This window comes from Eschrichtius robustus, chromosome 10 (genome assembly GCF_028021215.1).
Source record: "Eschrichtius robustus isolate mEscRob2 chromosome 10, mEscRob2.pri, whole genome shotgun sequence".
Lineage (NCBI taxonomy): Eukaryota > Metazoa > Chordata > Mammalia > Artiodactyla > Eschrichtiidae > Eschrichtius > Eschrichtius robustus.
This window is the reverse complement of record NC_090833.1, coordinates 98,587,965-98,732,143: the sequence shown is the minus strand read 5'-3', so window position 1 is coordinate 98,732,143 and position 144,179 is coordinate 98,587,965. Positions and strand designations below refer to the sequence as shown.

At 42.3% G+C, this 144,179-nt stretch overlaps 1 protein-coding gene across 1 annotated transcript; it reads left to right on the top strand.

The window, feature by feature from the left end:
- Positions 1–40,816: 40,816 nt before the first annotated feature.
- SYK (spleen associated tyrosine kinase) lies at positions 40,817–135,351 on the top strand. The gene is made up of 14 exons (XM_068553441.1): positions 40,817–41,013; positions 81,231–81,659; positions 83,777–83,937; positions 96,685–96,820; positions 100,005–100,086; positions 100,470–100,513; positions 102,216–102,284; positions 111,307–111,388; positions 112,806–112,983; positions 116,241–116,450; positions 117,294–117,483; positions 128,274–128,414; positions 129,835–129,947; positions 132,726–135,351. The coding sequence occupies exons 2-14, from the start codon at positions 81,258–81,260 to the stop codon at positions 132,796–132,798; spliced, it is 1,881 nt and encodes a 626-aa protein (XP_068409542.1). The 5' UTR covers positions 40,817–41,013; positions 81,231–81,257; the 3' UTR covers positions 132,799–135,351.
- Positions 135,352–144,179: the final 8,828 nt, after the last annotated feature.

Below are 144,179 nucleotides of genomic sequence, written 5' to 3'. Positions count from 1 at the left end.
CTAAAGTGGGTATAGAGGGAAATATCTCAACATAATAAAAGCCATTTATGACAAATGCAGAGCCAACATAATACTCAATGGTGAAAAGCTGAAAGCTTTCCAACTAAACTCAGAAACATATATTTATATTATATTTATTATTTTATCCTCCTTATTAATTATATTATTTGTATTGCTGTTGCCTTTACTTACTTGAGTAAATCAGTAGTCAACTGACAATGAAGACTTGATTCCACCTTTTAATATTATGTTTAAATATATTTCTCTTGTATTTCCTGCTATTTTTTGCTTTATTGATTCTGATGCCATATTGTTTGGTACATAATGATTTATAGCACAAGGAGTATAAAAGTTTATCTTTTCTAAATACTTTAACAGTTTTTGATTTGAATACAAATTGTCAAATAGAATTAACAAGATCTCAAGCCATTGTTGTCTTCTTCTTCTTCTTCTTTTTCTCTTCTTGTTCTTCTCTCTCCCTTTCTCCTCCTCTTCCTCTTCATCATCACCATTCTTTTATTTTCTATGATTTTCTTTTTTTAGCATTTGTCTAGAATTCCATTTTTTTACCTTCTTAATGATCAACCTTTTGGTATAATCCTGTTTCATATATATATATACATATATATCTTATTTTTCAGTCCAAAATGAGATATTTTCTTTAATTGTGGTTTACCCCAACTATATTATTTTTATATTATTTGATTATTTTGATATGACCTAATTCAGTCAATTTTTACATTATACTGAACCTGCATCTTTGTTTTTGGTCAATATTTGTATTCCTTTATTGTAATCATGCATGTGAGTGTGTGTGTGTATACCATATATAAATATGGTGTTTGCGTCTTCTGTGAAGTTGAAGGCTTGTATCCTCATTTCTTTTATTCCCTACTAATTATCCTTACAACTGCAATTAGTATACAAAAACTTGTGTGTATTTAGTAAAATTAGAGGCTACTGACCCTCTAGGAAAGACGAGAAAATTAGCACAATTATACCTTTTCTTTTCTTCTTTCCTGTATTTTGCTATTTTATTCTAACTATCATTATTTTTAGCTATGGTAGTTAGTTTTAGAATACAAATAACACACCTAATTTTCTTTCACTTTCACTTTCTATTAACATGGATGAGCAAAAGAATGTATTGATAATAGATGATATCATCCTTCCCCACTTCCTGGCTTGTGTTTATACTGCCAATTATTTAACACATTTTCTCTTTAAGTATATCCTTCACACCTTTTTAGTTTTCAGTTCTTTATATAAGTGAGTATTGGAAGACAATTCTCTATGATTCTCTCACATTTGTGCTTATCTCGTGAGCAAGGCACTGACTGTACCTTATCTTGAACTATGTTTCTAAGAACATTTGTATAGCAAACAGCCTTGGAAGATAGAGGCTGACTAGGGACATCAGGACCCAAGAAACAATACAATGGTGAGTTGCATGGGTTTTTATTTTGGCATTATACATCTCAGACTAGACGCTGAAGAAAGCAGCAACCAGAAAAACCAACCAACCAACAAACAAAAAAAGCTTGCTGTCTCTAGCCAAATGACTGAAAAAGTGGCAACCAAGCAAGACAGAAAATTTTCAGATAATAACCACTCTACTCCAACCAAACACCACAGAAAAACCTGTACTCCCACATACAAACTCATCAGCAAAGTCTAGTGGGAAGCCTAGATGTCCACTCTCACGTGCTGAAATGAGAAGTCTCTCTTCCCCCTACCTTTCCTCCTGGATGCTGTCAGAGGATGCCAAGTACAGAGCCTAGACTTCCATCCCTACCCAGTAATAATGAGGCACCTACCTCTCTCTGCAGTGTAAATAAAGGATACATTTGGAGCAGTAACAGGGCAACCTAGTTCTCTCAGGAAGAGTGGCATCACCAGAGGCCTGGTGCAGAGCCTGAACTCCCACCCCCATCCAGCAGTAACGAGGTACCCCACTGCTCCTGAGGCACTAATGGAGGCCAGTAGGGAACAAATAAATGTAAATTAAATAAACAAAAGATAAGTGAGATAATTGAAAAGAATGGAAAGCCCCCCTAAAGAAACAAAAGATATAAAGATAAGCCAAGTGGAAATTTTTAGAATTGAAAAACACAGTAATCTAAATAAAAAACTCAATGGATGGGCTGAATAGCAGATTGGAAAGGACAAAGGAAAGAATCAATGAACTGGAAGACAGAACAATAAAATTACACACTCTGGATAACATAGAGAAAATAAACTGGAAAAAATAAAAAGGAACAGAGCCTCAGAGACTAGTGGGATTCTACCATAAGATCTAACATTAATGTCATTGGAGTTCAAGAAGGAGAGGAGAAAGAGAGTGGGGCTGAAAAAATATTCAAAGAAATAATGGCATGAAAGGAATAATGGAATGATAAATTCAAAAAAATCCACAGCAAGGCACATCACAATTAAATTATGAAAACTAAAGAAATAGAAAAAACTTTGAAAACACCTTTCCAATAGGATAAAACAATTCCAGCAAAGGTAGATTTTTTTCATCAAAGAACAAGAAGGTCTGAATAAAGTGTCACAACATTTTTCCAGTGTTGAAAGAAAAGAAATGTCAATCCACAATTCTATATCTAGCAAAAATACGTTCCAAAGTGAAGAGGAAATTAAACATTTTTGGATGATAAAAAAAAAATGAATTCGTCTCCAGCAGACCTACACTTTAAAAATGGATAAAGAAAGTTCTTTAAGAGGAAAGGAAATTGTAGAAAAGCTGGAACATCAGGAAGGAAGGAAAAACAACAGAAAAAGTAAAAATATGGTTAAATTAAATAGACTTTCCTCGCCCACTTGAATTTTCTAAATTTTGTTTAACAGTTGAAGCAAAAATTAAAACACCATCTGATGAAATTCTTGAAATATGTAGAGGAAATATTTGACATCATTATATAATAAATGGAAGAAGGTAAAGGAACCTCATGCCAAATGAGAAGATCAATGCAGAAATTAGGGGAAATTCACTTAGATTTATAAGGTAGACTCTGATGGTGTCTAAGTTTTATTCAGTTGGTCTGGTTTGAGACCATGGGCATGGTTAATGTCAGTATTGCAGTTTGACATTATCCTTTGTCTTAGAGTCTTATTAACAGTAGCCTTAACTAAATGCTATATGAGAATAAATAAGTAAATAAATGGATTGGGTTCTAGCCTCTATCAGTCAGATAAATCACAGTGGCTAAAGGAGTAGAATACTAATGAGAAAATTCTCCAAAAGCTAATATGATGTAGAAATAATAGATGGATATTCTTGAAGGACAATCCTTCACGTGTCTCTCACCTTTCTGTACATGATGCAAGTGAGGTAATAGCTGTCCTCTGTTCCAGACTATCTTTTCAAGGATGTTTGCATTGCACACCAGTGAATACCAGTTATTCTACACAGCCGTTTGAGAGCCATCAATCTACTGTAGTTTCTTCTTTCTCGAGTGATGAATTCCTTTCTCAGAGTCCCCAGTGAGCTACACTTGAGAGTTCTGACCATGTCTACAGTCAGATTTTGATGAGTATTTGGCTTCTCTTTTTGGAGTTAGGTCTTTCAGGCTTCTTGTGTTTAAAAGTCATGGGATATCTAGATGGAAATTTCAAGCATGGATTGGGAATATAAAAAAGATGCTCAGGAGACAGGTCAGGGTTAAAGGCCACATTTGGAAGTCAACATTGTAAATGTGCCAGTTGAAGTCATAGGGATGAATGAATTCTTCCATGGAGGGTGTGCTAAAGTTGAGGTCTGAATTTCAAATCACCCTCACTTTTAGTGCTGCAATAGGGTATTAGGAGAAAGGTCATGGCAAACAAGGGTCATGGAAACAAAGGATAAATTTTTTCATAGAAAATTGTCAATAATATCTAAAAGATATTATCAATAAGTAAATGAACTCTAATTCCAGGAAACTGAGCTAAGCCACATTTGGTGGGATAACGGATTCCTTAAAGATAGATATCATAAATATATATAATTGGTATGGCCCACTTCACCAGCTTGGGGTAAAAATATAAGCATTTCTCATTTATTTATGCAATCATTTTCTTAACACCATATGTTGCCATTAGCAAGATATTCAGTAGCTCCCTTCCGGGCCTTCCTCCTGTGCCCACTCCACTAGCCTAACAACCCGAAGGTTAGTTTGGGTTTGGACTTATTCAATTAAAAGAGGAGAGAGACCTACCTCAAATTCCAAGTTTAGAGGGAGAACTAAGAAGCCCAATAAGCACACCAGTCCTACAGCTTCTGAAAATAACTTGACCTGCAGAGACCCACAATACTTGTTTACTGTTGTGGGGCCCCTACCGTTCCATATCCTTGTGTGGTCCCACGCTTAGACTTCAAAGTTGTAACTCTTCTAAGTAGACTTCAAAGTTGTAACTCTTCTAAGTCACATCCATGTGGTCTGTATTCTATCAAAGCTTGATAGAGCACCAGAATGTCTGGTATTAAAAGTTCACGTACAGTTGGCCATAGCCTGCCTCTCAGAGTCTCGTGTCTGCCATCATTCCTGAGACTTCTTTCCCTCCTAGAGTTCCACTTGGGGTGTAGGAGGTGTTTCAAACTTTATATCTCCTGGTAGCATAAGTTAAAATCTTGGACTTATTGTATGTGGCAGGCAGAATAATGGCCACCCAAAGATGGTTACATCTTAATCCTTGGAAACTGTTATATATTATATTACATAGCAAAGGAGAATTAAGTTGCCTAATCAGGTGACCTTAAAATAGAGAGATTATACTGGAATATCTAGGTGGGTCCAATGTAATCACAAGCACCCTTAAAAGTGGAAGAGAGAGACAGGAGGGTCAGTGTGATTTGATGTGAAAAATAATTATCCAGCTATTTCTGGAGGAAAGGGTCATGATCCAAGGAATGCAGGTAGCCCATAGAAGCTGGAGAAAGCAAGGAAATGGATTATTCTCCCTAGAGACTCCAGGAAGGAATGTAGTTCTGCTGACTCCTTGGTTTTAGCCTCATGAGTCTCATGTCAGACTCTGACCTACAGAGCTGTAGGATAATAAATTTGTGCTTTTTAAGCCACTAAGTTTGTGGTAATTTGTTGCACCAGCAATAGAAAACTAATGCAACTTATCTTTGCATAATGAGGAGGCCACAGTGGGTGTCTTTGCAGAATAGAGTTCTCCCAAAGTGCCTCTCTACCTCTGCTTATAGAGAAGCAGCTGGCAGATAATTTAGACTAACAAGGGGCCCCCTTGTCTAAATTTGGAAGTAAAGTGGCCATTTTTACCCATGAGCATAGCTTCTGGTCTTCATACATGTGTGTATGTGCTTATGTTGAAGTGGTTGTAGACTCTTTTCTTTCTTTTTTTCGTTTTACTAAGCATTGAAAAAAAAAAAAAAAAGAAAGAAAACTTCAGAATTGAAGCCCCAAGTTCACAAATTTTATCTTCCTGACAAATTCCAAAATTGAATTTTGCTTAAAGGATCCCATGCTACCTATTCCATATGTGATGGCTGCTAAACCACTTAGGAGGAGTTATCCTTTTGCTTTAAAAACTTCTTTGTAAGAAGTCTTCAGCCCAATCCACCAAAGCAGCCTGCTCTTACCCATTGTTCATCTTTGTTATTCAAATCATTGCAGTAGGCAGATAGGAAGTATTTACTCAGCTAAAATGGAAAAATTTGCATAGTAAAGGGATAGAAGCCGTGTTATTACCATAATAATAGAGAATTGTTCTGTAAATATAAGTGGAGTTGTGAATATAGCAGTATTCTCAGTCTGAAAGGGTCATTTTATACACCCAATTAATATAGGAACTCATCAGACTTCTGTGGGAAAAAATAAGTTGCTGCTTACAAGAAATGTAGTTTACCAGAAAAAATAAAGAACTTTTTTTGGAAAGTTTTGAATACAAAAACATAATTGAATGATGAGCTCTTACCTCAGTTAGAAGGCAAAATGTAAGAAGTATTAGGATAAAACTTGTGGCTATGAAACTGCTAGGTGGTGTCTCGGGGGGCTCCGAGGAGCTCCAGTTCTTTATGTCTCAGCACAGAAAGAATTCAGCAAGAGGCAAAGTGATAGATAAGAAGTGATATATTAGAATAGGACTCCTGTGAGGCTTACAGTGGGCAGGTGAGAGGGTGCCATGCCCCAAGAACTTAGCGGGCTACAGTTTTATAATCAAAGGAAAAGTGGGGAGAGGGGAAGACCACCTTCTTCCTCATTCTTGAATAGATGTCATGCTTCCATCATCAGTTCCTCCTCCATGTTGGGCAGGGGAGTTTTCTTGTCCCTACATGGTCAAGGTAGGACTGTCATGGCACAATGAAAATTGAGCAAAAAGGTGGTAACATATGCTAAAAATGGTAAATCATCTCAGGTTTTAGTATAATGTCACCTTTTCCTTATATTTTTGTTTTTCATGCACACAGAGGAGGGTGTCCTAGGAATAATTAACTTATTGAGCTCACTGGGCAGGATGTGGGTCTCATGCCACCACTGTTTTATTGTTTTGGGGCATGTCTTATGCTTCTGTTGCATGGTTTTGTTGCTAAGCAAGCCTGCTTGGTTTTGTGGTTAAGCAAACCTGTTTTCTTGAGTGAACATTAACTTACAGGAGTCTCCCATACTTTCTTCTCTACTTACAATCCCCTAGTGGGATTAACTATTTAATTACCTACTTTGTGCCTTTACTCTGTCCCTATCAGCTATGGGTATCACTAGAAGTTCTCTGTTTTTTGTGTGTTTTTTTTTTTTTTTTAATTTATTGGAATAGCTATGAGCTACTTTTAAATGAGCATGAGTTGAGTAAAGAGTGACCAGGTAGAAGATCTGGAGATTTCTCAGGGCTTCTATTTAAGTGCATGTTCTACTCAGTCATTTCAGTGGATGACCTCGAGGGAGGAAGTATCAGAGGAGGAGGGAGATATTAGAGGGGTATTTCAGGCAGCAATATTCAGAGGGATTTAATTTCAGAGAGAAAGAGTAAGGAGATGTAAAGGCAATGTTGAGTCAGAGCAAAGGAGGAAGAAATGGAAAGGGAAAAAATAAGATGAGATGCAGAAGGTGAGGAAGAAACTGGCAGCCCTCTCATCTCCAACTTGCAGACCCCCACTCAGGGTGATGACTCCCTCCCCCAGCCTAGTCTCCTGTCCAGCAAGGTTGCGAAGGACTGTCCATCAAAGCTTGCGGTCCTACTGCCTTATCACCCAGATTGAGGGGGGTGTCTGAAAAATGCTTGGAGAAGCCCCAATATGATGGGGATGGGGGCATAGGCCCCTTCCTTAGGGAGAGATCCAGATCTCATCTCCCAAAACCAGTGAAATTTCTAGAGAGAAGAGACATCACAGCCAGCACTCCTCTGGCCTGTGAGAGAGAGAGAGAGTCCTTCATACCCCATTTTCAGTTTACCTCTGTGAGGCTGGGGTGTCCCAGGCTACTGATTATTTCACCAGCACTTGTATGCTTTTGTTGATGCAAATAATCAGTAAACAATCTATAGTAACATACAAGAGAGTTTTATTCCAGCCAAACTGAGATTTATAGCCCAGGAAGCATCCTCTCTGAGGGGACCACTTTGAAGAGTTGGGGAAGAGCCAGTATTTATTAATTTTTGGCTAGGGCAATACATGTAGTCAAGCATACATCTTGGTAAAACATTACTGCTAATCACAAAGAACAGATATCGCAAGTTGATGATTTTAGTGCCTTTCTATATACAGGAAGACGCAAGAATCTGAGGTTGCTGAAATTCTTCCTGAGGTTTGCAACTTAACTATCTAGGGGCCATTTATTCAAGCACAGAGTGCCTCATCCTGTTTTGTTTTCTTTTTTCCTGAATTCTTCTCAAGGCACACTGTCAGTGGGCAACTGCAGCGGGTTGCAAATTAGCCCTTTGTATAACTGGGTGGTGGGCAACATTCTTCTCTTTATGGTTAAAGCAGATGTACAATGTATGTTTGACTGGCCATAAGACAGACAGGCTGTTTTAGTTAGCATAAAGTTCAAGCCAAATCATGTATAAGTCAGAATGACTTCCCCATACCTTAATATGTGAAAACTTCTTCCATCACTTTAAAATGAAAGTACAAAGAGGTCCCAGAACTGGGGTCATCAAAAAGGGACAATGTCCTCACAGAGGACTAACAGCACCCTTTCCTTGGAAATTTTTTTTTCCTTCTTTTCTCCAACCCCCAAATCTCTCTTCTGATGTATTGTAAGCACTTGTGGTGGTTTTTACACCTCCCATCAAGGAGCCAGTGGGATGTAAAGCGTCAGGACTCTGCCTACAGGAGGCCATGTGTAAGCCCCAGGCCCACTCTTTGCTTGTGTGATATTTACCAAGGTTCCAAAACCTTGAATTTCAATTATTCCTCTATAAAATGGGAGTCATGGTGGTTTAGAGGATTAAGTGAGAGAACATATGTAAACCACCCCAGCCATAATAGCATATAACCTATAGACAGAACACCAGAAGACTTAGTGATGGTGCTTGTATGGGTTTCCTGTTGTTGCTGTAACAAACTATCAAAAACTTAAAGCCTTAAAACAATACAAAATTTATTATCTTGCTGTGCTGGAGATCAGAAGTTTGACACACGTCTCACTGAGCTAAAATCAAGGTGTTGGCAGGGCTGTGCTCCTTCTGGAGCCTCTAGGGGAGAATTTGTTTCCTTGACTTTCTGGCTTCTTAAGACCGTCTGCCTTCCTTGGCTCATGGCCCTGCCTCACTCTGATCTCTGACCTCTGACCTCTGCTTCCATCACCACATCTTCTCTGCTCTGACCTTCCTGCCTCCTTCCTTCCCTTGTAAGGATGCTTGTGTTGACATCGAGCCCACCAGGATAATCCAGGATAATCCTCTCAATTCAAGACTTCCTTAACTTAGTTCCATCTGCAAAATTCCTTTGTAGTACAAAGTAATATATTCCCAAGTTCTGAGAATCGATGTGTGTGTTGTTGGGGGCCATCACTCTGTCTACCTCAGGTACTAAAACAAAATGCAAGTGCTATGAGGCTCAATCAAGTGAAAAGCAAAGATGTGGTTGGAGAGAATTGAGAGGGAATGGTAAGAGTACAATCACCTCATCCTACATGGTGGGGGTGTGTGAAGAGTGTCCGGAGATAGATCTAATGGACCAAACAGGAATAGAGTCTGAATACTATTTAAAGATACTAGACAACCAATAGAGAAAGTGGAATAACTCATGTCAAAAATTAGAAGGCGGGGCTTCCCTGGTGGCGCAGTGGTTGACAATCTGCCTGCTAATGCAGGGGACACGGGTTCGGGCCCTGGTCTGGGAAGATCCCACATGCCGCGGAGCAACTAGGCCCGTGAGCCACAATTACTGAGCCTGCGCGTCTGGAGCCTGTGCTCCGCAACAAGAGAGGCCACGATAGTGAAGAGGCCCGCGCACCGCGATGAAGAGTGGCCCCCGCTCACCGCAACTAGAGAAAGCCCTCACACAGAAACGAAGACCCAACACAGCCAAGAATAAATATAAAAATAAATAAATAAAGATTACTAAAAGCACAATCCATTTAATTTAAAAAAAAAAAAATTAGAAGGCGGCAAGGACAAGTAAGTAGCTGGTAAAAAAGTGAACTAAAATTTCATCATTAAGAATGTGTAGTCAGTGTGTGAAGTGTAAAGGTACAAAACAATCTCAAGAAATAGGGCACTTAGAGCTATGGAAATAACCACTGCCAGAATTTAAAATATTCTTTCTTGTGTTACAACATCCATATTCTCTCTCTCTCTCTCACTCACTCTCTCTCTCCCTTCCTCCCTCTCTCTCTCATTCTTACTTTGCTTCTTTTAACTTTCCTTTTGCTGGAGAAAAACATCGAGAGAGAAAAAGCATTTCTGAGGTCCCAGCTTACTGAAAATTCCTTTGGTTTGGCTCTCACAGAGCAAGGTTACATCTTCTGGAAATCGAAGAAGCTCTAGTCTGCTGGCATTGCTCATCCAGTGTTCTCTCCCATATGTTGCCCCCTTTCTTCAAATCCTGGTTGATGGAGTCTTGGTGGGTGGGGACTTAAGCACATGTTCTCAGCCAACTGCATTCAACCAGACATTCTGGAGCTGCATCTGTGCAGGCCTGTAACACTTTCCCAAAACCAAGGGCATGAACCTTGCGAACAGCAGCTGTGTGAATCATTGCTCTTGACACCTTCATGCCATGTACTCTGGGGGTACACCATAGCACCAGCTAAAGGAGGCAGTCCCTGAGGTTGTGCTTTAAAAAACTGCTATTTGCCTGCATTGATCTCATTTTTAAAAATTATGAGGCACAGATGTTCTACTGGAGAAAGCACTATGTAAGGACATCAGCAAAGGTGTTACTGGAAAGGTGTCAAGTGTGAATAAGAAAAAGAGGAACTCGGGACCCACTTCTGCCTTTAGTTTTGGTCCTGTCATTGGAAAGCGTAAAACAAAAGGTAGCAGAAAAGTCTTTACAGGCCTGGGGATCTGACACAAGGCAGCCTCTGTTTGAAGTCCAGTGGGCACCACTCACACATGGTAATTCATGTAAGCAAAGCACTTATAATCATGCCTGGCATGTAGTAAACAATCAATCAATGTTTTAGAGGGACCCCCAGTTCACAGAATTGATTAATTATTGCACAAATAATGTGCCCTCCTCCAGGCAGAAAAGCAGTCATCAAAGGGAGTCTGCTTTTCAGTTCTGAGTCCAAGCAGAAGAGATTCTTCCCCAGAGACTGTAAACTGGGTCCGGGCCCAGGAAGGTGGCACAGACGTGAGAACAGGGACCATGTGTGGGGAGCAGGGTCATGGCCGTTTTTGTTAGATGTGGACGTTCAGACCCCTTACTGACCTTCTTCCCCCAGAAGCAGACCTGGAGACAAGACCCCGGTGGGAGGAGTTTATCTGGCAGGTGCAGCGGGTACTTCAGCAGGAAGTGGGGCAGGAGACAGAAGAGAAAGGACAAGAAGGCAGCCATTGAGGGGCCATGATCAGGCCAGCATCATTGTAGGCCATGCAACTCCACCCCACCAGGAAACTGTGGAACCACAGCTCAGAGGGATGAAGGAGGTGGGCATTTATACACCAACTTGTATAATTCCCAGCACTGAGACCATGTGGATGTGGCCAGAGAGGCTCCTGAAGTTCAGGAGATGCTCTCAGGTAAAGAGGAGATGCAGATAGGATCGAGGCAGAGCCCACAGACCAGAGCATGTGGTAGTAGTACACATATATGTTCTGCAACATATACATTTAGGGAGAAGATTCTGGAACCCAGCACAGATAGATCCAGGTAAAGCCCATTCTTTCCAGAAGGTGGCTTGGATATGGCAATCCTCACAAGACTTGCCCGTTGCTGACACTGAGGGCAGGAGGAGTACGTGTGAAGAACACAGACTCTGCAGGCAGACTGTCTGGGACTGAATCCCTGCTCTGCCACCTACTAACTCTGGGACCTTAAGCAAATCACTTAGTGTCTCCATGCCTCACTCTTCCCCTCTGTAGAATGGGGATGATAATCATACTTCCTTGATAAAGTTGCTGTTAGGGTTTAATGTGTTCATATAGATAAAGCACTTAAAAAGTGCCCAGCCACAACAAGTGCTCAAACATTTTTTTTATTCTATTATCTTTGGTGAATTGCTTTTGTTTATAAGTGCTCTGAAATAGCAGGTGCTCAAAGGTTTTAACAATAATTTATTCGCTATAACACACCAAGATTTGATGGAGGCATTGCTGTGAACACGAGGCCTTCATTCTACCATGAGCTGGTCTCCAGAGAACCAGGGAAGGTGTGTGGTCAGTGAGCTGGCCATAGAGGTCACTTACAGAGTAGCTTTGCTACCTAAAGAGCTCCTGCTAGTTTATGACAATAATCTGACCTTCATTTCTGAATCCCAGTAGCTTATAGATATAAAGGAAATAACCTAGAAAAAAAATAAGGTTTTAAAGACACCCTGTGACATGTGCAAATTCTTTAAATAGGTAATTTTCGAGACATTTGACCATATTTAATGTGGGCAACGGGGCACCATGTGCTCTGTCATTTAGTGTCACCATCAGTTCCAGCAAAGGTGACATGGCTTCTATTACAGGCATGTTAATAAGGTTTATAAATAGAGATGAAGGAAAGCACAAAACCTTTATCACTTTTTTTTTCATGCATGGAATAAAACGAGAATTCCATTTTTTAAAATGCTTTTCTAATGCCTTCCAAGGAACAAGGTTCAAATTGTACCTCCTAATGAGATAGGATCTCATCTGGATCTGTTGCTATGCACTCTTCAAAGTCCTCTCCAGGTGGATTCAGTGCTTTCCAGCTGAGACTGGTTTTTGCTAGAAGCAGTTAGATTTTCACAGTTCCATCCAAGGCAAGGAAGGGGAGGTGGCCTTAGACTGCACTGCACTCTGCTGGATGACAGAGGCCAAGTCAGGCAGGGAAATTCTCAGAAGTATTGTTCTTCATTTTTAACGAAGTTTATGAAAATTGTACAGGAGCGTCACATGGAAAGCAAAGTGAGGCTGTCACAGTTGCAAAGCCTCTTACTCTTCAGAGGCAAACTTAGGCGGTCAGTGGTGCATTTGGAGATCAAGAGACTGTAAGTGTTTCAAGGACAGCTGGATTCCAGCTCTGGTGGTCCCAGCTGTGCCATCTTGAGCAAATTGGTCAACCCCTCTAAGTCTCAGTTTTCTCATCGGTGGAATGAGATAATTCATAAGGAGATCCAAAAATTAAAGGAGAAAGTATATGTAAAGTCATTCATTAGCAGAATGACACTTAGTACTTCAATAAAAGTTGGTTATCATCAACCTCCTCCTTTAAGACACAAAAATTCGAAGGTCTTGACTGAGGGTCCCAAGGTTATATGTCTGCTTAGGGATGGAGGAGGGGGTAATCCCAGGCCAGAACCACCCACCTTCCCGCAAGTGTCCTGGGCTCCAATGAGCTCCTTTCACTCCCCGCACCTAGGTGCTGCCTCAGTGGACACCTGGCCTTGACCCTTGCCTGACTAACCATGTCACCCCACAAGGAAATGTTGAAATGTTGCCTTCCTCCCCAACAGAAGAGTTCACTCATAGGTACCACAGGCTCTGTTAAGCAGAGGGCAATGTGAAGCTAGCATAATTCTCAAAATGGAGAGAAAATTCCCTATGCGGAGAGCAACTGGGTTGGGGCAGCAGGGTCCAAGAGCAGGGACCATCAACTGACTGACCTTACTGAACCACTGGAAAGTTCATTCACTCATTTTATATCTATTCATTTGCAAGTATTTACTAACATCGCTTGCTAAGCAAGTCTTCTCACCACTCACAGAGAAAAAAAGAACAGAGTATGAAAATGGGGCTCCAGATGGGCTCTGAAACACCCTTGAGCATCTGGTAGGTGGACTGGTTCCCCTTTTGTGTGGTTTGTCACACTCCCAGGACTGTGACTGAAACCCCTACCGGGGCATTTCCATAATATCCTGCGGAGTGAACAGTCCCTCCAGTAAACAAGTTTGAGCAAGTGAGGGTTCATATTGACTTAAAACATTATGCCATCAAAATAACATATAAGCTAACCGGGGCCATCCACATACTGTCTCAACATCATGGTTGTCTTTTTAGTAGATTCCATAGGCGTAATTGAGCATCGGGCCCTCATAGCCCCCCAGGGTCATTACACAAGGACAGGCCTAAATCACCACTGCTAATGGGTTTGGATTGGAATTCCAGAAATAACCCCAGCTGGGTCACATTCAGTAGACTATTCAATCTTTCCTGTCTTCAACTTCTCATTGGATCGTGGGAATAATAATATTAATCTTGCAAAAGTTTGGAAGAATTAAAGAAAGTAAATGTCAAGCTCCTGGTTTCCTAAATAGAATGGGCACTAAGTAAATCGTTATTATTATAGCCATTTACTATATAGATTATATAGCCATTGTTATTATTTCACACCTAAACAAAATACACATGTGAACTGTGTATATGTAAGTTTATATATACACACTGGTGCATATAAAAACATGGATGCTGATTTCTGTTTCTGTATGTAAAATATTTAGTCTAGTACTGGAAAAGAGGAAAGAATGTATACTCTTGATATTACAAGGGGTAAATATGCTTACTTAGCCAAATGAAAAATAAAAAGGATACTGCTTTGGGTCATGAAGACAGCTGTTTTTTATCTTTTGAGGCAAGGAAAAGACATGTTTTAAGGAAAGCTCTGGAGATAGATAGCCACTAAATTAAAATGAGATTTAAAATTGTTTGAGGAATGAAATCAGTGTTTCTCCTCATTTGTTTTCTTAAGTATTTTGAAGAAATAAAAGCAAATTATATCTATATAAGTATGTATTTTAGGTTGACTTACTTACATTTTTGCAATGCAAGAAGTTAATAGCCATGTTGTAGAAATGCACTGCTATTAACACACTAAGCAGTCATCACCTTCCCACCCCCAAAAGAAAGTATTGTTCTCTAGCATCTGCTACTTTCAGATGAGCAAGTGAAGGCAGAAGGGAGTTACAATGACAGCAACCCCATGCGTGAGGTTATAGGAGCAGCCAGCCTATGATCTCAGACGCCAGACTGTAGTATTCTACCACTTCTTAGCTGTCTGACCTTGGGCAAATTCTATGCCAGCCTATACATCATTTTCCTCTATTATAAAATGGAGATAATAGCTCCCCAACCTTATTTCAGGATTAAATCAGTTAATACTTATAGAACAGCACATAGTTAACACTGTTTGTGAAAGAATGCTTTTGACTTTAGTAGTATTTTAAAACCCTTTCAATTCAAAACAAACCCTAAGGCCTTTTGGAGAAGTTACACTTGAAAATGAAACTTCCTCAATCAAGGGCATCTATGGAAAACCTATAGTTAATATTACACTTTATGGTGCTACAGTGAATGTTTTCCCTAAATTGGGAAGGAGACAGGACTGTTCACTCTCACCTATTCTGGTCACCCTGTATTAGAGGTCTTAAGCATTGCAATAAGGCAAGAAAGTAGAAATTAAAAAAAAACTTAAAAGCATAAAGATGAGAAAGGAAAAGTAAAACTGCCTCTATTTGCACATGACACAACTGCTTACATCAAAAATCCTGAGGAATCTATAAAGAAACTGCTATAACACACAAGTGAATTTACTAAGGTCTCAGGACACAAAGTAAATCTACAAATTTCAATTGTATACATATGTACTATCAGTAAAATTTTGGAAATAAAATTCACAAAACTTATACCATTTTACAATAGTAAAATGCTTAGAAATACATAAATAAAGTTGTGTAAGACTTATACTCTGAAAACTAGAAAACACTGCTGAGAGAAAATAAAGGAGACCTAAATTAATGGAGAGATTTACTATATTCATGAATTGGAAAATTCATATAGTTAAGGTGTCATTTCACCCCAAATTGATCTATAGGGTCAATTCAATACTAATCAAAACCCAAATTGGATTTTTTATAAGAAATAATAAGGTATATTCTTATATTTATATAGAAATAAAAAGGACCTAAAATAGCCCAGTCTCAAAAAAGAAAAAAAAGAAAGAAAAAGGAAGGAATTACATTACATAATTTGTATTACTATAGTACAGTAAGCATATTTGTGTAAGGATAAATAGATCATTAAAATGAAATAGAGGGTCCATATGTATACAATAATTTTTGACACAGTCATTAAAACAATTCAAAAGGGAAAAAGAAAGTCCTTTTAAGAAATGATGCTGAATCAATTGTATATTTGTATACAAAAAAAAAGAACACCTCAACTTCTATCTTACAGCATACACAAAAATCAATTCAAGATGGATCAAAGTTTTATTAAACCTAAAAGTTATAAAATTGCGAAAGAGAGAGAGAGAGAATATCAGATGGGGTAGGCAAAGAGTTCTAGACTGGTCAAAAATAGCACTAAGGGGCTTCCCTGGTGGCGCAGTGGTTGAGAGTCTGCCTGCCAATGCAGGGGACACGGGTTCGAGCCCTGGTCTGGGAGGATCCCACATGTCACGGAGCAACTGGGCCCGTGAGCCACAACTACTGAGCCTGCGCGTCTGGAGCTGTGCTCCGTAACGAGAGGCCACGACAGTGAGAGGCCCGCGCACCGCGATGAAGAGTGGCCCCCGCTCGCTGCAACTGGAGAAAGCCCTCGCACAGAAACGAAGACCCAACACAGCCAAAAATAAATAAATAAATAAATAAATCTATTAAAAAAAAAAAAGTATGTACCATTTAAAAAAAAAAAAGCACTAAACTTAAAATAAGAAAGTTGATCAATTTTACTTAATTAAAATTAACAACTGCTCATTAAAAGACAATGATAAGAAAATTAAAAAGGAGGAAATGTTTGCCACATGTATATCTGACAAAGGACTTGAATTTGGAACATATTTTTTAAATCCCAGAAATCAATAATTAAAACATGAATAGTCTAATATCTTTAATGGGAAAATATTGGACAAGCCCTTTATTGAAAAAATTATAGAAAAGTCTCCTGAAAAAAAATCTGATGAAACAGACATGTAATTTACTAGATAAGGAGTACAAAGAATTAGCAATAAAAATTCTAACTGAACTTGGGAAAAGAAGAGATGAACACAGTGAGAATTTTAACAAGGAGCTAGAAAAAAAATCAGAGCTGAAGAATACAAGAACTGAAATGAAAAATAAACTAGATGAAATTCACAGCACAGTAGATGGCACAGAAGAACACATAAGTGATCTGGAAGATATATGAATGGAAATTAATCAGAACAGCAAAAATAAAAAAGTTAAATGAGGAAAGTTTAAGGGACCTCCATAACAACATCAAGTATACTAACATTTGCATTATAGGGGTACCAGAAGGAGAAGAGAGAGAGAAAGTGATAGAAAATGTATTTGATAAAATTATGGCTGAAAACTTCCTGAAGCTGAAGAAGGAAACAGATTTCCAAGTACAGGAATCATAGAGAATCCCAAACAAGATGAACCCAAAGAGACACACACCAAGACATACTTAAAATGGTAAAAGTTAAAGGTAAAGAGAGAATTTTAAAGGTAGCAAGAGAAAAACAAAGATCCACATACAAGGGAATCCTTATAAAGCTATAAGCTGATTTTTCTGCAGAAATTTTACAGGCCAGAAGGGAGTGGCATGATATATTCAAAGTGCTGAAGGGCAAAAACCTACAACCTAGGATACTCTATTCAGCAAGATTATCATTCAGAATTGAAGGCTAGATAAAGAATTTCTAGGACAAGCAAAAACTAAAAGAGTTCATCAATACTAAACTGACCCTACAAGACGTGTTAAAGGGTCTTTTCTAAGTGGAAAAGAAAAGGCTACAGTACAAAGTAAAGAATTTATAGGAAAGGAAAAATCCCATTAGTAAAAGGCAAATATATAATAAAGGCTGTGGATCAACCACTTAACCAACTATAAAGACTATAAGACAAAAAATTATAAAATTAACTATAACTACAATAAACAGTTAAGGGAAAGACATGAAGATGTAAAATATAATATCAAAAACACAAAACGTGGAGGAGAGGAGTAAAAAATGTAGAACTTTTAAAATGTGTTTGAACTTAAATGATTAGCAGTATGAAAAACAAATAGATATAGTTATAGATCAACAAATATGAACCCCATGGTAACCACAAATCAAAACCCTACAATAGATACACAAAAACCCAAGAGAAAGGAACACAAGCACACCACTAAAGAAAATCATCAAACCACAAGGGAAGAAACTAAAAGAAGAAGAAAAGAACAGAGAAGAACTACAAAAACAACAAGAAAACAAGTAACAAAATGGTAATAAGTACATAACTATCAAAAATCACTTTAAATGTTAAAGACTAAATGTTCCAATCAAAAGACATAGGGTGCTGGACTCACAGAATGAGTATGGAAGCATTCCTTCCTCTGCAATTTTTTGGAATAGTTTGAGAAGGATAGATGTTAACTCTTCTCTAAATGTTTAGTAGAATTCACCTGTGAAGCCATCTGATTCTGGACTTTTGTGTGTTGGAGTATTTTTATTACTGGTTAAATTTCACTGCTGGTAATTGGTCTGTTCATATTTTCTATTTCTTCCTCGTTCAGACTTGGGGAACTGTACATTTCTAAGAATTTGTCCATTTCTTCTAGGTTGTCCACTTTATTGCCATGTAGTTGTTCATAGCAGTCTCTTATGATCTTTTGTACTTCTGCAGTGTTGGTTGTAACTTCTCCTTTTTCATTTCTGATATTATTGATTTAGGCCCTCTCTCTTTTTTTTCTTAATGAATCTGGCTAAAAATTTGTCAATTTTGTTTATCTTTTCAAAGAAGCAGCTCTTAGTTTCATTGAACTTTCTATTTTTTGTGTGTCTATTTCATTTATTTCTGCTGTGATGAACATAAGGGCAAAAATCCTCAACAAAATATTAGCAAGTCAAATGCACCAATAAATTAAAAGGATCATATACCATGATCAAGGGAGATTTATCTCAGGGATACAAGGATTTTTCAATATCTGCAAATCAATCAATGTGATACATCACATTAACAAATTGAATTTTTAAAATCATATGAACATCTCAATAGATCCAGAAGAAGTTTTTGACAAAATTCAACATCCATTTATGATAAAAACTACAGAAAGTGAGTATAGAGGGAAAATACCTCAACATAATAAAGGCCATATATGACAGACCCACAGCTAACATCATACTCAACAGTGAAAAGCTGAAAGCATTTACTTTAAGATCAGGAAAAAGATAAGAATATCCATTCTCACCACTTTTATTTAACATAGTATTGGAAGTTCTAGACACAGCAATCAGAAAAGAAAAATAAATAAAAGGAATCCAAATTGGAAAGGAAGAAATAAAACTGTCACTGTTTGCAGATGACAGGAAACTATACATAGAATATCCTAAAGATGCCACCAGAAAACTACTAGAGCTCATCAATGAATTTGTTAAAGTTGCAGGATACGAAATTATTATACAGAAATCTCTTGCATTCCTATACACTAACAATGAACTATCAGAAAGAGAAATTAAGGAAAAAATCCCATTTACAACAGCATCAAAAAGAATAAAATACCTAGGAATAAACCTACCTAAGGAGCTAAAAGACCTATACTTGGAAAACTATAAGACACTGATGAAAGAAATTGAAGATGACACAAACAGATGGAAAGATATACTATATTCATGGATTGGAAGAATTAATATTGTTAACATGACCATACTACCCAAGGCAATCTACAGATTCAATGTAATCCTTATCAAAATACAAAGGGAATTTTTCACAGAACTAGAACAAAGAATTTTAAAATTTGTATGGAAACAAAAATACAGTCTGGAGAAAGAAGAACAGAGCTGGAGGAATCTCACGCCCTGACTTCAGACTATACAACAAAGCTACAGTAATCAAAACAGTATGGTACTAGCATAAAAACACACACATAGATCAATGGAACAGGATAGAAAGCCCAGAAATAAACCCACACACTTATGGTCAACTAATCCACAACAAAGAAGGCAAGAATTTACAGTGGAGAAAAGACAGTCTCTTCAATAATTGATACTGGGGAAATTGGACAGCTACAGATAAAAGAATGAAATTAGAACATTCTCCAACACCATATACAAAAATAAACACAAAATGTATTAAAGACCTAAATGTTAGACCAGGAACCATAAAACTGCTGGAGGAAAACTTAGGCAGAACACTACTTGACATAATTTGTAGCAGTATATTTTTTGGATCTGTCTCCTCGGGCAAAGGAAACAAAAGCAAAAATAACCAAATGGGACATAAAAGCTTTTGGACAGCAAAGGAAACCATCAACAAAATGAAAAGACAACCTACTGAATGGAAGAAAATATTTGCAAATGATGTGACCAATAAGGGGTTAATATTCAAAATATCAAAAAAGCAAACAACCCAATTAAAAACTGGACAGAAAATCTGAATAGACATTTTTCCAAAGAGGATATTCAGGTGGCCAACAGGGACATGAAGAGATGCTCAACATTGCTAATCATTAGAGAAATGCAAATTAAAAACACAATGAGATATTACCTCACACCTGTCAGAATGGCTGTTATCAAAAAGAACTCAAATAACAAATGCTGGAGAGGGTGTGGAGAAAAAGGAACCTTCATTCACTGTTGGTAAGAATGTAAATTGGTGCAGTCACTGTGGAAAACAGTATGGAGGTCTTTCAAAAAACTAAAAATAGAACTACCATATGACTCAGCAATTCCACTCCAGGGTATATATCTGAAAAAAAAAAGAAAACACTAATTCAAAAAGATACATGCACCCTAACGTTCCTAGCAGAATTATTTACAATTGCCAAGATATGGAAGCAACCTAAGCGTCCATCATAGATGAATGGATAAAGAAGATTTGGCATATATATATAAAATGGAATATTACTCAGCCATAAGAAGAACGAAATTTTGCCATTTGCAACAACATGGATGGACCTGGTACAAACCACTGTGCATAAAAGAAATGATACAAGGATGTAATGTACATCACAGGAATGTAGCCAATATTTTATAATAACTTTAAATGGAATTTAATCTATAAAATATTGAATCACTATGTTGTACACCTGAAACTAATGTAAAATTATAGAGTATTATAAATTATATATTAATTTCAAAAATAATAATGGAAGTGTAATTAAGCACATAATATATGTTCAACAACCATTGGTTGTTAGAGTAACTAAAATCACAGTGAGATATCACCACACCCCCACAAGAATAGTTAAAGGATAGTCAAGTAACATCAAGTGTTGGCAAAGATGCAAAGCAACTGGAATTCTTTGCACAAATCTTTTACATAAAATGTTACAATCACTCTGGAAGTATATGGCAGTTTCCCTTAAAGTTAAACAAAATCCATGATTCAGCAATTCCATTCTAGATCCTCTGAATTTTCCCAAGAAGAATAAAAACATAAATCTACAAAAAAAGACTCACACAAAAATGTTCATAGCAGGGGCTTCCCTGGTGGCGCAGTGGTTGAGAATCTGCCTGCCAATGCAGGGGACACGGGTTCCAGCCCTGGTCTGGGAAGATCCCACATGCCGCGGAGCAACTGGGCCCGTGAGCCACAACTACTGAGCCTGAGCGTCTGGAGCCTGTGCTCCGCAACAAGAGAGGCCGCGATAGTGAGAGGCCCGCGCACCACGATGAAGAGTGGCCCCCACTCGCCGCAACTGGAGAAAGCCCTCACACAGAAACGAAGACCTGACACAGCCAAAAATAAACATAATAAAAAAATAATAAATAAAAAATTAAAAAAAAAAAAATGTTCGTAGCACCTTTATTTAGAACAGCCAAAAACTGGACGCAGCTCAAATATCCACTAACAGGAAAATGGACAAATGAATATACATCCAATAAAAATAAATAAACAAAAAACATGGATGAATCTTAAGAAAATGATGATGAGGAAATGAAGCCAGACACACAAGAGTATATTAAGTGTATGATTTCTTTTAAATAAAGTTCAAGAACAGGGTAAACTAATCTAAGGTGATACAAATGAGAATTATTAACTCTGGGAGAGCAGAGATTTGCTGCAATGGGGCAGTTTCTTGAGGACGGAAATTGTCTGTCTTCATTGTGGTGGTGGTTACCTAAGTATCTACATTCGTATAAATTTGTCAAAACTAATCAAAACATGCACATGAGGTTTGTGTATTTACTGTATGTGAATGATGCCTTAATTTTACAAGTAGATCAGGGTCAACCCAGTGAAATTAAAATTTTACAATGCAATAGTTTCCTATGTCAAATAATTAAAAAAATAATAATCCGATGAAGTCCCTCCTGTCATCAAAATCTTCCTATTGCTTCTTTGGCTTTTTAAAAAAATCAAAGTACTTACTGTGATTTATAAGGGGGACCTGATCTAGCCTCTTTCCTCTCCACACTCAGCTATCACTCACTCTAATGGTCACTTCATCTCAAACACCCTGGCTTGAACAGTCCAGGTCCTTTGCACTTCCCTTGCCCTCTCTTTAGAACACTCTTATTCCACATCTTCTCACGGAGCATTAATTCATGAACCTCTTCATTTACTCACACCCCAGATATCTTTGTTTCAGAGATATCTTCCCTGACACTCTATCTCTTTCTTCCCATTGGCTGTAATTCTTCATAGCACTAATTTTACCCAAAATTAAACTGCATATGTATCAGTTTGCTTATTGATCACATATCTGCCCACTGGATTGTCAGCTTCTGGAGACGGAGACCTTGCCCATCTTATATCTCAGGGGTTAGAACTGCCTGGTGCATAGTAGATGTTACATACATACATGTTGACTAAGAAGAGTGGGCAGAGCCATGTAGGACAAATTCTCATTGGTTTGTACTTATAAGGTGCTTGTTTCCACTAGAAAGCTGAGATCTTGTAAAACTCCACATATAAATCTCTGCAGGAAGCCCTCTATTTCTCCATGTGGGACTTCTACTTTTTATGTCTGCAGAAATGTGCTGTAGAATACATTACACATTGTTTTGGATAAAGAAGTGTGCCAAGTTCACATGAAATTTTAGCTGCTCTTGACCTCAACTGGAAATAAAAATATTTATCAGCAAAGAGGTATCTGGCTTGGGTCATTTTTCTTGAAAAATAAAAATAATTGTTTCATTTATACCTCAATTTTAAATAAATAGATAAAGAAGGGCAAAATCAATGAAACCTCAATTTTAAAAGAAATAAAGGAGGAAAAAAGAGAGGAAGGGAGGGAGGAAGGAATGAATAAGTAAATAAATTTGTAAGAATTCATCTAGGAAAGTCAGTAAATTGTAAAGATACTGAAAATCATGTAATTTGGCTTGCTGGCTAGATGTATGAATTCAATCAGTAGCAGTCTGCTCAACTATACATTAATAATAACATTCCTTTTTCAGCAATACCCAGGACCTTTCCAAGGCCAAAGTTACTGGATTTTACAAAGAAATAGCATGCTTTCAATAATCCTCCCAAGTCCTGACAAATATATAAAATTTAGTTCCCAGGCACATCTCTGAATAGCTATATGAAAATGGCTGTGGAATGTGATATGTAAATGTGACTATCATTCTAATTTGGATGTTTCTTTGATCCCACAACAAGAATGATAATAACCTCTCTTCCCCCAACTTCTCTTATATGACCCCAATATGCACCCTGGACCTCAAGGGCCATTTCTAGTTCCTACATCCTGGTGAAGGAAGGTCACAATCTTTGATGCCTGGTGTGCTCTGGACCAGTGTGTCTCTCCCAAGGAGGGTGGCAGCCTGCATAAATGATCACATGGAGGACCCAAGGTGTCACCATTGGTGACATTTGTCTTTTCTCATTTTGCTGGGATTCCAATAACATCCTTATTATTTGGTGGACTAATGCAAAGTGGTTAGTCTGTGCTTTGAACTGTGAAAATGCATTACAGAGGTTCTGAAATAATTGCACCCTTACTCCAGAAATCTGTTCTCTGGTCCCTAGAACATTAAAGACAAAATTGGGTTCCAGGAGCAGAGAGATCTGGGTTCAAATCCTGGTTCTAAAACTTCCTGCCTATGTGACCTTGGGCACATTACTTCACCTCCTTTTCCTCAGTGTCTCCATCTGTAAAATGGAAATAATAATGGTCCCTACTTCACAGGCTATGTTGAAGAAAAAAAAATAGATACAGGGAAAGATTTTAGCAAAGTGCCTGGAGCTCTTATAAATATGTATTTAGTATAATTTATAAGCAAAGGGCTAGGGAAGGTCTTCTGAGTGCAATGAAAAAAAGGAATGGTCCTATCTTGAGTAAAAAAGCTGTAGATGTTGCTATCTGTACTAGAAAAAAAGGAACTGGAATCTAAGGAGTTATAAATAATAAATAAATGTTAATAATAATAAATAATATTCATTGATGTCAGGGATCTTACACAAGTTATTGCTTTTAGACTTCACAACAACAAAATATAGTAATACTTTCAATTGCTAGAGATGTAAACCTAATTCAAAATGGCTTAAGACAAAAAGGAGAAAGAGCAAGGGAGGAAGAAACTGAGAAAGTGAGAAAGTGAGAGAGAGAGAGAGGGGGAAGATGTGTTGACTTCCACAACTGAAACATCAAGGAGGAGATTTGATATAGCTAGAAGACCTGCAGGTTAAATGATGCGTGAATGGTTTTCTCTCTCTTTCTTGCTCCATTCTCCCAGCTACATTGTTCTCTCTTTCTTATTTGCTGGCCGCATTCCCTCCTACTTCAGAGAGGCTGTCTCAGTGAGCCAAGAAATTATGACTCTGGAAGCTCCAGGGACATATCCTTGCAGTACGCAATCTAACAGAAGGACAAACCCACCCTTATCCATGATTCCTATGTCAAATCTCAAGGAAGCAGTCTAGGTGGGCCCTAATTGAGTTACATGCCCACCATTTGTCCAGTCACTAGGCTTACCGGCATGGGGTACCCCTACTGGCTCTAGAAAAAGAAGAACAAACTAAGCCCAGAGTTAGGAGGAGGGAGGAAATAATAAAATTAAGAGCAGAAACAAACGAAATGGAGAATAGAAAAAAATGAACAATACTAAGGGCTAGTTGTTTGTTTTTTTTTTTTTAATCAGCTACTTTGACAAACCTTTAGCTACAAGAAGAAAAGAGAAAAAAGACTCATATAAATAAAATCAGAAATTACAACTGATGCCACAGAAATAAAAAAAGAATTATAAGAGACTACTATAAACAATTATATGCCAACAAATTGGATAACCTAGAAGAAGTGGATAAACTCCTAGAAACATACAACTTACTCAAATTGAATCATGAAGAAATAAAAAATCTGAACAGACCAATGAGTAAAAAGATTGAACCAGTAATAAAAAACCTCCCAGCAAAGAAAAGCCCAGGAAGAGATACCTTCACTGGTGAATTTTACCAAACTTTCAAAGAAGAATTAACGCCATTCCTTCTCAAACTCTTCCAAAAAATTGAAGAGGAAAAACACTTCCTAACTCATTTTACAAGGCCTTCATTACCCTGATACCAAAACTAGAAAAATGCACTACAAGCAAAGAAAACGACAGACCAGTATCCCTGATGACTCTAGATGCAAAAATCCTCAATAAAATACTGGCAGAATGAATTCAACAGCACGTAAGAAGGATCATACACCATGGTCAAGTGAGATTTATCTCTGGGATACAAGGATGGTTCAACATAGGCAAATCAATAGATGTGATACACCACATTACCAAACTGAAGAATAAAAAAAAAATCACATAATAATCTTAACAAATGCAGAAAAAGCATCTGACAAGATTTAACATCCTTTCATGATCAAAATAAACTACAAACAGAAGGAAGTGATCTCAACAAAGGCCATGTATGAAAAGCCCACAGCCAACATAATAATCAACAGTAAAAACAACAATGTTTTTCCCCTGCAGGTTAAATACCAGGAAGACACTCTCATTACTTCTATTCAACACAGTACTGGAAGTTCTAGTTAGAGAAACCCAGTCTATGCTCTTGAATATACTGCTATATTTGTGACAGCTGTCTCTAAACTAGACTGCTGTGACAATACAGGATTAAGTCTTAGCTCCAGAAGGTAGCCTTAACACCAAAGGAGAGATGTCTTAGGATGTAAAAGTGTTGATCAATATGAGAAAGAACTTTATAAAAATTGGGTTCTCCAAAAATGGAACAGAGATTCTAGGACTGTTCTGATCCTCCACGCAGACCCTGGGAACAAAATGGCTGGAGGCACCTATGCCTTTATGGATGCATCAAACAGGCTCCAGAACAGAGCCGAGTTTCCAAGGGGGTCCCACATGCACCAGTGTGGGCACACATGCTCATATGCAGAGTTCCTGCCACTGGAAGGAGCTCAGAGGGGAGCCTTTCCTAAGTAGAAGCACAAATCCCCCAACACAAGCCTGCTCTTGGTGGGCTGGGCTGTCTGAATCCCCCAGGGAAGGGATGTCTCCAGCTAAGCCAAGGCTGGCTCTGGGAAGACCGTGTGGAGGCAGAGACGGGGCTGCCTTTCCCTCTCCTGACCTGGCACGCTGGCCATTTTCCCGGAAGCAGAACCAACATCCTGACAGAGTGTGAGTGAATTCAACTGTCTCTCCCCAAGGTCATTGATAGAATGTTCTCTGGAAACATGAGAACATGTGGTTTCTTTAAAGCAAGATAAAGGGAAACAATTTTAAATACAGAAGCACATGCTCCATGTGAAGGCTCAGCTGGCAGGAGGAAGCTGATACACTCCCTGTGGTATAACTGCCACTTTTTCTCAGAGGTGTTTTGGGGGGTTTTTGGCAAGTTTTTAGGTGTTTTGCTCCAGACTTTGTTTTCCAGTCATCTGCAACTAAACAAACCCTGATAAAACTATGCACCCACCGGAGACTGTTCTGAAGTAGAAATGCTGACAGCTATGACAAGAGGCTCATCGAACCTGGGGGGCCACCAGCCTCCAGGGTCTCACCCCACACTCACCTGGTGAAAAGAAGGGGTGTCTTGACAAAGCCAGCAGCCCTGCCCGAGGGTGCTCTCCTGTCTCTCCTGCCACAGCCCAGAAAATGTTCGCCTATGGTTCTCGACTTTGCCTTTTCTCTGATGGCCACCAAACTTCCCACCAGAACCTTGATTCTCAGGATGAGTTAAACCAAACAACCATTGATTCTATTTTTAATTATTACATTCATAAACTCTTTGTTGTTTCTGCTGAATTAGATTGCCACAGAAAGAATTTAATTTGTAATTTAGGAAGAACTTTCTAATTATGAGAGTTTTGAGTTTCTGAGAAAAATTACTAAGGGTTTCTTTCTGTCATTATGGACTGGGCATCTATCCAAAGATCTTTGGTTATTTAAAAGCACTTAAACGAAGTCAGGGGAATTTTTAATTTCTTTCTCTCATTGGTTTTTACATTATAGAATCAAAGAAAATCAGATCTCAAAGGAACCTTCAAAAGTAGAAGGTCCAGTCTTCTTGTTAAAAATGTAAGTGTGAATGTGATTTTGTCTTATTGTCGGTAGTGAAGTTTAAACAAGAAAGGGCACTGAATGCAGCTTGGAATCCTGAACTGGATCCTAAAACAGGAAAAGGACATTAGTAGAAAAGCTGATGAAGTCAGAATAAAGTCTGCAGTTTAGCTAACAGTATTGTGCCAATGGTAATTATTCAGTTTTGATGAATGTTCCGTGGTTATATAAGATGTTGACGTCAGGGAATTTGGGAGAAGGGTACCTGACTGCTCTCTATAGCATTTTTCCAATAGCATTTTTCTGTAAATCTAAAACTATTCCAAAATTTAAAGTTTTTTTTAAAAAAATGGAAGACAGATTTCCATTTATTAATATATTTCTGAGTCAAATTTGTTTTCTGTATTGAGTAATAATACATTTTTTAATTCTTTAACGTGTGTTTAAATCAGGATCTCTATTCAAGATCCCCAAAGGTTAAACAAATCAACACTGCCTTCTCATTGTCATTCATGAGATAAAATGAAAATTTTCCGAACAGTTAAAACCGTTATAAATGTTAAAAAGAACTTAGAGTGAGCACCACACATGGATACAAAAAAAGTTTGACCCTGATACTCCTAGGAAAATCAGCATGCACCATAATTTTTTGAACAGAATCGTTCTTTTAAAAAGTTTGCATAGTAGTAATACCTTCAATGAAAGAAAACAGAACTTTTTTTCCTTTTATATTTTTGTATTTTCTTCCTTTCATTATTATATATAAAAGAGCAAGAGTGGGAAAGCTTATGACAAATATTTCATACTTAATGTAAGATTTAGTATAAGCCAAGACATAACCTCTGGCTTCTGGAGGGTGGCGGGTAGGTGGGGTGGTGTTGGGGGTGATCAGGTCCCTGCAAAGGTCACATAGAATGAGGCAGGAGTCGGAAAGCTTGCCTCAGTGGGCTCTGAGGGTAATGAGACCCTTTTTTTCTTTTTCCTGACTATGACCAGGGTAACCCAGCTCAGAATAGTTATTCAGTCCCAAGTGACTTGAATGTGCTCTTCAAAGTAGAACCTAACTTCCGGTTAAATAGTTTCTGTCTCTTAAACTTACTTAATGTGTTATCTCCAACGCTGCACTATGCCACCTGTCTCTGACTTTGGGCAAGGAATCCATGCACTGTACAGAAGGACCATAATACTCTCTAGATAAGCCTTGAATAATCTAGATTATTTATGTCAGAGGTCCGCACACCTGTTCCGGGAGCCAGATAGTAAAAATGTTAGGTTTTGTGGGCCACGTGGAATCGCTGGAGCACAGTCAATAGCGTTTAGTTTTTGTGTGCGTTTTTAAATAGCCCTTTAAAAATATAAAAACCATCCTTGGCTTGGGGGGCGTAGAAAAGAGGCCACTGGCCAAATTTGGCCAGCCATTGTAGTTTGCCAATGCCTGATCGCTGCTGACAACTTCTTTAATTTTTACTTTTAATGAAATGTCTCAAAGGAAAAAAAGAATGAAAAGGCCTGTTAAAAACCTTTCCCTAAGATGACAAAATCTTCCTAGATTAACAGGGCCATTTCCCAGGTCATGGTTTGCTCAGACTTCAGCTTCTGCAGGTTCCAGGCAGGAGGGCTGTGGATTTGTGGGGGGAGTGTGCCAGTAGCCAGAGGCTCACACTACCTCTGGTCAAGGACTTCTTCCTGGGCGCAGGGCGCAGAGGATCCTGAGGGCTCTCCAGGATCTGAGGGTCTTGTCCCAGGAGCCCAGAGGACCAGCCAGCAGCCTCCAATCTCGGGTGTGGCTATGAGTCTGCCTGATACCTGCTCACCTGATGCCCATTCACCTGAGCTCAGTGGCCAGCTGCATTCCCCGCTTCCCCTCCCCTGCATTTCATGCCCACTCCCCTCCCCAGCCTGCTCAGACAGCACATCCAGGAAGCTCTAGTCCTGCTTCTCCACTGAGATGCCCCTGGACTACAAGGACACTGAGACCAGGTGGACAGCAGAGGATGGTCCAGTCCTGATGGAGCCATCATTTGCTTCTCATCTATCATGAGTTATTCTAATGCTCTGGTTGCTCAAGGTGTTTTCGGCCCTCAGTGCAGCCTCTGACAAGGAGGAAGGATGCAGAATGGGGGACCTATTTTGGATCACTGCAAGCCACACCTTGCATGTTACCGAGGTTGATGCCCTCCATGGCTGAGAGCTCCACGCAGGAGCTCCCTTCCCATCATGTGGCAGGAATGCAGGACACTGACAGGTCCCCTGCTTCCTGCCGCTTCAAGCTGTCCATCCTCTGAGTGTGACCACAGACACTGTTCCTTCTAAATCCTCAAGGGTCCCAGCCATGTTCTAACATTTACGTTCTCTAATACAGAAGGTTAGAGTAGGGAACGTGTCTATATATTGCCTTGCAAACTGTAGTCCTCTTAACTGTAGGAGAAATAAATAGCAGAAGTCTTTAAGTACTTAGGTTCTATGTAGTTTGTGTGTCTGTATTTAACAGAAAGGTTACTCCAATGTATACTTCCTATTAAGGAGTCTCTTCATAATATCAAACATATACTGAAAGTGGAAAATCTAGTTACATCAGTTATTCAAAAAAAAAACTGTTGACAACAAACACAGCCTCTGAATTTGAACTAACATAAACACATTCTATAGCATAAATTATAGTTTAACAAATTTATATTAAATACAAATATGTCCAACAGCATTTGTGAAAAGGCAACGCAGTGTAGAGTGATCCACACTTGTTTTTTAGTAGCTCACTCTGCTGCAGGTCACCAGAAATATCAGAAAAATTTAACATTCAATGTAGATCACTGTAGGAGAATTGTGGGATATCACTATACCAAACTCACTTTTCCACCTGATAACCATGAATTGGAGAAAAATTTCCCTTTGTTTTCCTCCTTTATCTCCTCAGAACTGAATCAGAGAGTCTGTGATCTAAGAATTCACATGCATATGCATTTTCTCAGTCTACTAATGATGAAACTAAACAGCCTATCAGGTTGGGGGAGGGGCTTTTGCTATCAAAGAAGACTTTTCAAATCCTGAGAAAGAATTATAATGAAGCAAAATTACGGAGCTATAGCAATTAAAGCAGTAATGTCCTAGCATAATAGACAGATAAATGAAACAGAACAGAAAGGCCAGAAATAGACCCAAGTGTTTAGCAATTCAGTATTTGATAAAACATAATTATCAATCCGTGAAAAGATGGACTGTTGAATGAACTGACTAACCATTTGGGGAAAGAGTCTGAATATCTATTTCACTCCTTATGGCCAAATAAATGCCAAATGGATTATAAACATTTAAATGAAAAAAGGTGTGAGTATTTTTATATATTTGAAGATAACAAAGGCATTAAAGCTAGAAATGATAGGTAATTTTTTATATAAAAAATTGAAATTATTTTTGGCATAAATACATAAACAAATGAAATAGAGGAAGCTGAAAGACAAGAACAAATGGGAGGAAATATTTACAACATAACTGGTGAACATAGATAGAAATGAGGTTTCTAATCTATAAAATCTTTTTATAAATCAATACAGAAAAATTAGCATCAGGTGAAAATACTGGGAAATGTAATGAATAGGCATTTCACAAAAGAAGTAAATATTAATAATCAATGAACCTATAAAATGATATTCAATCTCTCTAGTTAAAATGATACAAATTGGAAATAAAAATGAGATATCTTTCACCTCTCACACTACATGACATAAAGGCATCAATGGAGCTTGGAATAAAATACAACAGGTAGCAAACTCGCAAACTGCTGGCTGGCTCAAGGGCTTTGCTTGCCCCAATGACAACTGTGTAACATGAAGAATCAGCACCCTTCCTCCGGGCAGATGCTGGTCAAGCAGAGTAAGGGCTAGACTTCAGCCCCACCTGATCCTGTGCTGAGCACCACCTGTGCAAGGTGGAAGTATAAATCAGACTCACATCTTTCCAGAGTGCAATTCAGCAACAAGCATCACAAATAAAACTGCACGCTTTCAACAAAATTCAACACCAATTTATGATAAAAACCCTGCAGAAAGTAGGCATAGAGGGAACTTTCCTCAACATAATAAAGGCCATATATGACAAACCCACAGCCAACATCATCCTCAATGGTGAAAAACTGAAACCATTTCCACTAAGATCAGGAACAAGACAAGGTTGCCCACTCTCACCACTATTATTCAACATAGATTTGGAAGTTTTAACCACAGCAATCAGAGAAGAAAAAGAAATAAAAGGAATCCAAATCGGAAAAGAAGAAGTAAAGCTGTCACTGTCTGCAGATGACATGATACTATACATAGAGAATCCTAAAGATGCTACCAGAAAACTACTAGAACTAATCAATGAATTTGGTAAAGTAGCAGGATACAAAATTAATGCACAGAAATCTCTTGCATCCCTATACACTAATGATGAAAAATCTGAAAGTGAAATTAAGAAAACACTCCCATTTACCATTGCAACAAAAAGAATAAAATATCTAGGAATAAACCTACCTAAGGAGACAAAAGACCTGTATGCAGAAAATTATAAGACACTGATGAAAGAAATTAAAGATGATACAAATAGATGGAGGGATATACCATGTTCTTGGATTGGAAGAATCAACATTGTGAAAATGACCCTACTACGCAAAGCAATCTACAGATTCAATGCAATCCCTATCAAACTACCACTGGCATTTTTCACAGTACTAGAACAAAAAACTTCACAATTTGTATGGAAACATGAAAGACCCCGAATAGCCAAAGCAATCTTGAGAATGAAAAATGGAGCTGGAGTAATCATGCTCCCTGACTTCCGACCATACTACAAAGCTACAGTAATCAAGACAGTATGGTACTGGCACAAAAACAGAAATGTAGATCAATGGAACAGGATAGAAAGCCCAGAGATAAACTCACGCACATATGGTCACCTTATCTTTGATAAAGGAGGCAAGAATATACAGTGGAGAAAAGACAGCCTCTTCAATAAGTGGTGCTGGGAAAACTGGACAGGTACATGTAAAAGTATGAAATTAGAACACTCCCTAACACCATACACAAAAATAAACTCAAAATGGATTAAAGACCTAAATGTAAGGCCAGACACTATCAAACTCTTAGAGGAAAACAAAGACAGAATGCTCTATGACATAAATCACAGCAAGATCCTTTTTGACCCATCTCCTAGAGAAATGGAAATAAAAACAAAAATAAACAAATGGGACCTAACGAAACTTAAAAGTTTTTGCACAGCAAAGGAAAACATAAACAAGACGAAAAGACAACCCTCAGAATGGGAGAAAATATTTGCAAATGAGGCAACTAACAAAGGATTAATCTTCAAAGTTTACAAGCAGCTCATGCAGCTCAATATCAAAAAAACAAACAACCCCATCCAAAAATGGGCAGAAGACCTAAATAGACATTTCCCCAAAGAAGATATACAGATTGCCAACAAACACATGAAAGAATGCTTAACATCATTAATCATTAGAGAAATGCACATCAAAACTACAATGAGATATCATCTCACACTGGTCAGAATGGCCATCATCAAAATATCTACAAGTATTAAATGCTGGAGAGGGTGTGGAGGAAAGGGAACCCTCTTGCACTGTTGGTGGGAATGTAAATTGATACAGCCACTATGGAGAACAGTATGGAGGTTCCTTAAAAAACTAAAAATAGAACTACCATACGACCCAGCAATCCCACTACTGGGAATATACCCTGGGAAAACCATAATTCAAAAAGAGTCATGTACCAAAATGTTCATTGCAGCTCTATTTACAATAGCCAGGACATGGAAGCAATCTAAGCGTCCATCAACAAATGAATGGATAAAGAAGATGTGGCACATATATACAATGGAATATTACTCAGCCATAAAAAGAAACGAAATTGAGTTATTTGTAGTGAGGTGGATGGACCTAGAGTCTCTCATACAGAGTGAAGTAAGTCAGAAAGAGAAAAACAAATACTGTATGCTAACACATATATATGGAATCTAAAAAAAATAAAAAAATAAAAAGAGAGAGAAATAGTCGTGAAGAACTTAGGGGCAAGACGGGAATAAAGACGCAGACCTATTAGAGAATGGACTTGAGGATACGGGGAGGGGGAAGGGTAAGCTGTGACAAAGTGAGAGAGTGTCATGGACATATATACACTACCAATCGTAAAATAGATATCTAGTGGGAACAGGGAGATCAGCTCGGTGCTTTGTGACCACCTAGAGTGATGGGATAGGGAGGGTGGGAGGGAGGGAGACACAAGAGGGAAGAGATATGGGGACATAAGTATATGTATAACTGATTCACTTTGTTATAAAGCAGAAACTAACACACCATTGTAAAGCAATTATACTCCAATAAAGATGTTAAAAATATGTATTTCCATAACATGCTATCTAATCCTATAACTGAGTGATAAAACAACATATATAATCACACATTTATATGTCTCTGTATGCAGAGAAATGACTAAAACTACATCAAGAAAAGTTTGAGTAGTTGCCTCTGGGGTTGTGACTTGGGATGACTTTTATATTTTACCCCTTTTATTAGATATATATTTTCTTTGGAGAGCCAGAGTTCTTTCTTGAGTCATTTCTGTGTATAAATTCTGTCTTCATTTAACCCCACCTGTCTAGTAGCCCCCTGACATTCCTTGCCATCTATTTTGTGTTTGCCTCAAATCAAAGAGCCCCCATTTGGAGAGGAGGGAGACTTGAGGTCCACAGATTCAAAAGTCAAAGTATGTATTGACAGATAACTTCAGTCAGTCACTCCTTTCTTCAATTTCTATATGGCAACAAATTTCACAACAAACTGTGTTAATAATTATAAAAGATACATTAATTTGAAAGCTTTTCATTTTTAATTTCAAAAATAAATACAATTTTTTTAAACAAAGAAAGACAAAAACAGTTCACCCATTTCTCCTATCCCCCACCTCCTCTGGCAACCACCAGTCTGTTCTCTGTACCTATGGGCTTCTCTATATATATATATTAGATTCCATGTTTAAGTGAGGTCACATGGTATTTGTCTTTGTCTGACTTATTTCTCTTAGCATTATGCCCTCGAGGTCCATCCATGTTTTCACAAATGGCACAATTTCATTCTTTTTTATGGCTGAATAATATTCCACTGTGTCTATACACCACATTTTCTTTATCCATTCATCCACCAATGGACACTTAGGTTGTTTCTATATCTTAGCTATTGTAAATAATGCTGCAATGAACATGGGGTTCATGGGGTTCATGTTCATGAACATGGGGTTTTCGAGTTCATGCTTTTATTTTCTTCAGACAAATACCAAGAAGTGGAATTCCTGGATGATATGGTAGCTCTATTTTCAATGTTTTGAGGAACCTCCCTACTGTTTCCCATAGTGGTTGCACCAATTTACATCCCCACTAACAGAACAAGGGATCCCTTTTCTCTACATTCTCACCAACATTTGTTATTTCTAGTCTTTTTGATGATAGCCATTCTAACAGGTGTGGGGTGGTATCTCATTGTGGTTTTGATTTGCATTTCCCTGATGATTAGTGATGTAGAACATCTTTTCATGTACCTGTTGGCCATTTGTATGAATGAAAAGAACGACAAGTTTTCATTCTTAATTGAGTTTCAAGGTGGCAACTGCAACCCCAGATCAAACCTGAAAATTCAAATCAGTCAAGTTTTTCAAACATTATTAAGGGAAGAGATATATGGGAAATGCAAGCAGGAAATGCCCATTCATGGAACTGCAACATATTTTGCATCAGAATATGTTTCTTTGTTTCTAGGCATATTTTTTCTAGGTACACTTGAAATAGATTATGATTCCCAGGGTACTAATATTTAATAGAATTTCATACCAATATGCTTAATGCTTTACATTAGAAGACTTTCTTAAAATAATATTTTCTCATCAAGTTATTTACTTTATATTTAACTTAATTTCTTCCACAAATTATTCACCATCTCCCTAAGACCACATATAGACTTAAAGAAACAAAATTCATTTGAGTACTACTGAACTAAAAGAAAAATACCAGTCATTTTTTACGAAGTGTCAGTTTTGTAAGTTTAATATTCTACTGTCTGAGATAGGCATGTACAATCTCTAGCATGCATGCCAAGGAGGGCACAACAATTATTTGTTTGGGTCAGGGATGAGTAGGTCCATAGGGACTAATGTTAGTTAATGGGAATAGAACATAAGGAAGTTCACATCTAAAAGTGTTGTTAAAAACAATAGCCGTTCTGGAGGTGAGCAATTAAAAGGAAGATGGTAACTTAATAATACTAGCAGCAATAAGCAAAACAGACCAGCTGGAAGATTAACAGAACCAGAACAAGAGGTAGCTAAAAAGAGCCTTCCTGGGTAGGAGCAAGCCTCAAAGCCTGGTAACATCTGTCCCTGCAAAGAGAACTGACTTTAATTGGATCAGACAGTTGAGCAATTTATACCCAGGGCATTGCTGAAAACAACAAAGAAATCAGCAGGCAATTAAAAGAGGTTAAAATCTTGGTGTGACACCAACAGCAAACCAGTCAGAAGCTAGTCAGGGAGATCAGGGAAAGACAAAGTCAGAGAGACCCCATTAAGACCACAGTCACTCCCCATGGTCAGAGATATTGCCCCACACCCAAGGCTGTGCCCTCAGAGGAGTGACATCACAGGCTTCCCACAGCCAGGAAAATAGTCCAGCCAATACCAGACAAATGCACCAGCAAACAGGCAAACATCAACGAGCCCTGGTGGAGAGATCAGTCTCCAAACTTGCCATATATAACCTAAAGTGTTCAGTTTTCAACCAAAAAAGAAAATGAGACATGCATAGAATCAGGGAATCATCACTTATACACAGGAATAGAAAGCAGACAACAGAAACAGCCTTTGTAGGCCCAGACGGTGGGCCTAGTGGACAAAGACTTCAGAGGAGTTATTATAAATATGTTCAAAGAAGTAGAGGAACCATAAAAAAGAAAGAAAAAAAAGAAAGAAATTGAAGACGACCTAAAAAAATGGACCATGTTCATGGATAAGAATATTTAATGTTGTTAAGATGGAAATGCTCCCAAACTGATCTACAGAGTCGACACAATCCCTATCAAACTCCAGCTTCTGTTTTTGCATAAATTGACAAGTTGATCCTAAAATTCATATAAAAAATGCAAAGGAACCATAACAGCCAAAACAATCTTGAAAAAGAACAAAGCTCGATGACTCAAACTTCCCAATTTCCAAGTTTACTACAAAACTACAGTAATTAAGATTCTGTAGTTCTGGTGTAAGGACAGATACATAGATCAATGAGATGGAATGGAGAGTCCAGAAATAAACCTTTATGTTGATCTTCAACAGGGTGTTGAGATAATTGTGGACAGAATAGTTGTTTCAGCACCTACTGTTGGGAAAACTGGATATGTGCCTGAAAAAAAGCTGAAATTGGACCTTTGCCCCAAACTATATATAAAAATTAACTCAAAATGGATCTGAGACATAAAGGTATGAGTTACAACTATAAAAATCTGAGTGAAAAACATAGGAGTAAATCTTCAAGATCTTGGGTTAGACAATGGCTTCTTATATATAATACAAAATTACAAGCAAAAAAAAGAAAAACTGGGAAAATTGAACTTCATCAAAATTAAAGACTTTTGTTTGGTATATGATACCATCAAAAAAAGGAAAAGACAACCCTCAAAGTGGGATAAAATATTTGCAAATCTTATATCAAATAAGGGACTTGTATCCAAAATACGTAAAGAACTCTTACAACTCAATAATAAAAATGAGTCAACTGAAAAGTGGGCAAAGGATCTGAATAAACATTTCTCCAAAGAAGATATACAAATGGCTATAAAGCACATCAAAAGATTCTTAGCACTATGACATAAAGGAATGCAAATCAAAGTCACAGTAAGATACCACTTCACATGCACTAAGGTGGCTATAATCAAAATGACAATAACATGAGCTGATAAGGATGGAGAGAAATTGGAACCCTCCCACATTGCTGGTGGAAATCTAAAAATGGTAAAGCCACTTTGTTGGGTTTTTTTAAATTGAAGTATAATTGATTTACAATGTTGTATTGGTTTCCGGTGTATAGCAAAGTGATTCAGTTATACATATATATATTGATTTTCATATTCTGTTCCATTATGATTTAGTACAGGATATTGAATATAGTTCCCTGTGCTATACAGTAGGACCTTGTTGTTTATTTATTTTATATATAGTAGCTTGTATCTGCTAATCCCATACTCCTAATTTGTCCCTCCCCCACCCCCTTTCCCTTTTGGTAACCATAAGTTTGCTTTCTATGTCTGTGAGTCTGTTTCTGTTTCATAAGTAAGTTCACTTGTGTCATATTTTAGATTCCACCTATAAGTGATATCCTGTAGTATTTGTCTTTTTCTGTCTGACTTACTTTACTTAGTATGATAATCTCTAGGTCCATCCATGTTGCTGCAAATGGCATTATTTCCTTCTTTTTTATGGCTGAGCAGTATCCCATTGTGTATATATACCACATCTTCTTTATCCATTCATCTGTTGATGTACAGTTAGGTTGCCACCATGTCTTGACTATTGTGAATAGTGCGGCCATGAACATTGGGGTGCATGTATCTTTTCAAATTATAGTTTTCTCTAGGTATATGCTCAGGAGTGGAATTGCTGGATCATATGGCAACTCTATTTTTAGTTTTTAAGGAACCTCCATACTGTTTTCCATAGTGGGTGTACCAATTTACATTCCCACCAACAGTGTAGGAGGGTTCCCTTTTTTTCTGCCCCCTCTCTAGCATTTGTTATTTCTAGACTTTTTGATGATAGCCATTCTGACCAGTGTGAGGTGGTACCTCATTGTAGTATTGATTTGCATTTCTCTAATAATTAGTGATGCTGAACATCTTTTCATGTGCCTATTGGCCATCTTTATGTGGTAAAGCTGCTTTGGAAAACAGTCTGGTAGTTCTTCAAAGTGTTAAACATAGAGTTACCATATAACCGAGCAATTCCACTCCTAGCTTTATATCCAAGAAAAAAATAAAACATATATCCTCACGAAAACTTGTATACAGATGTTCATGGCAGGATTATTCATAAGAGCCAAAGAATATCTACTATCTAGAAAAAAATAAAGTACCATTCCTCCTCTTTCACCCACACCTCCCTTCTACCCCTCCCCAGTAAAAAAAAGGAAGGGGGAGAAATAAAAATGTAAGTTACCAATAGTAACCAAACAAGAAAAGGAGAAGCGCTTAACTGGATGAGTTTAGAAAAGTGCTGGCTCATCTACAAAACAGAAGTTTGAGAGTATCACAATGAGGTCATGTCCCCACCTCCCAAAAACTACATCTTGTGAGGCTACAAAATCCTGACAATTCTCTCTCAAATCTTGAGAGAAGAAAAAGGTGTAATTACAATCTAAACCATCAATCAAACGTGAAGGTAGAAACTTTTGGGATAGCGAAGGTCTTTAAAATACCTACTTCCGCTTCCCTTATCTGGGATTCACATCCCAGTTAGTGGTCAGCTAGAATTCTAACCACATTGGAGGTCACCGCTACATGGCTTCTCTTATCAGTGGCAACATAGCCACCCCAGGTATTGATAATTAACATAGGGATGTTAAATATGGACTCTCATTGGGGGTATTAGGGCCATTAGAAATATATGATTGCCTAAAGTATTTTAAAGACACGCTTCACCTTGTGGAGTCATATGAACTGTAACATATCTACTTGTTAATACGTTTTAAAAAAAATAAATATCTGTGTACAGGAAAAAAATACCTACTTCTGCTTCTCAGGAAACTCCTGAAGATTGTGTTCCACCAAAATGATGGAGTGAACTAAGGGAGAGAAAGCATGGAATACAAAAAACACGGACTCAAAGATTAAAAGAAATGTGAATGGAAGCACAGAGCAGAGCACAGAGCATAAGAAATGAATCCTTGAGAAACAGTAACCACCAGTTGACCAAAATTGTGCCCAAATTTCCAGCCCAGATTCATATCACCTAGGTGGTCCCAAAACACATAAGCTGAGAATTTACCTTAAATTGTCCAAACACCAGTTGCACCCTAGGCTTCTGACAGAAGCAAAGGCAAATTCTCTCTGAAAGAAAGTACCTTCTCCCTAGTCCTCAATTAATCTCCACAAATAATTTTTCAAGGACAATGAGTGGCTCACATCCAACGTAACCAAATACACAAGGAAGCCAGGCACCATGAGCAAGAACCAATGGTAACACTCAGACAACATAAGTATACATTAAAGACTTCATAAGGTGAAATTAACACAGCAAAACCACATATAAAAATATATTTACTATTTTCAAAGAAATACAAAAATAAAGGACCTCCAGGTAACAGGAGACTTTAAAAAGTAAAGGTGTCAGGAGTCCCTGAGACCCTCTGGGTGCAGGGCTTTGTTAGGAAGGCTTCCAGGACTCGGCATATAATCACAGCTAAGATTTATTTCAATGAAAGATAAAAAGCAAAGTCAGCAAAAGGAAATGGCACATGGGGTAACGGAAGAAAAGTTGGGAGAAATGTGTTGACTTTTAGGAGTATTCTTTTTCTAGGCATTTGTGTGATGATTTTAACATTTAAAAAAATCATTAAAAGCATACTACTTAATTTTCAAGATGACTCAAAGGTGGGAAGGACTGCAGCAATGCTAAAGGGTGGCTTAGAGATGGATCCAAAACTTCATCTCTTCTCCCACCAGCATTCCCTAAGGAAACATTGTAATCTTAGTAAAAGCAAGACAGATCACCTTCCTGCCCATTTCCAACAATATTGCCAGAGGATCTGCAGCCTCTGTTTAGACAACAATGGATATTTCGTTGGTTATCTGCAGTAAAATTAAGTCCAGTGGTTAACAAATATAACCATAATAAAAATCTTTCACTTGGAATAAAAATTTAGTGGGAAAAATAAATGGAAGAGAATGTCCCAGTGGAAAATGCTGAGGGGCTCCAACCGAGTGTAAACGCTTCCTATCACCTTATTTTTCTCCATGGCAATTATAATCTAACACACTATATATTTTATTTTATGGATTGTATTTCGGTTCAGGTACAGCTTTTTAAAACAGGCACCGTTAGCCACTGTTACCAAGAATGTGAGGGGCTTGAAACTGTTTTATGGGAAAATTTCACAGAGGGTTAACAGAAAAAAGGGGGGAGGGGAACAACGTAGGTGTTTTAAAACTATTTTAAAGACTACGGAGAAGGATGGAACTTTAATTAGGATGAAACAGAACCGTTCGTGGGTAAGAAGGAAGCAAGTTTAACTCACTGTCAAGAACCTTGTAATAATTAAAGCCCTCAGAAAACTGCCTTGTTGGACAGGCTGGTCTCACCCAAAGGTGCGCTATAAAATCTGATGTTCACCTAAGGCAGAAGCCACCTGGCGGGATGACAGGGGCCTTCTGATCACCAGTCAGCAGAAGCGTCTTGGGTTGGTGACTGGGAATACCCGCACAGTGAACAAGATTCTCTTCCCAAGCAATGGCACCGCAAATGAGCGTGCCCCTGAGTGCCTGTCGGTCCTTGGAAGGATCAGGCAGCAGGCAGGCCAGGTGGCAAGAGGCTCCTGTTGTTGGCCGCGCGCCCTTTTTTGGTATGAAGCCCCCTTGTCCGGGCCGTCTGCGCCCGGGAATTGGCAAGGAGCGCCCACCCGGCTCCTCTTTCTTCTCCCCTCCGGCCTCCCGCCTCGTAGGCCAACCCCGCGGGCTGGGTTCCCGCGCGCTCCGGCCGCCGCTGCCCTGCCCTGGGCGCTGGGGGCGCATGCGGCACACTGGGCGCTCGCGGCGCACGGCGGCGGGGCGGTCCCGGGGCGGTGGAGCGCGGCGGCCGGGAGGAAGTGCGGGGCCTGCCCGGGAGCGTTAAGGAAGTTGCCCAAAATGAGGAAGCGTCGTGCACTGGGCGACTGAGGCGACTCCGGCGGCGGGAGCAGCGAAGAGGAGGGGGCTGCTCGGCGCTGCGCCCAGAGCTGCCGCCTGGATCGCGCCAGTCCGGTCCCCGGAGACCCGCGCCCCGCCCTAGCCTCACCTGACCCAGGTAGGTGTGGCCGCGCCCTCTCTCCGCTGGGGCCGTCGGGACGCTCCTTTAGGCTTGGGAAGGCGGCGTGGAAGGGGAGAAGCCGCTGAGAGAGGGGAGGATGCAGCCCTTCCTCCTTGGCCGGCACAAGGTCTGTGCGCCTATGCAAACCCAGACGGGTACGCTCAGGGCCTTCCTGCTTTGAAAATCGGAGGGAACATTTGATAAAATTTTTCGATTGAAAACTAGTCAGTTGTGCCAGCTTTTCTCCTAAAACTAGTTAGTGCCTCTTGGGGTCCAGCTTTTGTACGGGGAGCCGGGCCCGTGGGTGGGGGGCCTGTGCCGAGACGGCAAAACTTCAGGTGCTGCCGCGAGCGCAGGAAGTGCGGAAGCGGCTGGGTCCTGGGAGACTAGCTGGAGTCCGCAGGCACAAGAAACTCCGTGTCGGGTCTCGGAAAGGACACATTTTCGTTTGGCCATTTACAGAATCCACTGGAAAATTCCACTGTATTTATCGAAGTGACTCAATGTAGGGATGTTCATATGCCTGCAAAGGTTTTATTCATACTTTTACTACAGAAAGAAAGAGCAGTTGCATAAAAACATGAAACTTTCTGAACCACTACGAAAATGTAGTATGATTGCCTTTTTTGTTTTTCACATTTTAATGGTAAAATAACTTCATCAGCCAATAAATGACTTGGAAGAGCAGGGAAGTTTTGTGTAGTAAAATGTGAATTTAAGTTAAAGATATTTTTGGCCGTATGGCTTCAAAACCTTAAACCCACCTAAATAACGATACAAAGGCGATTTTTTTTTTTTTTTTTTTTTTTTTTTTTGGTTTGTTTGAATATCAAGAACTAGCAAGACAATCACTGGAGAAGTTAGAGTTTCAATCTTTTGGCTGTTCGAGGTGCAGTTGCTTGGGAAAGAGAATCTCATTCACGGTGCAGAGTCTCCCCAGTCATTAAGCCAAGACGTTCCCGACTGGTGATCAAAAGGCCCATGCCATCCTGCCAGGTGGCCTTTGGAAACAGGATTGCAGGTTATTTTAATGAGTTTGCCTGACTTGCCAAAGATTCCCGTTTAACCCAAGTAAAACTGTTGACTGGAGTTGTTCATTTTCTTAAACCCTGGAGGCATTTCAGTGTGTAATTAAAAGACTTGGAGATGTAGTTAAAAGACTTGGAGATACAAATTGTCACATCTGAATCTTCACGTTAAAAAAGAAAAATCATGGAATGATGGAGAATTCCTGAAAGAAATGGAATAGATTCTAGTATTTGTTTTCTTTGTTTTAGTAAGAACAAATTCATTGCTATTACACAGGTGGCATTTTACTTAAATGCAATTTAATTCACTGATGTGCATACCACGCCTCCCTCTCCCTGCAAAAAAAAAAAAAAAAAAAAAAAAAAGGCCAAACAGTGCATGGATATGTTTGTCTTTGAGGTAAAAGGTTTAAATACTTGTAAAGTATTAGGTATTTTAAGTGAGAAATCTTGTCTACTAAAAATATTTTATCAAATTATTTTGTTCTGTCTACATCGAACTTTTGATCTGTTTAGGGAAATTTTGCAGTAAAATAGAAACATTTATATTCTTTGTATTTGGAGTGCTTCAATATGTAGGATTTTATAAATCATCTTAATAACCAGAATGTTTTTAATGTTTTAAGCCAAGGATAAAAGTGAGGTGTATATTTTAGCTCTTTACCTTTCCTGAGGGATGAAATTGTCAGAAAGATCATTTTATCGCTAGAGTTGCATTTCAGAAATAACTTACCTTAGCCTTCTTTAGGTTCATATTTAGTATTCTAAGTGCAGGTCTGATTTCTCTGTTATTAAACCAAAGACTTCTTAGTAGGACATCACTTAGCACATAGCATATCCATAATCATTATCCAAAACCCTTGTGCCAAGATATGTTTTGGAATTCAGGATTTTTGAGAATTTAGAATTCAAATTTAGAATCTGAATTTCAGCCTTGAGAAAGACATTTCTCAGAATTTAGAAAGGTCTGCATACATACTGATGCCATATGTTACACACCACTCCAACACAGCCTGGGCAGCGTCCTATAATCCCACACGTTAATATTTCTGCACAAACAGTGTGAAAAGTCTCACTAAGTGGAATAAAGAGAGGCTACAAATAGCTGTGTGTCAATGTCACTAAATGAGGTTCCCTATAAAACTCACCAAAAAACCTTGTTTTTCAGCAGTTTTTGGAGTTAGGGCTATGGGACTGATTCTGTATTAGATTCTGTCAAGCTACTGTTTGCTTTTGAAAGTAAATTACATTTCTACTGCCCAACAACTCACACTTTCCAGTAATTAGATGGGTAATTCCCCCCTTTCCAGGAAGCCTGAAATAGCAAGAGTTCCCTGAATTTTCAGTGATAACAATCAAAATACAGATCCTCCAAGTGAGAATAGGATGTTTCATCCTTACTGAGAGACTTTCCAACAGCAAAGTTTCTGACAGTCTGATTCTAGAGAAAGAAGGCAGTAGTTACTTAAAGAAGGGCTATTACCACCCTTCACAGCTACAGCATGGCCTTGGAAGAAATACTGTTTCCTGTTCACTTTGCAGCTCGTTCTATCTCTGTCTGTTATCCGTACCTAAGGAATGGCCGGGTACTTTGTACAATCTGAGCTAATTTTTGCTTTCTCAGCTTTTCACCAAATAGATTTTTTTTCCAACGATCCCCTAACTCACCACCACCCTGCCCCCCAACACTTTCTTCCACTTCTGGATTGATTTAGCTGCAAATGAGTAAAGAGAAAAATTAGGAACTTAGGCCTTTGGGTAAGAATTTTTAAAAAATGTCTGCACACTGAACATTGGTTTCCTTTTACAGCAATTGAAATCAAAAGGCAGAGTCTTAAAGAGAGATTGGAATTAAATTACCTGGGTTAATTATATCTTACCATCTTACTCTTCTACCTTGGAATTGAACAAGTTGGGTTTTCTTTTTCTTCCACTCAGAAAAAGAGAGTTTTTTTAAACTGAGGAATTGTAGGAAGATTAAAAAAACTAGGCTGATTGGATTTTAAAGGAAAAGTTTATTCATTCATTTTGACTTTATATTAGCAGGAACATTTTCTACTAGCTTATAATTTTGTCTGGCAAAATGTTAGCCTGCGTCGGTTTGAATTTCTTTTTGCCTTTAATAATTATGTAAGTTTTGCCCTATGAATCCTGAAAGGTGGTTGCATTGGAATCTTAAGTATAGTCAAATTTAGCCACTGCCAAAAATACCAGTAGAAGGAAGAATATTTAGTTTCTATTACAGTAGGTTTAACAAATCAAAAATGACTCTCTCTTGATTCTTTTATTTCTGGGAAACTGTGTATTTGTTTTGGTGGCTGCCAGAGGCTGATGATGGGAAGAGGAAGGTGAGGATGATTTAGAATATTGTTAACACCTCAATTACTAAGGGGGATGTACTGAAAGCTTTTATGATGGACAGTATCTGGTAAGCAGCATCCTCTGTCCTGGGGGTACCTGGCTCTGACCCTGGAGTCCTGGCTCCTGAAACTGGAGAAGGCAGTACCCCTCAGTGCTGTGCTGGAGCCCTGGAGGGGAGTACAGATGTGGGAGGACACTGCGCTTCCAGATTGGCATGCTAAGTGTCACATCTTTGATCTGAGCAGAGGCTGGGCAGGCAGCAGGATTGACAGGAGAGTGTAGGGCTGATGTCAGAGTCAGTGAGGCTCAGGCCTGGATACAGTCAGTGCGGGGGAGTGTGGAAGGAAGGAAGAGGGCCAAGGGCCAAGTGTTAGGAAAAGTCACAATTTAAATATTGGTTTGTTTAGTTATACTCAGAATGGCTACAAAGAGCATTTGAATGTCCAACAATTAACCTCCTACGTTCCCACTCCATCTCTTTGTCTTAATTGCTAAATCTTCATGCTGTCTTGGTCAGTCCAACAAGTTATTAAATCTATCCGTTTCTGTTCAGTTGTCATGGAAATCTTTTGGTTCGACCAGAGTTAATCTTTCTTTTTATTTAATTTCAATTTATAACAGTACCTTCCAATGCTCTAGTACTGCTCCCCCAAAACAATCTTTTAATCTTTTTAGCTATTTCTTCTAGAATTTTCCTTCTTATTTCCTGATGTTATGTTCACTTGCTTTTTTTTTTTTTTTTTTTTAATGTATCAGTTTTAGACAATGTCTCCTGACTTCCTACTCTGAGAAATAAGTGCATGGCAGTCCTAGACTCTTATTACCCAGGATAATCTTTCTATAATTTAGGATTAAGATGTTATTTGGTGTTTGTTTACCTTGTTGAGGTTATATTTACTGCTAGAGCACAGTATATAATATAGTTCCATTTTCTTTCATTTCCTCCGTGTTGTTTTTCCTGGTGTAAACTCTTGTTTCATTTTTGTGTTTTCTCAGTTGGTCCTGTGCCTGTTACAATTCTCTCCCCAACACTCTGACACAAAGCTAAACACCCCCCCACTTGACTCAGTTTCCCACTGAGTCAAATATACCAAGCAACCTATCAGTTCCATTTCTCTCTTTTTCTGGAACCCTCTGCCTCCTTATGCCAGTCTGATGGTTTCTTTTCAGTCTTGCTACACACCTGTTAATAACTGAAGCATATTTTGGGGAGTTGGTTAGCTAAATATATTTCCTGCAAGTTGCTGCCCTGTATACTTTTTGGAGTCTTAACGTAACTCTTATCAACATTCATGTAGCTTTCAAATCCATTGTAAATCCATTGTCATAATTGTTGAAAACATTTTCCCCAAACTTTTGATTTCTATGGTTATTTGCTTATTTATATAACTTATTACTTTTTGTAGCTTTTGGAACTTTTATAATTTCTCCCGTCAGGACATATTCTGAATCATGCTTCATGAAAGATTACTTTTAGCTCCAATTTAACGGTTAGCAGCTACGTTTTAAATCAGTCTCAGTGTCACCTCTGTATTTGCTCTGACCCTGATGGTTTATTATCTGATTGATGGGAATATGTATTTTCCTGGGACTGGGGAATCCACAGGGCTTTAATCAGATGGCCAGCCTCGATTCCCTGGATTTCTGAAGTGGGTGCTGTGCAATTTTAAATGGTATTCCCGAGGAAGCTTTCCTTGTTCAAGTGAGTGAAATGAGAGACAGAATAAAGTTGAGTAAGCAGGGTAACTGTCATGGGCTTGTTCAGAGCCATTGTGCAGGTGTTGTGCATGGTCAGGACATATGTCACTGAACTCTTACACCCCTGTGGTCATAGGATGCATTGGTTCTTGGAGCACTGTGGGGACCAGGACTTCCGAAGTCCACTTTGGGAAACACTGGGTAACCTGCTGCCCCTTCACAAGATCCTCAGGCTTTGCTTAGGTGGAGGCAGAATGCCTCTTAAATACTCAGAGTATTTTTTTTTAATTAATTAATTTATATTTTGGCTGTGTTGGGTCTTCGTTGCTGTGTGCGGGCTTTCTCTAGTTGCAGCGAGGGGGAGCTACCCTTTGTTGCGTGTGCGGGCTTCTCATTGCAGTGGCTTCTCTTGTTACGGAGCATGGGTTCCAGGTGTGTGGGCCTTGGTAGTTGTGGCACGTGGGCTCAGTAGTTGTGGCTCGCGGGCTTAGTTGCTCCGCGGCATGTGGGATCTTCCCGGACCAGGGCTCGAACGCATGGTCCCTGCCTTGGCAGGTGGATTCTTAACCACTGTGCCACCAGGGAAGTCCCAAAATGCTAAGAGTATTTGAATCACTTGATTGCCCTAATGCTTCAAAGTCACAGTCACTGAATATTTTTATCAACAGTGGTTGAGAGTAGGGGGGTGAGGTCCCACTGGGTTCAAATCCCACTGTGTTTTCAAGCTACTGTTTTTAGTTTTTGTAGATGGAAGCATTACAGGGGATTTCACTGTGATGTACGGTGGAGATCACGCGTGCAGTGCCCATACCTGGCCTGTGGTTAGAACTGGCATAACTGTCACAGTCTCTCCCAGGTGGGTGGCTCTGGGAGTCTGCCCCTGTAGTCTTGGCTGGAGGCTAATAAGAGCAGTCCCAAATCGGTCACAGATGAGTAAGTACTGTCTCTGAAGTTAGTTTCTCTGACCTCCAAGATGGGAGAACTTTCTATCATTTTCTTTTTGAAAAGTGTTAAATTGCATAACTGATGTCTAAGTACATATCCATTGGTGAAGAATTCAGATATAACATTGAAACCCTCCTTAACCACCACCCTCAGCCCCAGCCCATCCCCACTGAGGGAGGGCAACTTGGTGCATATTCTTCTAATCTTTCATCCTGTGCATTCATGCATGTGTATATATGTGTGTATTTTTAGAAGATGTAGTGTTGGTGGTGCGTGTGTGTGCCTTCTTAATACCAATATCATCCTGCAACTTTCTTTTTTGAATCAACAGGGTTGGGGGAGCCCTTCCTATCAGTGATCATCGTGTTTTATTCCAGGGTGAAAAATATGATTGTTTATTAATAGACATTTAGGATTTTTTTCTAATTTTTGATACTGTAAACAAAGCTGCAGGGAATGCACTTTTTCTTTCATTCTTTCCCTCTGTTTTACCCTTTTCATTGCATTTCATGGAACTGACAGGTTAATCACTTTCTTAAGAAAGATCTTCAGCCCTGTCCATCCTGTTATTCAGGCCATCTATTGAGTCATTTATATTTTAGCAAGCAGGTGGGCAAGCAAACACAGAAGGTAGTTAATTGTTTATTTTTTAAGTGATACATTAGGCTCTTGCCTAATAATATTTGTTTTTATTACTGGTTCCAGCGTAGATGTTCTCTTCTTGCTCCATGACCTCTGTCTTCTTTGGCACCTACTCATCTGTTTGCCCATTGGGTGCCTTCCTTTGTGCGGTTAGCTTTCCTGATGTGCTTGGTACTTCTAGGATGTATGCTCGTCTTGTTTATGAGGTGCCCTAGGAGTTAGTCTTTTAATGCTGTGTGTGTTGCATGGCCCTCTTGTAACCTGTCCCCTATGAGATGTGAGGAAGGTGAGATGTGAGCAGGGCAGGATGAGCCAGTAACCAGTGCGGGGGGGTGCAGGTGCTCTCTGTTCTTCATGGATGTGGCCATACCCTGCCTCTCCAAACGCACGTCTTTCCTACAGAGGGTCTCCTGTTGCTCTTAGGAGTGCCGGCAGCTGAGAAGTTGGAGAGGGCTTGGCTGCCTGCCTGCTTCCCTCTCTGCTTCTCCCTCACCCCATCCCACCCAGGCTTTGTCATTTCCAAGGCACCACACGCTTGGCTCTTCGCAGCCATCTCCAGCTGCCTACACTTAGGCTGTGGTTTCCCTCTTCAGTTTGAGCCCATCTTGCTTTGCTTCCTTCAACGATAGCAGTAGTTTCCAGCCCACTAGTAATATGCCTCCTTTGTTCCCCAGCGTGGTTATGGATTTATATTCTACATTATTGTTTTCAATGCTGTTTCTTTTCTTTCTCTGCATTTATAGCTGCTGCATTTACTTGAAGGGGAAGTCCACCACTTCCTTTTTTTCTTTCTTTTTTTTTTAGCAACACCAATCAGCTGATGGTCATAGCTGTGAAGGAAGTGACAGGGAGGAGGAGGGAGAGGAGCTCTCTAGAGCAGGCATGAATGGCAGGCTTGGGGCTTCTTTGGTCTTCACTGTTGCCCTGGGAGCTGGGCCAGCCGTCCTGTAGCTTAGGCAGGAAGTATGTCCAAGGAGAGGGCTGCAGCGGTCAGGTCTGTACTGATTATTAGGAAATTGCTAGTCCCAAATCATAAGTTTCTTAGAAACATGTTTAAGGACACCAGAGATATTAGAGGGAGAAAGGATCTTGGAGAATGTCTAATTCAACCTGCTGGTAAGCAGTGAGGCCCAGAAAGGTAAAGTGACTTTCACTTATCCAGCTGCTAAGTGATCCTGCTGTGATTCAAAGCCGAAAACCCAGGTGTTTCTAATCCAGAACCAGAATTCCTATCCACTACTCCAATGAGGAGCAAAAAGGGACCTGCCGTCATGCCTGGTGGTGAGAAGATTTCAAGTCCTATCAGTGGAGACAGGAGCCTGAGAAGGCAGCCGGAGGGCATAAGCCCAGTTTGACGTGTAGATTTCACTCTTTTACCAGGAGTTTTAGAAAACTTATTATTATCTTTATAGCTTTGTGTTGAGAAATTAAGCAAATTCAGTAGGAATTGGACCAAAAAATCCTGAATCAATGAGAGGTTAATATGAGAATGTCTGATGCTTTTTTTTTTTTTCCTCAACCCAGCTTATTTATTCACTATCCCACAGGTACACTTTTTTTTTTTTTAACATCTTTATTGGAGTATAATTGCTTTACAATGGTGTGTTAGTTTCTGCTTTATAACAAAGTGAATCAGTTATACATATGTTCCCATATCTCTTCCCTCTTGCGTCTCCATCCCTCCCACCTTCCCTATCCCACCCCTCTAGGTGGTCACAAAGCACAGAGCTGATCTGTCTGATGCTTTTGCATACGTCTCCTTCCAACACAGATTGAGCTGACTTTCAAATTTACCACCCAAAGTGCACTAAAGTAATGTGAGAAGCTGGTTTAAAAGGACGCACCAAGCCTTTGTCTGCCCATCAGGCCTGCATCTCTGTGGCTGTCCCCACACAGGACAGAATTGCTACTCTCTGCACACATTACTGTCCCTAGAGTTGGGGAGGGGCATACATGGGGTCCTGAAGGTTGGAATGGAGAAGGAGATAAAGGAAAGTTTCAAAAGTAGTTCTATTCCATGGTGGAAACACTTGTGATGCAGGTGGGATTTCAGTGGTTCAGTGAAAGAAAGGCAGCGTGACAACTGCAAAGAAAAGATGCCTTCTAGAATGAAGATAGAAAAGTCATGTATGATTTCCCCAAAGGAGCCAATATCTGCAAAGATGTGTGCATGATGTTCTTTCTAGATTATCCCTTCTAAGAAAACTCTGGGAACTGTCAGTATCCATTAATAGAGGAATGATGTATTCGTTTGCTAGGGTCGCTGGAACAAAGTACCACAGACATTTATCATGTCACAGTCCTGGAGCCTGGAAGTCTGAGATCAAGGTGGGCAGGGTTGGTTTCTCCTGAGGGCTCTCTCTTTGGCTTGTGGACATCATCTTCTTTCTGTATCTTCACATCTTCTTCCCTCTATTGCCTGTGTCTGTGTCCGAATTTACCCTTTTCATAAGGACATCAATCATAGGGGATTAGGGCCTACCCTAATGACCTCATTTTAACTTACTCACCCCTGTAAAGACCCTATTTCCAAGAAAAGTCCCATTCTGAGGTGCTGGGGGTCTGGACTTCAACATATGAATTTGGGAGGGGAAACAGTTCCTCCCACAGCAGGTGGTTAAGTGGAGCCTGGTCTCTCCTCCCAAGTGGCCTTGCTGTGCTGCCACTGAGAGCACGAGGGAGCTCTCCAGTATCATGATGGAGAGATTTCTAAGCCAGCTGAAGTGAGCTTCATGCACAGATAGTTATGGAACATGATATACGTGGACACCACACACAAAACTAAGCAAATTAAAATGCTCAAGAAACAATTGTCCTTCCTCCTTAGATTAGCATTTTTTTAAAGAAAAGAAACTTATGAGACCCAGAGGAAAAAAATGAAACATAAGAATGATGAGGAGAGACAAATTCTATAAGATCTTAAGGCAAAACTGCAATGGAAAGTGGGGCAACGGACCCAAATTCCACGTGGAAATTAGTGCAAAGCAAGGGTGGCCTTTCCCATCAGTCAGGAAAGGGAGCCTGGGTTATCAAGTAATGGTCTTGGGAAAACCAGCTGATAATTTGGGAAAAACATTAAGCTTTGCTCTGTATACCAAAATAAGTTCCGGATTTAACAAAGAATAAATATATAACAGTGAAATCATAAAAGTGCTAGAAGAAAACAGGTGAGTTTTAAAATAATTGTGGAGTGAAGGCCTTTATAAATATGGTAGGAAATATGGAGACATAATAGAAAACAGTTGATAAGTATGGTTTTCTAAAATTGTAAGCAAGTCCCTATACAAATGAAAAATATATATAAATAAGTGAGGGAAAAAACCTATAAGATATATTTATTTTCAAGGTCTGTGGTAGAGGACCAGTAGCCTTCATATGCAGTGAGTTCTTTCAAATCAATGAGAAAAATAAACACACTCCAATAGAAAGATCAGTCAAGGACGCGAACAGGCAACTCAAAATGTAAATGAACCGAAAGCACGCAAATATGCTTTGCCTCTGTGTAATCTTGCATTGATTTAAGGGTTTGCTGTGTGGTGAGGTGTGGGGAAAAGAGACACTCCCACAGGTCAGCACCAGCAGGGCGGTTGGGTAATGTCTTCCGAAATGTAAAACGCACATGTGTTTTGATTCAACAATTTCACTTTTAGGAACTTATTACACACATAAATTGACAAAAGTGGGAAAATATATGTGCATACAGTAATTCATTACAACATTTTATTTTGTAATAGCAAAGAAAGAAGGAAGGAAGGGAGGGAGGGAGGGAGAGAGAGACGGGGTGGGGAGAGAGAGAGAGAAAGAAAGAAGAAAGAAAGAAAGAGAGAGAGAGAAAGAAAGAAAGAAAGAAAAAGAAAGGAAGGAAGAAAGAAAGAAAAGGAAAGAAAGAAAGAAAGAAAGAAAGAAAGAAAGAAAGAAAGAAAGAAAGAAAAGAAAAAGAAAGAAAGAAGGAAAGAAGGAAAGAAAGAAAAGGAAGGAAGGGAAATATGTATCATGCCTGGTTAAATAAACTATGGTATATCCATGCACTGGAATCATATGTGGCCTTTTTAAACATGTGGAATCTTGTAGACCAAAAAATAAAGATGTCCAAGTTATATTCAGTGAAACAGCAAAATGTAGTATATCGCTATATTTTTAAAAACACATACATGCACATAGCAATGTAGGCTCTATTGGAATGTTATTTACTACATATAGATGCAAGTCTGCCTATACCGATGTGTGTGTGTAAACATGCAGAGAGATCCAAAAGCAAAGGTACCAAACTGTCAGTAGCAGTTGTCTGCGGAGGGCAGTAAGGGAATTGGTTTTGAGAAAAAAAGTGAAATGTACATTTTTACTCTGCATACAGACGTTTGCAGTGATCGTGATAAAATGAGGTTTGCTTGGGGGTCTGGGGGCTAAGTAGGATGAGACCAGGAAAATAACTAATTCAGAAACAAAGCACCAGTCATGGCTGTTGGGACCATTCTGTCTCCAAACAAGGCATTAGGCTTGGAGAGGTTGGGTCGTTTGCCTGGAGCTATACAGTCGAGGTTCTCAAGTGTGCCTGTGCACAGCCGTCACCGAGCTTGTCTGGCCCACTGATGCCCGGGCTGCCTCCAAAGTTTCTGATGTGGTCTAATGTGTGACCTGCCTTTGGAAATTCATTATTAAGGCCTCCCCACCCCTCCCCCACCAAGTACAGCAGCCAAGGTTGAGAACCACTGGTTTAGAATGAGTTAATGGGATTGTATAGCACACAGGCACATCTTTCAAGCCTAACACAATTTCCACCAAATTTGAATGTATTGGTACACTCGGTATAGTGGCAGCTGTGTGTGCCTTTGACTGTAGAGACTTTGGGCATATTAGCTGGTGCATCCCCACTTTGTGTGTATGTGCGTGTGTGTGTGTGTGTGTGTGAGAGAGAGAGAGAGAGAGAGAGAAGGAGAGAGATTGATTGAGAGAAGGAGAGTGATTGAGAGAGAGAGAACTCACATGTTTCTATGCTGCAAACACTCCATTCCTTGGGAACTTGGATTCATAAAGTCTGGAGGCCTGTGGCAGTTACAGAGGCAGGCATTTGAGGGAGGATGTCAGAGTGTTCTCAGCACACTGCTGTGAGACTTGTGGGAGGTGAGCGCACGTTGAAACAATTCTCAGAGGAAGAACGTGCGCACTGGTCTGATAGAAAAACCACCGGTAACATTTTCTGCCCGAGATAATGTGAATGATTTCCATCTCTCAGATTAGTTCTTAGTGTGATTCCAAGTCCACTGTACTTATTTTCTGCCATCTGCCTGTTTCATGTGAGATGGTTCTTCTCTTGAGAAGGACGTGAATGAACAGTCTTGCTGTGGGTGGAGAGCCAGGGCCTGGGTTTCTTGGTGTCTGTGGCTTCTGGGCCTCGAAGCCTGCAGCAGATGGTGACAGAGGGGCCGCTCCCGCTATGGGCCATTTGGGGACAGTCTGTGGCGGGGCCTCCCGGTGCTGACCCTGTCCGTCCAAGCACACACGTGGGAGCACTGTGCAGCACTCACATGCGGAGCCCCTGGGGCTCACCAAGTGCACCCACATTTATATTTCGTAATAAAACTTCTAGGACCACGACTGTAACCCATAAACGTCCAGTTCTGAAAGCCCCCCTGGGGGGCAGTGTGGGTGGCGGAAGCAGACCAGGCACACGCCTCTGATTCTGTTACTGACCAGGATTCTTGGCCTCCTTAAGCAAAAGAAATTGATCAGAGGCCAGACAAGAAATTCAGGCAAGGCTTTACTGGGGCCCCTGCTGCAGCAAGGGGTAGTGGGAACAAGTAACAGGTTCCCTTGCTTGCTCCCTGAGGTGGGGGGGCGAGCTGGTTCCTTATATGGGGTGAGGGTAGGGGTAGGTCCGGGGGGTCGGGCCAGAGGGGTGGCTTAGGTGGTTTGCCCACCCCTTTGGCGGTGCTGAGTGCAGGGGCCATGCGCAGTACCCTGCTTTTGCTCCTGGTTTTTCAGAAGTGGCAGTTGGGGCTTTTTTGGTCATTTTTGTATCTTCTTGTCCATAATTTGCCCCAACTGCTCATGCACACGGTTATTTTTAGTCTCTTATAGTTTCTTTGTATTTTGTTCCTGGAGGAGACGTTTGTCCAGGTGTGAACATTGCAGCAAAGGGTCCCAGGTCCCGGGTCCCAGCCTGTCTCAATTCATCATTCCTTGAAACTCCTTCAGCCCTGGCCACCTCATCTCCAAAACGAGGCCAGAAAGACCTGCCCCTGGGTGGTTGTGGCACCCAGAGACCCACTGTGCAGAGTGCCCATCAGACTGGCTTGCAAAGAGGTGCCCTGCAGAGCAGTCGTATTTGGGTACAGGAAGTCAAGGAGCTACATAGCCTCTGGTTACCTGGGGATTGAAAAGGGGGTCTTCTGGGGACAAAATGATATTAGAAGACTTTATGGGAAGGTCACAGAAAGAGTGGCTCTGGCCCAAGTGTCATTTGACTCTGAAGCAAATGAGTGTCTATTCCCTGGCGGTACACCTGGGAACCCTCCTGGGTTTTAACAGGCAGCCCTTAGGGAGCGTGCTCTCCTGTCCCCAGTGATTGGACAAGGATACCTTGCTCAGGGGGTCCTGGCAGCGCTCTCACCTGAAGTGCTAAAACGCTGTGTAACATTATTTTGGCCCTTGTCATGTATTTTTACAGCATCAGTTTGGAGACCATGCTGTGGACATTTTTGTGAGCTCCGTGCTCCCAGCATGGGGCCCTCTGTGCATGTGTAGGTGCTCTTAAAGTCCCCTCCTTACATTTCAATATGTCACATAGGATTTGGATACAGTAAGCTAGATATTTGGAGTAAAATGTGTCTCTCGTTAATAGAAAGAAAACCTAGAGCCCCAAGCTTGGTCCAAGTAGGAGAAACATCTGGAAGGGAGAAGTGTCTGGACCATACAGCTTGTTCCTCGGGGTGAATTTATAATATTCGCTTTGTCGACCTGCAGTCCCATCACGTTGGTCCCAGGGAGGTGCTGCCTGCTGCTCTACCTCGGACACCTAGCCCAGGTGAGGACAGATGGCCTCTCCCCAGCTTCCCTGGCAAGGATCTAGAGCTGTGCTGTTCAGAACATTGCCACCAGCCACATGTGGCCATTTACATTTCAAATCCTTAAACTGAAATAAAATGTAAAAAATCAGTTCTCAGTCACAGTGGCCACATTTCAGGGGCCACTAACCACATGTGGCTGGTGGCTGTGTGTGGGACAGAGTAGAACAAACATCTCCATCATTGCAGTACGGATTTTGGGACAGATTAACCACTCTGTGTTACACCTGAGCCCCACGCGATTCTTCCTGGGGAGTCAGGAGACACAAGCTTCTACCCCCTCCCACCTTTCCTAGTCCTTGGTACCACTGCGCGTGGACAAGGCATCATTACACTTTTCCATGTGTGGACCCCGGTTGTCTCCCGTTTCCTTAAGAGGCTCTGACCCTGGAAAGTGGTGGTGGCATCAGAATGCCCACATCCTTCAGATGAGACCCCAAGTCTTGTCCACAGGACCTGGCCTGGCCCTTTCATCCTCAACACAGCGACAGTCTCCTACTCACCACAACAGCTTCCGCCAACACAGATACACAGCACACACCTACATGTGTGTGCACACGCACATGCAAGCAAACCATGGCAGTCTGGGTAAGTGAGAGGTTACTAATGAGTAACATAGGAAGGGAAATGGTTCCCAGTTGTTTTCTTGGAGCCGTCTAATGCGAACCCAGCCTTGGAGGATACTAGGTAATGTATGGTGGGGTTAAGCACCCTTTGGTTCAGTATAGTTCCTGAAAGAATAAACTAGTTTTTTGTTCAAGAGGATTTAGAGGTAATGGAAAAAACTTTAGTACTGACTAATTTCTCTGCAGTAAAAAAAAAGAAAAAAAATCCAGTGTCATTTTCTCAAAATATTTGGAATTCAAGGTTCTGTCCACTTTAAAAGGAAGGTTTGAAGAGGAAGTGTGCTCCTTGTCAAGACAAAATGAGGAAAATGCAGTGCTTACCACGTGACTGTGTTCTGTTCTTGCAAATGCAAGAAAACAAGACTCATTTCTGGAACGTGCACCATGTGCATTTGAGAACTCCGAGGGCAATGGAAGGGGTGAGGTGGGCTGAGAGGCAGGTCATCCTGTGAGAGGCAGCACCCGAGGAGCCTGTGATGGGGAGGGGACAGGTGGAGGGGCCCACTGCAGGCAGGGCGACCCACTCCAGCTGGGTGCCTGCCCCGTCCACTAGGCTCCATCTCTGCCTCATTCTCATCTTGGGCGGCGGGGGAGAGATGTGCCATTTGCCTGTCTCTGGAATTCCTGTGCTGCTCAATTTCAGGAGAGATAAAATACCACAAGAGAAGCAGTTGGAAGGGTTTGCGAATTATAGAACTTCCTTTCATGATTCAGCCCGACATCAGGAAGTGGAGCAGCACGTATGCTATTCCCAAGCTGACTTCGCCCATGGCCAATACGCATGCGTGATGGACAAGGCGAACACGGGCAAGATTCTTTTACCTGAATTACTGTGTTAGCAAAATAAGTACGTCTCAAAATCAGTGTGTGTGAGGAGGTTTTATTGAACTGAAAGTGGTTTCCTGAATGCTGCCTTTCCTGTTTCTCCTTTAGAATTCTATGTAAAACTTTGAATTTTTCAATCTGCCCATCTTCCTGCGTTCCGTAACCCGTGCCGCTGCTCACTTCAGTGGTCAGCTCTGTTTGGGTCAGTTTTGAACCTTCCATACAGAGGCAATAATTCTAGAGCAGTGATTCTCAGTCCTGGCTGCTCATGAGAATCACGCGGAGAACTTAAAAAAGAAAAAAAATTAGTACTGTCGGGGCCCCAGCCCTGGAGGTTCTGAGTTAGTTTGGGCTAGGACCCTCTCACCAGTACTTAAAGTACCCTGGTGGTTGTCACCTGCAGCCAGGGTAGAGAATCACTGTTCTGGCCTAGAGCTTTGCTATTGAACTTGCTGTTGAAAGCGCTCTTCTGTGATTTTATGTGCATACCCAACACCTGGGGCAGCAGCCCAGGCCCTCAGACGCTGCTGTGGGCCCCGAGTCTGCACAGATAAGAAGCATCTGGAGTGATTTTGGAGCAGTCTTGGAGGTGTAATGGGCCTGCTTGGCCTTTGGACTCTTGGAAGAAGCATTAAAGCCTTCCTGCTGTTCACGGTCCTCTTAGCCCATGTCCTGAAATTGTGCTGCTTGTAGCCAGCCCTTAGCCCAGCTGGACCTTTTGTCTCTGGGCTGGACACTCTTGCCTCCTCTGGGGACCTCAGCCCTCTCTGTGCTGGCTGGGTGCATGGCCCAGGAGAAGTCTGAAGCCCAGTACTTTCCTTCCCTTTATAGGATCCTGGATAAGAGAATCCAGGAGAAAAGTCCTCTTTTATTTCTGGAAATTTACTTTAAACATCTCCTCCACTCCTTTGTTTACATTCTCTACTTCGGGAACGTCCATCTTGCATATCTTAGGTCTCCTTTGTCCTTCTAGCCCTTTTCTGTTGAATTCTTGCACTCTTTGTTCATCTCCATTTCATTTTTCTCAGGCTACTCCATCCTGCCCACCACCTTGTTCACAATGTTAATGTCTGCTCTCTTTTTGCTGTTTGAAATAATAGCCATCGTTTCTTTCCTGCATTTTCCCCTGATCTCCAGCTTATTTCCCATGACTTTTCTTGCCTTCCCATCTCATCCCCCGCCTTTCATGTCTCCATGTAGAGCTACTGTTTTTAACAGTGACTCTTCTGTGAAGTCCTTTGATTCCATGGCTATATGTGTGGTTGTGATTTCATCTGCCCCTTGGGAAGATTTTCTGGCCAATGTTCTTTGTGTGCTATTTGTTTCTCTTGTTGCTTCTCTCCTTTTATTCTTTTAGTGTAATTGTACAGACCCAGGGTAGGTTCCTCATCTTGGAAATGAATCATGTCAGGGAGCGGCCCAGCATGTGTTCTAGCCTAACAGAATATCTTCCTCATTTTAAGTAATGCTGTGTGTGTGTGTGTGTGTGTGTGTGTATGTGTGTGTGTGTGAGAGAGAGAGAGAGGGGGGAGAGAAAGAAATAAAAAGAAAGAGAGAAAGAAAGAAAAGAAAGGAAGAGAGAGAAAGAAAGGAAGGAAGGAAGAAAGAAAGAAAAAGAAAGAAAGAAAAGAAAGGAAGAAAGAGAAAGAAAGAAAGGAAGGAAGGAAGGAAAGAAAGAGAAGAAAGAAAAAGAAAGAAAGAAAGAAAAAGAAAAGAAAGAAAGAAAGAAAGAAAGAAAAAGAAAGAAAGAAAGAAAGAAAGAAAGGAAGGAAGAAAAGAAAGAAAGAAAAGGAAGGAAGGAAGAATTGCTTAAACCTTTACTTCTTCCCATGGAGGCTGCTAGCCATTCAGAATCTCCTCTCCACCCTTGGGAGACGGCTGGCTTCCTCCTGCTTTATAGAAGTTGCACATCTGCAGGCTTTGAGGTCTGCAGCAGCGCCTCCGCTTCCTTGACCGTCTTCCCTAAAAGTCTTCATGCTCCCAGGACAAGCCTTTGCTGCATTTTGCTGCTCCCCTTGGGTTGTTGCTATGGGTGAGAGTGGTCTACTACTTCCATGACATTTCTCTTTCTTGCTCTTTTTGGGGGGTGATTTTAGAGAGAAGGGGGTCGTGACATCTTTACTCTGTCAACATCCAGGCTATCTGATATTTTGATATTTATCATACAGGACAACTTTAGTGTGTTTGGCAGTTTTGTCAAACAACTAGGTTTCTACAGGAACAGTTAAGAACAAACAAATAAACGGAAAACTTCAGAATGACCACAAAAGTTCGTGTGGCACTCTTTGCTTCTGCCGGCCTCTCTGATCTACCTGGCCAACTGGGGCCATTTTATTGGCTGGTTTCTTGATCTGTTCATTACGTTGATTCATTGGCCACCTTCCACCAGCCAGGGATGGTGGTAGGTGTTGAGGCTATAGCAGTAGCCAATATCCTTCTCTGCACTCAAGTTGTTTACAGTCAAGTTGAAAGAAAGAGCAGGCCCAGCACCAGGCCTTAATCAGATGTAACCTCATTTATCCTTCACAGTAACCATTTAAAAAATTCAGAAAATTGCAATAACACTCATAATTAAAAAACACTGCCAGTTTACCATTTTTGCCTTTATTTCTTCTAAAGAAAGAACATCCCAAATAAAGTAGAAGTTGAGCCCTTTTTGTGGAGAGTAACTTGCTCAAGGCTGGAGAGCTGGTGAGCAGCAGGCCCCTCTAGGTACAAAGTCTGTTTATTCTTTTATTTACTTTGCTGCATTGCCTTGTGTACAAGGCATTGATTGTGCCATGTTAGCTGTGTGGCTCATCTACAGCAAATATCAACACCTGCAATAGTAAACCAGACGGATTTTTCTTATGCAATGGACTGATTTTTAGTAAATGTAAATACAGCCTACATTTTTGAGAGTGCCAAGAAACATCTTGTTAGAGAGCCAAGCAAATAAAGGGAAAGGTGGTTATCAGAAGCTGAGATGAACTGAGATGTGAATTTTCCAAATGTTAGTATCTCTTTACCCTTGTATTGATTTTTACAGTAACCCATACTTTTTCATCTAGTTTGTGACCATTGAGGCCCCTTGTGAATATTCTACAAGTCACTCAAAATGGATAAAGAATGAATCTAAGACTTATATTTAGCATTCTGCAGGTTCCATATTTGCAAATTCACCTACTCACCAAAATTTATTTGTAACCCCCAAATCAATACCCATGGTGCTTCTGTAGTCCTTTGTGGACACGTGCAGAGCAGCAAAATACTTGAGTCATCCGACATGCGTGTTCCTAGCTGAGGCTGAATAAGGTGAAGCTCTGCCTTCTAGCCTCAGCTCATCCTATAAACAGTGTCTTTTTTGGGGTCAGTTGAGTGGTACATTTTTATTTTTGTGCTTTTTGTTGGTGATTTTGCTGTTTAAAATGGCACAGTGCTGAAGTGCTGTCTGGTGTCCTAAGCACAGGAAGGCTGTGTTGTACCTTATGGGTAAAATACATGTGTTAGATAAACTTCATTTAGGCATGAATTATGGAGCTTTTGCTGTGAGTTCAATGTTAATGAATCAACAGTATATATTAAATAAGGTATCTTTAAACAGAAGCACACATAAAACAAGGTTATGTATTGATTGGTTGATGAAAATGTGACCTGAGACTCTTTGGAACCTAGCCGTGTATTTCCCTTAGGAGCAAGGGTTCAATATTTGCTAATTCAGTGTTCGTGGCAACGTTGTAAAACATAATTATCACAAATAACGAGAAATGACTGTATTTTATTTCTTTTTTTGTACAAATCAGGGAAATGATTTTTAAAACCCAGTTAGATGTGACTGTTTTTATGAGACATATCTTTGAAAGAAAAGAACTATTTTATAATCCAGTGAAAATCTCTTTTCCTTGCATTTTGTATTAGTTAATTAAATTAGCAGGTTCTTCTTGAGCTTCTACTGTGTGCCTGGCACTGTGCTGGTACCAGGAGGACATCACTGAACAGGTCCAGAGGTCAGATCACAATCATTAGGATTAAAAGTCCTGACACTTCATCAACATGATTGTTGTTTAAATTTGGTAGCAACCCTAGTGAGTTCTCAAAACAAGAGTCTGATTCTCACACGAGTGTTTTCTTATGAAAGAATAGTTTTTCATAGCAGTATTTCTTAAGTAAATATCTTTCTCATAACCAGGGACTTATTTTATGGCAAGTTCCCTCCCAGCTGCACAGTTGGAGGCTCGTGGTGAAATACTGTCATACACACCCACCAGAAAGTCCTCGTGGCTCACAGTATTCAGACCCCTAGGTCATCACAGGTCATATTGGCACAGGCTGACTCAGAAGGCTGTCAGGTAGAAACTGCTCTGCGCAGCAGGGCGACGGCAGGCATTTCCCTCCAGTGGGGTCTTTACTGCATCATACAGCTCAGGTGTAAAGAGACAGGTCCACACCCGGAGCATGCCCAGGAAGCCAGCTATGTCTTTGAACAACACTCAAGACAGCTTAAAGGTCCCACTGGAAACAGGCCAAAGCTTTGGTTTTTATTAGATATTTATAGTTCCTTCAGTCCAGATGCAATTTATAAAATAAAATGCTAATTAGCATGAGCAAAAGTGGTGTTGCCTAAATAGGTGGGCACCACATAGCCAATGGGAGAAGGGCATCCTCTGGTGGGGCAGAGCCTGTTCTTTAGGTGGGAAATGTTGAACCCAAGCAATTCTTGTGATAAAGGTCATATGTTCCTTGGAGGGTAAAATGTTGGTCATTTTAGCAGTTGGAGGTTTCTGTGAACAAAATACTTTCGATGATGTCATAATAGATAACTTTTTTTGTTTAAGGCTCTATGTTTTCAAAGTTTCTTGCACCTTATTCTTGATCCTCTCTATCACTTTATGTGCTAGGAGTGTGTTTGTGTCTAGGGTGTTGTGGTCATCCCCACTTTTTCCAGTAAGAGCCATAAAATACAGAGCATCTTTACTGATCATTGTTGCCCCGGGCTGCAGTTGATGTGCCTGAATATAATCCTGGGCCCTCGTGTAGTCAGAGTGGTGGCTGATGGGGACAGGCTTCAAATTTGTCTTTAAAGCCCATATTATGGAACGTAAGTTTTATGCTCATTTTTTAATATTTTTGCATGAAAAAGAAACTTACATTTTTATCATGAATATTTTCTCATATGCAGACACATGGAGAAAAGAGTGTAGTGATCATGTGTATACTCATGACTTAGTTGTGGTAATATTTTTCCATATTTTTTTTCTGAAGTGCATTCCAAGTAAACTACAGATATTATAAAATTTCACCCCTAAACACTTTAATGTTCCTTTCTGAAAAAAGGCATGATACCCCCCTAACACAATTAGCATTAGGTGACATTTGTAATTATGGCATCGCCCTAGCTGCAGAACCACAGAGACAGGTGAAGAGGAACGTGTGAACACAACATCCTGGGAGTGATTGGATAAGAAAATCTACGTAAGGAGGTCATTTCCAATAGTGAGGGTGTGCACTTAGTCATCACCCTGCCTGCCACTAGGACACTTATCCTCATGGCCAACCCAGGGCATATACCAGGTGCCAGGCTGCGTGAAGTGATTGGCAATGGAATCCCCACACTGCTCTTGGAGGTGGGTTTCACCAAGATTCTCGTCTTGCAAATGAGGGAAGCTGAGGCTCAGCTGCATGGCTTAAAAGCAACAGATCCAGTGTTTGGACCCAGGGACTCTGTCTTAAGCTGGGACTCATGAGCCTGTCACAGACCACCTCTCCACCCCATGTATGCAAGGCTTTCTGTGACTCTACAAGAGGGTTCTGCCTAAAATAAGGCACAGAAAATGCTGCTTGACCTTGCTCTTGAGGTGAAAGAAAAAAGTGAACGTTGCTGTCAAAACACAAGGCCCTTAATTTTGCAGAGTTATTGTAGTTTTCTTGGTGTAGACCTCAAATGTTGTTAAAGGTTGTGCAGACGGAAAAAGAAGGGAATTAAGACAATAAGGCCCACAACTTCTCTGTAATTTGGGACAAGATTATGGTTTATTAATTAGCCAGGTAGAAAATAACACTGGTCAAAATCTAAATGGGACATATCAAGGTTTTCTAAATATATTATATTTGGGGGAGTGTGAAAAACAAATATTTTTTTCCTTCTGCATTCCAGACCTGCATGTAAAAGCAGAGGCCTAATCATTTGAGGCAGAAGTAGTTTAGGACTGTCTCAGAGCTCCTGGGGAGAAAATATGGAGAGGGTGTGCACTGTGTGTCAGAGGATGTTGGGCTCTCTAGTGACTTGGAGTGAAATAGTGTGGAGTGGACTCAGGACCCCGGAGGACCTGTGGGCTGCCTTAGATTTGAGATGAGCAGTTGGGACGCCTGTCTGGATAAAACTGCAATCACATCTCACTCACTCACTCATTCATTATTCATTTGACAAATGTTTATGGACCAGATAATCACATCTGAGTCATTCTTTCATTCATTCATAAATTCATAGGTATGACGTGGTTATGGACCATCTATTATGGAGTAATCACATCTGGATCATTCATTCATTCTTTCATCTGACAAATGCTTAGGGATCGTCTGTTATAGAGTAATCACATCTAATTACTCATTCATTTATTCATTCATCTGACAAATGTTTGTGGGCCATCTCTAATAGGATAAACACCAGGTAAGGGTGAAAGAAAAGAGACACCATCTTCCAGTTTCAGCTTCAACAAATAAAGAACTTAAAATAGGTGTTCTCACTTTTATTCTTAGAATAAGAAAAAGCTGGACTAATTGTGATTCAGTGACTCTTCTTAGACTGTCAGAGAACTGAAGTCTTAGGGCAGATTGTCACCTAGAAATCTGGAAGAGACAGGTGTATTTAGAAACACCAAAACCTGCTTACCTGGCGTGATGCTGCTGGAGCCCTAACCAGACAGGAACTCTTAAATGGTCACTTTGGTGAGGCCAAGTATGGACTAGTTTGAGAGAGAGAAACTCCAATATGTCACAGTCTCAGAAGCGTCTCCACTTTCTTGGGCTTTACCTCTAGAAACCTTGTTTTAAGGGTACCTGGGTTATATTCTACTGAGATATGGTAAGACACAAAGTCACAGAAATAACTGTCATGAAGATAGAAGTTTTTGTATTCACATATCCCTAGAAATAGCAGGCACAGCATACCATGCAGGGTTACATGGGGAAGCACCAGGTTTGGTCAGGAGGCAGAAGGAGAGGGGAAAATGTGGACAAGAGCCTTTGTTGTGGTTTCTGTGGGAAAGAATAGGTGAGGCAGGGTAAGCAGGCTTGAGATTGGCTAGTTTGAATGATTTCAGTGGGCTATGGTGCATAGGGGCTGTCCCTAGTTGCCTGGTATCTGACCTTGGGATGATTGGGGCAGGGGAATAGTGGCTTGGCATGTAAATGAGGTTGGTGGGGGATTGGTTGTTTCAAATACAAAAGACACACTTGTAGGAGAGCCCAGATGAAAAAAACAAAAACAGAACTCTTACCTACAGAGGAATAAGGATAAGAATTATAGCAGACTTCTCATCAAAAACAATGCAAACAAGAATTGGAGTAGTAAAAGATATGAAGTGTTGAAAGGAAAAAAATAAAAGCAACAACCTAGAATCTTACATCCAGATAAATTTACCCTTCAAAAGTGAAGGAGAAATAAAGACTTTCTCAAACAAAAACAGAAAATTCACCACTAGCTGACTGGCCCTACAAAAAATACTAAAAGAAGTTCTTTAGTGGAAGGAAAGTGATATAGGTCTGAAATTTGGATCTATCTGAATAAAGGAAGAGCATTATAAAGAGGAGAAAAATAAAGGTAAAATAAGATATTTTGTTTTTCATAATCTTAATTGGTCGAAAATGTAACTGTTTAAAGCAATAGAAGTAACTGTGTATTGGATGATTATAGCATATGGATGCATGAAATGAATGACAGTATTGTCTTGGAGGAATTGGGAATACTGTGTTACGAGGTACCTGTATATATGAAGCAGTATAGTATTATTTGAAAATGGAATTTAAATTTTAAAATGTATTGATATATTGTAAACCACAGGACAACCACTAAAAATTTTTAAAAGATATGCTGGGAAGATATAAAATGGAATCATATAAAATGCTTGATTGAAACCAGAGAAAGCAGAAACAGAGGAGAAAAAAGAACAAATGCAGTGAATTAAAAAAAAAAAAAAAAAACCAGATACAAACATTGTAGATATTAATCCAACTAAGTCAGTAATCACTTTAAATGCAAATGGTCTAAGCACACAAATTAAAGCACAGAGATTGTCAGAGTGGATCAAAAACCAAGACCCAACTGAATACTGTCTACAAGAAACCCACTTTAAATGTTAAAACCCATATAAAGTAAAAGTAAAGGGATGGAGGAAGATAGTACATGCTAACACTAATCAAAAGACTGCTGGAGTAGCTATATGAATTTTAGACAAAGCAGACTTCAGAAAATGGAAGATTATCAGGGATAAGGAGGTATGTTACATAATGATAAAGGGATCAGCTATCTAAGGAGACAGAACAATCTTAAACTTGTGTGCACATAACAAAAGAGCATCAAAATACAAAAGGCAAACACGGATAAAACCAAAAGGAGAATAGACAAATCCACTATTACAAGTGGAGATTTCCATCACCCTCTGTCAGTAATTGATATATGAAGTAGATAGAGAATCAGTACGGATGTAGATGACCTGAGCAGCACTGTCAATCAACTTGATCTACTTGATACTTATAAGATATTCAGTCCAACAATGGAAAAATACAGGCATACCTCGTTTTATTGCACTTACCTTTATTGTGCTTCACAGGTTTTGTGTTTTTTACAAATTGAAAGTTTGTCACAACACTGTGTCAAAAAACTCTACCAGTGCCATTTTTCAACAGCATTTGCTCACTTCATGTCTCCGCATCACATTTTGGTAATTCTCACAATATTTCAAACGTTTTCATTATTGTATCAATATTTGTTATGGTGATCTATAAGTGCCTCTCCTTAAGTGTGGGCTGTGCAGAGTTTCTTCCTTCCAAGGAGGGTGGTATGGAAAGGGGATGGGGTGGGAGAGCAACGTTAGAGTGGAGAAAGCTGACAAACCCCCTTTGCCAAGGATCAAAGATTAACATCAGTGGTGATAAGTCATGTTGATAGCACGCACCCTGGTAAGATCTAAGGAAAAGGGAACTTTACCTCTGTGTTCTTCCTCCCCAAAACACATAACCCCCAGTCTAACCATGAGAAAAACATCAGACAAACTCCAATTGAAGCACATTCTACAAACTACTTGACCAGTACTCCTCAAAACTGTCAAGGTTATCAAAAACAAGGAAAGTCTGAGAACATGTCATGGCCAACAGGTGCCTAAGGAGGTATAACAACTAAATATAATATGGTATCTTGGCTGGGGTCCTGGAACAGAAAAAAAAGACATTAGGTAAAAACTAAGGAAATGCAAAGAAAGTAATAAAGTATGGGCTTTAATTAATAATAATTTGTCACTATTGGTTCATTAGTTGTGAGAAATTTACCATAATCATATAAGATGTTAATAATAGGGGAAGCTGGACGTCGGGTACGTGAAAGATCTCTGTACTATCTTTGCAACTTTTCTGTAAATCTAAATACATTCTAAAATTAAAAGTTTATTTAAAAAGTAAGAGAGAGAGATGAATAAATATAATCTCGGCCCTCTTCAGGTAGACAGGAATTCATCAAATAATCACGCACGTCTAAGTAAAGGTAAATTAAAATTTAGTCAGAACAGTGGTCAGTATTACAAAACAAAGGCACATGGTACCTTGAGGGGAGATGGATGGTCTGAGAGCATCCGAGGATGGTGTACAGAGAAAGCCCAGTGGGAGTGAGATCTGAGGGAAGCTGATGTGGATGCTGGGGGACAGGGGCATGTTTATCCTGAGATCAGAGAGTGGACAGTGGTGGATCTTCAGCAGAGAAGTGGTGTGATCAGGTTTTGTTTGAAGAGAGGACGTGTTTGGAAGACTGGAAGATAAGATGCATGGAATTGGTGATGCACTACTTTCAGGAATTTGGAGGAGAGCACTATCTGAGAGGACTTAGGTTTTTGTCTCTAGCCATTACATGGATGGAGTCCTTGAGCCAAAGTTCTTGCAAGTTCCTGGTGATGCTGATGTTGCAAAAGTTCTGAGCTTGCATTTGGATGTGCTGATAGAGGCGCCTTTTCACATCCGCCTGAGGGTCTCTAAAGGCAGTAGCTCAGAGAAGGGCTGGCTTCCGACATTGGTCTCCCACTATTACCTGTGTGTTTTTTGGAAAGTAACTGACCTTTTTGAGCCCAATGTCCAGGTCTGTGAATTGGGGGTGACAGTAGCCACTACCTTTAGGGATGTTATGCAGGTCAGCCAACGCCCTGTGAGGGAGCTGCTTCTGGTTGTCACCCTTGTCATCTTCGTCATCGTCCTTCTCACAGTCATCCTGGTTGGCATAAACCTCTTTGTGGCTTGGGTTTATCACCTGTAAAATGGTAATGCTTTTTGCATTGAGCTGTCATTTTTGCTGGCTTCAGGTGCAGGTTGGCTACTGTTACTTTTCAGAACACATCCTTGGGAGTCTCCTGGCCTCACCCCTGTAAACCATCCACCGAGCTCCTTCCAGCTTCAGGTGTCTGGAGAGGGTGTCTCTCCATCTTGCTTTTCACAGATGTTTCCTCACCTTTTCAGAGTGAAGCCTGGCTAGGCTCTTCCCAGCTCTTTTTCCAAGCGTGGGGGATGACGCAGCCTGGAGTGAGAAATTCAAAATCATTCTTCCTGCAGAGTGTGTGGATGTTTAGGAGATGCTTGGAAAGCACCTCCTGACTCAGCTTCAAGGACTTTACCAGAGGTCCTCTGTGGAGTTGTGTCTCCTGCTGGTACCATGAGTGGCTGTCTGCCAGGAGTCCTGGGAGCAGAGTCGGAGAGGGCTTGCACGTGTACTCTCACCCTGCACTTTGGCCTTCCTGCCATAATGACCTGCTTACCTCTCCAGTCTCCAGCCATGAATCAGTATCCTGAGTTCTCTGAGAAGGCCTTTCCTAGGATTCCTCTCCTATTCCATCCAGCGTTCAGGTGGAATTTGATACTTATAATGTCCTAGGGCTTTTTAAAATATAAAATAACCAAGATGATTTTGGTATACCCCACCTAGCACTTCAGGACAAAGTTCGCTTAGCAAGAACTCTTGGGAGAGTGCATTTCCTGGCTGGCTCAACGTAACAGGATCAGCCATTGGTGCAATCTGTTCTGTTGGGTTCCATGTCCCTGGGGTGTTCTTTCGTACCCGCAAGTGAAGGAGGCTGGTTGCGTGGGGAACTGCACTTCTGCTTTCTGGTTGGTTTGACGATTTGGGAGGAGAAGGCCCACTTCCCTAATTGCAGACACAGTGCGGACAGGAAGTACTCCAGCTGGTAAGGCTTGTCTTCTGCTTTCTCTCCATTTCTGCTGTTCTCCCTTTAAATACTTCTCTCCATCTTGGGCTTTTTCCCATCCCATACTCCATGCTGTCCTGGGCTTCTGATTGCAGATCTACGCTTGAATCCAGAAAAGGAAGGTGGGTCAGATGTGTTGGAATCAAGTAAATCCGGAAGGGTGACCTCAGAGTTCTACCCTCTGTGGCTGCCCACAGGAAGGATACCACACTCGTGCTTCAGCGAGTTCATGTCTGTGCTCATGTGTTGCGTGTACTCCTCCCTGTACAGCCAGCCTTCTCCCACTGAACGCATGCCCAGAAGAGCCGGGGCTCAGGTCTTTGCCATCCTACTCCTTGCCTGCAGTTATTGTATGGTCAGACCATCTCTCTCTCCTTCGTAGAACCTTTTGCCACTTGTTTAAGCACTGGGAATATATATGTCACAGGTTTATGAAATCTGAGAATACGATCATAAGCTTCTATAATATTTTGCCATCATGAGTCACTCACATTATTCTTTCACTGACTAGAAAAAAAGTGATGGCTATTTTTAATGTAAAAATTATCTACAGAAAGTAAAACTTTCTGTAGATGATGTAATCCTTTCATTTAAAGGATTTAAATGCATACTTTCATTTAAATCAGGTGGTATGGTTTGTCTAGCAGCCGCAGGGTCCCTGTAAATATTGTGTGAATGAGGTGGGGGGACAGGAAAGTAAAATAGTGCCCCGAAGCTAAAAAACTTCTCCAGGCACCACCACAGGGGACAGGAGAGGCCAAGTCACTGCGAGGTGACCACAGCCTTGCCAGGAGCTCTGTTCTCTGAGTGGGAAAGGGTCTTGGAAAGTCATCTGAATCAGGGCCAGGGGAAACTCCGTAATTTTGCTGCCTGTTCAGATTCCCTGTGTGGTTCGCCCATAGGAAGAGAATGCCAGTGAGGGCTCTCAGCCACTTTCAACGTGAGTTCTCTTGTCTATGACTTTGCGTGTTGTTTTTATCTTTCCCCAAAGCAGAGTGGGTGACAAGGTGGCTTTCAGGACACAGTGGCTGAGTGAAGTTCACAGAGGGGTGGGGGGATGTCCTGGGACCCACTCCGGGGCGACCTGGGCCTCAGCCCACTGACAGGAACCACACTTCTCCTCTTCTGCTCAGGAAAGCATGAGAGGGCATCACCCAGTGATAACTTGGATAGGGTCCTGTGCTCATTGATTCTTCACTGAGTCTAGCTCATTTTTAATCACCGCATCCTTGTGCATAAATCCGGCCTCATGACGAGCATGCCTGTGACTTGGTGCCCTGGTAGAGTAGTGCAGGGGTAACCTTCCCTCCCTGGTAGAGTTGGAGCTGAGTTTTCCTGCCCCGGGCTCAGCAGGCACAGTGTGGGGGACTTTAATTTTCTTCCCTGGTTCCCTTCGCTGCCGTGGCAGCCGGCAGCCCAGTTTTGGCCCATCTCCTGATTCCCTTCCTCCCTACATCCTGGAGGGAGACATACTCAACTCCCTTTTCTCTCTGCCAGCCCCACTGGGGGAGTGAAACATTGGATTACAGCAGAGGTTCTCAAACAGGAGAGTGCTTGAAAATCACCAGGAAGTTGTTTAAAATCCAGACTTGCCTTCTCTCCCTGCGGGCCTGAGCTGGGTCGGGACCCCCATTTCCAGGGCTGAGCCTGAAGTGCACGGCATGGTGAGTTCCCGCCAAGAAGCTGCGTCTGCAGTGGCCCTGGCCAGTCACACTGGGAGGCGAGAAGAGGTGTAGACAGTGGAGACCCTGGATCCTCACAGCCCTGGGAATGGAAGCAGGGCCCCTGGAACAGATCCCGCCACCCATGAGCCTCTTATGCCTACTCACTGTCTGGAGGCAGGAGGTCCCCTTTCTATTCCACAGGGCACCCAGCAAAATGATTTGCACCTAGTAGATGCCCAACAGACATCCTGAATGAATAAATGATTCATATTTTAAAGTTAAATTCACTATGGTGGGCTGGTGGCTTACCTGTAACCAAGTATGTTGATAGTGAATGTTTATGTTAAGAGTTAACGTTTATGTAGGCCATAGTATCAGTGAGCTGTGCTAATTAGGTCGAGGGAGCAATATTAGGTGGGCATAGTAAAGAGGTTCTTGAACGTCTCTTGTGGAGTCTGAAAATCCAGATGTTGTTGGTTGAGATACATCAGTCTTTCCTTGATGCGTTTTCAGGACCTTCAGGGTTTTTGAAGGCAAAGCAAAAAAACTCAGTTTTGAAGGTTTGGATAACGTTTTCAAGTTATTGGAACAGCCCCTATGTTTCTAAATATTAGTGAAACATCATGTTCTTGCCAGCCTTAGACTTACTTTCTGTTTCTGAAATGTGTGTGTCTGTATCTAAGAAACTGTGCCATACCACAAATGCAAAACAGGGGCCACTCCGCAGAAGTCGCGAAGTATGTTTCTGCCTCGGAAGACCAGGTCTGCAGCAGCGTGACCGGCCCAGCAGGCCTCAGGGGGCCTGGGGACAGCCCTGCAGGAGGCCAGCTGGTGTCACTCAGGAAGCCGGGTGGACATGGGGCCAACTCAGGCTGGGTCCTTGGGTTCTGTTTCTCCGTGTTGTGGCTGCAGATGTGTTCATGAGTTTTCTTTTTTGCAGCAAAACCCTGCCGCAGAAGGCAGCGCCCAGGGCCCTTTGCAGACTGATGGAGGGCAGTTGTCTGCAGGTGCTGTTTGGGGTGGATCTGTACCATCTGCATCTCCCTTTGCCTGGTCATTTCTTGTAACTAATCAGCCAGTCCCTGACTGACCCAGGAAGAACCCTTCTCCCTCTGGGCCGGGCTCTTTCCTCTTTCTTATGAAAATCAGTCAAACCCACAGATGAAGTTTTTCCTTTTACCAAAGTCCTGGTACTTAATTTTCTCAGCTTCGAGCTGCAAAGGAAATTCCCAGGCAAATTTTATCAGGGCTGCTTTGCATTGAGGTGGCTGTGTGGCTTTGAGCGTGATAAGCCAAGATATCTTTTTGCATCTTCCTGATTTTGTTCCCCTATATGGTAGGGCAATGGCAGAAATTGTCCCCAGATGTTGTTTCCCCAGGGTACCATTTACTTCTTGCCACTGTCACCTCATTCCACATTATGTGGGGAAACTGTGGCCCAGGGATGAGAAATCAGCCACCTTTAATGTGCTAAGCGCTGTTGAAAAGTTCTCCACAGGAAGTAGAAAGGGCTGAACCCTGTAGTCGAGACTGCAGCACCTGCAGGAGCCATGGTTTGATGGGTCTTAAGAAAAGCAGAAGCCTTGAAGCGCAGGTCTGGGCCAGTGATAACCAGGGCAGATAGGGTTTTAAAAAAGCACTTGAAAAAGAATAGACTCATGTGTATGTATAACTGAATCACTTTGCCACACACCTGAAACTAATGCAACATTGTTAATCAACTATACTCCAATATAAAATAAAAATTTATTAAAAAATATGGAGAAAAAAAGAAAAAAATGTATATAAGTAAGCAGATGATCGTTTTGTAGCTGAAATTTTAGCATTCAAGTGTTGGGATTTTTATGGAATCTATGATTAAGGTATACATTATTATTCAATAAAAATATTCTACACTCTTAAAAAATTTTAAAAATAAAAATTAAAAAAATTAAGAAAAATTAAAAAAAAAAAAGTACAGAGACATAGGCTACCTCTTCTGGTTCCACACCAAGTTTAAAAGCACTGAAATGAACACAGATTTAGAGAATAAGAATAATACATTTAAGAACACGGTCTTGTATTAAGGCATCATCGTGTATCTACCCACGAGGTGGGGGCTTTTCGGGGCAGGTGGGGGAGAGTGGAGGAAAGTCACTTATAGTTGATCCTCATTATTCACAGATTCCATATTTATGAATCCACCGTCTCGCTAAAATAGATTTGCAACACCCACATCAATACTCACCACACTTGTGTGGTTATTGGTGGACACGCACAGGGCAGTGAAAAACTTGAGTCGCCCAAGACGTACGTTGCCCACTGAGGTTGAATGAGGAGACACTCTGCCCTCTTGTCTCAGCTCATACTGCAGACAAGGGTCCTTTCCGTGGTCTGTTTAGTGCCAAGTGTGTTGTACATTTCTGTGCTTTTCTTATTTAGAAGAGCCCCAAGCATAGTGCTGAAGTGCTGTCTGGTGTTCCTAAGGGCAAGAAGGTTGTGATATGCCTTATGGAGAAAACACGTGTTAGATAAGCTTCCTTCAGGTGTGAGTTATGGTTGGCCGTGAATGCAATGTTAATAAGTCAACAATATATATGAAATAAGTTTCTTTAAACAAGAACACACATGAAACAAGGTTATATATTGATCTGTTGACAAAAATGTCGTGGACCAGAGGCTCGCAAGAACCTAACCCAGTCTTTCCCCAGGAGCAGTAGTTCAGCATTTGAAAATTCATTGTTCACAGTGCCTTTGTAGAGCCTGACTACCGCCGCCAAAAATGAGAGCTGACTATGCTTTGTTTTATGCATTAGAAGAAAAGAGGATAGAGGCAAGGGTAGCAATATTGACATAATGGAGAGAGGAGGAAGAAGGGAAGAAAAGGATGCTGTGTAAGTGTGTGACTTACAGTGTTCAGAGATAGTAAATTAATCTGAACTTTGGGATCTGCCTCTGATCCTGCTTCCCAAGCTTGGATACTGAGGACCTTGCAGGGCTTGGGGTCAGTGCCTCTGACAGTCTTCAGCGGGTAGAAGTAGGGAATGAAGGAAGGCAGACTGAGATGGCAGCTCCTAGGGGCACTCGCTGGGCACATGTACTTCATTTCCCTCCCTCCTGACCTTAGGGGTTTATCTCCTCCTCCTCCTCCCTCCTCAGTACCAGAAAGTTGTATTCGGACTCTGCTAGAACCCAGCCTCTAATTACTTCCCTCACTCACTCCCCAGATTTGGGGGCCTTGTTTGTCAACAAATCATTCAGATATTTATGAAGCACCTTTGTTTCTCTCATGTGACCCTATTCCACGTGCTGTATTAGTTATGCATTGCTACATAACAGACTATCCTAAACTTAGTGGCTTGAAACAGCAATAATCATTTAGCATCCCTCACAGTGTCTGTGGGTCAGGAATTTGAGATGGGTTGGCCTGGCTCAGGGTCTCCTATGAGGCTGCAGTCACATGTGCTGCATAGTCTGAAGGCTCGTTGGGCCTAGAGGACCCTCTTCTGAGGTGACTCTCTCCTATGGGTGGCAAGTCCGTGCTGGCTGTTGTCTGCAGGCCTCAGTTCCCCAAAGAGCTGCTTGAGCATCCTCATGACTTGGCATCTGGCTTCTCTGAGGGTGAGAGACCCAGAGACCAGGGGAAAACCGTAAAGGCCTTTGCAGGCTGGGCTCAGGCATCCCACACTCTCACTGTGCAGCCAGCCCTCAGTCAGTGTGGGAGGGACCACGCGAAGGCCTGGAACCAAGAGATGAGGATCAATGGCGTCATCTAGGAGGCTGCCTGCCATGTATACAGTCTATAATAATTCTCTACTGAGCTTTGCAGGGTGGAGGCCCATTCTTAGGGTAGCCTCTGTTCTAGGCAGTAGGGAACAAGACAGTAAACATACTGATCCTTACAGAGTAGCTATTCCAACGGCTTTCAGGATGCAGACAAGGAAAAAATAGGATGTTATAAAGCTGAGGTGGGTGGGCATGCAGAGCCCAGCCCCGCTTCATCACGTTGACTTCACTCTGGTTGTCCTCTGCTGGGGACGAAGTTTCCTTCCACCTGAGTTGTGGGTTCCAGACAGCTTTTTCAGCTACTAGCCTAGATGTGAGCAGCTGTACCTGATCTTCCACTCAGGCTGCCCCCAGAAACGTGACTTTTTTTTTTTTTTTTTTTTAACGTGACTTTTTAAAAAAAAATAGCTCAAATTTTACCTGAAACATTTTGTTTATGATGGCAAGCCTGGGCTATTCCTCTTAATCTATGAAACTGCTGTCTGATAAGCTAGAACTGAGCGATATTTTCCAAGCTAAATGCATTTTAAAGGGCAAAGGTCATGCAGGCAGCCTTGGTTCTGGGACCGGGGAAATGGGCTGTGAGAGTCTAGTTGGCAGGGGAGATTGTACCATGTCAGGAAGTGCAAAAGGATACAGTACTGCTTAAATCAAACAAGGAAGACATGAGAGTGCTAGTTGGATTCAAGGGGCTCATCGTCGGTCACAGGAATTCCTTTCTGCAGGCTCTGGGGGTGCTGCTGGTGGGGCTCCTGGGTAGGGTGGGGCGGTGGGCAGCCAGAATCAAAGCCCAGGGATGATATAGGCTGTATTCTAGATGTAACTCCTCGGAGTGCATTGAATGGAGGATGAAGGCTTACCTGACTAGGCAGGATTTTAAAGTAAGAAAACATTGTCTGTGGTTCCATTCAAGCCTCCATCTTGCCTTTGTGAAGGTGTCTACTGGGGATGCGTGCACACACACACACACACACACACACACACACACACTCTCCTTTCAAGTGTGGGCTGCCCATACCTCCCCTTCACCATTCCACCACGAACCACTCCTTCTCTCTTTTATTCGGAACCCCCCCACTCATGAGGTACCAGTTGTCATGGGCACCCCTCCACACTCTCCATCATGACTGCAGTGAGTTACGGCAACTTTGGTGCCACCGTCATCACTCTCACAGGTGCAGAACTGTGATGCTAACGTGCCAGGGTCACACAAGCTGGGATGGGACACCAGCCTGTCTGGCTCCCAGGCTCTGCTCTGCACCCCTAGCTCTCCTCCAGGGTTGGCGCACATTTACCTCCACGGGGCTCTGATCCTTTCCACCCCTTCCTGTCCTGTGCTCAGAGTGATCGTGGTAATAAATTAGATAGAGGGATATTCATTTATCTAATTTATTGGTGAAGTTGCTAAAGCAATGGAAGGAACACATCAGATTTGTGGGCAGGCCAAACCGCTAACACAGTGGCTTCCAGTCAAGGGACATTTGGGGACACACTGCTCCCAGGAAACATTTGGCAATGTCTGGAGATGGTTGCCATGATTGGGGAATGGGGGGAAGCTGCTGGCATTAGTGGCTGGAGGCCAGGATTGCTGCTACCCAGCCTATAGTGGACAAGACAGCCCCCAGAGCAGAGAATGATCCAACCCAGATGTCAAGAGTGCCGAGGTTGAGAAGCCCGGTGCTGATGTAATGAAAGGTGACAGATGGAAATGGGTGAGACCAACAAAATGAGTGTGAGAGGAAGCAAATGCAGCGGTCTTAGTGTGTAAATCAAGGGTGGGGGACGTGCTTTGACCGCATGTGAAAAGGGCAGCTTTTCATTTGCCAGAAACACAATGTGGGTCCTGGGAGCTGAGGCCACCCATGGCCGCATTTGTGGGCTACCGACAGCAGCCCAAGGGGGGCCTGTGCACTTGTGTGTTTAGATCTCGGCGGTGGTGGCGTTGAAGCCAACTACAACTTTAAGAGAGTCTTGGGCAAATTGGAATTGTGTGGGTCTCGAAGGAGGTTGGACGCATGTTCTCCAAAGTTCTCTGACTCTGCAACCATGCTCTCCACCTGGGCGAAGCAGCAGCTGCACAGTGACAGTTTATATTAGTAAAGCAATGGCACTATTCACTGTAGAAACTCTTAAAAGGAGAGATCAGCACGTTTCCATTTAATAGGTATTTTGTGAGCCCCTGAGAAGCCCCTAAGTGTTGGGGATGCATGTCGATACTTCCAGACCTTGGACCTTACACTGTACAAGGGCAGGCTTGTGGTGAATGTGATGCAGGAAATAAACCTTTTCAGGAGATAAAGATGAACCGGGGCATGAAGCCACCTTAGACTCGGCCATCAGCATGCGCCCCTCTGAGGAGGTGACATGAGCTGAGACCACAGGCCTGAGAAGGAGGAAACCAGCCACAGGGGGAAGTACAGCGGCTGGGACAGGAAGAAGGGTGGTGTGGCTGGACGTGGTGAGCACGGGTGAGATAGGCAAGTGGGCAAGGTGAGGAGGGGGCTCAGGCCAAACCAAGTAGGGCTTGAAGGCCGGAGGAAGAGGGTGTGGGATGTGTCTGGGAGAGGGAGATGGCTTGCTAGCGTCACTCTGCCTGCTGTGTGGGGAATGGTCCACGAGGAGGGCTGGGCGGAAGGGAGAACTAACGGGTAAGACTTCCATCCACGTGAGTGGGAGGTGATGGACCTTCTACCCAGGGAATGTCAGGGGAAAAAGAGAGAAGCCGTGGCTTTGGGATATGTTTTAGAGGAAAACTGATAAGAGATCCCTGGAGACCAGCTGGTCCAACCTCCTTTGAGATTCCCCAGCCCGTGATGGAGTCCATTGGTCTCTGAATGGAGCTCACTGCTTCTCAAAGAGACATGTTCCAGGGTGGCCTGGACACATCTGAAAGAAAACATGTTCTTTTCTGAGCTAGTGGATTAGACGTGCACGATGAGTGAAAAGGAGGGATCCTGAAAGTCTCTAGGGTCTCGTCCTGAGCAACTGGTTAGAGTTGGTGTCATTTCCTCAATTAGGAGGGGCTCAGAGAGGACCAAGCGTGAGCAATTGAAAGTCCCATTTTAGGCACCTGAAGGTTGAGTTGCCCTTTAGATGTTCAGGTGGAAACGTCAGGTAAGCAGCGTTTAGGTCAGGAGCTCAGCCTGGAAAGATGGATGTGGGATCCACGGGCACGTCGTTGGCAGTGGGGCCATGTGCCGGGAGAAGATGCAGCTGAAGACCCAACACTGGGTTGCAGAGTAGGTGAAGGAAGGAGCCGTGGACTGGAGAGGGGTCGGCCAAGAAGAGGGACTGACCCACTGAAGTGGGAGTGCTGGGTGGCATGCAGCAGGAGGTCAAGCAAGATAGGGCCAGAGGAGTGACCTTGAGTGTGGCCATTTAGAGGTTGGTGGCATTGGCAAGAGCAGATTCATGGAGTGCAGAGTAAAGGCCAGGCAGAGGACAGTAGACAGAAGAGGATGGGGCAGTGCAGAGGCTTTGACAGAAAATACAAAAGAGGCCAGTAAAACCAGCCAGGGTCCTTCCTCCATACCCACTGTCCTCTCAGACTTTCTGTCTCTTTTCTCACTCTCTAGGTGTATGTTATTACATACTTGGGTACATATAACCTTTTAAAAACAAAACTAGATTGCTCTGGACACATTATTTTGAAAGCTGCTTTCACTTAATCATACTGTTACCAAGTCCAAGATCTACGTACAACAGGCCAATACATTGAGAGATGAGGTATTGGGGCAAGGAATAGAAACTTTATTCAGACCGAGAAGATGGTGGACTACTGTCCCAAAGAACCATCTTACTGGGGTTTGGATGCTAGTTTCTTTTCTAGAGCAAAGAGGGGGAGGTGAGGAGGTAAAGTAAAAAAGGTAACACTAAGTTGTTGCAAATATTTCCTGGTTCTGGCCAGACTCTGCAGTCAATGTGTTAATTTCTTCTTTTCCTGCGGCCATTCACAGGTGGGCCTTGTCAGGATATTTCCTGTGAGCTAAACAAAGGTATTTTAGCCTAACACTCAGGCATGGGAGGCAGGGTTCCCAGAGACAGGCCATTATGTGTTCTCTAAGCTATGGGCAACATCCCTTTAGTGATTAACTTGTAGCAAAAGCAATAGAATACAAAGGTTAAAGTAAGAGAAACACATCCAATACAGAGTCAGATTTGTTCTTCCCTATTACAATACCTATTAATCAACAAATATTTTTGACCACCTGCTGTGTGCCAAGACAGGGCAGTGAATAAAGGCATCCTCTTCTCACCTCTCAGAGCTGGCAGTCTGGTGTGGGGACCGAGACAAGAATCCAATTCAACAGCAAGTTACAGTGTGTTGAAGGGTTGTTACCCACGGAGGTGTGCTCTGGAGAAAAACTAAGCCAGGAAGGGGGATAGGCTGCCCAGGCATCACAAAACATTATTTCATGTTATAAAACATTTTTCTAGTGTGAAATCCACCTTGAACCTGTGTCATAAAAAGGCCCCAAAAAGCAAATGATGCTGTAGTGTTATTTTTTTTTTTAAATTGAAGTATAGTCGATTTACAGTATTGTATTAGTTTCAGGTATACAGCAAAGTGATTCAGTTGTACATATATATTCTTTTTCATATTCTTTTCCATTATGGTTTATTACAGGACATCAAATATAGTCCCCTGTGCTACACAATAGACCCTTGTTGTTTATCCATTCTAGATGTAATAACTTACATCTGCTAATCCCAAACTCCCAATCCAACCCTCCCCAATGCTGTAGTGTTTTGAGGCACTCACCTGGCAATAGCATGAAGCCTCACCTTACTCAAGAGCTACCTGTGCACCAGCCGAGGTGCTGGGGGTGTCTGGGAAGGAGATGGGGGGCCTGGTCCATGGGGACCAACGGCCTCTTTGGTTTCTCAGTTTTGAGCTTTAGAATAAAGCTGATTTATCACAATAAAGTGATTTCACTCACACATGGCGAAAAATAACTGGGAATGTTGAAATAACCAAAAATATATGTAGCTAGTTCTAGGCACTGTTGAGGAGAGTATTATCCCTGTGTGTGTTAAACAGAGTTTGAGCTACAGACTTTCCCTGGGGTCCAAAGAAAAGGAAGATGTAAGCAGTGCCTGTGAGCAAGTGTGGACGGAGAGGGGGCCAAGTCAACGGGCATGTGGAGGGGAGTACACAGCACATCGGGGAAGCTGCTGTCTGTACTTATTTACCATAGTGAGCGAGAGCTACTGTCTGAGGAGCAGGGCTGAGAGCAGCAGTGCGGTGACGCAGCTTCTGTGGACAGAGGCTGCAATGAACGTGACTGTCTCCTGTCCCTGTGGCCTGTGTTGTGGAGAAGGCCCCGGGTGGGCACTGGTGGGACCCAGTCCTGAGAAGGCATAAGCAGGGCATTGCAAATGTTGTTCATCCCCCAAGTTAAATAGCCCAAGAATGTGCCCTAAGCTGTCCTTGCAATAAACCATCTCTACTGTCAAAACTACCACCAACGGCCACGGCCCAGTGCATTTTCTCAGGCCCTCGCCCAGTATCACCTCCAGCACAGGAAATCACACCATTATAAAAGGGCTGCTTGGCCAGGCACTGCTGACACTGAGGGCAGCCAGGGCTTTCCCCTCCCAGGGAAGCCAGAGAGGTACCACCTGCTTAGGGGTGAGTCTGACATGCACCGTCAGAGCCATTCAGGAGCATCCTGCATGGGCCTGGAAGACGGGCCTGGCAGGCTGCCTTTCCGCCTGTCTTCTATCTTGTCATGTTGGTTCGCTTCAACGTGGGATTCACAGCAGAGGGCCAGTACCGATGTAAATCTTAGTGGCAAACACTTACAATAGTGGCAAACACTTACAATATTGTTTTTGAAGACTTACTGTTTTAGTTGAGGCCAATGGTGGGTGGCAGCTCTGTGAGAAGTCCCAAGCACTAGGGACAGCTGAGATCGAGGGTGCATCTGGGGCAGGTGTGCAAGATGGTGTGTCCCTCAAGCAGAGGGAGTGTGTGAGCAAGGAGATAGGAGGGAACAGCCGTGGCCTGTGGACCAAGCCTGCTAGGAATGAGGCTGATAGGCAGAGAGGGATGGGGCAAGCTGCAGGGAACTGTGGGCCTATGGGGCAGATGAAGCAGGAATAGGAGGGGAGGGGATGGCAGGGCGGCAGCACATCAGTGCAGCTGGGAGTGATGCATTAGAAAGAGCGGTGGTAAGAGATACAGAGGGAACGGAACACACACCACAGCCATTTGGAAAACCAGCCTGAGAGAAAGCAAGGACTCTTGAAGGACTCTGGGTTCCTGGCTGGGGGCGGGCCTGGGCTGGGGAAGGCAGGCGGGTGGTACATGGAGATCGCAGCCTCAGATATGGTCAGGGGCCCAGCGTCAGCATCACGCAGATTGTTGGCACTGCAGCTCGGCTGGCCCCTGCGCTTAATAGAGTTCAGGTGATGTGTAGGCACGTGGAGGTTGGAAAAGTGCTGGGCTGCAGGGGACAGGAGTTGGAAGTGCAGGTGGGCTCACAGTGCACGACAGATAGGTGAGGCCCTGGAAGACCCCCTGCAGGAACAGAGCGGAGCATGAGAAAGGAGGCCGGAGCCCTCACTCTTTGGGGGATGGGGAGGCAGGGGCTGAAACTGTAACACAAATGGCATAGAGGGATTAGCCTGAGAAGAAGAAAGAAGCAGAAGGGAACTACTGCTCCCCAAAGACACATCTACTCACTGTCTTTCCAGGGATGTGCTCCCCAAAGACACATCTACTCACCGTCTTTCCAGGGATGTCTTTTGGTTAATAGCAGATGTCTTTGCTTTAAGAGCAAATGTGGATGGTACTTTTAAGAGAAAACAAAACCTTGCTGGAAGATGAATGTTTAGAAACTTTGACAAAGAAAAATTAATGATTGATAGTCAAATATTAAGAGAAGCAAATGAGAAAATTATTTGTACAATCAAATTATAATAAAACCCATGTCTTTTGGGGGGCTCACTCGGGAATACTGATTTGGCAATATTGCCTGGAGAAAATTCTGTTACCTCTACCAGGCAGGCACTATGTTCTACTGTCTTTTGTAAGGTAAGTCCTGTTGAGAAGAGGCTGTTTCACATAATCATGTGTGTGTGTATCTGTGTCTGTGTCTGTGTGTGGTGTGTGGGTCTGTGTGTGTTTCTTTGTGTGTCTGTGTGTATGTCTGTGTGTGTAACATGAAGGGGTATGTGCTTTGCTCCCTAGATGCACAGATGCAGTCATCTAGATACTTTTCCATTGATGACAAGCCCCTTTTGGTTAAAATATACACTATTTTGGATGCTTTTTGGACTGGCAATATAGATCCTTCTCATCTACAACCACAAATGATCAAACAGTCTTCCTGTCAAATTGCATTCACTGCCTTCACACTTCTCCTCTGAAGTGTGTGTCTGTTTAGTGCGAGAAGTATCTGTTTTTGGTGACAGGTGTCCTCATCAAATGTGGAACCTGCACTATTTCTTCAAAACTGTCCCGGCGGATGGTACAAGGCGGGTGCCAGGAAGTGGTCTGGAGGAAAGTGGGAAGGGGACAGTGTGTGTCCGAGTCCTGGGGCTCTGGGAGGATGGCACTTGCATGCCTCACTTGCCCATCCTACCTCCTGGCCAGAGGTTTGACATATATAAACGTGGCCAGCGCTCAGCTCTCTGGTGTCCAGCGTATAGCGTGTGACATAGTAGACCCTCAGTGTTCAGGTAGAAGGAGTCCAGTGACATCTTCACTGCACATAACTCTGACCAGCGTGAGTGTTCTTGACAACTGTCTGCATCTCCAGAGAACAAGGGGCTCGTCTGGGTTCTGCCCCTGTGCCCCACTGACTGTCAGAGAGCTCCTGAGCCCTGTTTTGCAAGGGGACTTCTCTTTTTAGTTTGTCTCTTAGAATTCTCTGTACACACACACACACACACACACACACAGAGAGAAGATTAATTTGACTGCATTGGTCCATTGCTCTGTTTCTTGGCTCAATATTGAGAGGGTGTGTTTGGAAATGTAATGGTTACATGGGCAGAAAGGACGAGGGCACAGTTAGTTCAGGCTCTAGACCCGAGTCCCAGAGGGAAGAGCTTCCGCCTGGCGGGAGGACTTGCCTCGTTATCTGGAGGGTCGGTGCTCTAACAGCGTCGTGCCGCTCAGGTCCTGACCACTGCCCCGTCTTTGTTTTGCCAGGTGCACACCTGAGGGGAAGGCGCAGGGATGGGCGACAGTGCTAACCACCTGCCCTTCTTCTTTGGCAACATCACCCGGGAGGAGGCAGAAGACTACCTGGTCCAGGGGGGCATGAGCGACGGGCTCTACCTGCTGCGCCAGAGCCGCAACTACCTGGGCGGCTTCGCCCTGTCGGTGGCACACGACCGGAAGGCACATCACTACACCATCGAGCGGGAGCTAAACGGGACCTACGCCATCTCGGGCGGCAGGGCCCATGGCAGCCCCGCCGAGCTTTGCCACTACCACTCCCAGGAGCTGGATGGCCTCATCTGCCTCCTCAAGAAGCCCTTCAACCGGCCGCCCGGGGTGCAGCCCAAAACCGGCCCCTTTGAGGACCTGAAGGAGAACCTCATCCGGGAGTATGTGAAACAGACATGGAACCTACAGGTGGGTGGCAGCCGGTCCCCTGGCAACGGCGGGGCACGGTCTCGTGTGCTCGCAGGCCCTGGAATTCCACACAGGCACCCAGTTGCATGAGAGCCATGCAGTGGTGCCTCAGGTAAGCAACCTATTCCCTAGTCATCAGCGTGGGCCCCCAAATGCCTCACTCCAAGAAGACAGCCTTTCCTCTTTTGCGGTCACACTTGAGAGAGTGGGCCCCTACTGTGCCAGCCATGTGGGTTTCTCCACTGCAGGAAACCACTATTACCCAATTCGTGCTGGGCCCTTTCAGAGAGGCATCACAGGCATATACTGGTTTTTAATTACCCAAGAGGGTCATACTGAACACACTGATTGGCACTTGATTTCACCCCTTCATAATATCTCTTGCAGAACTTTCCGTGTCGACAGACACACGGCTGCATCAGCCTGTTACTGGCTGCCTGATGGTCCCTCCCGTGCACCATGATTTATTTTACTAGTACCTATTGATGGACACCTTCATTGTTTATAAATAATGCTGCTAGTAACATTCTCCTAACGCTTTACGCAGCATCAGCAGGATAACCCTGAACAGGTTGGATTTGCCACAGTGAAGGATTTGGACATATTGACAGGTTGTCATCCAGAAAGGTCCCAGAGATTGTGACAACTTACATTCCTGCCACCCTCTCAACAGCACTTGATATCAGGAGCCACCAGGCTGGCTGATGGTCTGCTGCTCAGACCCACGTGTTCAACCATTTCCTTGTGTTTCCTGGATGTATGTTTTCTGTATATCCATGTGGATGTATGACAGTACAGGCTTTCTGAGGATTCTATACACCGACTTCTTTACTCCTTTAATATGTTCTGCACTGAATTCAGTCTTGCAGACAGATACTATGTATTCAGTATTTTTCATTAGTATTCATTACATAAGTCTTAGACCATCTTTTTACTCTTTTTTTAAAGCAGATAAATCAGATTTATTGAGGTGTAATTTACACACCGTGAAATTCATCCTTTTTAGGTCTATGGTTCTATGATTTTTTGACAATCACATGGCATCATATAGCCCCCCCACCCCAGTCAAGACATGCAACAGTTCCATCACCCATCAAGCGTCCTCATCTTCACCCCCAACCCCAGCCCCTGGCAACTCCTCATCTGATTTCTGTCGCTATAGTTCTGCCTTGTCCAGAATACATATAAATGGACTCACACAGCACGTAGCCTTTCCAGACCAGCTTCTTACACTCCGCATAATGCATTCGTGAGTCAGCTGTGTGTCAGGGGTCCATTCTTTATTATGGCCGAGTAGTATTCCACACCCTTTTGCTTTTGCCCTCTGCTCACTTTGAATCGGATGCCTCTCTGGTACGTAACGATGACTGCTTTTGTATTTCATTCCATCTGTGAAGCATGACAAAATTTTCAAATTCACCTTCCCTTCTGCCTTCCCTCCCCACTTCCATCTCCTCGCGTGGGTTGGTTATGTTTTTATTTTCACTTCTGATTCTTCTTATAACTTGGAATAATCAGCTCAGGTTGTTTATTTACTACTGTGAAAGATACCTATTTCTCTCCCACTAAGAACAGTTGAAGAAGCGAATTCACCCAGCTGTCAGCCTTTTTCTCATTTTTGTTTTCCATGTTGTCAAGGTTTATCTCCTCTTTCAGTGATCACATCTCTTGCAGTTACAGGCAGCAACGTGTGTAAGTGCGCAGAGTGAAGCCTTGTAGAGGCAGACAGGAAAAAGCATGTCTTACGTCTTCCTGATTGTTATTACGTGATCAGGGTCTAACACAGAACAATCAGTTCTAGGAGGCGACTGATTGGAAGAGGGCAAGAAGACCATTCTCTAGACCTCATGGATTATACCAGATGGTTTCTAAAGCCCAATGTGGCTTTTAAAATGCCCACCTCTGTATTCTAAAATCTATTTTGTTAGTTATATACTTGAAGGCACTTAAATAATATATAGGATCTATTGGCTTTGTTTATTGAATGAACCTACAAACACATAAATAAATGTGATTGCATTTTACCATGTCAGGACTTAGGATAGATTGGAAATGCTTTCTGCGTCTTTCTCGTCACTTTCACTTGGTATGGCTTCACTCTCTTCTCCTCGTGGCAGGGTCAAGCTCTCGAGCAGGCCATTATCAGCCAGAAACCTCAGCTGGAGAAGCTGATCGCCACCACAGCCCATGAAAAAATGCCCTGGTTCCACGGAAAAATCTCTCGGGATGAATCTGAGCAGATTGTCCTGATAGGATCAAAGACAAATGGAAAGTTTTTGTAAGTATTGTGTCTTATCCCTTCACCCAGTAGCTCCCGGCCTGCTTGGACAGTTAGGGGTAGCTCAGCCTCCCCATCCGTGGAGTCCTGGTGACCCTGGGGAAGGGATCATGTGCTATCATCAAAACACGTGTGTTGGTTGGCTGCACAGACATCTCACATTGAAGCCATCTCATGGAATTCAGCATTTGTTTTGCCCAGTATAGCCCCAAAGTGAACACTTTTCTTGGGCACTGAGGGACATCATTGAAGAATATCTATTCAGCCACATAATCTGCTTTTAATGCCAAACATGGGATGCATAACACAATCTGTGGCTTTCCATGCAAGCTAAAGATACTGCAGTGTGTTTGCTCACATTTGCCCCAAGATCTCAGACTTTTCTTCTCTTTTTACTTGGGGAGAAGTACCAATAGGATGGATAGTAAAGAAAATTTGTTGGGAGTCGCTCATATGAAAGGTTAGTGCAGGAGCTTGATCACAAGCAGGTGTGCGCACTCTGGCCTCATAATCTCAGAAATGAGGTGTGTGTCTCAAGGCCTGCTCACTCTTACCCTCAGTGGTCAGTGCAGCTCAATCCTGGAGGCGCTGGAGGTGCAGGCTGCCTCGCGGCACGGTCGGTGGTCCAGAGAGGGCAAGGAGCTGTCTCAGACAGGTGTCGACCTCATTCCCCCGAGGTGCTGTGGCTGGTGGGATGCAGGGGGGCTGCCGGCCGAGGCATGCTCACCTGTGTTTGTCACTGCTCAGTGACCCCTGCCCCTGACATGCTGACTGGGTGCCCCAATCTGGCCTCGGACACTTACACAGCAGTGTAGCCCCACGACCAAGGATGTGCAGTCACACCCAGCTGGCACGGTAAACTTTTCCTAGAATTGAAGTGTTTTCTCTGAGTATCCACCTACTTAAAGAATTTTCCTCAGACTTTACCGTAATCCCTATTATTTAAGAAATGATCTTAAACACAATACTCTTTTATTAAAAAAAAAATGATCCTAAAAACAAGTCCAGAGCAGCCCAGGCTGGCACACAGCGTGACTGGGGTGATGGCTTAGTGGATACAGTAATGGCCACTGGCAGAAATCATGGGACAGAGGGATATTTTTTCCCCTCAGTGTGGCACCTATCAGCTCATTTTCCCCTGAGGTTTGAACTTTTACCACCTTCTTAGGAATAATTCCAACACACCTGTCATGGGACTGCATACATGGCATCTTGGTACGTTAAGTCAGCCCCAAGTTGGGTTATCCAATCAGCAAGGCCTCTGCCTTCTCACCGGTTTAGAAGCCTGCACTCAGGGAGACCGCCTGCTCCCCCTTAGACAAAGGGATGTTGCAGGGAGCACCCGCCCTGGGACAGCCCCACAGTTGTGGGGTCCTTCCGACTGGCTCTTCTCTGGCCTCATCCAGGTTTCCCTAAAGAATGTGTCTCCGACCTACTTTCCCATCATTTAAACCGACTCGTCCATCTGTGGACCAGCATTTATTGGTGTCCACGGTTGCGTGAGGCACTGGACACCAGCTCCGTCCTGGGCATTGGAGACGGAGGTGTCTGCCTCATGGAGCCCACATCTCACTGGCAGAAGTAGACACCGAGTGATTGAACAAGAGCTGCACAGCGCATCGGAGCATTTAAGGAAGGGGCTAGAGCATGCTGTGGTTGGGGGTTCTGTTTTATGCTAGATGTGGCAAGGAAGGGCCTGACTGTGAAGGAGACATTTGAGCAGAGACCTGAAAGCAGCTGGGAGCCATCCTGATGAGGGAACAGCATGTGTGGGTGCCCAGAGGCCAGGAGTGTGCTAGGAGGGCCAGGCCACCACGAGGCCACTGTGGCTGGTGCAGAGTGAGAGGGGGAGAAACGGAGGATGGGGGCCAGGTTACTGAGGGCTCTCGGGCATCGGGAGGACTTTGCTTTGGGCAAGCCAGTCTGTCCAGCTTCGGGAAGGTGTTAGGGCGGATCCAACTGAAGTTCAATTGGACCCGTCTGGCTGCGCGTAGAAAAGAGCCAGTGCAGAGGTGCAGAAGTGAGCACGCTCACCGGCCCCACTGTGCATGTTTCCTCTCTTCTTGAACTATGGTATGAAATCCATTTGCGGTAGCAGAACCCCTGAGCCAGAAGGGACCTCACTGCTAATGGGCTAAATCCCTTGATTTTCAGACAAGGACTTAGGCACAGAGGAGCTTGCCCAAGGCTGTCAGGCAAGTAGGAGATGAGAGCTGGAATGCGGCGTCCCTGGCATGTCTGGGCTGAGAGGAAGCGGCAGCAAAAGCCACGTCCAGGGCGTCCACTGTCTCTGGCTCCACCGCTCTCCCCATGCAAGGTGTGGTGCCAGGGCACGTCACTCAGAACGCCCGCTCCCCCCTCTTGTCTCCTGTCCACACAGCTCGGCTGGGACTGTTCAGGAGTGGCTTTGTGAAGAGTGGCTGTCAGGGACTTTGTACTGTCCTTGGAGAATAAAGGCTCTTTACAGAGGAGATGGGCAGTGTGGTCTGTAGACCCTCCCATGCAGTCATCTGTGGCATTTCTAGAGGTGGCTTTTCATCACCTGCTATGATGGGCTGAATGTTTGTGTCCCCACAGATTCGTATGTTGAAGCCCCAGCCCCCAGTGTAACAGATTTGGAGGTGGGGCCTTTGAGCGGTGATTAGGTTTAGACGAAGCCATGAAGATTGGACCCCATGATGGGATTATCTATGAAAAGGAGGAGGCTGGACTCTGCCTGCACCAGAGAGGCAAGGCCATGTATGTGAGCATACAGCCAGATGGGTGCCCTCTACAAGCCAGGAAACAGGCTTTCACCAGCATCGTGATCCGAGACTTCCAGCCTCCAGAACTGAGAGAAAGAAACGTCTGTTGTTTAAGCCCCTTGGGCTGTGGTATTCTTACTAAGGCACCTGCCTGTGTCTGGGGTCTGGCTGGCCGGATGGGAACACCAGACAGGGACCCTCAGCCCAGGTCCTGTGGGTCGGGGCCGGAGCTCTGCCTCGTTCGTGACATCAGGGACACAGGCAGAGTGGACAGGCCGTGTTGGGGATGAGTGCCCTCAGCTCTCTGAGGCCTCATATGACAGCACACTTTGCCATTTTGAGAAATTAGTCACAGCTCAGGCATGACTACAAAATGGATTTGTTAGGAAAGAGAAACAAAGCTTACTTTCCGAAAATGTTGTATCCTCTCCCCCAAAGGAAGGATCCAGAATTGGTGGGGTCCAAAGCATATATAATTTGGAGACCCTCTTTAAGAAAGAACACAAAATTAGGTACAAAATACAGTATATTTTAGAGTGAGAAAAAAATCACAATGATTTACAATTTTAAAAAAACTAATAAATACCTTAAACATACAAAATTTAGAAAAAGTAATATATTTTTTTTTACTTAAGTGCCTGCCACATGTCTATAGCACCTTTTATTTTCTACATCTTTTGACTGCATAGTGTTTGCCTCTTCATTTGACAATAATTTGGTAGTATTTTCTTCATTTTGAAAAAAGAAAACTCAGTCCTTCCTCTAGGTTCACAATTCATTCTGAGTAATGCATGTCCATTTTTAGGATCATTGTCAACTCTGGGAAAGGAAGTTGGAGTGGAAGAAAGAGTGGTCTTCTCTGGCTGTGATTAAATATCTTTTACAAATCATACAAAACTCTAAGGCCATGTGGTCACACTGCTGCGCCCTGCTTGGGCCGAACGAGGCCGTGGGGACAGGCTGTGGTCAATGGTTCTCTGACTGTCCAGTTCAGAAATATCTCACCATGTGGTTCGTGCAGGACAGCTCAGAGCTCACATTCACAAGTGCTGCTCCAAGAGCACATCACATCTGCTGAAATGTAATGTGCTGGTCCCTTCGTGTCATCATGTAAGGGATCTCAGAACGAAAACGCTCTAAAATTTCCATGTTCTGCAAACGAAAAACAATGGAATTGTCACTTGCTTTGTGTTTAGTACCCAGGTAAACATTTTATTGTTTTTGGCTAAAAGTCCTTGAAAATCTTACAGAGTCAAGAGTGAGTTCTAGGTGACCTTTAAAATACACAGATGGCAACTCTCCAAATGGCTGACTTAACATGGCACAGAAAAGATAGTATCTCAGATTTGTCAAAGGAGTCATCAAACCAGTAAGTCGCCAATGCCATTTTCACTGTAGTTCTTATTTTCTGACTTTAGAAGTATGCTGTTAAAAATTTAAAAATCTGCAAAAATAGCCTTTCATTCCACAAAATAATGCATTCCACCAGATGTGTGCCAGGCATTGTGATAGGACTGTGACAAATAAGATAGACTTTAGTCCCTGCCTGCACCATGCTGGCAGCCTAGGGGAAGATGTTAAATTCAGAAAGACATACTGCAAAGTGTGTGACGTGTGACTACATGTCCCGCTCCATCCATCACGGTCGTCCCATCTGATGACACTGTTGGTATCTTTATTTCTGTTCACTTGTTTGTTGTCCGTCAATACCACTTGTTCTGAATGCCCAAGTGCAGGGACCGGCCTCCATCTTCACGGGTGGAGCCCCAGTGCTCAGAACAGGTCTCAGTGGTAGGGGAAAGGGACATTTCAGCTGTGTTCTGAGCAGTGAGGAGAAGAGAATCAGTAGAGAAAGAAAAGAAAGTGGTCCTGGGCAGGAGGAAGTGTCAGTGCAGAGTCTTAGGGGTCAACACTGCCACCTGAGCGTGGCCTGGCCCAGGAGCGGGGCAGGAGTGACAAGCTGTGTGAAGGAAAGGCAGTCCAACCAGACAGGAAGTCCCTCCTGACCCTAAGGGGTGCACCGAGGAATGGATTATCCACTCAGGGAAAGTGAAAGGGGGCCGATAACATGATGGGAGGGGGTACAGCAGGGGTCAACAGGGCTGTCTCAGGCCAGATGGTCATCCTATTTACACACCAACTGTAATATTTGCCAGATGATCCTTAAACTGGCTGATTAGGTTTAGCTGAGGTTGAGGTGGTAGTAAGGCAGTTCCGGACTCCATCAGGAGCGAACAAGGGCCACAGCAGGATGAGTGCTGGGGCAGCTGTGCCCAGAGCCGCTGGGTGAGAATGGTGGAAGGCAAGAGGTGCTGACTGCGGGTCTTATTTTGGAAATGCTTGGTGAATGCCAGGTCAGTGTTGCCATGGAACTAAGAGGTGGAGGGGATTGAAGGAGATCCCAAGAGAGCAGGTGGGGACGAGGTGCTGCCAGGTCGAGTCTCCTGGGCCAAACCAGTGGTGCAGTCAGGTCTGGGAGACTTGTGAGGTCCTGAGGAAGACCCTGACCTCTGAGATGACCCCCTGGATTGTGGAGAGGGGAATGAGGGTTCTGCAGGGGGAGAGATGGCAGAGAGTCAGGTCTTAGACCAGGACAGTAGTTTGCAGAAGTCAAGAGCGAGTGTTGCCCATGCCATAGCTGAGTAGTGTGGGCAGGAAAGGAAGGTGAGAACAAAGGCCGAGAGGAAGCCCAGGAGAGTTGGAGTCCGAGGGTCTGAGAGGCACACGTGCTGGGGGGTGTACGAGCTATGGCCTGTGGGCTTCGCGGGTCCTGAGGCCGTAGAGCCTTACATCCCCTGCAGTTGGGGGTGGGCCTCAGCACCCTGCGCTGTCCTGTGGTTGTTGTACATGATGGGTGGGACTCCTTGACCCGTGCTTTTCTCATGACAGCTCTTTAATATGTTACAGTCATCCCAGGTAGCCTGGGGCCCTGTATGCAGAGAAACAAGACAGTGCAGAGGCCTCTGAGCAGTTACCAAGTAGTGGTGCCGTTTATCCTTCACATGCCCTCCACAGTCAACCACCTTTCCAGCCCTGCAGAACAACTGAGTCCCCTGTGTGATGTGCTCTTATGTGCTCTGCATCTGAAATCCAGGTACCCCAGACCTTCCCCTGTCCCTTTCAAGGAGAAATAAACACTTTAATCTTTGAGTCATCCCTTCTTCATTAGCCATTTTCTAGATGGAGTATGACATTCTCATTGCTTTCTCGCTTCCTCCCTTCTCTTCCCTTCCCTTCCCCACCATATCCTTCTCCATTATAGCCCGATGCCCCTCATACCCTCTCCTCCTTTACACACATGTACGCATCCACACACACACACACACACACACATTCACTTATTCATGTCTCTAATGTTCGGGGCCCTGTAGGAAGCCTTCCAGGAGAACCTACAGGTAAAACAATGGGCAACATGCACAGATGGTCCAATGAGGGCGTACACCATTCTGTACACAACTGGGTACTAGAAGATTTGGTGACAGTGGCTTTCTAAGGAAAAGGGTTGTGTCCACCCAGAATCAGGAATGTGCTAAACCATGTGGTCCTTGTCCAGGTTGGACCTGGCTTGGGGACACTGGGTGACATACCGGCCACCCTTGAATATTAGAACAATACCTTTCACCAATGCCCTCCCCCTCCCTCTCCCCCTTCCCCATCAGGTGTACTGGATGGCAGGTGGATGCCTCTCTTTGGAAATAGCTATTAGTAATCTTTCTCAGTGCAAGTACAACTCAGTGTAAGGTAACCAGGATAAAATGTATTCAGAATATGCTACAGTTTTTCAGAGACATTGAGCTAGCTTGTAAGAATATACACTTGTATTCCCCATGAGCAAGGAACAAATGTAAACTAGGAGAAAGGATGAAGAATGAAAACAGTACCTTCAGTGGGGTTCCACAGGATGGATACAAAGTCCAGAGCAGATGATGTAAGCAGTGATCCTCAACCTTCTGTTTGTGTGCAAACCACCTGGATGCTGGTTAAAGCACAGATTGCTGGGTCAAACCACACACCCCCACCCCCCAGTTTTTAACTCGCTAGGCCTGAGTTATAGCTCAGGAATTTGGATTTCTAACAAGTTCTCAAGTGATGCAGGTCTGAGGACCACATTTGAGCCTGCTCAAGATGCTGGATGCCTACCTAGGCTACGTTAAGAATAGTGATCATTTGAGATTTTCCAAGTTCATTGGAGGGTCTGTAACTATATGTGCAGTAGGGAATGTTCCTGTATTATTTGACTGGTTGAGATAGAGTTAACCTTGAAACTGCTTCTATTTGTAGAAACTTAAGTTCAGGCAAGTGCAGCCACTTAATAGCTCTGTGATTTAGATAGCTTAATTCATCTCTCTGACCTCAGCTTACTGAATGATCAAAAGGGGAAACTACTGTGTTACCTGAGTTGTTACAGAAATGAACAGGTAATATGTTTAAAGCTAAGCCAGTGGTTGTCCTGTATCTGTGCTTCCTACAACCATGGATTCTTTCATCAGTTCTGGAAAATACTCATCTATTTTTTTCAAGTATTATCATCCTTCTTTCTTATCATTTCTGCCTTCAGAGGCTCCTATTAAACGTATTTTAGACCGTCTTAATTCATTCTCTATTCTTTCTTAGTTTCTATTGCCTTTTCTCTGTGCACTGAACTAGGTAATGTTCTTGGATTTGTCTTCCAATTCATTAATTTTCACCTCATCTGTATCTAATCTACTTTAAACTCATCCACTGTTTTTTTTTTCCGTCAGTTATATTTTTTTAAAATTTCTAGAAATTCCATTTGTTTTTGTTGTTTCTCAAATAGTCCTATACATTTTTGAGAGTATCTTATTGCTTGCTAGTTTTTGTGATTCCATCTTTTGTTTCTTTGAATACTTTATGTATAGTTAGCTTATATTCTGTATCTGATGATTCCAATACAGAAAGTCCTTAGGTGTATAAATCTCTGTCTCTCCTGCTCTTTTTCCCTCCCTGACCTCTTTCTTATAACTCCTGTTTCCTTATGTTTTGGGTGATCTTTTTGAGCTCGTATTTGATTGATATTCATCTGTGGGACTCCTGAGTGTTCTATGCTGGGAACACTGTTCTCCGGAGTTGAAGAGGTTTTCTTCTTCACCGTCCTTGCTTTAATGGGGGAATCTCAGGTTCAGGTGCCCACCTTGCTGCTGGCCCGGAATGTTCTCCCCCCCGTCCACTGCAGCACTGATATTGGTATTTGTCCTTAGGCAAATCTCACTTTTTTTTTTTTTTTTTTTGCTCTTATTTGCCACTCACTTTTCCCTGCTTAAGTTATAACTCACTTTTTGTTATATATTTAAATTTCAAAAGTGATCTCTGGGTTTAGAGAAAACCGTACTCTTATTCATTGATGAGTGAGACTGCGTGACCCTCATATGTCACAATAAAAGCTGAGTTCTGTGAGTGCTCTTAGGTGCTGCCATCATGGATCAAAGTGTGCCATTTTATTCGACACATGTGGTTCTGCAGCCGCAGGTCAGCATAAAGTGTCATGGCCTGTCTGAAGTGAAAAGTTTAAAGGGCATTGTGGACTAACGTCAGAATCACTTCATTGGTCTGATCAAGGTCCCCATGAAGCTGGAGAAGAAGCAGCATGACCTAGTTTCACCTCATAAACTAGAGCAGAGGGAGAGAGAGGGGAATTGATAAAACTTTTTAAAAGGCAGACATGTGAAAGAATAGCTTGGCATGGCCCCATATTTAGACCTGTGTTCCGTACTGATCCTGCTTTCATTGCATGTATGGAATGCTCACGTGCCTAAATTTTGCTATAGTGCAAGGCAAAAGCACCCAGAAGTTGCATTTCCTTTTGTCTTCCGTGGATCATTAGGGCTGGTACCTCTCCTGAGTCTGGGGGTGCTCTCAGCATTATACTGGCAAGCATACTCCTGGGTATGCCACTCCCATATCCTCTCCTTCCTTACTCCTCAGCTGCTGTCTTGAGAAGCCACTGTTGGGCCCCATGCTGCAGTATCTGACCACCCAATACAGTATCAGCCCTGGAAGTGAGCCCCTCCCTGTCTCTTTGTACAGCCCATCCTGGCCATAGGCACACAGCTTATCCCAGGCACCCCGATTCCCCTCCAGCCAGCCACGGTCTTCTCTGCCCATGGGAAAAAAAACCTCACAGGACAGTGAGAATGCTTGGTGGGCTAGGATGTACCCCAGCTGTTCTGTTCTGTCTGCAGCAGACGCAATGCACTGTCCCCAGACCTTGCTGGGTGGAGGTCACCTTGAGGGTCCCACCACCTCCCGGTCCTCACTTCCCTGTCAGTGTCTGGGCATCATTACCACATGTTTTCTCTGATCCAGGAGGTCGTAGGAGGGTGGAAAAGGGCTTCAGCCCCCCCAGGCTGTGCCTGGCAGAACGAACAATCTCCCCACCTCAGCTTTGCCAAGTGCTTGGTGTCTGTGAGTTGCAAGCCCTGCTCATTGCAGAGCCTGAGACCATCCACCCGCAGAGGCAAGGTGGCTCTCCTGCCCTCTCACCAAGGACCTCGAGACGGTCTTAAGGCCAGTTAGGACAACTTCGCAGTTCAAAAGCGCTGAAGTCCCACACCCTGTCGTAGCAAAACACAAATCTGTCGTGAGCCTGCTTTTTCCAAGAGACTCACTGGGAAAAAATACAGTATTCTAGGGCTTCTGGGAATATGCCTGAAGATAGTTGACCTGGAGGGTGGAGGCCAGCAACCCCAAGAGAAGGTGCAAGACTAGTCTTTGCTCTTTCCCCTTTGGGCGTCCACGTGACAAACCTGGCGGGTGTCCCAGGGCAGAGGGGGGCTTTCTGAGGAACAGGAGGGGGCCAGGAGGAGGAGCTACTTCAGCTTCCAAACCAGTATTTTCCGTATGTTAGATTAAAAATAGCCCAGCCCAGGATCCGCCTGCAGCCAGCAGACACCTCACAGTTACTGGCCGTTAGTGTCACCAAGCCTCTGGTCTTTGCCACCTACAGATGTTGGGCCTGTGGGTTTCCCTTCTCTGCCCTCGTTTCCTGCCAGCTGCCTCGGGGGCTGCTCAGGCTGCATGTCCACAGCCTGTCCCTGTGCCTCCCGGTCCTTAGATTGTAATCACCGGGTAGCTGTCGCCGCTGGCATCCCGGGAGCTGAAACAGGTTGCCTGGCTGGAGCTCTGGGAGAGAAACTCCTCTGGGACCTGTTCTTGGGGGGAGCCTCAAGGAAGCGTGTGCCTTTGCAGAAATCACTGCCCAAAAGCAAGAGATGCTCTATTTCTGCCTTGCACCAGCTCTCTTTTAATGCTGTTTTTCTTATGAAATACTAAGCACACAGAAGAGTGCATCACTCTGTAAGTGCAGCTTAATGGATAATTCTAAAGCAAACACCACTGGAGTCAAGAACTAAAACACAAGCAGCATCGCAGAAGGCCCCTCACTCACACCCACCCGTTACAGGACGCCACTTCCTGCACCCTTGTGTCCAGCATGCCCTGGTTGTTTTCTTTCTCGTCACCACCTAGGACCTAGCCGTACATCAAAACTGTTCGCATTTGCCTGTTTGGGAACTTCATGCATGTGGAATCACAGTATACGTTTTATACCTGTGAGAGTCACCTGTGCTTTGTATCACTGCCATTTGTTTGTTTTATTCTATGACATTCTGTGGTATGAATACCCCACAACCTACTCACTCTGCACTTAGTGAACACTTAGGCTGCTTACGGTTTTTGATAATCTCAGATAAAGCTGTTATAAGCATCCCCACATACTTTATAGGTGCAGAATGCACACATTTTGTATATCTTGGAGTGTTTTGCTGACTCAGAGGGGATAAATAGGTTCAATTTCAGTAGAGAATTCCAAACTGTTTTCCAAAATGATTGAACTGATTCATGCTCCCACAGGCGGTATACGAGGGTGCCTATTGCCCTCATTCTCAGAAATATTTAGCATTTTTGGTCTTTTTAATTTTTGCCAGTCTGAAGGGCATGTAATGGTATTTCCATTGTGGTCTTAATTTGCATTTCCCAATTTCTGATGAGGTGATTGAACCATCTCCCCAGGCATTCTGTGATCCTCCATCTCAGTTTTAACAACAAAAGGTCAATCAGGGCATAAGGCAAGGTGGAATGGTTGGGCATTGGACATGGATCTGGAAAACTGGAGTTCAGATCCAGTTAATTGATTCCAGGACCCTGAGGTCCAAGATGCAAAGGACTTTAAATCAAAGAGAGTGGTATTTTGGAATGGCCTATGGGCATCATTATCCCAAGGTCACCTTTTATATGCATATATGTAAATAGGTATTGCTTCATATTAAGAATTTGTATAGTTCTTTGTACCTCCAAACTATCCTATTTGTTTGCCACGGATGCTTATAAAATAAACAAAGCAGGTGTGAGTAGTCCCACATTATAAAATAGCTTCCCTACAAGATAGACTCAGTTATCCCTTATATAAAAATATGCTTTTCCTTTTCTGTGTGGTGGTTTTTCGGTTTGACAGCAACCAACTGGCCTTAATGGGCCCTGTAACTGTGAAAGAGAGCTTACGCTTTGGGGTGCCGGTGACCTGGTTGGGTTGGGAGGAAGGGATGTTTTCACAGAGCAGAAAGTTTCAGAAGCGGCCCCTACCGAGGCCGAGGCGGGTCTGGGCATTTCCCGCCACCCACACCAGCTGCCCTGAGCACTGGGGCATGGAGGGAACCCGTTCATCACACACAGCCAAGCACGACTTAAACTTATTTTTAAAACAAGGTTCCAACCCCACACGACACAGCTCATATCTCAAGTCCTGGGCTAGCTCTTTGAGGTGAACCTACAAAGCCAAGGGTGACCACGTCAGCTTCCAAGGTGCATCTTGTGGATGTGGCCTCGTACAACCAAAAGGAAGCATCAGAAATCTCCCCTCAACATGGAAATCCGACGGCAGCTTGGCATATGTGAACTCTTCCCAAAATACAGCGCATTGGGCACATTGCTTAACATTTGGGGGCCTCAGTTTCCTCATTTTAGAAAATGCCAAGACCGGAGAGGCTTTCTGGGACCTCTGGGACCTCGGTGACTCACCCTCTCGCAGATCTTGTGATCCCAAGGGCTTGAGTTGCTGAGAGGGGAAGATGGGCTGAGGATGGTGATGACTGAGGAATTCAGCTGGGGAGGGGCTTCACCTCCATTCCGTGCCTTTGCAGCCCCACCAGGCCTGCGCCCTCCCCAAGTTCCACAGGCCCTCCCTGTGGGCGGCAGGCCCCCCTACAACACAGTGGGTGTCTCTCTGCTTGGTATCAGACTCACAAGTCTCATTTCCTGGATAAGGGAAGGGGGTGGTGCCCAGGAGCACCCACCGGGACCAGGAGACAGAGCCTGGGCGCCCAGCACAGCCAACGCAGCCCTGGCTCTGCTTGCTTCTCCCCACCCCACGCTGGAGGGCATTTTCTTCTCCTGGCAACGTCATCTGACCGCATCACATGGAACATTTTAAATCCCGGTCCTGGTCCCGCCCTCTCCTCCCTGCAAAGGGGAGAGCGAGCTTGAGGGAGTGAAGAGGGCTTTCAGCCCCCTCCATCTGGGGTCCAGAAGGTTCCTAGTTAAAATGCCCACCAAACACCCCCCCTCCACGCCCACCCTTGGCTAGACAGGGGAGCTGCACTGCCTGGAATCTGATCCAAATGCAGAGCAGAGCTCACTGAAGAGAGGAGGTGAGTGAAGAGGGCTCTACAGACTCCCCAGCTGCGGAACGCTGCGGGTCCCACTTACTGGTACCAGGCAAACAGAGGACTTGCCCCCAGAGCCCAGGCCTCTCCTGATGCCCACACAACGCTCCCCAGCCTGCTGGGCTTGGCTGTGGCCTGTCCCCGACCATAGCATTTCCTTGTCTGGAGCTTGCGGTGTCACTGAGCTGTGGGCTGGGCCTCCCTGGGTACAAAGTCCTTGACCCCTTGTCCCCGAGGTTGGGACGCTGTTGCAGGCTGCCTCCCCAGGGCGCTCCTCCCTTCCAGGCGGTAGGAGTGATGGTGATGCGCTGTCTCCTCTCTTCCAGGATCAGGTCCAGGGACAACGGGTCTTACGCCCTGTGCCTGCTGCACGACGGGAAGGTGCTGCACTACCGCATCGATAAGGACAAAACGGGGAAGCTCTCCATCCCTGGCGGGAAGAATTTCGACACACTCTGGCAGGTATTCCTCATCCTCAGAAAAGAGAGGAACCAGCCCCTGGACCTTGTTAGAATATGCCACCTGGGTCCTTGCCAAGACCTGCCCAATCAGAGTCTGCTCTTCAGCCTTCAGGTTCCTGGATGACTGGTCTAGGGTCATCATGTCAGGTGACAGAGGCTCCCATAGCTTATCCAGGACCCCTCAGCTCTTGGCACTAGGAAGTGGTACCCACTCAGGACTGTGCTTAGTTTAACAGGAGACCCTGCCTTGGGGCACTAGAGGCGTTTTCTTTCTAAGACGTTCTGCCTGGAATCCAGAACAGCCTTTCAGACAAATACACGCAGTAGAAAGGTGTGGATGGCTGGGAAGGGAGGCCTAGAAGTGGCTAATCAGACTGTTCTTTGAGTTGTGAGAGGCCAAATTTAATATAAAATGTCAGGTGCCGTTCTCACTGCAAAACGAATCTTGCTGCAAAATTAGGGCAACCTAGCAGTCAGCGTTTCCTGTGCTTCAGGCCGCCATTTGTATAGGATTGTTCAGCCCTGGTCTAAAAAGGGGTTCTTCTTGACCCACTTGATAGTAAAACCGAAAACAGAGCATAATTTGGGAGTTTCTTAGGCACTAATGAGCCCTAATCTGGTGTTCATCCCTGCTTTCCATTGGGCACGAACGACTTGGCTTCATCCTAAATCACAGCTCCACGAGGAAATGGCAAAGCATCCTATAAACTGTAGTAGGTCCAGAGACAGAGAAAACCAAGGGACTCTGCCATCCCAAGAGCGACAGCTACGTTGAGCTTTTGTAGGCGTGGGACGTCATCGGGGATGGGTTCAAATGTCCACACCAGGCCCCTCCAGGAACCTCATGTGTGGTTACAGCAGGAAAGGACCCGACTCAAAATCTTGCCTTTTTAAAAACTGTGATCAGGGGTCCCCATTACCTTTAAAGCACTTAGAGTAACCACCACACGTGGTTTATTTTGGTTCCTAATGCTGTAGTTGGGGACAAAATCTTCTTTGAATGCTGGGTATTTTAATATTTTTTCATATTAGTCATAATGCTGACATTGTCTTTTGGTTTATAGATCATTAGCATGTAGCTTATTATCAACCACAGACTTTGCTTTGTTTTAATGGTATCGCTTTGAAAGAGTATTTAACCTATTAGGTACTAATGCCCAATGCAAATCAGAGAGATGAGTAGGGAATGTTACCTTCTGGTATTAATTTCCCATCAGAGCCTCTCACTTCCTACAAGAATTGTTGATGGTGTGCATTTAAAGGCACTGGAGTCCATCTGTCAGCCCAATGCGTGAGGGTCCTGGGCTCCATCACTGGTACACAGCTATTACACTTCTCCTGAATGACCATTTTCCCTGTGTGAGCCCACTCACAGTTTCCAAGTCTGCATGCTGACTATAATGTTAAACATCTTTAATTGTTGGAAAGTTCCTTCCCAAGACTCTTTCCCATATTTACTGATTCCTCCAGCATCTCACAGTATTCAGCCTTAATTAAATCTTTCCCCTTGTATATATGTTTAAGAAAGAGCATAAAAATGCCAGCAGTACCTTCCATTTTTAAAAGTGTGATTTCATTGGTTTTCCTTGACACCAACGTAAGATACCTCTGTGCCCTTCCCCCACCCAGGAGTCTGGTGTTATTTTTGTGAGAGTTGGTAACTGCTACACTACTCTAGTATTCCTTTCTTTAGAGCTAGAGTCAACACATCCGTGGACCAGATCTGCCCCTGGTCTGCTTTTGTGTAGTACTTGAAGACAATGGTTTTTATACGTTAAAGGGTGTTTTTTAAAAAAAATAAATAAAGGACTGTGTGACAGAGATGCCATGTGGAGTGAAAAAGCCAAAAATATCACTATCTGGCCCTTTACAGAAAAAGTTTGCAGACCCCTGCCCAAGAGGGAAATCCTTACATGTATGCCCACCTCCCAGACACCCTTGTGGCGTAGATTATCTGAAAACATAAGCTTGTAAGGAGATATTTGAATGACGTTGGAGAGATGTGTGATAGTTCAGCTGTTGTAGGGACCTCAATACTATTAGCCTTAGAACACAGTATTGCATTTAACAGAATAGAGAGAGCTTTGATGTCCATTTCAGTAGCGTGTTAGGGCTGGTCAGATTGAAACATTTATTAAGAAGGTGGATCTCATGTTGTGTTCTTTCCACAATAAAATAAAATTTAAAAAAAAGAATGCTCCCTGGAAGGATAAAATATATTCATTCAACAAACATTCACCCAAATAGGTAAGTTTTGAGAGGAAAGAAATTCAGAAGCAACGAGTCCTTAACTGGAAAAGGTACCAATAAACAGATAAGGAAGAAATATCAGATAGGAAGATTTTAGCTTGTCTGAAGAGGAAATGTCTGTATGAGAAAAGTAAATGTGAAAACTAAGACTGTCTTCCTATTGCATAATTTTGATTGGATATAAATAAATCTATTTGCCATTCATTTATTTTTTAGTGTAGCAATCAGGCATCATGATTCATAGTTTTCTGGGAGCCATTAGCCAAGGCTGTCCATATCCCGTCAACATAAGGCCATTTGCCAAAGGGTCAGCTTTCCCCATGTCCCAGCTCTCACATCACCTGTGCTGTGATGTCTTCTCTCTGAAACTTTTGGGCTGAATTGTTTGGTCCCTCCAAAGCCTTTGCCCACAGCACTATTACACCATTAATCACTTTACATTGTTCATTTATATCTCTCTCCACCAAGAAAGTACCTCAACAGTAGGAAATGTGTCTCATTCACCATAGTTTACCTTTTGTCCTATCTCAGGACCTAGCACACAGCAGAATGTTTGTTTAATGACTGAATACATGAATGAACGTTAGCATGCAGAATTCATTGTTATAATATCACACAGATATGGGAGAATATAAACAAATAAATGCAACTTGCTACCCAAAAAAAAAAAAAGAAGAAGAAGAAGAAAGAGGGTGAGCCAAGAGCAGAGTCCAAAAGGGAAGGTGGCATGTGAACGTCTGTCCAGAAGTCTGAGGGTGGCAGGAGAGAGGCATGGGGAGGGATCAGGAAGACCACCAAGGAAGCACCTTCTGTTGTTAAGGGCTGTCCTTGAATCACTTTTAAAGTCCAAAAGGGGAGTCAGCTGCTCCAGGTCAGGATTTCTCCATTGCCTGCCTCCATTATTTATTATACTTTCTTACTTTCTTCTTTTTCAGCTCGTCGAGCATTATTCTTATAAGTCAGATGGTTTGTTAAGAGTTCTTACGGTTCCATGTCAAAAATTTGACGGTCAAATGGGTGAGTAGCCAAGACATTGGAGTCTCACCCTTTCAGATGTTGATAATAATCAGCCTCGTTTTAGATTTGGTCTGTTGCAAATTCAAACAAGATGGGATGAGGCTTTGTTTTTACTGATTGATTAAAATGATGTCAGATTGCTCCAGTTTTATAGATATCGTTCATCAAAAAATAGCTGATAACTTTAACTTTAAAAAACAAATTCATTTTAATTGCTTATGTGAGAAAGGTGAAAGAGGGTATCAAGAAATGTATGCAGAAAATGTATCTACTCCTCAAGCAGTAATATTTTACAGTCACATTGATTGACCTGCAGTGGGGGAGGGGATAAATAGTTGGTTTTCACTAACATAGCAGTAATTGTCCATGTTCTTTCTAACCAGGAAATATTAATTTCCGTCCACAACTTCCAAATTCCCATCCTGTGGTAAGTGTTACTTAGCCATGCTGTTAAAAGTGAAACAGTTGTATATTAGCATGATGAAAAGCATGTTTAGATAACAGGAGTCATGGTAATTGTTTTCATCACACTTGATAAACTGGGATTGCTGGTGTCAGCTAGAATCAGCCTATTTTCAGATCCAAGCTAGCCAAATTAACTTCTTAGGTAGGTTAAAATCCCTCCATTTTCTAAAAAGTGTACAAAATGACCATGCAACCCAATGTTAAATCAGAAATACGCCTCCTGGCAGATTTGGGAAATGTAGCATATTGTTCAGGCTCAGTCCTGATCCATCCACGTGGAGGCGTGTGCACGATCCGTGTGACCACGTGCATGCTGGTGTAGCGAGCCAGGTGTGTAAGACATCTCACTGAGGTTGACTGCCCGACTCTTTTGGTTAAATCAACCAAGACATTGTTATCAGAAAAATCACCCTTTCCAGGAGAGCTGCTTTGGCCATAGCTTGGTGGAGGAAGGCTTGGGATGGGGATGCTCTGTGCCATCACATGAGAGAAGCCCCTAGAGAAGGGTGGAGTCAGGGGCTTGGCCAGAACCCACCTCTCCCTCCATGTCAATAGGAGGTGAGAATGTGGTTTGTCCACACTTCTCCACATGGGTTTGCCCAACACATGCCTGATACTCCCAAAAAGAGAGAATTCCAGCTCTCTCCTCCCTCCAGACTGTTAAGAGTTGACACACGGATTTATACTCCAAGCAGGAATGATGTCCTGCTACTTTAAGGGGGAACCTCACTGTGGACATTTGATGCCCTTTAATGCCATCTGTGAGGAATGAAAATTCCCCCATCGTGAGCTGTGCACCCTACACCTCACTTTCTGCCTGTTAACCCTTAAAATCTGCAAAAGGCGGAATGCCCACTCTGCCCTCGGAGGGGGCTGTTGACTTGCTCAGAAGCTGCAGCTAAGCTGAACCAGGCAGGCTCTCCGGGTACAGCCCCTGTCCCCAGACTGGGGGAAATGGAACTTGCTAAAATACCGATGAACTTTGGGATCAACCTCTAAAATATAGCACTTTAATGGAGTCATCATTTTATTTGACCCTTTATACAGCTCATGGGCCTGGCGAGTCAACTTTAAGGTTGTACCCGTCATGAGACAGGTCCATTTTCCTCTAAGAAGCATGAGGGCTTAGGGCTGAGTACTCTTAAAAGAATATCAAGCCCTCTATTTAACCTTTCATCACCTAATGGCTTCAAGGAGTTGGACATTTTGGAAAAACTTTTTATTGACTAGTGAAAAACATATAGGAAAAAAATGCATGTTCCCTAAGGGCCCAACTCAGTGAATTTCCACAAACATCATGGAACCAGCACCCACAAGAAGTAACAAAATTGGGCATGCAAAATTAGTTTCTTTAGGATGATTTGTCTTGAGTTTGTGACTTAATAATTCTGTATGAAAAGCCGGCTATTTAACGTAAAAGCTCAAATTTTATAGCCTTCTATGGAAAATATTGCCAAAGTATTTTTCCAGATCCTTCTCCTCAAGTGGTTGGCTTTTCCTGAAGCCTTTCTAATGATCATATGTTGCCCCTAGTGCATCTCATCAACAGAATCTGGAGGGGGTTAGTGTAATTATAGAACAGGTTAAAATAGCATGTCATGTAAGGTAGCCTGTATTTGTTTTCTGAATCATTTATTGTTCCTCTTTGCCGTTATGGTTTCTAGACTTGGTCAGCGGGTGGAATAATCTCAAGAATCAAATCATACTCCTTCCCAAAGCCTGGCCACAGAAAGGTGCTAAAACGTCCCCTGCTTGCTGTCCCTGACTAAGTGGTAGGACAGACCCGCACTCAGCACCCACGCTCTGCGCTGTGGCTGCCCCCTCCGTGTGCCCTGCTGCCGACCCTCCTGCTACTCTGGTCTCACGTCCCTGCCATATGTAGCCCTCTTGGGCAGCCCACGCCCTGCTTTCTGTGTGGTCCGAGTCCCTTTCCTGCAAAGTCCATCACCGTGAGCATGCTCTCTCCGCTATAATGTGCTCTTGGAAGTCATTTCCGTCCATGTAATATGTGGGAGGGAATTCTCATATGGGAAAGTCTCTTCAAAGCAAGCCAGAATCACATGCTGCAGCGTTATGGTAATTGACTAGATACATTACATGTTGGTGGAAGGAACAGCCAAGGTTGTGTGGATCCTGCCCAGGGACTACACAAGGCCATTGGTTTTATAAATATCAAGTGCCACAGTAACTTCATTGTGGCTGTAGAGTTCCAACACAGAACTTTAAATATAACATGTATAAAGGCAAGGTGGAATTTGAGGATTAGAAACGCCGTTTTTATTTATGAGACAGTAAAGTTGACATATAATGCATTTTCATAGTTTGCTATATGATTGAATTATGAAGGAAATAAAAAGAAGTTCTTTTTTAAAGATTTTTATTTATAGTGAATCACCTCCCTCAAAAAATGTATTTATAACTTGTATATGGATTGCTTTTTTTTTTTACTTTTTAGTTTTATCATTGGGGTTAAAATTGATTATTTTATTAATAACTCTTTCCATTTTCATATCAGTTGGTGTTTTTCGAAACATTTCAGCATATAATTGAGTGTCAGTTCATGAAGCAGATTGCCTGAAGTACTTATTAGAAACAACGGAAATAAAAAGCATAAAAGCCCTGAGATTTTCTTTCCAAGTGGCAGTCATATTCTAGATGTTCTCAATCTTGTTGACCACAGAACAGAGAAGTGAGTTTAGTGTGGTGTTTGAGGGGAAAAGCTATGTGATAAACCTGAATGGAATAACTGTCCGTTTTGATATCATGCTCGCAGTCAGTGTGGATCAGCTCGTGGGAAACATCAGCCATGAGGGGGCATCCCTTTTGCGGGGGGGAGGGTGACAGTGAGGGCCACCCATGCCAGGGTGACATGTCAGGAGTTGGGGACCAGGTTGTCAAGGCAATACACGCTCTATGTTGGTGTTCCTTTTGCCCCATGACTTGGTGTTTGTTTCAGGCCACCAGGGCCAGTAGGTGATTGAGGCTTTGACCTTGAAGAGGTCAGCCTTCCCCATGATCAAAGGCGAAACTCGTGGAGAGTTTCCACGGTGGCCACCTTCTGGGCCACCTGGCCCTCGACCCCTGTTGGCCTTCGCCCCTTCTCCTTGGACAGGGCTCACCTGGTTGCCAGGATGGCATCTCACAGGACCATTGTCTGGGGGAAATAGGTCAGATGGTACCCCATCAACAGAGGTGATTCAAAATGTGTTCTGGTTCAGGGTGCTTTCCAATCATGAGTCATCTTTTCAGGAGTCCTGATCAAATGCTGCATTGAAGAAGCTTCATAGCACAACTCAGGGAGGGACACTGAGTTGCCCATGCATGGTCCCCCATCAGCAGGCCCAGAACCTTTCGCTCGCCTGGCTTGCTTGGCCCCTCCACGCACCAGGTCTAACTGGCAGCCATGGAGGAGCCCTCGTGGGCGTGGGTCACGCCCCTGGCTCCCACCGCTTGTTTTTTCTTTGTTCTCTTTATGATGGCCCACAGCTGGTGTGCCAACACATAGCCCTTCACCATGCGCAGTCCCAGAAATGAGCAGTTTCACTGCAGACAGAGTAGGCACAGCAATCCACATTTACCTTAATTCTGTGGTTTCCAATGGCATCATTCAGATTTCAACCAGGGAAGCATGACCAGTCAGAGATTTATGCGTGAAAGACACACAGCACACTCACACACATGTACACACATAGGTACACACATAACACACACACGTACATATTTATACATACACACATCTATATACATGTACACACACACAGATATACAGACTTATCACTAGCACTTGCCTTATGCAACTGTAGGGGCAAGTTCAATGTCCATAGAGCAGATCATCAGGAAGGGAGGATGAGCAGGGTGGAACCACTCAGGGAAGAGCCAAAGCTGTCATTCACAGCCAGCCAAGGGTCAGTCACCCCTCTGCCCTTGGTGCCCTTTCTCTCTTAGGAAAGCCTCAATCTCTCCTAAGGACTCTGGACCGATTAAGCCAGGCCCATCCAGGATAATCTCCTTAAATTAAATCAGCAAATTAAGGATTTTAATGACCTCTGCAAAATCCCTCCACAGCAGTACCAAGATCACAGTTTGATTCGTTAACACAGGAATATCATTCAGGCTAGCCAGGTTGACACATCAAAATGCCATCACCCCAGGAAACAGTAACCCAGCACTGTGAGGAGACAAGCCCCACTCCCACCCCTGTCCTTGTCCCAAGCAGGCTGAAGCCAGCTCAGGTCACCCACAGTGACTAAAGAAATATCCAGAAAATAAGTTTTAGTAGATCTTTAAATTAAAGAAGAACATGTCTACGGAAAGTTGAAGAAAATATCAGTAAGACTGGCCAAAAATAAAATATGTGTGGATAAGAACCATAACATCATCAAAAGAAACATAATAAACTTGGAATAAGTATTAGTAATGATGATACGTATATAAGGTTAATATCTTTAATATGTAAGGAGTTTCTATAAATCAATAAAAGTTTTAACTAACAGATTAATGGGCAGTAGTTTATAGTAAAGCAAACATAAATAGCTCTTAAACGTAGGAAAAGCTGTTCCATTTCATATAAGAGAAATGCAAGTTAAAACTGTGGGGCTCCCTTATGTCCGCCTGTGAAACTGATCCAAATAAACAAGCTTGGTGACACCACACAACAAGGGTGTGGTGAGTAAGCACAGCTGTAATTTATTGGAGAAGTGTGAAATGGTACAATCTCTAAGAAAGGCAATTTCACAACATCCACCAAAACTGAGAGTACATGTAACCTCTTAACTGCAATTTTATTTCTAGGTATTTATCATACAGATATTCTTGCATTTATTTGTAATCATGTATATATGAAAATGTTTATTCTAACGTTGTATCATTGACAAAATCTGGAAATAATTTAAAAGTCAATCAATGAGAAATAAATGAAATCAGCTACAATAAAATTCATACTATGATGGGTAGCTGAGATCTAGAATTGTTTCCAAAATACAATGTTAATTGAAGACAACAAAGTCATGCACATATATATGTGCTGATATAGTGTAGAATGTTCCAGAAGAATACAGAAAATACTGATAACACTAGTTGCCTTGGGAGTAGGAAATGGGGTGTCAAGCAGACCCACTTTTTTTTGTAAACCCTGTTGTGCCTTTTAAAATTTGCCCCTCCTGGGCTTCCCTGGTGGTGCAGTGGTTGAGAATCTGCCTGCCAATGCAGGGGACACGGGTTCGAGCCCTGGTCTGGGAAGATCCCACATGCCACGGAGCAACTGGGCCCGTGAGCCACAATTGCTGAGCCTGCGCGTCTGGAGCCTGTGCTCCGCAACAAGAGAGGCCGCGATGGTGAGAGGCCCGCGCACCGCGATGAAGAGTGGTCCCCACTTGCCGCAACTAGAGAAAGCCCTCGCACAGAAACGAAGACTCAACACAGTCATAAATAAATAAATAAATAAATAAATAAATAAATAAATAAATAAATAAATAAATAAATAAATAAATAAATAAATAAATAAATAAAAGAACGTGAATTTCTTAAAAAAAATAAAATAAAAATTTGCCCCTCCTAAATTATTTAATCAATTTTAAAGGATAATTAAATATTAGAAACTAATCTGATTAATACTGTGGAAATACTTTTCTGGCTAAAAGAGGGCTGTTGTCTATTCATTTTTAAAGCATGCTGTTGCTGTTTTTTTTTTTAATTTATTATTTATTTATTTATTTTTATTTTTTGGCTGCCTCGGGTCTTAGTTGCGGCACGTGAGCTCTTTATTGAGGCATGCAGGATCTTTCGTTGCGGTGCGCAGGCTTTCGTTGTGGTGCATGAGCTTCTCTCTAGTTGTGGCATAGGGGTTTTCTCTTCTCTAGTTGTGGTGCACAAGCTCCAGAGCGCGTGGGCTCTGTAGCTTGTGGCATGCGGGCTCTCTAGTTGAGGCGTGTGAGCTCAGTAGTTGTGGTGCACGGGCTTAGTTGTCCCAAGGCATGTGGGATCTTAGTTCCCTGACCAGGATTGAACCTGCGTCCCCTGCACTGTAAGGTGGATTCTTTACCACTGGACCACCAGGGAATTCCCTATGTAAATTTATAACAACTTTGAAGTATGCATTGAATTTTCATAAATATCAAAAATATCAATAGTTAATTGATAAAGGAAGGATTGTGTGATTTAAGCAATGGATTAAAAATATTTTAATTGCTCACCAGAAATATTTTAGGAGAACTAATACTTATGTTTTCACAAATAGAAGGGGAATTTTCCATTGTTTAAGCAGTCATGAGAAAAGACTTGTGGGAATTTTGTCAAATATCCCATTTGTTAAGCTAAGGTGTAACTAATTTTCTTGAATTTGTTAATTTGATCAGTATAAATAGTTGTTTTTAATAACTCAGGCACAAAATGGACATGTTAGAACTTGAATTAACTCTAGCATGTAGGTAGTTAATACAAGTGTTTTTTGATTTGCAGGATATTATTAATCAGATAATTTGAAATTCCATAATAAAAACTTTAGGGCAGGTGTATTTTTCTTCTCTTTAGAGATGAGTACGTTTTAACACTTAAAAATATAAATGGATTTAACTGAAAAATAAAAGTATAATTCACCCTCTCCTTACCCCCTGCCATCACTTACTCTAAGGACTTGTAGTCCTTACAGGAATAAAATTTCTCCTGTTATTAGCCTTGGAATATTTTTCTTTGCTACTTTAAGTGCATAAACCTATCCTTCTATTAAGGATGACTGGCAGAGTTGGAACAGCAGCAGCCTTAAAGACTGTGCTTCTGTTTCACAGTTCAAAGGCACAGTCTCTAAGATGAGACATAGCATTCACATTTATCTTAGTTGTGGAAAAGTGTTCCAGAATTTCAAGTTAAAACCCATTTTACATGTTTTATTCCAACACATACATTGCTGGTTAGAATATTTTAAGACATTTTCATACATGATTCACTAGTGTTCAGCTGGGAGAGAGAAAGAAGTTCTTAAGTCATACCCATCTACTTGGTAATGTGGGAGCAGTGGACCAGACCCCTGAGAAAATATTTCCACATGATTATAAAGGGCCAGATTTTAGATCTTTGCTTCTAAGGTGAGGGAAGATTAATTATGCAGGTGAAGTGTTTATTTTCATGGATCTGAAGCAAACCTAAGATTATCTCATACCCTGGCCAAGAAAAGTCTGCCTTCACCTGTGGAACCTTAGTCCCCATTGGGACCACGGTCATTCCACCAGAGACCAGAACCATGTCTGGTTTGGGCAGCCAATATTTCTGAAGCCTACTGGCTCTTTCTGTCACTTCAGTTGTGACAAATATGTTGTCATCTTTATTACTGCTGTTGCCTGATTTGAAAATGTCTTTTAAGAAGTCTAAAAATTAAAGTCTATAAATGGCCATCAGAGCACCTAGCAGTGCTCCCCAATCAGGAAACTCTGAATTAGCCTACCAGCTCCATAACAGCAATATTTTTTTCTCTCTTTTGTTCACTTCTGAATGTGCAGTTCTTAGAAACTGGCACGGAAAGAATATTTGTCAAATATATATTCTACTTGCAGTTAAGCCTGGCCAGTCAGAGATCACAGGTCATAATTTATAACCTAAACAAATATTCTTTTTATTGTTGTGGAGTGTCTGTACCTGAATTTACAAAACTTAAAGAAAAATCGCAAATTGCTCTTTGGAAGGTGGAAAGCTAAGGTAGCTAGTGCCATCTAGTGGTGTCATGCAGCTTTGACTTCTGTTTCGAATACCAGCAAAAATGGGAAAAAAGCAACAGTCAACATTTCATTTATACCTTGTTCTCTGTGTAGAAAAGGGGATGCTATTGATTAGGGCAGAATAAGTTATCAAATACAAAGAAGAAAGAATAATGACAAATGATAGACTGGACCAGCAATATGTTTTTCATTAAATTAAAATTTCTTTAATTACTAAGTATTAACAATACTTTGATAATTTATCATTTTGCCTTAGAGCTCATTCTTTACAAAGTCCTCAAATTCTTCTTTTCAACTGAGCATTTTATTCCAGAGGGCTTTTGTCATTATTTTACTAATGGCATATTCACCGAGTGCTCTGGGAAAGGTGAAACTTGTATTTTGTATCTTCATCTTCATATAAAGTCAATACTACCCTTTTAACAGACACAGCAGAAAACCTCCCATTTCTTCCAAAGAACAGTCTCTCGTGTGTAGTTCCATCCTCTTTCCCAGTCAGGGCAGGGAGGGCCGAGGGGTCCGCACAGGGAGCTAGTGTGGTTATTGAGGGAAACTCAAGACTCAGGCTGCAAAGGCTCATAGTCAAGTGGTGGTCCGTGTGGGTAGCGTTGAAATGAAGTCCTGAACCACCTCAGCTTAAAAGATGGGACCCAACCTTTCAAAGAAGACCCCCAACCCGTTTCCTTATCCATAGCCAAGACAGATGAGGGGTAAGCACCACACAGCTAATCAGAGTATACATTACTCTGTCCAGGGCTTTAGGCAAACTGTGTCCGTCCCTACTGATTCTTACTCCTCGTGCCCTAGTATCCTTTTCAGTACTTTTTACACCCCTACCCTCTGTTTTTAAATTCTCCCCCACAGGATTCATATGGCAGGTAATTGCATTTTGAGTTCATTGTAACAGCCTTTATGAAGTCCTCCTGCTCTGGAGAACATTCCAACAGGGTGGAGAGGCTGCAGCCCCAGGATACATCTCTAAGTGAACAAAGGGTGGGAGGTCTTCCAGTCAAGAGAAGGGGTGCTGGTGCCCTCTCTTTGTCCATGATGGTTGGTCCTGGTGTCTTGAAGTTTTTTCTCTTTGGATTCAGAACCTCCCTACCTCGAGGGAAAATCAGAGAAATTGAAATGATAGTCAATGTGAACCTAAAAGAGACCTTTTTTTAAAATTTGAAAACTATTTCCATGTTGGAGTTTGATTGCCAGAGGGAACTGAGCAGAGCAGGAGGATGGCAAGCCTTGGGAATTACCTAGTTTCTCCTAGGACAGTTCTGTTGAGACAGGATAATTATTTTATAAATGAGAAGTGAGCTCACAGCACGTCCGATAATCTCGTAATCATATGTAAATTTTTAAAAGCGATATATTGTCATTTGGAGTTATCCACACCTACTCTCTGTTAATATAAGAACTTGAGAGAGAATTCATTTTTAAATCACATTAGTTTACACTTCACATCTCCCAGTTTGAAGGGTATCTCCATTCATTCATTCAGTCATCATGTGTTTGTTGAACCCATTTTTGTTTAGCATCAGCGGTGGGTTGAGTGAACCAAATTTAGTAGAAAAGCTCTAAATGCAGTGAATAAATGACTATGCCCCCTGTAACTTATATTCTGTTTTCATTCTTGACATATCATAGCTACTGCTATTAAACAGTTTGATAAGAATGCTGAGATAGTCGTCAGAAAATGGATCCAATGACATCCCATTGACACATAAGAGCGGATGTCTTGTAGGCTGTCAGAAGGGCCTTTGCCCAGTGAGCAGTGGCTCTGTAGAGCTCGATAGGCAGCAGGAAGAAGGTTTGGAGACAAGTGGACAAGTGACAACCGTGATGCATTGTGACTTTGTTGCTGTACTTTTGGTTCCCGGGCTTGGGATATCAGGAAGGCAGCAGAAGATTCAGTGTGTGCCGGGAGATAAGTGACTGTGTAAAATTAAGCTTACTGTCTCTGTTTCTTTAAATTTCTCCAAAATCTGGCAGTATCTCATTCCTTCGTGGCCAGTGTTTGGGCACTGCTAAGGTAAATAGATATATAAAATTTCCACTCACTCATGCCAAGAAAATAGTCTGAATCGTGGTTTTCCCATGGACCAAATTTAGTAGCAATACCCTTGTTTTAAGTTGGGGTGAAGGTGGATCAGACAGACTTTGAGATAGAGACTTTCGGAAGGGAAAGGATATAGGAATATAACAGTGGATTTTTTCCCCCATTATTTCATGCTGCAAACTGTTGCAAATTGAATAAATAATAGGGAAGGTTGCCATTAATAATGGCCAGCAAGGCTTTGTTTCCATATGCTTCAGTTACCTGCTCTGCGTACAAGGAAGAATTACTTTCCTTCTGGCTAGCAAAAAGAGGCTTCCCCATCTCACAGGGTCCATGATGATGATGATGATTATGACAATGATGACGATCAACAGCAGGGGCAGTGGACCCTGGGCTGCTGGCAGCCGCTTCCTCTTGGGACCTCTAGCTTACTGACCAGCGCTACCCTCTGGCATCTACCCAAAAGTTGCTACATCTCCATGGATGATAAAGATACAAGAGGATACTAGGAAGGCATAGATATTTGGAGTTGGGGAGTGGGTGGGAGCAGCTGGTGGATACCTAATGTTTCTTTTTAAATAACTTCCCTACAATATAAAATTAAGGAGAAAGAAGTAATGGAGGAAAACAAATCCAAAGGGATAATGAGAATCTTCAGCATCTTTTAACAAGTGGAAGTAGGATTTGAAAGGGCATGTAAGTGGGAAGGAATACCACCCAAAGAGTTATGATTAATTCTCTCACAACGGGACCCCTGCGGGCCCCTTTCTTTGTGGGAGCAAGAGCTTTATTTAACCCTCACAGCATCCCATCCGTTGCCCGAAGAATGAGATAAGCCACGTCGTTGTTGTTTTCCTGTCTCTTCTCCTAGTTCCTTCCTTTGTCTTCCCTGCTTAAGTTAAAATGTGATTATTTGGAAATAAAAATAATTATGCAGATCAACTCAACAGTGTTATCCCTGAAGAAAAGTGAGCTGTTATCATTTGTGTGCCTCAGGGCTCCTCATCCCAAAGGCCAGAAAGTTCGGTGACGTTCAACCCTTATGAGCCAGACCGAGGGCCCTGGGCCAACGAAAGAGGTGAGAGATGCACCTTTAGTCCCGGGGTGTTCACAGCACAGAGCTGTCTCCCACAGTCCCTTGCCGATTGCAGGGTGGGCTCACCCCACTGTCAGCAGCTGTAACATAGCACTGCTTAGCAGCAAGTGGTCCTGTCATCTGGTGGCAGGGGACAGATGCCACGTGTCTATGAGCAGTGCTGTCTGTTGGATGAAATGGTCTGTACAGCCTCCCTCGCAATAAATTGGCCACATTGAAAATATCCTTCAATCCTGCTGCTTCAGGATTTCTCACCTCTTGCAACAATAGCTGATACTACTCAAAGTTTCCATTTCTAAGATCCTGTTCTTGGAAAAATGTCTGTGTTCAGGAATACGATTCAGCAGGAGGTGCAGAAATAAATGGGTGACTGGTAAAAACTGAAGGAATGTCTGAGTTGCTGGAATTCAACACATGTTCAGGGAATTGTAGTGATTCTGTGAGGCCAGGAGAGGATAGGATTCAGGGAGGCACCCCCTCAAACTCAATAGGCCTCTACTAGACTGATCAGAAATGGGGCCTCTGGGTGACCTTCTTAGGTTTTCTAGGTGGCCCCAGGTTTTTTTTAATTGGTAAACTTGGTCTGTTTAATGCTACAAAAAAAAGCACCCCCAAACTTAGTAGCTTAAGTCAACAACAATCATTTAATTATCTCATGCAGATCATGAATCTGGACAAGGCTGAGCTGGTCCGTGGTGGCTCAGGGCCTCTTGCAGGGAGATTGGGGGTGGAGCTGGGCCAGCAGGGGTGAAGGCCGTGGTGAGACTGGGGCCGGGGCTCTGGCAGCCGGCCAACATCTCCCTGTCTCCACAGAGCCTCGGAGGCTCTCAGTCTGGTCTCTCCGCCTGGGCTGGCTGGAACATTCTCACAGCATAGAAGGGGTCGGGGCAGTTGGACAATTGCATAGCGTCTGAAGCTTCAAGGGGCAGATTTCCAGCAACCCAGGCAGAGGTGCATGGCCTTTTAGGACCTTGCCTGAGTATATCACAGACATCACTTCTGATATACTCTATTGGTTGACATGATTACAAAAGCCACTGAAGTGAGGTGACATAGATTCCACCTCTCAATGAAGGAGAGTCACAATTTTCAGACATAGTTTAAAGCCACCACGGCCCATTAGGAGGGCCCCATCTGTCTTTGCCTCTGGCAGGAAGACCCTTTCTCAATGTTCATTAGTGCAAGAACAGGGGTCGAGTATAACAGGGATGAAGGGCTTTTTCCTACCCCGCTACCAGCTGCCTTGAGCGCCTTGAGCACTCACAGACACCATAACTGCCCAAGGTAACCAAGGTCTTAAAAGGCAAGCTGTGAGCCCAGGAGGGAGGGGTGGGGGGGACGATGGCAGTTTCATGGGGGATCCAGCCCCAAGGTTGTGCATTTCTTGACTGCGTTGCAGAAGCCCAGAGAGAAGCCTTGCCCATGGACACCGAGGTCTATGAAAGCCCCTATGCAGACCCCGAGGAGATCAGGCCCAAAGAGGTCTACCTAGACCGGAAGCTGCTGACCCTGGAGGACAAGGAACTGGGCTCTGGGAACTTTGGGACGGTGAAGAAAGGCTACTACCAGATGAAGAAGTAAGTCAACGCTGCACCCCGTCACAACACACTCATTCTCATGTGAGCTTACATTCTAGAAACTACCACATATACATGTATTGTGTTATTTACTCTCAAATGCAAAACTTAACCTGGCATGGCTAAATCCTTTGTTATCAACAGTGTAGTTTTTGTTCATTTCTGGTACAATTGAAGTGAAAGCATCCATTATATATATTAACTGTGTATGTAATAATTATATACATATTAGTTTAGATGTATTATGTGTCCCTTCCAGAGAATTAGAAAATAGAAACAAGCAAAATATAAGAAAATAAAAACATCCTATTTTACCACTCAAACACCACTACTGTTAACAAACGTGTCTACATTTTTTTGGATCTTTATATGTACACACGTGCACATATGTACTAATTAATTAAAATGCAGTCATTCAATGATAACCCAGTGTTTTCACTTATTTTCTTTGATTTTTAAAAATTGTGTCTCATTTCCCTTAACCAGAAATTTCTTGATTACAAATATCCTTAGCATAATTATTTGCTTTATCCTGTAATTTCAAATAATAGTATATATTACATAACAGTTAGAATTGCTAAATTACTAAAAATCTCTTTGTACTTCATTTGGTCTTTAGAAGGCATCCAACATGGAATGTTCAGTAAAAGTACTGGTTCCTAAGTACTTTGAAAAATACTGGTTTCTAAAGTCCTTTGAAACAAATCTTCTCTGAAAATCTGTTTGATAGGAATATAATTGGGTTTGGTTGTTTGATGCTATTTTAAATTTAAGGAATTTGTGTAATTTTTTTTCTTGACCCTTGAATCATGTAAATGATTCAAGGGTCAAAAATATAGACAAAAGTATGCACAGAAACTTATGCTTTTAATCCTGCCCCTTCCACCGTATGTGTGTGTGGATACATGTATATATATATATATATATGTGTGTGTATATGTATATATATATATATGTATGTGTATATGTATATATATATATATATGTGACTGCTGTGCTTATTTTTAAATATATGTGTATACATATATATATCACAGTTATTTTGTAAAATGAATATAAATTATCCTGTATTAAGGTATAGATTTTCTCAACTAGTTTGTGATACTCAAATTCCTTGCTTAATTAAATATATAAATTAACATAGACATAACTATAGATACATAATTTCAGCTAGAGATTTGGGGAGAGGAGAGGCCATATAGGTGGATTTGGGGCAAAATTATGTCTTTGCAATACTGAGTCTTCCAATCAATAACAGTGACCCATCCTTCCATTTACTTTGGTCTTTTATTTCTCTGAGCAGAGTTGTTTAGCTTTTTTGTGTAGAGGTCTTGTACAACTTCTTTGTTGGATTCATTCATAGGTATTTAGTATTTTTGATGTTAATATATGTGGCATAATTTTAAAATTTTTACTTGTTATTCCTTGGCATTGCTTGAATGCAGGAATATGACTGGTTTAGTCTGTTGGCCTGATGCCCAGCACCTTTGCTTAAAGTCCCCTATTATTTCTCACTTATTATTTCCAGTAGTTTATCTATGTATTCTTTGACCCAGAAATATATCATCTATAAATAACAATAGTTTTATTTCATCCTGTCCAATCCTTATATTTTTATATTTCTTCCTTGCCTTATTGTACTAACTAGGAACTGTGGTTCAGTGTTGAATGAAAGTGGCAGTAACCTCATTCCTCCTTCCTAATTTCAGGGGAAAAACTTTCCACATTTCACCATTAGGTTTATAGCTACTGTTTATCAGATTATGAAAGTTTCCTTCTATTTCTACTTTTCTGAGGGATTTGTTTTTAATCCTAAATGTGTATTACAATTTTTGTGTACTTTTTCTCCTCTGCTGCTAGGACCACAGGCTTTTTCTCCTTTATTGTGTTCATGTGGTGAATTATACTGATTGACTTTCAGATGTTCCACCCACCTTGCATTCCTGGAATAAACCCATCTTGTTCATGAATTATATATTCATCATATCTTTTTCATAAATCACTGAATTTAATTTATTAATATTTCCCTTTGAATTTTTATATCTACGTTCATGAGGGATATCAGTAAGTTATTTTCTTGTAATTTCCTTTTTTTTTTTAAGAGGTTAATGTCATCCTCATAAAATGAGTTGAGAAGTTCCCTTCCTCTTTTTGTTTCTGGAAGAGTTTGTGAGTGTTCTCTCTTCCTTAAACATTGGGAAGAATCAAGAGGTTTTTGCTTGTTAATTTTGACCCCTACCTCACACCATACATGAAACCAGTTCCAGGTGGATGGCAGACTGAAATGTGAAAGGTAAAACAATAAACTGTCTAGAGATAGCATAGGATAATATTTCCTTTGTCTCAGGAAGAGGATGCAGGGGGCTCCTAGGGTGCTGGCGATGCTGTGTATCTCTATCTGTGTAGGAGCTATAGCGTGTGTCCAATGTGTAAATACTCTTCTGAGTTCTCACTGAAGCTGTATGTTCTTTTCTGAATGTATGTCAGACTTAGTCTGTTACTCTGTTATTTTACCTATTTTGGGGGATAGTTCTGTTTTTATTCTCCCATTTCAGAGTTCAACAAAAGAGGTATATTTCTTGTATTTGTGGGAACTGTATCATGGAGAGATGCAGTTTCTCAAATCATATGTAGTTAAGTTCCATTCATTTATTTAAGCCCCACTATATCAGAATATTTTCAAGAGTTGAAACATGACCCAGGTGATGTTTTTATTAGAAAATGGAAAGTAATTAGTTTTTTGCAAACTTGTTGAAGTGTGCTTAAAATTAGCAAAGCTCAGTTTTTAAAAGTGTTTCATAAATTATGACCTTTAACAGTATATGTTTTTTAATTCTGCAGCTAGAAATTCATTGTAACATATATTAAAGGCATGTTGTATTTACATACATTACACATAATCTGAGATGATAAATCTCAAGATGTTACTGGAATTCATGTATGTCATAGTTTGTAAAGTTTGTTAGAAAGTTATTTAAATATTCTACAATGTGTTGGCTTTCCACTTGGTTGGGGCATACTTCAGCACTCTCCCATTATTTTTAACCAATTGGGTGTTACTCTCCTTGTCTATAAAATGAGAGAACATGATTGGAAAATTATTCATGCATAACATGACTTCTTAAGATGCATTTCCATTCTGTGGCAGATATTTCTATAATATCATTTCTAGCATAGGAATTATGCTTCATGAAAAATAGTTACCTACATGTGAGCCACTTTGAAAAGTTTCTTTTGTGTTGTGATTTCTTTTGCAGAGTTGTGAAAACAGTGGCTGTGAAAATCCTGAAAAACGAGGCCAATGACCCCGCTCTTAAAGATGAGTTATTAGCAGAAGCAAACGTCATGCAGCAACTCGACAACCCTTACATTGTGCGCATGATTGGGATATGCGAAGCCGAGTCCTGGATGCTGGTTATGGAGATGGCGGAACTTGGTCCACTCAACAAATATTTACAGCAGAACAGGTATCCTTAGGTACCCCAGAAGTTCATACTGTGAGGGGCAGGGCCCACCTGCCCAATGCACATCATAGCCTGATTTCTACAGGAAGCTGTGTCTCCTCCCACACCTTCCCAGTGTTGGTCCACACTCAGGGAGACAAGAGAGCTGTAGTCTTTGGATCAAGTGCTCTTTAGTTCTTAATGTGTAAAGAAGAACTCTAATCCAACAATTTGGTCTCCTTTGTTCACTCTGTACTGTCCTGGTGATAGAATCAGCCTTAGACTATCTTGGCAAGCAGTCTCCCCTCACCAAGCAGAACAAACATGCTCTCTTAAAAGAAATATTTAAATAAACATTTTATAAAAGAAAACAGTGATATTTTACATGTCTGGCTGACCTCTACATTCCCTTGAGTAATTACTTCTGAAAACATCCATTGCTATTAATTGATTACAACCGTCTATGGAGTAATCATGCTGTGCTCATCTCCAGCCATGGTTGAGATGGAGGAACTCACGTGGAATAAGTCATAATAATAGCCACTGATTACTTTATCCCATTTGCTACATTATGTTTATACTTAACTGAGACTCAGGGTTGGTTTTGCTAGCTGTCCAATATTGGAAGGGGGATTCCAACTGAAGCCTGGCTCTTGGTGAGCCAGGTCTGACCACCCCATTATACTGCTTTTCATGCAATTCAAAGCATACCTTGAAACTTCTACCAGCTGAACACCAGTCACCACCATTTGTGACTCCTGCTTAAGAAGGATAGGAAGTGAGTGGGTTCATATTCTGTGTGCATGGTTGGTTGTTCTAAAATGGACTCTTGTTCACTATCACTAATAACACATTTGTGACTTTCAGGCATGTCAAGGATAAGAACATCATAGAGCTGGTTCATCAGGTGTCTATGGGAATGAAATATTTGGAAGAGTGCAATTTTGTGCACAGAGATCTGGCTGCAAGGAATGTATTGCTGGTTACTCAACATTATGCCAAGATCAGTGATTTTGGACTTTCCAAAGCACTTCATGCTGATGAAAACTACTACAAGGTAGGAACAACTTAGCCAGTATTCAGAGCATCAGGTAGTAAAAATCTGAAATGCAAATGTATGTTTTCTTAATTTATTATGGTAGGGTTTCAAGAAGCAATTTCCCTATTTAAAAATAGCTATGTAAGAAATTTTCTTCTTAAGCTTTGATCTTATTGTTTAAAAAAATGGAAATACTCTAATATGTCACAACTTGGGATTTACTCAGAATAGTATCTTCCAAACTATGTTCCTTGGAACAATAGGGACTCAAGGTATTAATGATGATTCATTTGGAAAAAAACACGAATAGAATTCCTTTGTTAAATTGTTTTGGAAAATATGCGTTGAACAAGTTGACTCTTGCAGGACTTTTCAAAGCTCCTCTCTGAACCCTCAAATGAACTAATAGCAACTAAAAGAAGGGAAAAAAATAAGAAAGTCCCATCCTCATATGAATTCAATCACAGTCTGTATGTAGAGTCTGTGTTGATCAATTAGAAGGTGTAATAGGATTGAGACCAGGTCGTGGAAGAGGGTACCAAGAACAGATTCCCACCTCTTCAGGTCTCTGGGAATGTCCAGCCATCTCAGAAATAGACAGCATACCCTGAAGATCTAACTAGTGAATGGCAGGATGGGATCTGTGGGATTGCCCTGTGTGCCACACCCTAGAGTGGCTGGAGAAATACGCCTAAGTGTCCACACCTACCCACCCACCCTTTCTCTGAGAGCCAGGTGTGGGTATGACAGGTAGCAGCAGATAGCAGCTCTTGGTCAGCTAAGGGTCAATATGAAGTTACGAGCAACAGTAGCAGAGCTCCCATCACAGCTCCTCACTCCATTCTTCATAGAGAAGCTGGCCCCAAAGCAAAGCTACTTCAGAAATGAGCCATCATGAGAAAAGTATCAAGTGAGCCCTTTGCGAGGACTGCTGGGAGATGGAACAAAGGGAACCATAGCCTAGAATAACAACCACACATGAACACCAGAAAAAAAAATAGATTTTATGTTGGAGACACTTTGTAACATGCACTTCATCAAGATAATTAGAGAGAAGAAAATATAGACTAAAACAAGGACTCAAAGAGGAGACGAAGACGTTGAGATAACATATAATCCCAAAATGTAGTGCATTAAAACAATGCCAGGCATTTATTTACACACAGTTCTACACTGTAGGCAGAGCTTGGTGGAAATGGTGCATCTCTGCTCCACACAGTGTCTCAGGAGGTGGTTCCAAGGGGGCAGAGGATTTATTTCCACTCTGCTCACTCACACAGCTAATGACTGATTTGACATGGGCTGTGGTCTGGGACCTCCACTGGGCTGTACCCATTAAACAATAACTTAACTACATGTGGCCTCTCCATGTGCCCCTGAGCTTCCTCACAGCATGGCAGCTGGGTCCTAAGAGCAAGTTACTCAAGAGGCAGGAAGTGGAGGCCGCCAGGCTCCTAAGTTCAGGGCCCAGGAACTGGCTCAGAGTCATGTCCACTTATTCTATTGGTCAGAGCAGCCACAGACCACCCATATTCAAGGGAGTGGGGAGGAATGTCAAAGAACACGAGGGCCAATTTTTTCAAATGCCACAGATATTAAACAGCATACCATTGAAAGAAAACCAGTGAATCTCTGAAAATCAATAAAGAAGGGGAAGAAAATATAGAAGACAGTATAGAAGTAAAAGGCAAAGGATCAGGAACAAGACGATGGAGTAGGAGACCCCAGCTTCTGTCCCCCAACAAAGATCAACAGTTAGACAGCTATCCATGAATGAAACAGCTCTGAGAGAATGCTGGAGTCCACTTAAGAAGCTTTAGCAACACAGTGGAACGAAAAACCTGAGAATAACTACATAAAAAGGGAAGGAACAATAGCTTAATTTTGCCTGCATCATCCCATCCCTCAGGTCAGCACTGCTCAGTGGAGGCAAGAACCCAGCTAGAAAGAGTTCTCTTCACCAGGAAAGGGAAAGCGGGGTGAGCAACGAGCTTCCCCAGCCTTTTGGAGTACACGAAGGACCCGCTTCAGTTTCACCCAACGCAGAGACCAGCAAAGCTGAGCTGTCTAGAGACAGCTAGGAACAAGGAAGAAGGGAGAAGGGTGAGAGCTACCACTATCAGCTACACAGCAGGAGTGAGCATGGTTCCTGGTGACCCACTCTGCAAAGGAACCCCAGCAGCCTTCACTACTGAGGACTTCAACTGCCCTTGCAGACGCTGCAGATCCCCCCAGCTTTCATCACACAGGATCTCATCATGGACTCCCCACAGATTTCACCGCTGAGGGTTTTTGCCCTACAGGTTTTCTAATTCACAGACACCAGCCACCTGAGTCCCTCCCTACTCCCCCCACCTCACCCGCTGGGGAGCAGGATCCATACCAGCAGCCCGCTCCAGCTGCTGTGGCTGCTCGCATCGCGTGCAGAGTGGCAGCCTGGACCCCAAGGGCTGATTCCCACCGGCATGTGTGCACTCGTGGCTCTCTCCTGCAGCTGTGTACCTGCACGCTGCCAGCTCAAATCCCGTTACTGGCCGCCACTGCTGTGCATGTACCTGGGGTGAGCCTGTGCAGCTGCAGGAGTGCACTCTGACAGCCAAGGCCCCTATGGCGTCTTGTGGGCTTGGATATGGCCCTGCCTCCTGTCACTGGCCTGCACCGCTGGGCTCACCTGCAGCTGCGCACTTGCACACTGTCAGCCCAACTCCCATCACCTTTAGTGCCATGCGTGTACCCACAGCAAGTCTCTGCAGCCACAAAAGGGCATGCCAGTAGCCCAGGGTCACTGCAGCTGCTAGTGCACCCACAGGTGGCCTCCACCTGTGCTGCTAGGCCCAGCCCTTGCCACTATGTGTTTTGCAGCCAGCCCCAGTCACTACAGAGGCAGCTGCAGCCAGCCCCCACAGCTGAGTCTGTGCACACCACTGGCCCTGGCCACTGCCAACACCTGCCTGGTCCCTAGCTGCTGGGCCTGGAGGTACCACTGAGGACCCCAACAGCCCTTGCAGCCACTGCAGATCCCCTGTAACTATTGCCAAGGAGCACACAGTTGTTGTTTTGTGAACCACAGAGATGTAAGCAAGTGAGACATCAAGCCCTATCCCCAGACCTGGAGCCATCACATACCCTTGCACTTGATATCCTGTACCCTAGACCAGCAGTCCCCAAGCTTTTTGGCACCAGGGACCAGTTTCGTGGAAGACAGTTTTTCCACACACCGGGGGTAGGGATGGTTTGGGGATGACTCAAGCGCATTACATGTATTGTGCACTTTATTTCTATTATTACTACATTGTAATATATAATGAAATAATTATACAACTCACCATAATGCAGAATCAGTGGGAGCCCTGAGCTTGGTTTCACTTGTCACTCACTGATAGGGTTTTTATATGAGTCTGCAAGCAACTGATTTATTATGGTCTCTGTGCAGGCAAACCTCTCTGCTAATGATAATCTGTATTTGCAGCCACTCCCCAGAGCTAGCATCACCACCTCAGCTCCACCTCAGATCATCAGGCATTAGATTTTCATACGGAGCATGCAACCTAGATCCCTTGCATGTGCCGTTCACAGCAGGGTTCGTGCTCCTATGAGAATCTATGCCACCACTGATCTGACAGGAGGCGGAGCTCAGGCAGTAATGCGAGCAATGGGGAGCAGCTCTAAATACAGATGAAGCTTTGCTCACTTGCCTGCTGCTCACCTCCTGCTGTACAGCCCAGTACTGGTCCTTGGCCCAGGGGTTGGGGACCAATGCCCTAGACCCAGGGTCAAAGTATGCTCCAGCATGCTCCCACCCACAGGTGAAAGTCTTTCCTTACTGAAGTCAGCCCATACAGTCTGGAAGAGGTGGCTGCATCTTCAAATGTACAGATGCCTACACAAGGCTGCAAGGATCATGAAGAATCAGGGAAATGTGACACAACCAAAAGAACATGGTAAACTTCCAATAACTGATCCCAAAAAAATGGTGATACACAGATTGTCTAACAAATAATTCAAAATAATTCTTCTTCTCAGAGAGCTACAAAAGAACACAGATAAACAATTTAATAAAAATCAGAAAAACAGTACAAAAACAAAATAAGTTCAACAAAGACATAGAGAACATAAAAAAGAAGCAAACAGAACTTTTGGAGTTGTACGATACAAAGACTGAACTGAAGAATTCAATGAGAGTTTCAACCACAAACTGGACCAAGCAGAAGAAAGAATCAGTGAAGTCAAAGACAGATCATTTGCAATTAGCTAGTCAGAGAAGCAAAAAGGAAAAGAGAATAAAAAGAAGTGAGGAAAGCCTACGGGACTTATGGGACACCATTAAGAGAAACAAGTTATATATTTCCGAAGTCCAAGAAGAAGAGAAGGTGAAAGGGGCAGAGAACTTATTTTTAAAAATAATGGCTGAGACTTCCCAAATCTGAGGAGAGATTTGGACATCCAAGTTCATGAAGCTCATAGGTCCCCAAATAAATTCAATTCAAGTAGATATTCTCCAAGACACAGAATAATAAAATTGTCAAAAATCAGACAAAGAGAGAATCTTAAAAGCAGCAAGAGGAAAAAAAGCTTGTCCCTTACACGGGAGCTCCCCATAAGGCTACCACCAGATTTCCCAGCAGAAACCTACAGGCCAGGAGAGAGTGGAATGATACATTCAAAGTTCTGAAAGAAAAACATTGCCAACCAAGAATACTTTATGTACCAAAACTGTCCTTCAGAAAGGAAGGTGAGATAAAGACTTTCCCAGGCAAACAAAAGCTGAGAGAGTTTATCACCACTAGATCTTCCTTACAAGAAATTCTGAGTTCTTCAAGCTGAAATAAAAGGGAGCTAATTAGTAACATGGAAGCATATGAAAATATAAAACGTACTGATAAAGGTAAGTATATAATCAAATTCAGCATACCCCATTACTATAATATGGTGTTGTGTTAATCACTTAATGCTGATATAAAGATTAAAGGACAGAAGTATTAAAAATAGCTATAGCTACAATAATTTGTTAATGGATGCACAATATAAAAAGACATAAATTGTGATATCAAAAACATAATGTGTCGGGAGGAGTACAAGGGTAGAGTTTCTGCATACAATCGAAGTTAAGCTGTTATCACCTTAAAATAGACTTATATTTATAAGATGTTTTATGTTAAGCCTCAGGGTAACCACAAGGCAAAAACTTGCCATAGATACATACAAGATAGAGAAAAGGGAAGCAAAGTATACCACTATGGAAAATCATCAAATCAAAAAGGAAGACAGTAAGAGAGGAAGAAAGGAGCAAAAGAACTATAAAACATCCAGAAAACCATAATATGGTATTAGTAAGTCTTTACCTATGAATAATTACTTTAATTGTAAATGGATGAAGTTTTCCAATCAAAAAGCATAGAGTGGCTGAATGGACAAAAAAATAAAGTCAACTGTATGCTGCCTACAAGAGACTCATTTCAACTTTAAGGACACAGAAAAACTCAAAGTGAAGGGATAGAAAAATATATTCCATGCAAATGTAAACCAGAAAGTAGCAGGTATACCTATGTTTATGTCAGACAAAACAGACTTTAATCCAGAAACTGGAGCAAGAGACAAAGGAGGTCAGTCATCTTACAATGGTAAAGAGGTCAATTCATTAAGAAGATAAAATAATTGTAAATATACATGCACCCAACATTGGAGAACCTGAATATATTAATCAAATATTAACATATCTGAAGGGAGAAATAGATAACAATATAATAATAGTAGCAGTCTTCAATACCCCACTTTTAACAATGGATAAGTCATAGAGACAGAAAATCAATAAGGAAACATTGGACTTAACCTGTGCTTTAGACCAAATGGACCTAACAGAATTTACAAGAGAATTCTATTAAACATATCAAGAAGAATTAATGCCAATCCTTCTCAAACTATTCCCAAAAATGAAAGAGGAGGAAATACTCTCAAATTCGTTTTTCAAGGCCAACATTATCCTGATACAAAAGCCAGATACAAGGAAAGAAAACTATAGGCCAATATCCCTGATGAACATAGATGCAAAAATTCTCAACAAAATACTAGCAAACTAAATTTTAACAACATGTTAAAAAGATCATACACCATGGTCAATTGGGATTTATTCTTGAATTCGAGGATAGTTCAATATACACAAATCAATAAATGTGATACCCCACATTAATAGAGTGAAAGATAAAAATCATATGGTCATCTTATTAGGTGCAGAAAAATCATTTGACATAATTCACATCATTTCATAATAAACAGTCTCAAAAAAGTCAGTATAGAAGGAACATACCTCAACACAATAAAGGCCATGTATGGCAAGCCTACAGCTAACATCAGACTCAGTGGAGAAAGGTTGAAAGTTTTTCATCTAAGATAAGGAATAAGACAAAGGTGCCCACTCACACCACTGATTAAACAGTACTGGAAGTCCTAGCCAGAGCAATTAGGCAAAAAAAAAAAAAGAAAGAAAGGAAAGAAGAGAAATAAAAGTCTTATAAACCAAAATTACCTCGTCTCTATTTGCAGATGACATGATCTTATACAGTTGACCCTTGAACAACACAGATTTGAACTGTGCAGGTCCACTTACACATGGATTTCTTTCACTAGTATGTACTACAGTACTACACAATCCACTATTGGTTGAATCCATGGATGCAGAACCGTGGATACAGAGGGCCAACTGTAAGGTTATATATGGATTTTTGACTGTGTGAAGTGTCGGCACCCCCAACCCCTACATTGTTCAAGGGTCAGCTGTATATAGAAAACCCTAAAGACTCCATCAAAAAACTGTGAAAACTAATCAACAAATTCAGTAAAATAGCAAGATACAAAATCAACACACAAAAAGCAGTTGCATTTCTATACACTAACAGTGAACTATCCGAAAAAGAAATAAAGGAAAAAAATCTCATTTACAATTGCATCAAAACAATAGAATACTTAGGGATAAATTTAACCAAGAAAGTGAAAGATCTACATACCAAAAATGAGACATTGATGAAAAAAAACTGAAGAAATGGAAAGATAACCTGCGTTCATGGATCAGAAGAGTTAATATTGTTAAAATGACTACACTACCCAAAGCCATCTATGGATTCAATACAAATCCGTATTAGAATTCCAGTGGCATTTTTCACAAAAATAGAAAAAATAATCCTAAAATTCATATGGAACCCAAAAACACCCTGAATAGCCAAAGCAATCTTGAGAAAGAACAAAGCTGAAGGCATTATGCTTCCTGATTTCAAACTATGCTACAAAACTGTAGTAAGCAAAACAGTGTGGTACTGACATAAAAACAGACACATAGATCAATGGAACAGAATCAAGAACCTAGAAATAAACCCATGCATATATAGTCAACTAATATTTGACAAAAGAGTGAAGAATGTTCAATGGGGAAAAAATAGTCTCTTCAATAAATAGTGTTGAAAAAACTGGATATTCACATGCAAAAGAATGAAATTAGACCTCTATATTATAACATTCACAAAAATTAACTCAAAATGGATTAAGGATGTGATTGTAAGACTTGAAACCATAAAACTCCTAGAAGAAAACATATGGAAAAAGCTCCTCAGTGTTGGTCTTGGCAATGATTTTTTGGATATGACACCAAATGCACAAGCAACGAAAGCAGAAATCAACAAATGGGACTACATCAAACTAAAAAGTTTCTGTACAACAAAAGAAACATCAACAGGATGAAAGGTCAACCTACAGAATGGGAGAAAATATTTGCAAACCATCTATCTGATAATTGGTAATTATCCAAAATATATAAGTAACTCATACAACTCAATAATAAAGCCCCTCAAATAATCAGATTTTTAAATGGGCAAAGGACCTGAATAGAAATATTCTATTTTTTTCTATATTTCTATGACAAAAGAAGACATTCAAATGGCCAACAAATACATGTAAGGGTATTTGACATCACTAAGCATCAGAGAAATGCAAATCAGAACCACAATGAGATGTCTCTTCATACCTGTTAAAATGGTGATCACCAAAAAGATAAGAGATAACGAGTGTTGTTGAGGATATGGAGAAAGGGGAATCCTTGTACAGTGTTGGTGGGAATGTAAATTGGTGCAGCCACTATGGAAAGCAGTATGGAGTTTCCTCAAAAATTAAGAATAGAACTACCATATCATCTGGCAATCCCACTTCTGTATATATATCCAAAGGTAATGAAATCACTGTCTAGTAAAGATATCTTTACCCCCATGTTCATTGCAGCATTATTTACAATAGCCAAGACATGGAAACAACCTAATATCCATCAATAGATGAATGGATAAAGAAAATATGATACGTGTATGTGTGTGTGTGTGCATGTGTGTGTGTGTATGTGTGTGTTGGCTTAAAACTGCAGACAAATATATGGGATATATTCAGACATAAAAAAGAAGGAAATCTTGCCATTTGCGATAACATAGATGGACCTTGAGGGCATTATGCTAAATGAAGTAAGTCAGAGAAAGACAAATACTGTATGATCTCATTTATATGTGGAATTTTAAAAAGCCAAACTCATAGAAACAGAGAGTAGATTTTGGTTGCCAGGGTTTGGGAGGTGGGGGAAATGAGAAGATGTTGGTCAAAGGGTACAAAGTTCTAGTTGTAAGAGGAATAAATTCTGGGAATCTAATCTGCAGCTCGGTGCCTAGAGTTAACAGTACTACATTGTATAGTACTTGGAAGTTACTGAGAAAGTAGATCTTAAGCGTTCTCACCATTACAACAGCGACAACAAAAATTAGCAATTTTGTCAGGTGAAGGATGTGTTAACTAACCTTATGTTGTAAACATTTTGCAATATATATGTGTCTCAATCATCATACTGTACAAAAAAAAGAAGCCATGTTAGAAGCAGCTAAAAGAGACTGAACACAAATGAAAAGACGGGAACATGGAGAATTTCTTTAAGAAAACAAAGTGAAATGGAAAACATTAAAGAGTTAAGCAAGATTAAAGAGAAATGATAGTGATGAAAGCAAATTAGCTCATTGCTCGGAGAACTGCATGACAGCATGAATTTGTGCAGCAGGACTAAATGCAAATGCCCTTTAATCCAGCAACTCCTTACAAGTACTCTACACACCGGGCAGATACACACTGTCGGTAATGTTCATTCTAGCATGATGTGTAATAGCAAAAATCAGGAAACGACTTAATGACCTCTCAGTAGGAGGCTGGTTAAATCAGTTGTAGAAGATTTATGCAAAGCATACAATGAACTCTCCTAAAAGTGACTTTCTTTGCATGTGCTGACATAGACATATATCTATGACACATGGTTAAGTAGAAAAATTAAAAAGTGAAGTGCAAAAAGTATATACCTATAGCTTGATTACCCCTCAAGAAAGCATATATTACCAGTTTAATACTTGTATGTAGATTTTTCTGGAAAGATTCAAGAAAAACGATCAAACATGCTGTCTCTCTTGGTGAGGATTTGGAGTTTGTGGTGGAGAGAGATTCCCTTTTCATCATATTTAGGATTTGTCAAAGGTTTATCTTGTGATCAGTTTAAAATTCAGAATAAACTGGAAATAACACACATGACTAGATTGTTCACAACTTTTGAAATCAAAATCTAAAAATAATACATAACATGAATGAGACAGACATATAAGCAGTGTGTCATTTAGAGAAGTGCCCTAGCACCTGTGGTCTCAGATTGATATCCCCGAGTTGTCTCCTCTGGCCACCGTAGGGCAACTCACCTCCCTCCCTCCACTTCAAGAGATGTCACCCAGGTTAGAGTGACTTCCATGGGAGGTATCAAGACTTCACTACACCACGCTGAACCCTAAGCCCCAAAGAAAGAGTTTTGCTAGGCAAGATTTTGATCTCTTTACTAGCACTTGCTTTTTTAAATTAGAAAATTTACAACTTTGTTTTAAATGATACTAGCAAACCGTCTCCCCCAAAACAGTGTTGGTTTAAAGCTGTAGACAAATGTACAGTAATAGTTAAATATATTATGAACAGCCGAGTATTTCTTGGAGCAAAACCATGAAGTAATATTCAGGCCTGACTCTTGCATTGCCACGCCAAGCTCCAAGAAGCTGTGAGTAGACAAAGGAAGAGGTAAGAGAAAGAGACTAAAAAAATACAAAAAATTCAGTCTGAACCTTAAAAATATGTATTTAAATTTTAAAAATTTAAGATGTTAAGATTTAACATATTTTTAAGATTCAGACCAGATATATACACACAGGCATTTTGTGAGTCACGATTTTCTTTTTTTTTAATTATGGTAAATGCACATAACATAAATTTTACCATCGTAACTGTCTTTAAGGTTACAGTTTAGTAATGTTCAGTACATTCACTTTGCTCACAACCAATCTCTAGAATTCTTTTCATCTTCCCAAACCGAAACTCTGTACCCACTAAACAGCTACTCTCCATCCCACCCTCTCTCCAGAGCCCCAGGCAACCATTATTCTACTTTCTGTGTCTATGAATGGGACTGCTCCAGGGGCATCAGATGAGTGGAATCATACAATATTTGTCCTTTAGTGACTTGACTGGCCTACTTCACTGAGCATAATAAAAGGTAACCACATGGTGCATCCACGTCGTGGCGTGTATCAGAGTTCCCTTCCTTCTTAAGGCTGAATGATACTCCACTGTATCAATATACCCCATTTTGTTTATCCATTCGTCGATGGACATTTGGGTTGCTTCCACCTTTGTGAATGGTGCTGCTATGAACTAACATGGTGTCCATCATTTTATTCTTAATGAAACATCTCCATGTGCTTGGTTTTCAGGCCCAGACCCACGGGAAGTGGCCCGTGAAGTGGTACGCTCCGGAATGCATCAACTACTACAAGTTCTCCAGCAAGAGTGACGTCTGGAGCTTTGGAGTATTAATGTGGGAAGCATTTTCCTACGGGCAGAAGCCATATCGGGTGAGCTACTTCTGTTTCATTTCCTAATTAACAGACCATCAGAACAGATAAGCCCCAGATTATCTTTAAAGGACCCTGAAAAGCATCAAATCTGGACACCCTTTCTGAGTCTTTATCTCTTGAGAGTGTGGGGTTAATATGATCTCACTTTATTCTAAACTGAAAGAAATATTTGAAGCTATCTGGACAGTATGTGGGTTTTTTTTATTGTGTATTACGCATATAAATATGCATAAAATATGTCAATGAAAATTCAATTAACTATCAAGTTAAGAAGGATAAAAGGGAATTTTATTTGAGCCAAACTGAGGATTATAACCCAGAAAGCAGATTCTCGGGAAGCTCTGAGAACTGTTCCACCGTTAGAAGTCGAAGGCACAGTCATATACATTTTTGAGACAAAGGATCATACATCAAAATGACATACTGATATTTTACATAAAGGTCACTAGGGATACATAGTCCAGGTAAACATGTACAAAGGGAGCGGCAAGTCACCATGCCCTACAGAGCTAGGAAAGAACACTATTTTTTAAAGAAGTTACAGTGCTAGTGTCAGAAGAAAGGAAAAAATGTGATCTTTATGGCCAAGCAGGCACTCCCATCTTTGAGGAGCTCTGGTTAATGTGTAATGCAGATGCACACTGCACATTAGGGAGGGAGGGAGAATGTCCACACAAACACAGAATTTTATGTTTAATTTTTTCTTGTCCTGTCTTAAAATATAAATTTTATTTCATCAAATATATACCCAAATCACGATTTATTAGATTTGAAATAGAAATAATGGCTATTCCCATTAACAAATTTGCAGCTGTTACCTTTTTTTAGATGTTTTTCATCTATCTATCTATCTATCTATCTATCTATCTATCTATCTATATACTGAAAAGTGCACAAATCCTAGGACACAGCTTGATGGATTTTCACAATTGGGACACACCCATGAAGCCAGCCCCCAAATGAAGAAACAGAACAGAAGCCCCCCTTTCCCCCTGCACACACAAAACTTACCCCAAGGGTAACCCATCTGACTTCTAGCATCATAGATTAGGTGCTCCTGGTACTTCCCTGGTGGTCCAGTGGTTAAGACTCCACGCTCCCAATGCAGGGGGCCCAGGTTCAGTCCCTGGTCAGAGAACTAGATCCCGCATGCCGCAACTAGAAAGATCCCACGTGCCACAACTAAAGATCTTGCACGCGACAATGAAGATCCCGTGTGCTGCAACTAAAACCCAGAGCAGCCAAATAAATAAATAAATATTAAAAAAAATAAATTAGGTGCTCCTATTTTTTGTACTTTGTATAGTTGAAATCACACAGCATGTACTCTTTTGTCTCTTTTGGGGGGTAGGATGTATTTGTTTTGTTTTGCTACATGCTATGTTTAAAAAGCTCAAGAATATTTTGCATGTTTTAGGGAATGAAAGGCAGCGAAGTTTCTGCTATGCTGGAGAAAGGAGAGAGGATGGGGTGCCCTCCAGGGTGTCCGAGAGAGATGTACGAGCTGATGACCCTGTGCTGGACCTATGAGTGAGTACCCAGCCCTTCCTGCCATTTAGCCCAACACTCTGGAGGCAGATAGAATTGCCGAGCACTAAAAAGGAGCATGAATTCTGTCTTTTCATGAATCAGGGATGGGCTCCTTTCTAAACAAACAATGGGGGGAGAGGTCTTGCTTCCTGAACCACGCACTTATATTCTTTAGTCTAAAGAGTATAGACAATTACTCTAATTCGGGATATCAAAATTTAAACGTAGATAATATTGGCCAAAGGGTGGAGGGGTGGTCAAAGTAAAAAAATATTCTTAAGGGTCTGGTCTGGTGATACGTGCTATTTTGGCACGAGCGGATGGCAGAGGTACTTAGCAGGGAGATATCATACTTCCTAATTCCTGATCACCTTTCAGAGTGAGGCATGACCACGGATGGTGGCCAGCTCACAGATGGATTGGCCAAGGTAGCACTTCCCAAGAAGCAACTCAGAACTTGGAACAGTGGCCCTAGAGTCTGCACTGAGAGGCCTCACGTGGCCTGCCTGGTAGAGCACATGTGACGTTGTAGGCAGGTGATGTCCAGGGCAGCTCAGCTTGCAAGGGAAACACACTGCACCTAAGAATCAGGGACGTGGCCTTTGACCTTGCCTGGGTTTGGCAGCCTGGACGTGCATCATGGGGAAACCCCCAAGCCATGGTCTCTGTCCCTCTGACACTGAAGTGTGCATATAGCACCCTTGCAGCTTGGCAATGATGCAGGTCTGTAATCCGGGGGAGCTCATATATCTGCCAATAGATTTGATACTTCGAGGGTCAGGTTTGTTCTCAGATAGCTGATATTGCAAGAGTATCTTCAGGATGATGGATATTTCAGGTGCTTTCAGATGTCACCTGGGATTCTGCAACGCCTCGGGAAGCATCTTCCACAACTGTAGCTGGGAGTGGAAGTGAAGAATCTCATTATTACCTAGAAGTGACCCAGGGTCAGCAAGGGAGAGGGCAGGTATTTCCCTGCCACTTTCCCCATGGAGGTTACAATTCTGGGCTAGGCAAACAGGAAACAAATTAACCCCGAGATAAATGCATGATTATGTATTGTGATGGGTGCTATAGAGCAAACTACAGGGAGCTTTGAATGAGAGTGGAGAATTTCAGGGGGGAGGTCATACTTCCATTGGAGAGTCCATATTGGCCTCTTTTAGGGAGGGTCATTCCAACCAAGAACGGCAGGTTGAGGAGCTTGAGTGCTGGAAACTCCCCCACTGGGCACGAGGGTCAGAGCGGAAAAAGAACCCCAGACCCAGGTAGTCGGAAGTGAGCAGGACGCCGGCACACACACAGGACACTTGGCCACCCTCCTCTGCAGAAGCTCGGTGTTGTCCTGGAGGCAGCCTCACCCATGGTATAAAGGAGAGATTCCCTGGGAAACCTGACCAGGTGTCTTCGCTGAGGGCCAGTCTGTACTCCTGTTTCCCTACACTAGTTTGTTTGCTTGGTGCTAGGCTGCTGGGTGGATGAAACCCTCACAGCAAGACTCAAAAGGACTCTTTGTGCATTCGGATCCCCATGGTCGGAGTAGAACACCCTGTTTGGCAAAGATGTTGAAGTTGTGTTCTTTGGCTTGAAGTTTAGTAGCAGGAGGGAGGCTTTCCTTCTGTGTGGACACAGGTTTCCACACATGGTCCTACATCCCAGGCTTGGCCATCACGTCCCCTCCTGCAGCACAATTTGGTGGCCAGAGACACATCTTCCCACAGTGAGTGTGGTCTATAGCCATGACCACAGATGTCTGATATTTTTACGCAGTTTTAATGCCTGCTCTTGAAAGCTGTAGGTGCAACCATTTGTTTGATGCCATTTGACAAAACAACCTATTTTGGTTCTGTAGAAGCCACTCTGCCCTTATAACAGTAAATGATTCTTGGTTCCCATGTGTGGCCGCTGGCTGTTCTCTCATAACTAGACTGAACCATATGAAATCGCAGTTGTTGTAGGTCAAAACGGTTGAATGTGGACAGTTCGTGCAGTTTAACCTCAAGTTCTCTGTCACTTTTTGGGCAGTTTTACCCACTTGCAATATAGCCAAAAATCTTACAAAATAAAATTAACTTCTGAGCAAGGATAGACTCTCCGAATTTTAAGAAATACTTGCTTCCAACTGATTCTGTTCAGTATGCCCATGTTAGAGAAAGCAGAGATGTCTATAGAAGTTTGTTTAGAGGTTGCAAGTTGTGAAAAAAACTTTTACCCATGGTTTATATACATCATCGCCTCACCTGCCAACAGTGACAGAAGTAAGGCCTTGCCACATTAAGGTTTGCAATAGCAGCATCTTTTCAGAAAATCCAGAGCCATCTGATTGGGGTGTGGGGAGGGGAAGTTTAACTTGTGTCCACATTTTTTTTAAAAAAAAGGTTGAGTCAGACGTTAAATATATATCTGCAGCACGCTGACCAACTAAGTATTTTCAGACACGTTCTGTTTTGCTAGGTCATAAGGACAGTCTCTGAACCTGCGGTTAAAAGATCCTGACCTTGAGAACAAAACTTTCCCATCTTTAAGGTGGACAGGAGTCACCTGGAGACCTTGTTGAGTGCAGACTGGGCTCGTTAGGTCTGGGGCAGGCCTAACACTGTATTCCCCAGAGGCTTCTGGTCAACCACACTTAGGGCAGGGATGCAGTGTGACCGCAGGCTCATGAGGAAGCGGGGCACGGCCACTCCACTAGCGCTTGGCCTGCAAAGGCCCCTGCTGTGACCAGCACTTTTTCACAAGCATTGATAACAAACAATAATGCCTCTCTTCCCTTTGCAGCGTGGAGAACAGGCCCGGATTTGTAGCAGTGGAACTGCGGCTGCGCAATTACTACTACGATGTGGTTAACTAACGGCTCCCACGCCCGTCTGTGGCTGCCTTTGGCCAAATGAGAAGTTGAGGGAAGACTATTCCAGTGCTTTGATTTTGAGTCTCCATCTTCCTCCGCCCGGGAGAGCCAGCTCAGGTGGAACGTTCCAGTGACTGTCATTCCCCAAAGCCTGTCCTGGAACACGCCCTCCACAAAGCAACCCATCCCAGAGGAGCGGTGGGAAGACAGACGGACACCAGGACCAAGGGTCCCTTGGATTCGTGTGTGTTTCTTGTCTGAGTGGCAGGTTATTTGCAGGATTTGTTTCCAAATTTCTTTCTGTCTTTTCAGTTCTCGGGCTCCTGGGCTGCATTTGAATACCCAGCATCACCATGGGGTGCTGAATCCTCTTTCCCATTTCGGCTGCATTTTCAGTGGCCAGAGGGTGCCCTCGGCTTGTGATGCCGGCTGTGGAGGGAAGGAAGGGAGAGGAGAAGAGGTTTGAGTGCCTCCAGAACATGGCTCCTACAGGTCCCAAGATTGAGCCCTGCCACTGAAAAACATTCCCCGATAAAAGTGCTTTGAGGCTTAAAAAAATCAGGCTGGACCACTGCAGTTTCTAAGCCTGTAGCCCGGTTAAGGGAAAATAAAAAGTCTGGATACTGCTTTTGCTCTATGTGTTCTGAGGCAGAAGACTCACATCTATATGAAAAATGGAGCCTGTTGGAATGAATTGGCTTGGCTTACGTTCCCCGCAAAAGCCTCTCTGAAGACTGTACTTGACTGGAGACTAATAAATAAAGTTCTTTGTGGAGACCCAGTAGGGAAGAGGATGTCTGTCATCTCAGGTCTGATCTAGGACAGACAGCAGGGTACAGCGGGCTGTCGTCTGCTTAGTGTGGTCGAAGCTTGCTGTCCCCTAGAGAGGGGCTGCAGCCAGAATTCCCTGACTCTTTCTGTATTCGTAGTGAGGGACAACCTGGTGGCCAAGGCCATTTAAGAGGAGTTTCTAAGGCAAGTATTAATTCACAATAAAGCCACAGATCCTGACCCTCTCCACAAGTAAGCCTCATTGAGTACAACTTTGGGTTGAAGATACAAGACCCAAGAAATTTTTTCTAGTCCCTGGGTCTTAGTTAATCCTTGGCTAATGTTTGATCTCATGGGGATCATCAGCCCATTGATATCAGATTTGCTGTAGCCGTCCTTCTTAAGTCAGTCGAGACACATAAACTCAGACCATCTTGTCTTCAGCGGTACCTAAGACATTTTAAAGTGTACATCCAGCCTATGGCCAGAGAGGAGGCCCCACTCATGACAGGGGAGCCAGGCACGGAGAAAGGCAGCAGTCGGCACCCCAGCTTAGCCAGCAGAAGACATGAGTCCACTGGTAGAACTTGTGTTAAGAAACTTTCAGAAGCAACCCATGCTTTTTTGCCACATGGTGGTTTAATCATAGTGTTAAAGAAAGGATCCCTGTGTGCTGAGCAGATACTCAAAACAATGGCAATGCACATTTAGAGTCCCTGAGATTATAAAGATGAGTGACACAATCTCTGTGGTCAGGTTGTTTGTAGAATCATCACAGAAAGGGCTGGATAAAGCAGTAATGGCATCTGAGAAAGAGACCATCCATACACACTGCTGAACTCCCAGGGTCCTTCTTCTACCCACAAAGTGTGTCTGTAGCAAGGCCACACACTCACAGGAATAGAGGGCATGCATGTCATAAACGTGTAGAGCTCTTGCCTTCTTTCCAGTGGGATTTTCCACACTGTCTAGCAGCTCAACACCCTTCCCAGGAGTCTGGGGATGAAGAACACCTAGAATGTGAGTGGGCAAGAGATGCCCTGCCCAGGAGGCAGCCAGCACTCCCCTCCACTCTGTCTTCCGCTTCTCCCGCTAGTGGAAAGAGGCCTGTGTGTAGAATTTTCACTGTGGCTGCTCGCCCAAGTCTTGTCTAGTGAAAATTGTATCCTGCGTTAGGGATAACTGTTCTTTTCCCCGGGGTCACAGAGGAAGGCACATAGGGAAAGGCACCTTTGTGGAAGGATTTATGAAGTAAATGAGCAAAATTTGGAATCTTAGGGCCTACTGCAAGGCTGGGCTCTCACATGCATGCTGCCCTTCTGATGGGTCTAACCACGTCTTTACCTGGGTCTGGGCTCACTCCATGTGCCTTCACCTTTTGGTCCATCTTTAGCAGGAACAAAAGGACAGCACGTCAGACACACGGCCCTGGCCAGCACCAATTGTCTGCTGATGCCACAAACACTTTGTCACCTCAGTGGGACCAAAGGTTTTTGTAACAGAAACATAGTTCATTCTGTGGTTAAAATAATTACAAGTGTTTTTCGTTTGAGCGTCTCCTTCCCCTGCACTTGCTGGTACCAGCCTTGCCTTTGTCCGTTGCATGGTGACTTCACATCTACTCCAGCCCAATGACTGCAACCCCACCTGGGTTTTCACATGTAGGGGTGACCGGTGGTTTATCAGGCCCCCAGACTCCCAAAGAGCACACTCGACCTGTTAATCCGGGCATCATATTCTCCATTCATTTCAGAAGAGCAATCTTTTGTCACTGGACTTTTTTCAACTGTGATTTTTAATAAAACTTTTAAATGAGCTTTGTGATGATTTTCATGGATGTGATTAAAGTATGATAGGTTATACTGTCAAATACACTGTGTCAAACAGCATTGTTAAATGTGCAGCATGTATTTTAAAAAATGGTAAGTCCCCAGCCACATCCTAAAAAGATGGATGTATGCAGGCTGGTCGGAGCAGATCTGGAAGCTTCTGCCATGCACAGAAGGAAAAGGCCTGTCAAGGAGGGCCCTGGCCCGCCATGATCCTCTGTTCACAGGCAGGGGATCTGCCCAGCGAGAGCCTCGCAGCTCACATCGTACACTAATGGGAGGAGGGCTAACAAGACAGAAACCCCAAAAGAGGCCAGAGCAGCATTGTGGCTTGTGAACTTTCCCTTTCTCTGTACAGATAGCTTAAGGAGCATTGGACGTGTCAAGGAAAGATATCCAGAGCCCCCATCCCCTTTTTAAAGGGGGTTACACACATGCATGGACATCGCACACATACACATACATACACACACACCATGCACATACACACACTGCAATAAGCACACATGCACACTGAACCTTATTCCAAATGACCACTTCAATGCCACTGTGGGGCAGACATTCTGCCTCAGAATACATGCTAGTGGATCTAGTCATCTCTCTTCTTCCTGCTCTGGGCCTGGGTCAAGTACCAGAGTCTCTCCTGGCCATCAGCCTCCCTCCCAGCCCCACTAGAGGTCCTCCGGCTTCTGGCGGGCAGAGGTTTGGAGGAGACCTGCGTTGGCTGGCCTCACACTCCATTGGTGGGCCCTGAGACCAGGAGGGCCCCAGAATGGGGATGACTGCCAAAAAGCCCTTTGTCTGGTTTCCCCAGAAGCAGGGCACAACAGGTGGTCTCCAGCACTGAGCTTGGGCGAGTCATACAAACTCAACCTCCTGATGTGCATAACTGCAGCTGAGGGTTACCCAGTGACCTACGATGACATATGTAAGTGCCGGCCACAGAGGCCAGGAGCCATATTCTAAAAATGCCAGCGGGCACCACAGCCTGTGCCCCCAAGAGCAATGGGCGACCTGGTCGATGGGGATTCTGCAGGCCAGCAGGTGGCACTGTGTGACAGCTCAGGAAGTGACTTCTTCAACCCCAGGGGGGGCGCAGAACCCAGGTAATCACATGTTTGTGATCCTTGGAAGCAGTGATGTGAGATGGCTTTGTCACCAAAGTGAGTTCGGGCAGAGAGAGATTTTTAAGACCTGCCCTTGTCTATCCAAGGGGAGGAGGGGACTTCAGAACCAGTCAATAAATGCTTTCTCTTTTTAGTAAAAGCACCCATTAGACCTTGCCTGTCCCAAGCTGCAGTTAAGGTGAGAGCTGCTGGGGCCCGAAGGAAAGGGGGGTGGCAGAGAACAGCTGACTTCCTGTAAGCTTGGGTGACTTCTTGTCCCCTCAAGAGTTCCATTTCATTGAAATTGGCCCATTCTGGTGTTGTTGACTGGAGGAAGAGAATGTGTTTTTCCCATCCCACCCACACAGGCCAAACCGAGGAGTCTGAAAACTAACCCCCCATATGGGGGGGGGGGGGTCCTATGAATGACATTGCTATAAAGAAACATATCCATTGACCACCTGATACATGAAAGTGACAACTCATTGTGTGACCCTGAACTGCCCACCAATTTGTAGAACACCTAAGGCCAGGAGCATCAGTGGCTCCCAGCTTCTGAAACATAAAGCTGATTTTCAGAAAAATGAAAATAATTTGAAAGAGCCAGAAAGAGATTCTAATTCGGGACAAACGATGCTGGCATTTCCCACTTTATGCAGCAGTTGCTTCCTTCTGGACACTGACTTGTGGCCTCAGGGTGAAATTTGTCCCTGCTTCAGGGAAAGCAAGTCCTCCTGAATCATGGCCTTTCTCAGGTATTGGGAGCCCAGCAGAGGCAAAGCACAATCAGGCCCCCCGGCCCTACACCTTTTCCTTCTCCCTGCCGTCCATCCAAAGAAAAACCGGAGAAACAGCTCACAGGTGTCTTCCCGCGAATGTGAGTCTGGAAGACAGAGCTGTGCTGTGCACCCAGCAGCTCCCTGATCAAATAACACGGCTGAGTGCATTCCCACGTAAGGACTCTGGTGCCCCATTAGCCCAAAGTTCAAGGAATAAAGTGCAACAAAGACCTTTTCACACATTTTTTTCTAGCTCATCATTTTCCCGGCTTCTTTGACCACAGAAGCACTATTGTGCTCAATGCCTACTAGCAAGACCAAGCTGGTGTTCCTCACACACTTTAGGAAATGCCAGACTTACCACGCAGGAGGGAGGGGTCTCTACAGTGGGATACTGTGCACTTGTGGGAACGTAATTCTGTCCCTGAAATCAGCCAAGGAAACAGTTACCCTGTTCTTATTAGCTGAAAAACCAGCCCTGTCCTGTTCTCCAGTGTGGGTTATTTATACATCATGTTCCCTCTCTCTCTTTCTTTCTCTCCCTCTCTCTCTCTCTCTCTCTCTCTCTCACACACACACACACACACACACACACACAAACACACACACACACACACACAACACTGGGACACATATAATCAATCTTTCCTTCCAAGAAAAAGAAATAAAATGATAGCATTTTGATACAGAAGGAGGGCCCAGGGCACATAACTTGACGTTTCACTACATAGAGCTCTTTTTAAGACCACTTATTTATTATTTTGTAGTTTTACAAAACTAACCTACATTAAGAAAGTACACATTTCCAGAGCCACCACCACCAAATCCAGCAAGAATCCACCTGGACGCCCAGCATGTCCTGAGATGATTCAACCCGTCCTGTGCCTGTTTAAACTCATGATCTCACCAGCTGGGCGCTGCCAGTCACTGCCCCCTTATGGGGCATTAGCTGACCAAGTGGTGCTCTCAGCCCACATGTTACTCAGCTGAGGACGTTTCCAGGAGCTATTTTCTCAGCGAGGCGTTATTTTACCCAAGTCTTGATTCATGAGACTTTATGCCTTTGCAGTCTTTGAGGTCTTCAAATGACTCAGTTTTCCATGACGACCATTCAACTGTGGAACAGTGAGTGGAAATTGTATGTTGTTCACAAACAACTCTTTCTCATTCATAAAAGTAAAGAGCCAGTGTCTAGTACTGTTTATTCTCCATAGTGTGTATGAAATGACACCATGAATTTCTATAAACCACCAAGGATGTCAAAGCTCTTTGGAAGACAGCACTGTTAATACCCATGGCTTGTGAATAGCTGCTCTGAGTCCCTCCTCCCCCGACACGAGGGAAGAGGTGACGCCTCAGCTTCACAGGCAATGAACAGGAAAGGAAAGGTAGGAAAGATCATTGATCAAGAAAACCATTTGAAAAAAAAAAAAAAAGAAAACCATTTGGGGGACCTTCAAGATGGTGGAGGAGTAACATGTGGAGATCACCTTCCTCCCACAAATATATCAAAAATACATCTACATGTGGAACAACTCCTACAGAACACCTACTGAATGCTGGCAGAAGACCTCAGACATCCCAAAAGTCAAGAAAATACCCGCGTACCTGGCCATGTGGCTGACAGGGTATTGGTGGCCCAGCCTGGTATCAGGCTTAAGCTTCTGCGGTGGGAGAGCCGAGTTCAGGACACTGGACACCAGAGACCTCCCAGCCCCATGTAATATCAATTGGCAACAGCTCTCCCAGAGATCTTGATCCCAATGCTAAGGCCCAGCTCCACCCAATGGCCAGCAAGCTCCAGTGTTGAATGCCCCATGCCAAACAACTACCAAGACAGGAACACAACCCCACACATTAGCAGAGAGGCTGCCTAAAATCATAATAAGTTCACAGACACCGCAAAACACACCACCGGATGCAGCCCTACCCACCAGAAAGACAAGATTGAGCCCCACCCACCAGAACACAAGCACCAGTCCCCTCCACCAGGAAGCCTACACAAGCCATGAACCAACCTTAACCACTGCAGGCAGACATCAAAAACAACGGGAACTACAAACCTGCAGCCTGAGAAAATAAGACCCTAAACACAGTAAGTTAAGCAAAATGGGAAGACAGGGAAATATGCAGCAGATGAAGGAGCAAGGTAAAAACCCACTAGACCAAAGAAATGAAGAGGAAATAGGCAGTCTACCTGAAAAAGAATTCAGAGTAATGATAGTAAAGATGATCCAAAATCTTGGAAATAGAATGGAGAAAATACAAGAAACATTTAACAAGGACCTAGAAGAACTAAAGAGCAAACAAACAATGATGAACAACACAATAAATGAAATTAAAAATTCTCTAGAAGGAATCAACAGTAGAATAAGTGAGGAAGAAGGATGGAAAAGACACCTGGAAGATAAAATAGTGGAAATAACTGCCAAGGAGCAGAATAAAGAAAAAAGAATGAAAAGAATTGAAGACAGTCTCAGAGACCTCTAGGACAACATTAAACACACCAACATTCAAACTATAGGGGTCCCAGAAAAAGAAGAGAAAAAGAAAGGGTCTGAGAAAATATTGAAGAGATTATAGTTGAAAACTTCCCTAACATGGGAAAGGAAATAGTCACTCAAGTCCCGGAAGCACAGAGAGTCCCATACAGGATAAATCCAAGGAGAAACACACAAAGACACATATTAATCAAACTATCAAAAATTAAACACAAAGAAAAAATATTAACAGCAGCAAGGGAAAAGCAACAAATAACATACAAGAGAATCCGCATAAAGTTAACAGTTGATCTTTCGGCAGAAACTCTGTAAGCCAGAAAGGAGTGGCAGGACATATTTAAAGCGATGAAAATGAAAAACCTACAACCAAAATTACTTTACCCAGCAAGGATCTCATTCAGATTTGACGGAGAAATTAAAACCTTTACAGACAAGCACAACTTAAGAGAATTCAGCACCATCAAACCGGCTTTACAACAAATGCTAAAGGAACTTCTCTAGGCAAGAAACACAAGAAAAGGAAAAGATCTAAAAAACCCAAAACAATTAAGAAAAGGGTAATAGGAACATACACATTGGTAATTACCTTAAATGTAAATGGATTAAATGTTCCAACCAAAAGACATAGACTGGCTGAATGGATACAAAAACAAGACCTGTATATATGCTGTCTACAAGAGACCCACTTCAGACCTAGGGACACATACAAACTGAAAGTGAGGGGATGGAAAAAGATATTCCATGCAAATGGAAATAAAAAGAAAGCTGGAGTAGCAGTTCTCATATCAGACAAAATAGACGTTAAAATAAACACTATTAAAGAGATAAAGAAGGACACTACATAATGATCAAGGGATCAATCCAAGAAGATATAACAACTGTAATATTTATGCACCCAACATAGGAGCACTCGATACATAAGGCAAATGCTAACAGCCATAAAAGGGGAAATCAACAGTAACACAATCACAGTAGGAGACTTTAACACCCCACTTTCACAAATGGACAGATCAACCAAAATGAAAATAAATAAGGAAACAGAAGCTTTAAATGACACATTAAACAAGATGGACTTAATTGAAATTGATATTTATAGGGCATTCCATCCAAAAACAACAGAATACACTTTCTTCTCAAGTGCTCATGGAACATTCTCCAGGTTAGATCATATCTTGGGTCACAAATCAAGCCTTGGTAAATTTAAGAAAATTGCAATCGTATTAAGTATCTTTTCCGATCACAATGCTATGAGACTAGATATCAATAACAGGAAAAAAACTGTAAAAAATACAAACACATGGAGTCTAAACAATAGGCTACTAAATAACTAAGAAATCACTGAAAAAGCAAAGAGGAAATCAAAAAATACCTGGAAACAAATGTCAATGAAAACACGATGAGCGAAAACCTATGGGATACAACAAAAGCAGTTCTAAGAGTAAAGTTTACAGCAATACAATCCTACCTCAAGAAAGAAGAAAAATCTCAAATAAACAACCTAACCTTACACCTAAGGCAATTTGAGAAAGAAGAACAAAAAAACCCAAACTTAGCAGAAGGAAAGAAATCATAAAGATCAGATCAGAAATAAATGAAAAAGAAATGAAGGAAACGATCTCAAAGATCAATGAAACTAAAAGTTGGTTCTTTGAGAAGATAAACAAAATTAATAAACCACTGCCAGACTCAAGAAAAAAAGGGAGAAGACTCAAGTAAATAGAATTAGAAATGAAAAAGGAGAAGTAACAACTGACACTGCAGAAATACAAAGAATCATGAGGGATTATTACAAGCAACTGTATGCCAATAAAATGAACAACCTGGAAGAAATGGACAAATTCTTAGAAAAGCACAACCTTCTGAGACTGAACTAGGAAGAGATAGAAAATATGAACAGACCAATCACAAGCACTGAAATTGAAAATGTAATTAAAATTTTCCAACAAACAAAAGCCCAGGACCAGATGGTTTCATAGGCGAATTCTATCAAACATTCAGAGAAGAGCTAACACCAATCCTTCTCAAACTCCTCCAAAATAGAGCAGAGGGAGGAACACTCCCAAACTCATTCTACGAGGCCACCATCACCGTGATATCAAAACCAGACAAAGATGTCACAAAAAAAGAAAACTACAGGTCAATATCACTGATGAACATAGATGCAAAAATCCTCAAGAAAATACTAGCAAACAGAATCCAACAACACATTAAAAGGATCATACACCATGAACAACTGGGGTTTATCCCAGGAATGCTAGGATTCCTCAATATATGCAAATCAATCAATGTGATGCACCATATTAACAAATTGAAGAATAAAAACCATATGATCAACTCAATAGGGGCAGAAAAACCTTTCTACAAAATTCAACACCCATTTATGAAAAAAAACCCTGCAGAAAGTAGGCATAGAGGGAACTCACCTAAACATAATAAAGGCCATATATGACAAACTCACAGCCAACATGATTCTCAGTGGTGAAAAACTGAAACCATTTCCTCTAAAATCAGGAACAAGACAAGGATGCCCACTCTCACCACTATTATTCAACATAATTTTGGAAGTTTTAGCCACAGCAATCAGAGAAGGAAAAGAAATAAACAGAATCCAAATCTGAAAAGAAGAAGTGAAGCTGTCACTGTTACAGATGACATGATACTATACATAGAGGATCCTAAAGATGCTACCAGAAAACTACTAGAGCTAATCAATGAATTTGGTAAAGTAGCAGGATACAAAATTAATGCACAGAAATCTCTTGCATTCCTATACACTAATGATGAAAAATCTGAAAGAGAAATTAAGGAAACACTCCCATTTACCATTGCAGCAAAAAGAAAATACCTAGGAATAAACCTACCTAAGGAGACAAAAGACCTGTATGTAGAAAACTATGACACTGATGAAAGAAATTAAAGATGATACAAACAGATGGAGAGATACACCATGTTCTTGGATTGGAAGAATCAACATTGTGAAAATGACTATACTACCCAAAGCAATCTACAGATTCAATGCAATCCCAATCAAACTACCACTGGCATTTTTCACAGAACTAGAACAAAAAATTTCACAATTTGTATGGAAGCACAAAAGACCCCTTATAGCCAAAGCAATCTTGAGAAAGAAAAACGGAGCAGGAGAAATCAGGTTCCCTGTCTTTGGACTATACTACAAAGCTACAGTAATCAAGACAATATAGTACTGGCACAAAAAACATAAATATAGATCAATGGAACAGGATAGAAAGCCCAGAGATAAACCCACACACCTATGGTCACCTTATCTCTGATAAAAGAGGCAAGAATATACAATGGATAAAAGACAGCCTCTTCAATAAGTGGTGCTGGGAAAACTGGACAGCTACATGTAAAAGAATGAAATTAGAACACTCCCTAACATAATAACAAAAATAAACTCAAAATGGATTAAAGACCTAAATGTAAGGCCAGACACTATAAAACTCTTAGAGGAAAACATAGGAAGAACACTCTTTGACATCAATCACAGCAAGATCCTTTTTGACCCACCTCCTAGAGAAATGAAAATAGAAACAAAAATAAGCAAATGGAACCTAATGAAAACTAAGAGCTTTGCACAGCAAAGGAAACCATAAACAAGACAAAAGACAACCCTCAGAATGGGAGAAAATATTTGCAAACGAAGCAACTGACAAAGGATTAATCTCCAAAATATACAAGCAGCTCATGGAGCTCAATATCAAAAAAACAAACAACCCAATCCAAAAATGGGCAGAAGATCTAAATAGACATTTCTCCAAAGAAGATATACAGATTGCCAACACACACATGAAAGGATTCTCAACATCACTAATCATTAGAGAAATGCAAATCAAAACTACAATGAGCTATCACCTCACACTGGTCAGAATGGCCATCATCAACAAATCTACAAACAATAAATGCTGGAGAGGGTGTGGAGAAAAGGGAACCCTCTTGCACTGTTGGTGGGAATGTAAATTGATACAGCCACTATGGAAAACAGTATGGAGGTTCCTTAAAAAACTAAAAGTAGAACTACCATATGAGCCAGCACTCCCACTGCTGGGAATATACCCTGAGAAAACCATAATTCAAAAAGAGTCATGAACCACAATATTCACTGCAGCTCTATTTACAATAGCCAGGACATGGAAGCAACCTAAGTGTCCATCGACAGATGAATGGTTAAAGAAGATGTGGTATATATATACAATGGAATATTACTCAGCCATAAAAGGAAACAAAATTGAGTTATTTGTAGAGAGGTGGATGCACCTAGAGTCTGTCATACAGAGTGAAGTAAGTCAGAAAGAGAAAAACAGATACCGTATCCTAACTCATATATATGGAATCTAAAAAAAAAAAACAGTGGTGCTGATGAACCTAGGGGCAGTA

Excerpts from the sequence above, each read along its gene's own strand:
- SYK (XM_068553441.1), top strand. The coding sequence starts at position 81,258 with ATGGGCGACAGTGCTAACCACCTGCCCTTCTTCTTTGGCAACATCACC. Across the intron at positions 96,821-100,004 it reads ATTTCGACACACTCTGGCAG|CTCGTCGAGCATTATTCTTA; the intron begins GTATTCCTCATC and ends CTTCTTTTTCAG. Across the intron at positions 100,514-102,215 it reads TTCCAAATTCCCATCCTGTG|ACTTGGTCAGCGGGTGGAAT; the intron begins GTAAGTGTTACT and ends TATGGTTTCTAG.